The sequence below is a fragment of the Galendromus occidentalis genome, unplaced genomic scaffold (genome assembly GCF_000255335.2).
Source record: "Galendromus occidentalis unplaced genomic scaffold, Mocc_1.1 scf7180000076006, whole genome shotgun sequence".
NCBI classification, from domain to species: domain Eukaryota; kingdom Metazoa; phylum Arthropoda; class Arachnida; order Mesostigmata; family Phytoseiidae; genus Galendromus; species Galendromus occidentalis.
The window spans coordinates 439,834-575,832 of record NW_003803996.1 but is presented as its reverse complement, the minus strand read 5'-3'; the positions used below and the strand labels follow the sequence as shown (position 1 = coordinate 575,832).

Here is a 135,999-nt window from a genome sequence, read left to right as displayed (position 1 = left end):
CTTCCTCTCGATTCGAACGAATCGTCGAAAGTTGTACTACTGATTTCGTTCGGATATCGAATAGAATAGACAGCTTATCTGTCTCACTCGTCAGTGATAGCTTGCGCATTCGATGAGCGTATCGATGAGTGTTCCTAGAAATTATATACATAGTTTCCAAACGCTTGGGAACGAGAGGCGTCGGGATCCTCTGGAGCCCGATGGAGCGTGACGTGAAGCATTGAGCGGTGTATCGTACCATGAAAAGCTTTTTATCTTCGGACTGGCTTCGGATCGGAGTCAGGTCAAAGCGAAGGGTGAAGCCGTTCTTGCCTGGAAGACATTATCTATGCGTTTTGCGTCACCAACTCCATGCATTATTTCCGCTTGGTGACCTTCCACGAGCGTTGCCGTGGATCGGGCTCCAGCTCCGACGTTTCAGCTTGCCACAGGGCTGTCGTCATGCTGACGGTCAGGAGGGCCGGATTTCTTCTTTGAATTTTTCGCGTAAGGAAAAAGAGATTTGAATGAGAAAGGGAGCACGGTGTGTGGAAAATAATGCAGCAGTCGGCGTGATCTCGGATGGCAGTTTGGATACGACAAGCAACTTGTATCTGGATGGAATCCGATACAGATCGGAAACTCTTCGAATTCTCGCGTTTTCGAGGCGCGATTTTCACTATCAATCGAGAATAATTTGGAAAGGCTATCTTGTCTGCACGTTGAACAGTGTTCAGGAGCACCCTCCATCTTATTCCTTCCGTGCCACTGAAATAAGAAATGATAAAACATTCAATCAGATTATCAGGAGAATAGACGCTGATGCCTTTCTGCGATCCTCTCACATTTCTCTCATGGCTGTCATATGAAGAATTTGTCAATGATCCATTTCGTGACCGTGCTTCGACGCGCGGATTCCTCCCCAAGTACGTCTCAATCAACCGCCCTACTTCGTCTGCAGGATTCGTTGAAGAGGAAGTTGAAGATCGCTCGTGATCTCAACGTGCTCTCCACCCCCGCCCCACCCAAATCCCCATCCCCCAAAGCACCCCGACGTCGACAAGCGGAAGCGAAGTGTTTCCAACACATGAGGAAATGCTCTCCTTCTTTTCAGGAAAGAACACTAGTAATGGAGGCGAGAGCGCATCGCGTAGTCTCCTGCTTGAGACCGCATTTCGCTATGATCCAGAGAAAGAGGATCTTGAAGGAATTTTCAATCCGCCATCGCCGGTCCTACCGGCTTCGCCAGACTCAACGCCGCTGACGTGTGTTTTGCAAAACGTCTCAGGCCAAGTAAGTCAAGACCTAGACTATATTCTTGAAAGTCCGGTTTTCCGTTTTACCGGATTAGGTACGTTTCTGGTTAAGAACTCCGGCGGGGGAAGGGCGGTCGGGTTCGCGTGACGTGCCTGTAAACGAGTCTGCGGTTATCCCGAATGCAAATTCGCTTCGCTTTCAGTTTATTGAGGATGAGGACCTGAGTTCCGGCCTCAAGGGCCTTCAGGAGGTTCCGAGCCCGCCTCCGCAGCCAACGCCGCAACATCAGGCGAATCCAGTCAAAGACCTCGTCTCCAGGTGAGTTTTCTATCGTCTGAAATTTTGGGTCGCGCGGTGAACTCGAGGGAGAAGGATCGAGTTCCAGCAGCGAGGTGCGCGGGGAATCCGGGCTCGGAGTCCGATACTTCATTTTTTCGGGGCGAGGCCCGTGGCAGTTGTCCCGCTGTTTGAGTTTCCGGCAGCTCGGCAATTCGGATATTCGCGCGTCGTTTTCCTTCGCTCGGGGCCGATTTTCCGTGAAAATTATTACAGAGTCTCGGTGAGAGGTCCACGCTTGAGGAAAACGATGCGGATTCTCCGATGGCTCGTTGCGCCGCGTCGAAACTGAGCACAGGGAAGAGAATTCAATCAGACCCTCGATTCACGCGAACGTGACTTCTATCGTCGACTTCTGTTTTGATGACCGGTGTCTGTCTCCGACTCCGAGTAGCGTTGGTCTGTAGAATTCCTGATTCGAACGTGGAATACGGCGTCGAAGGAGCTCGTAGAATCACATGTGCTATGTCGCTGTATATAATTCCGAGACTTTGCTCGTCCGACTCGTATCTCCTGATCCTTGCTCCCCATTTGTTGTTATCAATATAGTGAAGCATTCACGAGTTCAGTATGCGCCGCTTCCGAGAAATCGTATGTCGAGACGTGAAGCAAACAGTGTCCCTGCATCACATGTATGTCTGTTCTGGATATCGCCATGCGATCGGGAACCCTCTGTGTTTTCTCATAACTGGGAATTTTTCGGGAGAGGAGACTGGGAGTTTCAATTCGATACGTTCCCTTCTCAGATTTAGAAAACAAGCTGCGAGCGGCAAGGAACAGAGAAGCAAAGAGACGACCACCGTAGCCAAAGAACTCCAGCAGAAGGATGGCAAGGACAAAAAAGAAGAGAAAACTTTGAAAGAACCGCAAAAAGAAATTAAAGACAGATCTCGGAGTCCCTCGCCGGGCGGAGAGAATCGCGAGAAGGACAAAGAAACCGCTTCACCGGAAATCCGAGACGGCAGTTGGTTCGGAGGTGAGTGTTCAAGGCGGGCTCCGGCAACGCCGGAAAATCATTGATCTGTTCACCTAGAATGCAACATTGTTTTTTATTGGATATCCGTCTCGTCCCGGCTTCCCATGATAAATCTCAGGGATCTGCGCCTCGTGATCTCAGTTTTTCTTTCATTGGATGATCATCTGGTTTCCTCACCCCTCTATCGACTTGCAGTCCGTGGGTATTCTCCTCATGAATTCCATGGGTTGCGTCTCACCCCAAGATCTAAGAACAAGAACCGTATTCTGGATTCAAAACGATCATAAGAGCATATGAAGTTGCGAGATAAGCAATCAATCACTCAATCAATCAATCGAAGGAGACTACTCATCACGGAATACACACAAACCAAGAAACTTTGTAAATGAAAAACGTGAAGGATCTCCTCGGCATTTCTATCATTCTCTGGGCAGGGAAGCGTTATTTGGCGAACTGGAAATTATCTGTCGCATACTGCCTGCCTCACAGCGTCGGCTCTGTCGAATTCGGGCTCGGAAGTGTCGTTCCCTGAACAAGCTGATAGAGCCCGAGAGAGTAGGAAGCCTCAGCTCGACGTTTGCACCGAGTGGCGATTGCCAATCGCTGCGTGAGATCACGGGCCCGATGTCGCGAGGTGTGCGCGAAAAACTCCCGCGAAACCCGCTTAAATCATCTGCCGCGGCCGCCACCGCCGTCGTCGTTGTGGATTTTTATTGTCCTGGTCACCGAGATAGTTGAACACCTAAACATAGGCAATAACATCTCGATTCCGCTCTCGAAGCATCACAGTTTAAGCAGCATCATGAAAAACGCGCTACAGAGATTCAGACGAAAGCATCGATTCGCAGGTATCAAAGGCAAAATCGTGAAGAAGATCGAGGAGAAAAGATCGCGCTCACAATCAATGCCCGTGGTGGCAAAAGGAGTTTTCGAGCAACGCTTAGAGGAGGATCGGGAAGATGACGACATCGTCGAAAGAGCCGAGGAAGCCTCTCCGGAGACCATGTCTTTCGAACAGGTAAACAATCGTTGGGCGGATTCCGGGTCGTACTTCCGTTCGCGATTGCCTCCCCCACCCCCAGCGACCCCGAGTTCCGCATTCTTGAAACGCGCCGTTGATGGCTTGAACTCAGCGCCGTCTATCCGTGTTCTATGCAGGAAACAACAGACAACAACGATAAGTCACCCACCTTAAGAATCGTTCCTGAACTCATCTCGGAAGATGACTCGTGGGAGAAGGTGAGTGGCTCGAATAGGAAGAGGGTCTTACGACTGGAGATACCTACAGTTCTCGTCTGTTCCGCTTGACGCATGGTCGCATTTCCCTCTCGCTGGTATGGTCAGATATTCGTCGAATCGCCTGTCTTACGATTCGATGCTTGATTGGCGTCCGAGGGAGATCCGATGAAAGCTCGCGAAAGTTCTGCCAGAATAATGCCGCTTCGAGAGCTCGGAGTTCCCCAACTCCAAAAATTCTCCAAGTCTCACCGAAACGTCTCTGGGAGACCGGGGTTGGAACCGGCGACAGCTCGGGCTGACGGGACCTCATCGGGGATCGAGTGTGCTTACGGATGGTACACGGGCGCGAGGAAAGTATTTATATGCCGAGACTTTTTCGAGTCTCGGGGCTCGAGTCGATGGAACACCTCTCTCTGTTACGCTCTCTTCCAAGGAGACCTTAGCTCATCATACTTAGGCTCCCAGGACCTTTATTCGGCGAAATTCGTCCCTGGGGTTCGCCTTCTGACGTTGGCTTGACTACCCAATCGACGTGAAAGGTCTCTGATCAGCTTTTATCGCCAGTTGACGTCTAAACGAGCAAATGCAAATATAGCCTGTTTAGTACTAAGCCTCGGCTCCCTTATCCGTTTCCACGGAAGCTCGCATTGCTTGGGTCTGCCTTCACTCCACTCACGGGATTGGGCGGGTCGGGTCGCATCGAGAGACATTGGACCGGAAAATGGTTCAAGCTCATCGCGCAAAATACGAAACTCCCTAGATCCCAACTGTTTATCGGCGCATGTTTACCGGCTCTTCCTCCAATAAAGCGGGGCCGGACTCCTCTGACAAGCCCCCTGTTTCACTGAATCCGCCTCTCGCTTTTCAGATCGACTTCCCCAATGCGGGCGAATCTCAGGAGAGCATTTTCTACCGAGATTTCGCTCGCGTGAAGAAACGTTGGCTCTCGTTGGACTCCGCTTACATAGCCAAAGCTTTCCCAGACATCGTCGAAGAAATCCGCGATCTCTCTCTGAGAACCGCGGGGGTTCTATGTGCCGTTCTGACGTGTCTCTTCTGTGTGCCCCTACCTTCATTCATGCAAGGCTTCATCATAGCCTCACTGCTCTGTTGGACCTACAGCATCATATCCGGTTTTCTCTGGCCGCCCGAGCTCGCCTCGAGGAAGATTCCGGACGCCACTGGAGCGCCGAACAGTATGCTGCTAATGCCACGGACCCAGGAGATCGGGTTCCTCGAAGGCTGGTTGAATGCACTATCCGCAGGAGAGCCGTACGATGTGAGAACTCATCTGGGCAGTCACTGCCATTCCGTGCACGTTCGTTTGACGGGGACAACGCTCCGTATCCGAACGCCGAAAGAAAAACTCCCAAGACGCGCGATGTGGAACGAAAAGCACAAAGACATAAATTCGGTTGTATGGCTGGGAAAGCAATGGTTCCTCGAATTGGAGGGAGCTACCGTAGCGTTGCTGCCAGAAGGTGAGTGTCCCTCTGCTCTAGTTCCGCTCCTCGAATCGAATAACTTTCTCGTGGTTCCAATCGAGCGCTCTAAATCCAGTTCGAGCAGCTTGAATCGGATCATTGACCGAAGTTTCCTGAAACAGTCGCTCCTGGATTCTTTGCAGGCCTGTCTGCGACACGTATCTGGAACAAGAAATATCCAATCGCAATCAGCGTTCCGGGGCAAGGCACCGAGGAAGCCAAAGAAGTATTTCTGTTCGCTAGAACATGCCGTGATAAGGAACATTGGTTCCGTCTCTTGAAGAACGCTAGCGAGCTTCACCTGAAAAACCAGATCAACCGCACTCTAGACGCAGAAAAGGAGGAGGAATCGGTGGGCGAATTTATCTCACCCTGGATCGGTGTTCCTTATGCAGCGGAAACCGATCGATCGTTCGTCGTATGAAGATGGAACGAGAAAATTGAAATTTTTCTAATTCGTCGATCTTTCCGTTTTTTTTTAATAGGCGAAGAGCAGGGATGAGAGTGATAGCCCCACGGCCTCTCCCGCTGTCAACTTCCTCGTGTACATGAACAACTTAGCTTTATACAACAGAGTTTCATCAGACAAATCACCGGACGAAAAGAAAACATTCGCGATCCAACCGTCTTGTCCATCAATGGTGAGTGATGAGCACAGGAGAAGGGGACGGACGTTCGGGACAATCCTTCGGTCCTAATCCCACGGTCGAGAGGATCTTTCACGGGGGTATTTTCATTCTTCCCTGTCAGGTACTTGAGTACCGCGACGGAGATACCCAATGGGTGAATCTCGTCGTCGGTAGAATTCTCTACGATTTCTTCACCCAGCCTCGGTGGGCGGAGGCTGTACGGGCCAAGTTCCAGAAGAAACTGTCGAAAATCAAAGTGCCCTTCTTCATGGAGGAACTCACTATCACAGACATCGACCTGGGTGAGTGCCCGGAGCCTGTCTGGAGACAGGTTCTGCTCGATCCGATTCGTAGCGCCGCCCCAGTATGGCGATTCATTCTTGGGAGCCCGATGCTGAACGGTTTATGGATATTCTTCTCAGGAGAGTCCATACCCTTGATCCGGAGGACATCCTCAGCGGTTCACTGTCCCAACACCGGCGTTTGGCTAGATCTCGAACTCGCTTACAACGGGAATTTCCAAGTCACCGTCAATACTAAACTCAATCTCATGAAACTGAAAAAGCAAGGTCTGCATGATAAACCCATCGCTGCCGGCACTGAACAAGAAATGCAGGAGATGACGCTTTCGATGGATTTGAGTCACGATGACGAACCCCCCTCCGAGGACGACGATGATGACATCAGCAGCGGCCCCCAGCCAAGTGAGAAAATTGTGAAATGAATCATCCCTTTGATTGTTCCGTATAATGAGCCGGGACTTCATCTTGCGCTCATTGTCATTGCTCGATGCTGTTCTTGTTGACGAAAGCTGTCGATTCGAGCGAGGGAACGACTGCAAAAAATTTGAAATTATCCCGGACGCTTGTCGAGAATGATGGCGAACGAGTTGGGCCCTGGCAGCCGAGACCGAGTCTGGGTTCCTCGGAAGAGCTTTGGCTAAGTTGAACATTCGGTTTTCAGATGACGCCGAGCTGGAGGAAGCACAGGGTGCAACTTCCAAAAGAATCCTAGACATGGTGGACCGTATTTCGCAGTGGAGTTTATTCCAGCAGGCTACGGATACAGCCTACGTGAAGAGGAAGATGGAGGAGTTCTCCAACACCGACTTGAAGCTCACCATCCAATTAACTTCACTCGTCGGTCGTTTGGCTTTGAATATACCTCCTCCGCCAACTGACCGCTTGTGGTGAGCTATTTTCGGAGAGCGCGTACTTTAGAAGAAAAGCGTTCGGATGAGTCGGAGGATTGTTGCCCGGACGTCGCTCTACCAATCAGACTATCCTCAATGGAAAATAGCTGGTCACCTGTCCGCCTTGGCGCAGGCGACAATTCGATTGCTGAGAGAAAAACCTCTTTTCCAGGTATGGATTCCGGAGTGTGCCGAGGATCGAGTTCAAGGCAACCCCTCAAATGGGCGTTAGAGAAATTTCGTTCAAGCAGAAGCTGGCCGCTGTAATAGAAAGAGCGTTGTTCCAAGTGAGTTTGATGTCAGTGCATCGATATTGTATGCTGTTGGTGCGAGCTCCGGCCAACAGCCGTCGTACGAAGCATGAACTGCGTTCGAGGCGCTTAAGCCGTCCCCTTCTCCCCCGTTCAGGAATTCCAGCGGGTTCTCGTGATGCCGAACATGGACGACCTCCAACTGGAGCTCATGGAAAGCGACGTATAATACAAACCGGACATTTGGTTTCACTCACCGGAATATTAACGGAGATTCTCAGCAACAAGGTTTGGAGCTTCGCATTGCTCGAAGACAAATGAGAGCAAACTGTATCTTCGGATTGATAAGGTCGATGTCGCACAAATATGATCACAAATCATGTTGTGATCTATGTTCTTCGATGTGATGAGGATAGTGGCGTGGAAGAACCGATTCACCAGCTCGCGCCTCGGCCGCCTCGATCTCGAGTACGCGGCTCGGGAAATCGCTTTACACAAGGAGCTCACAGCAATGGTCCGGAGTGCGCTCGTCGTGAATCCGTCTGTCGATCAGATACCGACGGACGTCGACGGTTCCTACATGTAGAAAAAACGGAAACATCGATCACGTATATCAAGTAGTAGTCCAGCTTTTTTGCAATTCCCGTTCTGAGAGAAACATGATGGTTAGTCGTGAACTCACTGGTGTATCTCTCCTGATTCTCCGCCCTGAGACTCTCAATTTCTCCCCGACTAAAATCGATGGTGCCAGGTTTTCACGCGATAACTGAAGAGGCAGACTCTTGCGAGGAGTACCGTGATACAAAGGCTTGACCGACGGGGAGCTCCAGGCCGAACGGGGATTTATTCCGCTCACTTCCGCGGAGTCACCGATATGATGATGAATATTGTGAAAAGGGAGCCCCGTGCTATTGTGATAGAATGAGACAGCATTAAGAAGATGGAAGATACATTTCCCCACGGAGGATTCCTCTAGCGAGACACGACGCATTGGTCACTCCCCGTCAGCGATCGAAGAGCAAGGCTGGTGGGTGAGGGTCTTGCGAAAGTCTTTGTTAATCGATAGTATTCAGTGAAAAACTTCCGTACCATGTAACCTGGGTCTTTCGCGGGGAGGTCAGGGGGATCGACGACCGAGCTGATGGGTGAGAATAGCGAGGGTTCTCCTGAGCGGAGAGAGTACACTCTGAGGAATGGTGACAAGGCTTCTGAATCGAAGACACTCGGTATCGTAGCATAGCCATTTGGAAAAAATAGGAAAAATAATTTCGTCAGCAATGGGGTTTGAATATGTGAGGCAAGAGCCTCACATCTACCGAAATTCGCCGGAGGTCCCGGTAGGTATGTATGCGTGAGAAAACTTCGAGCATCCCAAAGTGTCGACGACTGGATTTTGTGCCGTTCGAAGAGCGGCACCTGTTATGAGATGAGATCATGTGATCAACTGAATAAATGAAAGAGGTTTTGGATTCTAATTTCTCGGTGTATGATGTCTTCCGCTCGTGACCCTCCTCTACTTCACGAGCGCCGATCAGGGACTGCTGCGCGTTTGATGTTGTAATAGGATGGTGTATATGCGCGGCACGACTTCCGCAGCGAATCTGTTCCCCGACTCGCCTCCTTGTGAGATGAGCGTTGATGGGATTATATGGGCACCGCTGAAAACGGGAATTCCCCAGCTTCGCCCCTATCGATTGCTCGAGATTGATATCATTCCTTCCTCAAGGTCGGGCCTTCAAGGGTAGGCGTCGCCTGGAATCTATGAGATAATGACAGACGTTTTGAGACGTCCTATCTCAGTTTGATCCCGCTGTTTTCGAGCGGACTTCCTAATCGCGGCGTGTTTTCATTTTGTTCTCGTTTTGTTTCGATTCGGCATAAGGGATGTCTGCGTCCTTCATTTTCGACACTAATGAAAAACATCGATTTCGACGTTGATAGTCTACGTTTTATTGATCACTGCCACTGCTCCGAGAGAGACCGGAAGCATCCCTCAAACATCCCCATGGTCAACGGACGGCATGGAACCTCGGACTCTTTCCACGCGGTCCGAAGATCTAAGTTCTATTTTTTGATGATTCAACACAGTGTGCGACTTAAAATTAAACTTAGACTAGAATTCAACCGCAGTAATTCGAGAAGCCGATGCAAGGAAGCGTGGTTTCGCGCGGTTTCCCGCGAATCGGTGTCACGCAGGAAGTCCCTTCATCTTCAGGCGGATGACCTTACTCGGGTTTCCGGAAGTTCTTGCCGGCGTAAACAGCCGCCGCACCGAGCTCCTCTTCGATGCGGAGGATTTGGTTGTATTTTGAAAGACGCTCGGATCTGCAAGGGGCTCCGGTTTTGATTTGTCCGGTGCTGAGACCGACAACGATGTCGGCGATGGTGCAATCTTCGGTTTCACCCGAACGATGGGAGACCATCGTTCCCCAGCCGTTCTTCTTGGCGAGGAGATGAGCGCTGATGGATTCCGAGATTGATCCGATCTGGTTGACCTTAAGCAACAAGCAGTTGCAGGCCTTCTTGTCGACAGCCATCTGAATGCGTTTGGGATTGGTGACGGTGAGATCGTCGCCAACGATTTGGATCGGAGTCGCAGCTGTGAGCGAGGTCCATCCCTCCCAGTCGTCCTGGTCGAAAGGATCCTCGATGGACACGATCGGGAAGCTCTTCATGTTGTCCTCGTAGAACGCCTGCAGTTGGGCCGACGTCAGGTGCTGTGACTCGGGGACGGGTGTGGCTGCTTTGAAAGACAAATTGTATTTCTTGTTCTGGCAGAACTCGGACGCTGCAACATCCATTCCGATTTCGATTTTGCCGGTGTATCCGCCGGCCTCGATGGCTTCCTTGATCAGCTCGAGCGCTTCGCGGTTGTCCTGGATATCGGGAGCGAAGCCGCCCTCATCGCCGACAGCCGTTGCGGCGAGGCCGAATTTCTTCTTGATGACAGCCTTCAGATGATGGTAGACTTCGCTACCCATCCGCATGGCCTCGGAGAAACTCGCGGCTCCGGTCGGCAGGATCATGAACTCCTGCATGGCGAGTTTGTTTCCGGCGTGACAGCCTCCGTTGATGACGTTGAACGCGGGGACGGGAAGGATGATTTTCGAGTTACCCGCGAGGTCGGCGATGTGCCTATAGAGAGGAACTCCCTTTTCGGCGGCACCGGCTTTGCAGACCGCCATCGAGACACCGAGGACGGCGTTGGCACCGAGCTTGTCTTTGTTGTCGGTGCCATCCAACTTGATCATGAAATCGTCGATTTTCTGCTGGTCCTTGACATCGAAGTTCTCCTTGAGGAGCGCCGGTGCGATGATGTCGTTGACGTTCTTGATCGCTTTCAGGACGCCTTTCCCATGGTGGACCTTCTTGTCCCCGTCGCGAAGTTCAAGGGCTTCGTAGATACCCGTCGACGCTCCGGACGGGACAGCGGCACGGAAAACTCCTTTCGCGGTGGTGAGATCGACTTCGACGGTCGGGTTTCCGCGAGAGTCGTAGATCTGACGGGCGAAGATCTTCTTGATCGACATGTTTCACTTCGTTTCTTCCGGGAAAGACTAGGAGAACTTTAAGCACAGCAGCGGTCGACTCGACAGCGGGTCTCACAATGCTGTTTCAAGGAGATTGAGAGGGCGCTGCTGCTGTGGGTCCCCTGCCTGCCACTTGATCGCGAGGCAAGATGGCGGCTCTGTTAGAGCCCGCCAGATGAGCGGCTGCAGGCAGGCCAAATGCGAACACATGACCACCACCACTGCCGCGCGCACGTAAGCCAAAGCTGCGCATCTTCCCACCAGCGTTGCTCGCCAGACCCTGGTTCGCTCTTATGTGGTCGCGGATGCATGTTGCGGCTTGAGATTATTCGCAACGAGCTGCTGACCGGTCACTATCGTCGAGAAACACGCCGCCTCTTTACCGCATTCACAAACAACTGTTCGAAAGGCTGCGCGGAGAAGGATGCGCGACCGTCAGATCACCATGTACGGTCAGCCAACTTCCACTAAACTTTCCCGGGGTTAGACCTCTCGAGAGCCGGACCCATTCTCTGGATGATCCGGAATGTTCAGCTCCTCGCGATTCGTCAGGGGAAGACTCGGTGGAGTTTCCACACATTCCCGCGCGGTTCTGGAGTCTCGCCTAAGAGGATCAGATCGGAAGGGAGCGAGTGGAAACCCAGAAAGCTCCTATGAAGTCCCATATAAGATAACCCATCATGAAGGATACAAGTTCCTTAATTTGAGACAAGATACGAACGCAAGAACAAATCGAAAGGCTATCTTCCATTGCGAAAAGCATGGTTTTAATGTAGTCACTCTGTTTACAAGGCAGCAACATCGGTAAATACATATATTATGTAAAGATGTAGAAGACAGTACGTCGGATTTCAGGACCTACTCAAGGCGAAATCCTCGGGTCGTACTTTCCGAAGTACTTGTCTCTGAATGATTGCTGATCCTGGTCAAGGGACAGAGACGGATCGGAAAGTTTCTGGAGGTCCGATTCCTCGAGCTCTTTCACCTGCGGAACATTCATCATTGCATTGTATATCGAAGACTTTTTATTTCAGAGAGGGATTCCAAGGAAGTCCGAAGGCCCCTCCCTAGCCATAAAGGCAAGACAGTTTCCTCACTTTCTCAAAGGTGAAGAGCATCCGCGAAGAATGAGTCGTAAGTCGTTGCTCGCTGCAAGCCACCATCGAGAAACATGGATGCTTCGGACAAGCCTTGCCTCTGTCGAGATCTCGGATGAAATCTTCTCGGAAAACGGGTATCCAAAAAACGAGACGGCCCCCTATCGGGAGAGTCGCTGCCGAGAATTTCATCAAGTCTCTCACCACCTCGTCGAGATTGTAGGATACTTTCGAGGGATAATGGTCCTCCGGTCTGGAAAAGAAACTCAACTCCGATACATGTCATCCGATGGTCCCCCCATACCCCAGGGAAGAAAGATCTCACTGGCAGGAACTCGAGACCGACAGAGACTTACGCGTGATTCAAACCCCCGTATTTATTTTTCCTCGTTCCTATCCGTTCCGTGCTTTCCCGGATACCGTACGGCGGATCAGTTAGGATCGCGTTCATCGTCAAATGTCTCAGAACGGGGAGAGACGAGTCTCCGACGATCACATCCAAGTATTTTTTCTCCACGCCGTATTGCTTCAAATTGTTGTACACCGATTCACCTGCCTGGCGCTTCTCGACTTTGCATCGAGAGGGTTTTGCGCGGCCGTGTAACAACAGAAAGTCGATATCCATTCCTGTGTGAGCCAGTCGAGCAATAAGGGAAAGAATCCGAAGGTCAGATGATGAATACTCAGGAATTCCGGAGAATCAGAATAAGCCGAGTCAGGCTCAAAGGGAAAATGGGGAACCTACCGAGTACATACGCTCCATGCAGGGCCGCAGCAACAAGTAAGCTCGCGGAACCAACGAAAGGATCAAAAACCAGGTCCGCTTCCTTGCTTTTCGCCATGTTCGACATCACAATCGACAAGGTGGGATCCATCGAGGTATTTGCAATGAAGAGACGTTTCTTCAGGGAGAGCCAATCAACAAGATCTCGCCGTCCTTCCGCCACCTAGAGCGATACCGGTTTCGAAAATCATCCATTGAAAGAATTCGATTCATGGGAAATCGCCCCCGTCGTGAGCTGCTGAAGGGTGCAGAAGAGCCACCGAGAGCTTTGGAATTCCAGAGCGGGTTTTCATGGAAGCCTCACCAATCGACCGAAGAAGACTCTCAGAGGATTTTCCCGGAACACGTTGTTCTCCTGACCGTAGTATTCGATTATGTAATATGCGTGTTTGTAGTCCTTGAGACTCACGCTCCCGTTGAGCGGCAGGAAACTCAGCCTCTCCATCTTCGCCACCTTTTCTTCCCGCGAAATCTTCCTTCTTCCAAAAGCCTCTACTTCAAACTTGAATAGATCGTCGTGCTGTGGAACCAATTCACGGATTGAATGAGTCACTCCGCATCCCGCTGTTAGATATTGGACTAATCGCCATAAATGTCCCGGAATAGATCCCTCCTGGTCCCATTTGGTCTCGAATCCCTGGCAGGGGTACATGTCGAAAATTCTTACAGCTTCGATGTCCTGTTGTTTCAGCTCGTTGACCACCTCTTCGAAGGATTCTCCTTGCGCATAAAGCTCTATGACGTATCGGATCAGAATACTCCTTCTGCAGATGTTGAGAATGTGCTCCAGCTCCTCGCAGGCAACAATCATCCATGGAGGTTCGACGAATTCCTCGCTGTTATTGGGTTACAATGTCAGTATGTCTCTCCTGCCTGCCAGGGATTCTGCTCCGCAAGGAAAAGCATAGAATCTCTGGTCGCATACTTGAAGGGGGCAAGGAGACGCAGAACATGACGGAACGGATAGCTCCGAGTTCCTAACCCCCCGACACTGTTCTGAACCAGCAACTGTCAAATGTTCAGTTTGGAATGCCGTGACGGAAAACTCACCTCGTGTCGACCATCCAGAGTCTCCGGCCGTCGATTTTCCGCTCGAGGAACTCGAGTTTGGCACCAAGCAACTCGATGAGCGATTGAAGTTCGGCATGTCGAAATTCAACATGTTCGTGAACGAACCAGATTAGATATTTTTTCATTATCGCGGCGGAAGTTGGGCCGCGATCGATTTCTTCTGAGCCAGTCGGCTAACTTGAGCCGTGCGCTCGATCGACCTAATCCTTTTGTTTGAGCTAAAGGTTGCCGCAGAGCAGAAGAAGGCGCCATGCAGCTGATTAGCACTCTATTCACGGGTGTGCGGAGTGAGTTGCAGCACCACGTGAATTTTCGCTGAGAAAAAATCATTCCATCATCGTCTGATGTTTACGCGCAGAAGAAAGAGTCCCGAGTCCCGAACGAAGAACCGAAGAATAGTCGAAAAGGAATATCCTAGCCGAGGTCATTCACGATGCTGCTCACGGCTGAGGTTAACGCATTTGTGATCGGCAGAGTCAAGGCGGATTGGCGCGCGGTAAAATCGCGTGATACGATTCCACGTATATTGATTGTCGACGACGGCGGTGCTCACTCAGAAGACCGCCGAGCCTGATGTCGTCTGGCACTCGCGCGCATTTTCGAATGATTTCCCTGTATCATGGAACCCTTCCACGTGAATCACAAGAAAGTCGATATCCCTCCAGAGTGGTCATTATCGCGTAGGTATACCAGGCTCGCGAGCATGCGTTCGATCAATTGTGTATCGGCTCAAGCGGAACGGGACACGAAGAGTGGAGGCTACCGCAACACTCTACCGGGGTACGGGGGACTAGATCCCCAATAATCATTCATCATGATTACGATCCGTCGCTCGTCAATGGCAGGCAAGGTGTTCAAGAGGTCGATCACCTGCAACCCGGTCTTAGTACTCCTAGAGGGAGTTAGCTCGATTTTCCAGGTAGCTTGAGCGACGAGGGAGAGACGGTGGGCACCAGCGGACCTTCTGCCCTTTCGAATAAAATACTGGATTTTCGATGACTCGCGGGTCTGCTGTCTCACAAGCCCGCTAATTTTCCCCTCGATGGGCGGGTCTCCCCGAAAAGCTATCGTAGGTGATTGATAAAATTTAATGCCCTCGATCGAGCATCTCATTAAAGAGACCACCATCTTCAAGCCAAGCCAGATGAAGTCAACTTCATTAATCCTCCAGATAAGTTGTCAGGATGCGAATCATTCACTCATATGGGAATAGATGAACCGATGATTCGCGAGTTTGCGGGAGCGTCGACGAACACATAGAGATGATCGACCGCAGGAGATCTGCGTGCGGGATTTGCGTGATCCTCCGTTCAGCAGGAAGGTGTCTTCTGTCCCCGGGGCCTCGATCCCCCATGGGGCGGGAATGAGGTTCCATAGTGAGCTCTCATTACGCGAGCGGTCCGGCGTCGTGTTGGTTATTCCAGCGCAAATATTCGATGAATAAACGGGCGTATGAATTTCCCTCAGAATGACAAATCGACGAGTGTATGTACAAATTGATAGAGATCTTCATTGATCATCATCTCGACGCTATAGACGGTGAATCCTTGGGGGATTTCCAGGGGCTACGGGAACGCTCCGTGGAGTCGGAAGAAGATTTGTGGAACCGAGCCCTACCGGATCGCTCCTATGATTTGGAAAGAAGCTCAGTGAGCCCTTGTCCTTGATGGCCGCTCGCGAGAAATAGGGTGCGATAGCTATTCAGGACACGTCGACGCGCGTCACCGATGTCAACGCCACGGTTTCGGTGAATGGAGTGTCGTCAGTAGCTTGATGACCGCAACGGCACTCTCGACGTGAGTGTCCTTTCCTGCAGAGGAGACGACTGAAAGGAGAGATATGTCGTTTGACTGGGGGTGCGAGAAAATCTACACAGACAGTTGATCACGGTATTCTGCTTTCACGGGGTCAGCACACGCGCGCCAGAGAGACTTCGATCCCGGAATATGATTTTTACCATCAGGAGTCTTGGATAAACTTACCGCACTTCTTGTCTGAAGGCGGTATTCATGAAACTGAACAGTAACGGATCAACGATACAATTCAATTGAGTGAGAGTTTGACAGATAAGTAGAACCAGGGTGGTCCAATTCAGCGCGTCATTGTCCAAAGTATCATCGGATCCGAATAGTCCCGCCGAGAAACACAGCGTCATCACCTGACGAAAGAATCCTCGATTAACCATGAGAGCGAACGCGGGATGTCGATATCGAAAGCGATTTCTCCGGGCTCAGGGGAGGGGTTCGACCTGAAGTGGCATCGAGAGAACGATGAAAGAAATCACGAATCCCAAGACCATCCGAGCTGCGCGTTTCGCTTTGGGAGTTTCTTGGGTTCTGGTTCCGGTGCGGAGTTTGATCGCCAGCAATACGTAGAAGATCGTTATCGAAGAGACCGGTATAGCGGAAAATATCAGGAACACGAAGAGGCGAAATTCGAAAAACCAGCCGAAGTAGAGGAACGTACAGATGTCCGAGTTTGTGCCGGGATGCTTGCCTACTTCGCTTGGGACAGTATTTCGTTAGCTCCCCACTCACGGCACGTATTCCAATGTCCTTGTCCGTCTGGAACGAGTCGCTACTCACAGCCGTAAACGAAGACGCCAAAGAGGTTCGCTGCTGGTGTCAACAACCACACAGCCAAAGCTGCTTTCCCCAGATTTTTCTGGAGAGTACGTGTGATCCGATTCGAGGGGAAGCCCACTGCGAGATACCTGTCGAGATTTCGAGGAGTCTCGGAGGAAGCCTCCGACCACCAAGTGATCTCCGATCTTCGGGTTGAAAGATTCTTGCGAGACTGGATTAGGGGACGGAGGGATACAGAGGGGAACAAAAGGAAGCGAAACGTTGGGGTGAAGGGGTCGGAGAAGCTCACGTCCAACGCAACTCGTGTCCCGTTACGCTGCCGCTATTCGCAACGGGCGGGGAGAAGGGATACGACCAGCATGCGATTTACTTATACCTGTTCAGTGCCATCAAAACCAATGTGTACTGGGTGACACACAACGAGACGTCCCTGATGTACATCAGACCACGGCAAGCCCATTCTCCCCATATCCAGATGTCGACTGGAAATGAATGACTGAAACTGAGAAGAGATCACGAGGACCTCCCTCGATAAGGACGGGGACGTGGACTAGGAACGGCCCGATCTATGATTTCGCGCCGGTCATTCTGTGAAGGTACGCTGACTCACAATAATGATATTGGATGATCTTCGAAGGGGTATAGATGACGACATGCATCAGGTCGGCCAGAGCAAGACTGAAGACAAGAGTGTTCGAGGTCGAGCGCATGCGGGAGGAAAACTTCAGCACGACGAGCACCATGAGATTGAGACACACAGCAAGGATGCAGGTCGGAACCAAGAGACCTGGCACGAGCACATAGATGAGGAAACGCGAATTCATGTCGGAATCTCGTCTGATCCACCCGTCCGAATCCAGAATGGACTGTGCGGACTCAAAGCCGATACCAATGCGGAAACATCATGTTCTCACAGACTCGCCGTTTCGCCACCCTATTTTGGAAAATCGACGTACTCCTCAGACCACTCGGAATCAGATAGCGAAACAATCTGTGGAGCGGTGCTTCAGAAAAGTAGCAGCAAACGCCTCCCGACTCATGGAACGCTCGAAAAATTGATCGCGACGCATAGCTCCGAAACGCTGGCTTTCCGCGGGAAGGCTTGGAAGTGATTGAGTGAGCTCAAGAAAGGGTCTAGACTGGCATTTTTTCTCCTCTCTCGAATGGAATCCGAATCGCGGATCAGGGAGATGTGTCCGGCAAGGCCCGCACGATCCCTCCAGGAACGCCCGAGGGAAGGCGTGATAAGTTTTGCACATCGCCGGAAAGGTTCGTCCAAGCTCACCGCGTTGTCGCTCACCACCGCGCCGCCGACAGAGGGCAGCAGGTCGAGACGACTGTGCTTGTGTGATCAACCCTGAGCAATCTCGAGAGAGACTAACGTGGTGACATTATCAATATATAATGCCGAGCCAGAAGTCGCCGAACCGTGGTTCGCCGATAGCCATGAGAAATAATCGCGAGAAGCGGAGGGCAGCTGAATTCCCGAATCGAAGTTGCAAAGTTGGTTTCCGCTCTGGAAAAAAGTGTCGCGATGGAAGAACAACGGCGACCTGGGAATCCCATCATCGTGGTGAGACTCTCACCCACCAAGAGAAAACTGTAATGCGAAGAGAGAGATTCGGAGCCACTCTTAGAAAGATTGTCGTCTCAGATTTCATTTCGTTCGTGTATTGGCATTGAGAGTTGCATCGCGACCGAGTCGAGGCAGAAGCCGAGGAAAGGGTCCGGGGGTGTTGGGAGTGAGGTAGGTTCGTCGGATTTGACTGAACGCTCCGTTTTGAGGCTTTTGTTACCATCTCCGGGTGACGACAGATTGCGCTGATGATGGAGGAATCAATTGACCATGGATATTTTTGATGCTGCGTCCCACATCTGACCCGCATCGCTCAGACGAATAAGGCCCAATAAGGTGGGTCCTCAACTTCCGGGTTCGGAGCTTCCATCTCATCCATGGACCCCGAAGCACGACCGGGAACAATCCGGAGTTGGGTGGAGATACCTCTCTTGCTCCCAGGCGAAAAAGGCAGATCTCGAAGAACAGAGCTCCGGAACTTCGTGCACCTGAAATCTCGATGCCCGACCGTCTGAAACAACTCTCGATCAATGGCCGGCCTTCTGAAACACCGTTCAGCGTTTTCTTCCGAGGCGAAGGCTCTTGAATGGCTCTCTCTTAGCTCGGAGCTCAGCGCTTCCCAATTCCAGAGTTACCGCAGCCCAATTTTTCGGATAGTCCTCCTGACGTGCTCCATTGAGTTTCCCAGCCTCGAACGCTCCAAGGAATCTCCGATCGTGAGTTGACCTCTGCAATAGTTCCCAGGAATACACTCTCAAGCTGAGCATTTTCGAGCTTCTGAAAGAGAAGAACTCCAAGACGCAAGAATAGCTTGTCATCAGACAACTGTCATCAGACAAGTCGGATTATTTTTCCCGTTTAGAGGTTCGATGTGAGTTCGGAAAGAACGGCCTGAAGCCGTACCTGTCTATTTCATGATATGATTGAAGTTCGACCCGTCAGAGAGCTGCAGTAGCTTTAGCGCGCGAATCTCCGCGAAGTAGAAATCATCACATCAGCCCCACCGCGCAGAGAAGGTTCTCATCAGAACCCCGATCGAGCCGGCGATGGAACGTTGATCAATTATCGAGAAATGGCAAATCGATCGGGGCTATCGTTCGACTCATCATATCCCATCTTTCCCCCATTCTCGAAGGAACGAGAAGACTTGGCGGGCGATTTCGAAAGCAGACGACGCGACGTCTAGGGAAAATTCGTAAATACTTGTGCTGCTGCTGATCAGATCCTTCCTCTCTATTCTCTACGACGTCGTTGTGTTAGCGCTGTTGGTGTGGCTGCTCGAACCTCGTTGATTCTTAGCGAGAACGTGCGAACTTCCGATTCCCGAGCCGAATTGCTCACAAGTTTTCAACATGAGTGGCGAAACGAAAGTCGAGCCAGTCTTAACCGCAGAGAAGGAAATGAATGGGAAGAAGAAGAAGAAACCGCCCACAACAGCTGCCGAATCGAACGGTACGAACGATACTGACGGAATAATCAAGAGCGTCGAGAACGCCAAAATTGACGATGATGACGATGACGATGATAACGTCGCCGGAGCCGAGGGCGAGCCCGATGCTGCCGGCAAGAAGAAAAAGAAGCGCAACAGGAAGAAGAAAGTCAAGGCTCAGACCGATCCGCCGTCGATCCCGGTAATCGACTTGTTCCCTGATGGCAACTTTCCTACTGGTGAGATCGTCGAACACCCAACGCCGAAAGACATGCTCAACGACCAGACTGCAAAAAATCGCATGACATCTGCGGAAAAGAAAGCTCGCGATGCCATGTCCGACATGGAGTACAGAGAGATTCGTCTCGCAGCCGAAGTTCACCGTCAGACACGGCAGTACATGCAACGATACATTAAGCCGGGAATGGATATGATACACATCTGCGAGACTTTGGAGAACACGGCTCGGACGCTGATCAAAGAGAACAAACTCGAGGCGGGTCTCGCCTTCCCCACTGGCTGCTCCCTGAATCATGTTGCGGCTCATTACACACCGAATGCAGGAGACCCAACTGTTTTCAACGCCCAGGACGTGTGCAAAATCGATTTCGGAACCCACATCAATGGCCGCATCATCGACTGCGCGTTCACGTGGACCTTCGATAATAAATACGATAAGTTATTAGAAGCTGTTCGGGAAGCGACCTATGCCGGAATCAAAACCGCGGGAATCGATGTCCGTCTGTGCGATATCGGTGAAGCCGTACAAGAAGTCATGGAAAGCTACGAGGTGGAAATCGACGGCAAAACCTACCCGGTCAAGTGCATCCGAAATCTGAACGGTCACTCGATCGCTCCCTACCGGATCCATGCGGGAAAAACCGTCCCCATCGTCAAGGGCGGTGAGCACACCCGCATGGAAGAGGGCGAAGTTTTCGCTATTGAGACTTTCGGTTCGACCGGTCGAGGAATGGTACATAACGATCTTGAAGTGTCGCATTACATGAAGGATTTCGACGTGGGACACGTTCCTCTGCGGCTGAATTCATCGAAACAACTCCTGAGAGTTATCGACGAGAACTTCGGTACGCTCGCCTTCTGCCGTCGCTGGCTCGACAGACTCGGTCAGAGCAGATACCTTGCCGCGTTGAAAGATCTGTGTGACAAAGGCATTGTGGAAGCATACCCTCCGCTTTGCGACATCAAGGGATGTTACACCGCACAATACGAGCATACCATTATCCTGAGACCCACGTGTAAGGAGATCGTTTCTAAGGGCCTGGATTATTGAAAGACTAGGGAGTTTCTCTCCGTCTCTCGCGCTAGCCATCAGATCACGTCAATCTTTCCGAGGTGCCTCCGTTCACTTCGAAGAATAAATGAGGTTTTCGGGTTTTGGAAAGCTGCTTCAAGTATTTTCGATTTTGTTGTTCATGGAGACCATCGCCCGAGTTCTCCTCCCGCTCAGGTGGTAATATAGCTCCCACTTTTTCTCCAGTAGCGCCGGGAGTATGAAAATTATGTCGGCACTTTCCTCTTTCCTTCATGGCGTGGAGGGGTGAACTGATCGCTCTCAGCGGATCTCTGAGGTAGTGTCGCGCTGCCACCCAGCCTGTGACGTCATTGTGGGGCTGGGGGAAGGTCCAAATTTAATTTATGGTTATGATCATGGTGTTGGAGAGATGACTGACGGACGTAACATTGACGTGGGTTCTCGGTGCTCGTCGTCATGCGAGCAGGGATCCCCGAGCCCCGGGACTCCGCGAGAGACTCCAGCTCGAGGCTCTCGGGAGCTCATGATGAGCAAGTTTGTTATGACGGAGAAACCAGTGTGTTATCTACATGCAGCGAGGTTAGAGACGTCTCATCGGAGCGAGACACTGTTTCTGTCGGAAATGTTCTTGTTGATAACGATAACCAATAAACTGATTATTTCGATTCGGTCTATTCGTGCAATAACAGCTCATTCCATGGTATGCTCGAGCATTGGCAATTCACATAGAATAGGATTACAAATGCCACAAACTTGATGTGGAACTCGGTTAACGAGCAGCAGCGTTTCCAGGATTTTTTTTCGGCGAGGGGGGGGGGGAACCAGATTCTGGGGGGAGCATGGCCCTCTCTCCGGATACGCCTCTGTTAAGGAGCTCTCGATGCCGCTGCAAGCGCGGAAATGGCTGATTTATCGCAAAGCGGACTCCCGACGCACAATCCTGAGAATCGAAGGGCTTGTATCCAAGCCCGGTCGAGAGCCGAACCACGATACACAGAGATTGATGCGAACAGTATGTATTCAATTGTATCACGGGAAACGAAGGGATGTCGAGCATCTCAAGTCGCTGGAGCGTGGCGGATCCCATGTTCAGATATCGGTGGGTAAATTCCGATGTCTTTCCCGATGGCAATGATCCCTTTCCTGAGACGGAAGGGGTCTCGGGACTTTGGTGAGCGTCCATTCTCACGCTTCGAGGTCTAGTCCAAGTCTCAGAGCTTGGCGCATTGAACGTTGTCAGATCGAGGCGTTGGCCACCGACCTCAGATGAGCACCAATCATCTTGATGGAGTGTTCGAAAAAGGATGAGCGGATGACACGCCGAATTTCTCGTGGATAGGAGCGATATCATGCACCTAGCCCGAGCACGGGAATAGGGACTGTGGAACACCAAAGCCCCAGGCTAAACCTCCAGAGTACTGTGTCGATCGAGAATTCGAGCCATCGGCGGAATTCCTGAATTCGGGATCGCCTAAATTTCGGCGCGACTCGGCGGCGGACGGAAGCTCTTCACGGAGCGTGGACGCAAGCGGGCACGCTCGTACCTTATACGCTGCACCTCCCAAATACGCGCCCTGATATCGGGGGAGCTTTCGAGCAGGTTGCTGCTCTCCCGGATCACAACGATAGGCGTCGATACGCGACGACACTTGACGGCACTCCCACGGGATGCCTTAGACGTCTTCGTGGATTTACGTTCATTCGGACGTATGTCGCGGGCGACCGTCAATGCTTCTACCCACCCTTTTCCTTCCGCATTTCGCCTTACGGCACTTCTCGTTGCCGTTCACTATGGATCGCACGTATGGATTGAGCACCCCAAACTTACCGTCTCATGAGCATTTCAATGTCGACGAGTGCAACCGAATATCCTGCCACTGGAACCTAGCGCATCTTCGGAGGAAGAGAAGCGAAGGTAATCAGCCGATATTCGAGACTTCGGTGACACTCATTCACGATTCATGATTTTGCTTGACACCATCCCTCCTTATCGAAGTTCGTAGTCTCTCCGTCAGGAATGAGGATGGATACCGAATCGTTCATAGGGGCTCCTATTCCCATATACAGAAGCAAGCAAACGAACGGGACGAATCTCCCAAAAATTCGGAGCGTCCTCAATCGGTTCGAAATTCATCATCTTATCGCTATTCGTCGCACCGCAGACTAATCGCTCGGAACTAGCACTTTTTATCGCACCGCAGCTCGTGGGCGAGTAGAGTCCCGGATCGGGTTCCCCAAGAAAGGGTCTCTGGATCACGGTCGCATCCAGGAGCGTGTCGAGTTCCGTTTCTTCAGGAGGCCAACTCAGATTCTAGAAGGGCGGAGGACGCGAATGAGTTGAGAATGATGCTGCACCTCCTCGCGGCCTATGCTCCGGTATTGGGACAGGAATCTCTTCGTTAGTGAAGCCTCCTTGCCCCCCCCCCCTGCTTGGGTGAGCTCCTGCTTGAGGATTTAGAGATCGATTATTCTGCTTGTAATTAATGATCGTAATCAAGGCTCAATCCTATCATCCGAAGGCACAAGTGGAAAGTCCCGCTGTGCGCATCGCCTCGCAGTGAGCTACGCGAGCAGCGTAAGGTCAAGAGGAAGGCTCCACTGCGATTACGAGATTATCAATTGGGTCAAGGGAAAGCCATCGGACTCGATTTCTAAGCCTTCCCGAGGGGATCTTCTCGATTAGACTCCGTAGGTACCAATCCGGGAGCGAGCAGAGGAGGGAGATGGGTCATTCCGAACGGCATCGATATTACCGCGGGCCGACGATTCCAAACTCGACGTCCAACAAATGGGAATTCCCTTCGGAATCTCGATGGAGCTCATCGGAGGAATAATCGACATGTACCGAGATGTAGAATGGATCTGGAAATACTAAAGACTAAACCATATCGTCTGCGAATGCAACGGGGCATTTTGCGAGGCAGAGGGAATACTGATGCAATCGGGACTGGGCGAAGAACTCACCTCAGGGAAATAATGGCAGCACCGAGAGAATCCTACAGCCGTGGGAGAAAGACATTTGTACTATCCGCTGAACACTCGCCATCCGAGCGGGAACTTTACATCATGTGAGGATTGAGGATACAGGAATACCGGGACCGATCGAGAATATTCTCCGAGGAGCTCCGCAAAGAATATGAAGGGTATAGACCGAAGGCTTGATTTGCGAACCCCGATCGGTTATCAATCCCAATTGCTCACCAGGCCATCCGAGACTGAGTGAGTGAAGGAACCCCAGCATCCTCGGATCAGCCAGATCTTCGGCTGAGCACAGGCGCAACATGACAGTCCAGGAAAGTTCTTAGAGTTCTTTCTCTGACTTCCTCATGGCTAACGATAGATAAGCATACCGCCAACGAGGAGTGTGCGCCTCCTCGCATCTCGGTGAAGCTCGGAGCGTACGTCAATTCCACGACGTGCGTGGTCTTAGCACGCTACGGCGGCTCTCCAGGAAAGGGGGACAAGATCAAAACAACAAATAGAGACTACCCCGGCGCCCGGCCACAGTCTTGGAGAATTCGCACAATCGCGAGGAGCTCCGATCGAGATTTCGAGGTCGCACGATAGAATGTCGGGCTCCTCCTCGATCGAGCTCTTTGCTTTCGATCACCTGCTGGTGCAGCTCACCCAGGTCGCAGAGCTCCGCGACGGTCGGGACCCCGTGCACAGGGGACTCGAGGGGTTCAGACGGTCCCTCTTAGTGAAGTCACCGCGGCGTTACTCTTTCGCACAATACTACCCGCTGCCGATCTTCAACAATGAAAATGACATCGAAATTCTAGAGGCCCAGATACGAAGTGGCTATTACGTGGAATTCGTCATCCAGTGCTGTTCCATCGTCGAAGCTTCGCTGAAGTTCGAGGAATCGCCCCACGTCTACCTGTCGAGAGAATCAACATGGATTTTCGATTACGCTCGCACTCTAGGAGAGATCGCCATTCTCATGCGCCGTCTCTGTTTCTGGCCCAGATCGTCCCAGTTGAGCAGAATCCTGGAAGAAAAAGTGGTGGAAGCTTCGCACCGGTGCGCGATGACCAGGGTACCGACTTGGCAAGAACTTCTGATGTTCTTCCAGACGGCCGATGCTTTCCTGAGCCGACACATACTGATGGTACTGAACGTTTCCTTCCGACCGGCTCGGGACGAGATACCGAGGCCCGCCCTGTGTCTCTTGTTGAGCTGCATTGCTCGGCACGTCGGCGACGGGCGCTACGGATTCTCAATGAAGCCCTCTCGTGACTTCATATTGCGGCTCGTGTGTCTCGGAGCAGCGCTAACCGTCTCCAGGGACGAGCATGGCAAACTGTGCGGCCTTCTCCTCAAGTTACTCCGACTCCAGGAGGCTCCATGGTGGCTGACGCACGAAGAGTACAAGTGGGGTCCAGAGCCGACGGTACTCGCTCGCCTGGCAGGAATCCCCTGGACCTGCGAGGAACGCGACGAATTGATGAGACACGCGTGCTGCAGCTTGGACATTCGGTTCGAGCAGAAGAGGTTCTACGAAACTCGGTGCCCAACTCTTCAGTGTTTGGCGTCTCAACATCTAAATGAGAGACAATGGCGAGAGTTGCCGGAATCGCTAAAAGCCAAAGCGCGCAAGCACTTCAGGCAATAAGGTATTTCATCTACGCATACGTACATATAATCATTGTGGATAATCATGGAGAAATAAATGAGAGCCATCACCAATCGGTCGCTCGCTCGCTTGAATTCGCTTGAACCAAATGAGTCCGCGCTCAGGCTAAGGCATCGGAAGCCGATGCTGACATCGATGTCGGCATTCTTTGAAAGGAAGGCATCCAGCCCGCAAGCTTCTTGGAAAGCGAGGTATCCAAACTGAAACGTTCCCCGGAGGCCTGCGCCATGCGCACGATATGCAATGGATATTATGACCTTGGCGTATATGGACGCCTCGATTCGTTCTTCCCTCTCGTCCAGGTTAGTCGCCTGCCGATCGCCACGGGATCCTTGCTTGCGTCTTAGAAAAACGTCGGCTTCGCCATTAGCGGTAAATTTCATCATCGAGGATCAAATCTCCAGAGGAGCACACCGCTGGTTGTGCTCTATCGAATGGCAGGGAACGGGCTCCTATTCGCATGGCTTGATCTGGTTCCCGAATGAAGTCAGTCAGTCAGTCAGCTTCCTGTGCTCTCGACTATTTCATCTAATAATATGGGTTCAGATGCTCGACCAGACCCTCGACTCTGAAGGTGCCGAAGATGGCCGCCCCCAGCCTTGTCAGTATTGTCGACGAAGCCCTCAACGATACCCTCCACAAGACAGCGAGATATCCTGCCGGACGCGAAGTGACTTCTCGACAGAGATCGAGAAGAGGCGGAGCGCGCCGAATTCACAACTGTTCTCGGGAATGTTCGAAGCCCATATCAGTGCAGAAAGATGTGATTTAGTCCTTTCCTTGGATCCATCCGCGAGTAGCGTCTGCAATATCAGCAGTGACATGACAGTTGTCCAGGTCAGAAGAACTTCGGAACCCATCGTCGAGCACGGACGATATCGCTTCGAGCGCTCCCGGCTGCGAGCTGTGGGCAATGACGCATAGACTCTGCGAATTTCGTACATTCGCAAGAGCGTAGACCGACCAAATTCACGTGTGGAAAGCTTCTGATGAGCTCTCGCCATCGTTTCAGGGCGAGGGAAACTCTCAGGTCAGGGTCAGGACACCGCAATCAGGTCCTCTCATATTCGAAAAATATCACAGATGATGGATCAAGCCAGATCTTTCGAGCAAAATGCTTGGAGTGCCTCCAAATGCCCATTTCTAGTATAAACCTTATTCTCAAAACTAGGATATACCGAAATCGATTACCCCAGGCATACTTTCCAGCTCGTGAGATACAGAGAGCTAAGGGATTTGAGACCTGATTCCCTACCCTCCGTTTCTATGAGAGAACAGGGACATACAGAAATTCTGAGCGCCTATTGTGCGCTCTCCCCGGATCTCTCCTCCAAGGAATGCGTTTGCGACGCTCGCCCTCGGTCCGGAAGCAAGCGCAATGGCCGATGAAATGAGATTTCTGGATTTGCGCGATAAACGCCTCTGCGCGACGCGCCGTTCTCCCCATACGATTTCGTGGCGCTATCCCTCTGTTTGGAAATCGAAGTCTCGCGCGATGTTGATATCGCGCCACAATAAACTTGTGCAATCTGAGCTGTTCTGCTGCTCCTCGTACATACACGGGGACCTCCTCGAATTGTAAACGACATGGGTTGCTCCCCGGACTCCTACTATTCTGCGGTGCTCAAGAACGGTCGCGCCGAGGCTCCTGAATCATTCCTGAGAAGAGTTACGGCTATGGTCGCTGTCGACGTCGATTTGGACGAAGACTCTGTCTTCAGCGCGAACGCACTCCACTATGTATTCACACAAGTCTTGCTGCGTAGAATGCATCCAAACACCGTAGCAGGATCCGAGCGGAAGCTCTCTCAGTTGAATGGCCAGAAACAGCATTGAACAACTGCCGCGATTCCGTCGGTACTCCCACGGAATTCCATAGACGTCGCTCGTAGTTTCACGTCCATTCAAACGTATTTCGCGGACGGCAGTGAGCGCTGCTGCCCACCCACCTTCTTCCATGTCACTGCAGTTCTAACCGTCATCCGCTGAGTACTCCGCTTTCGGAAGAGGATTCTAAGACTCACTGTCCCTACAGACAGGAGCATGCAAGACGTGAGACTGAGAACGCGAGACGCAGGACGCGAGAGTAGGAACCTCCGATTGAGATCCGTCGGCAATGCGCGACATTGACGGAACTATGTCACTCAAGTCTTTCATCGCTTCGATACAATGGTCGATACACATTACTGCTTTGCTACGCTGATATCGATTGAGGACCTCGCGGGAACTCCGGGCGAGGCTCTAGGTTGATGAAGCATGACTCGATTCCGATGGTTGTTCTTCAATTCGTCAAGAACCATCGAATCGGCCCCTCGATCAGAAGCTGGAGGAACCCGGCATCTCCCGTCGATAGAATTCCCAGTCGTCAGATGAGAACTCGAGGCTGAGATACGAGGTCAATGGAAGAACTCCACTGTCGTTCAGTCTACACCGGCTGATGACGGGATGTGTCGCTCTGGGCAGATTTTTTAAGATATTCCTGGTGTCGAACAATTTCCTTTCTTTCTTCTTCTTCTTTGGTAGGAACCTCCTACATTCTGAAGATTTTCTCGGGTATGGATCGCCATTCGGCTGATCACTGCTGGTGCACGTCCAATCGTGGCTGATTCATATTTCGAGACTCCCGATTGGAAAAGGGGGGAGGAGTGGATTTGAATGAGATCGTTTCGGGAGAGATAAAGACGAACTGCACAGATTGAGGGTTCGTAATGCTCAGATATAGGAGCGTGTCGCCATGTTGGAAATCAGCCCCATGCGAGGACCCGATCTAGCCCCCCCCCCAAGAAAAATCCTGTGGACGCCACTGTAGTGAACGTTTCCCTCTTCGGTTACATCCTTCCATCGCATCATTTTGTCCCTCCAAGCGTCTCGCGATCCTGCATTGGAATGGAACACTCCTCCGACTTCTCATGTGTGTTCCTGACGATCAGTAGACAATGGAGTAGGTTTCCCCGAGCTGCTCCCACGGTCTCCGCGTATTCTACGACATGGAAAGGATGTTCTTGACATTTCTGACCCTTTCGCCGTCTCCCATCTCCAATTAGGCTCTTTGACCGTCGAAATTTCGTTCGAGCTTCTGAGAGCAACCTGCGAGTTATTCGACTTCCTGGCGACACGAGCTCAGCGATAATCACCGATAGGCTGTCATCTCGTTGATAAGACATCTTGTTGCACTCGCGTCGCATCAATTCCGACTCCAGAATCTCCGTCGGAGATCCGCCGATTGACCCGAAAAAACCTCACGCCTGATTCCCAAGTTGTTCAAGTCGAAGAGGAGCCATTCCAATCTCGGATGGCTGTCATGGGGAATTCGGTCGATATCTAGGAGACTTCCTGATACAGTGCAATACGAAGATCCTCCCGTGTGATTGTGAGCTCGCCGCCCGATCGGTCGGGTAAAGTCGTAAAGTCTGAAGTCAAATTTGAAACCGGAGGGAATATTCCGTCTGCTTACGAAGTACACATTACGGAGCCCGCGGTGATTCGAAAGTTGGATCTGGCGCGAAGCGGAACAGACCGCCCGAATCGGTCGCTACGATCTTCAAAGATCATCCTCATCATCACCATATCCCACTGTGGGCGCTAGTCAGCAGCTAAAAGCTTATACGTTCGCGCCCGGACGGCAGTCGAATAAGCAGTCGCTGAGACAGTGAAGTTTCTCAACTTGTCGTATCGGGAGATCTGGAGTTATTAGTTCGAGATTCCGCTCTGCAGACCACGGGCTGGCGCAATAGTGTGTTCGTCGGGTTCAATTCGCCAGGCAAAGTTCTAGAACGACGATTGAAACGGAAACGAACTGAGAGTGCTTCGGAAAGAACACGAATTCGAGTGCGATGACCATCACGCGTTTGACTGACGCCGTGGTTGACGTTGAATGAAGTGTCGCTTGAGTTCAAGGCGCCCGGAATATCACTTACGGATACTCGCTCAAGAGGTGAGCAACAAGTTACTTCAAGTTCGGTCACGTGACCTACGAAAAGTTTTCTTTGTTTACTTCCGTTAAAGTGTCTGTATTGTTCGTTGAAAGAAGCTCTGACAGCAATTTACTGCGGCAAAACGAGGATGAGCGTCAAGAGATGATCGATTCTGGGAAACTCTGAAGGAAATCTCTTGACAGACGATGCGGGATTTGACTTTCGGGCGGGGCGGTCAACTTTCATTCTGTGGGACTGGCGGACCGAAGTCTCTGTTTGGATCGTCGGCGGACAGCGCAGAAGCTCGCCGGCCGAAGACTGACAACGCCCTGCCGCTCTTGAACTCAAACAATGAAAATTGATTTTAGCTCCCTCGGTATATTCTGAGCATTGCGTCCTAGTTTCGGCCCGTCGCTGAACTTTATTTTGCCTCTCGAAAGTGGTCGATCCGGCTTTTTAAATTCATTACATATTACATATTACCGTCGTCGGCGAAGCATCGGGGAGCTTTATTACGAGCAAATTATGACGCTCTGCGGGCGGGGAACGATCAGCGTGATTTGAATCACTGCAACGCTTCCTCAAAATCAGTCGGTGGCATAATTTCTTAGTTCAATCTAGGGTCTCAGGGAGCAGTTATACTCAGAGCATCCGATCGCACACGTATGAGGATGAGTTCTCGGTCTGTGAACGATTGTCTTGCCTCTCGAGTCTCGCGAGTATCTCGAACAACAATGCGTCCATGTTCATCCAATGGAATAATGATCCCTCTCATGGAACAGTTTCGCGCCTGTGAGACATCTCCCGGGTCCGCTGAGTGAGACGAGCCGAGATGCTTTCCCTGCTGCTTCTAATCATTGACGAGGGGAGAGCAGGTGGAGTCAGAGCTACCATTCACTATCCGCTCCGGTCTCTGAGTCGCTCTCCGCTGCGCGAGAATCGGGAGAAGATCGGGAAATCATCTCTTACTGACTGTACTCGGAGTAGTCGCTGATTACTATTCGCGTGGGTTGCTCCCCACGAAAGGTTTGCGGGTGTGCATGCGTGCGTTCGTCTTCGAGCGCAAAGAACGCGTGCGCGTCATTGTCTTGCGCGTCCTTGTTAACTGATCTCTACAGAGTCGGTTCCTTCTTCCTGGCTGTGGTGGTGGAGGTCCAGCAGCCGCGGAAGAAGCCGAGTTTCGAATCTCGTTCATTCGCTGGTCTCCTCGCTGTTTGCCTCGACAGACTGAGAAATAGCATGGGATGAGCACGGGAGACCGGTCTTGCCTCACTCAAGTCGCCATAGTAGTAGAATTCGTCGTCGTCCGGCGGCTCTGCTGGCTCTAGTGGTAGTGACAGCAAGCACCGTGTGGAAGAAGACCAGAGCAGCGCTGCGGCAGGATACGAAAGTCTGCTCTCAACGGCCAGCAGGGTAGTATAGCAACGACTCGCGGCTGTTTTGTTTATCCGCGTGGGTAGCCTCAAGGGAAAAGTCGCTGCTCACCTTTAATGGTGGAAGACCATGCCTTATATCAGTACTGACTACTGACTATCCACCGGGATTGATGTAGGTGCTCATGCGCGAGAAACACCGAGCCGGGGGTCCAGGACCGCATTTCTACGCAGATTCGACGCAGTCTGCGGTCGAGCTCATGATACGGTGTCGATCCCCCGGTTTTCGGTCGTGAGGTCAACTAATCTTTGGTCATTCGACGTTACAATCCGCTCTCCGGAGAGGGAGGATCGCTCGATTATTATTCAGGTGCATTGTGGGAGGGAGCTTTAGTATTTACGCTCGATTCGGAAGCCCCGCCTGTTCAATGCTGGGAACTGTGACAAAATCGAACACGGCTGATATGAGAGTCGCGCGGCTCCGCAATAGAGTCGACGTCGACGCTCCAGACTTCGGCACTGGTTCACGCGACATGAATTCTCGTTAAATTTCATGGCGGGAATGTCGAACAGCTCGCAGCAACAGCGCCGTCGGAGCAGCGCTCGCCGATTCTGAGTCGTCCCAGACATGACCCATGAATTGAACAGATTTTCTCAAATATTCGTCGTGCCCGTCTATTGAAACGAGTGCCGGGATCCCGATTTATCCTCGCGAGCGGGCGAATAATTGTTATTTCTTTCTTACCAAACCGTGGGAACTCTCGAGGAGCCAGTCGATGAACAATCGTCGATTTCTCAAACGAATGGGGGAATTTAGGTGTGGCTTGTTTGAATGAAGTACATCCGGGGATTCTCCGTCATCACAGGAGAGCTCCACGAGAATGAACCAGAGGAGATGAATTTGAAATCAAAAAGTCGATTCTTTGCCGGAAGTCGTTCTTCATATTCCTCGAGACATAGAACTTGCCGAGTGAAACTCGCTTTCCTGTTGCGGTCGACGTGAGCGGTCGCTTATCGTCTATCCATACAAGTGTTTGATATCGTTCGAGCCTGTAGAAGATGGCTGTGCCGAAATCGGCCGTGTGTGGTTCTTTGTGGTGACGTATTGTCAACACTGAGATTCCACGGGAAGACAGTCGCCGACGCAGCTGATCCCGAAACGATCAAGAGGTCGCTGGCTACACCTGACTCTCAAACACTTGCTGAACTTTGACGATGAACGCAATCTGAACGGAGCATCGCGAGCTTCTCCTCGCATGGGAAAACCGCGAGAGAACATCGATCTAGAAATCGTCAGAGAACGAAAAGAGCGAGAAGCATCGAGCGCCTTCAACGGAAAAGTCGCAGAAGTTGGCGGGAAAATTTTTGCCGTCTGTGATGCCAGATCGGAATGACCGCTCGTTGATGACGTCATCGCGTGGCGGCCCGGTGACTAAGTGGGCTTCACTTCTTGGTAAGAGATGACACCAGCATTACGTGGCCGACCAACATTCATCGGCATCGACTAACTTGTGCCCATGTCAGTCACGAATTTCTCATGAATATAAATGGAGCACTTATAACGCTGTTTATTATGCACGGAAAACACCTCGGACCAGTACTACCGTCAAAGAAAGCAAGAGGTGAAAAACTTTGAAATCTGGTTTCGCCCTAAACGTTCGAACTTTGCTTGAAGTTTCGTAACGTAGTGATATCACCCGAAGCACCAGCCAACCAATCACAGAATGATAGGACGCAACGGTTGAAGAATAAGAGATGATTGATATCAGAAATATAATAGTTGTGAGCTTCTCCCATCGGCATCGGTTCGTTTCATCCTTTCAAGGAAGCTTGCGAATCCATGGATTGTTACAAGCGCAAACGCATCTTAAAGTGGTCATGCTGATTTCGAGAATTTCCGTTCCGTTTCCTGGTCTTCGACCGTCGGCGACGGCCACATTGTTGACATGTTGTGGCTCCTCTGGTGCGAAAATACAATAATCAGACCCCGATTCAAGGGAAAAGAGCAAAGAAAAGAAAACGCAGTCGATAATAATTGCCTTAAATGGTTTCTTCCTTTCTTTCCCGTCGCCGATGCATCGCATGCGAGGGTGAAGATTTGAGATGTTTTTTCACGATATGTTAGAAATGTTTCGGTGTCTCTCAGAAGTTTCCAAAGAAATTGTTATGAAATCCCGCGTATCGCCACGCAGGTTATATTCAACAGTTTCTTCTGGATAACCCATCGCCGACGAGAGACTGAGCTCAACGTGAGGATATTTGCAAGGAGGAAAAGTCCGGCAGGAAATGTCTACCTCACTCGGAGAGCTCATTTTATTGGAGCACGTAGCTCGTTGCTTAGTCATACGGGACAATCCGTTTCTCGAGTCTCTTGCCGCGACTCCGTATTGACTGTGATATCCCCGTAAATTCTCAGTGTCTCGACTTACTTATTGTCCGCATCCGAACCGAGCCTATCGAAGCGTACTTATTGGCGGAATAAAAAGCTACAGACCGCGTCCCCGGATTCCTTTGAATCGAATAGCAACAGGAGCGGTGCAGTCCACTGTGGCAACGACCGACCGACGTCAGACCCTGGAGAGCGAGTCATCTGGCGAGTTTTGCTCCATAACTCTATTCGATCTCCTAAAGATGTCAGTCGGAGGGATCGTGCCGACCGCTCGGTAAACCAGACTGGTGGACCGCAGGAGTGACATGTGTCGATGAGTAGATGAATGGAATTCCGTTCAATGTTTTACCACCGATCCAAACACTCAAAATCCATGCCACGCAAGAGTTATGCTGGCCGTCGAGCGATAGAGCCAGATCCCACGAATACCTTCGCTGGACTTCCGGAGCGTTCTAGGCTTGACTCGACACTGTGATCGGACGGCAAGCATCAGCCATAAGGACGGAGGGAGGCAGGTACCTATCTAGACGGTGATGAGCTTCTCGATAAAAAATGTCATCAATATTTCTATTTCGGAGAGGAGATTCGAACTGAAGATTCGAGCAATTTTCCAAGCCCAGAGCGTCGGGCGTTAGTCGGGTGGGATTCTGTATTGTCGGGCTCCGTTGTCACCGTCGTTGTTGTTGACATGGCGGAGTTTCCTTTGCGCGAAATCGGTCAATGGACAACATTTGTTGAATCGTACGCCCGCTCCTATGATAAGCTCCTAAAGCGGAGAAATTTCCCTGTTTTGGTTTGAATCCGTTTGAACGTCCGTAGTGTAGTGTGTTGTAGTGAAAGTTGACCGATTTGGTGCTGTCGGCGTGGCGCTCTCTCATGCTCAGCCCTCCGCCTCGACTAGAGCCCACGCACCGCGAGCCTTGTGTGAAGACGACTAGTCGTCTCAACAATCTGCTTCACGCTTCCACGTTCTATTGTGTGCTGTCATTCGATCATTCTGCTGCATTGGGTAGCATACGACGTTTTCGAGCTATCGCGTACTCCTGAGATGATCGCCGATTGTGCACCCTCGTTCAAGGCTCGTATCAGTTGTGCGTCGAATTAGATCAGCCCTGCCCGAGTCGTCTTGTGTCTGTCGCTTCGTCACGTGGTCTACAATTATTCGTGCCAGTCGAGAGCTGACCCGGTCGCCCCGCGTTCCAAAGTGAAGTTCTCCCTCAGGCTCCATACGAGAGGATAACGTGCATTAATTCGTGCGCGTAAAAGTTTTGAGGGAAAATATTCCGCGGGTATTCAATATCTCCAGCCGCGGAAAGCGATGGAATCAGTGTGAGAAGCTCAGGAATATCTGAACCAGTGGCAAAGGGAGCACAATGAGGCACGAGTGAGTAAAGTGCTATTTGTTACGTACTTCGCAAGTTTTCGCAATTCGGTCGATAGCCTTGCCGTATACTTTTCCGCTCGGTGATTATTCGGCTCGATTGCCAGCCGGCGCTCCCGTGAGAACCATCAGCGTCGCTCTTCCCAGAACTCTGGCCAGAGCTCAATAGATATGAGGTTGCGTTAATCATGGTTTCTGGGAGAGGTGTTCGAGACGCTTTGAAAGAGCTCGATTTTCGAGAGTTTCTCCCTGGAACCAAGCTCAATTGATGCCTGGCTCGAGAGTGTGCCGGCCATCGGTAGTCAGAGAGCTCAACGTGACGGAACCTCAGCGGCGCTGAGGCCTCGCGGAGTTTCCATGCTCCTTTTCCGATAATTCCGATGTGTAAAAATCATCCGGAGCAAACATGTAGCTAAACAGGAATCCCCGCGTGGGTGGGTACTCGAGCCAATAATATCCGAATTTTCATACGTTCTCCGCCTGACGCGCGACTCGTACTTGTTGAGCAGAGTCGCGTTCTTCCGGCGAGATTTGCTGCAATCGGAATCTGAGCGGCGAGTTATCCCGGATTTCGTCTATGTTTGACTGCTGAAGGAGCTCACATCGCTGACATGGTCGCTTGGATTATAGAGTTGATGACGACATCGCGTCGTCTTGGAGGAGACTTATTCATCAGGCTCATTGTGGGCGTTCATACGTCCGAAGTGTTATGCGGCGACGTAATCTCAGTTGATCAGATTCGTTCGAGGAGGTTTGACGTGAGCTGATCCCTTTATATTCAAGAAAGCATTCGTAGCTTTCCGAGTTTCTGTACGGTCGTTCCCGGGGTCTCACGGAAGATGACGGATTTTCCCATGAATCGTCCATTGTTCGATTGAGTTTCTTAACGATTCCTGGCGCGGATCCCCAATCGGGATATTTGTTATATCTTATATCCGAGTGAGCTGATGAAGTTTTCATGAAAGTTGGCAGATACCTAGGTTCCGGAGACGTGGAATTCCTCAGTATGGTGAATTGATTCCTCGGTACTCACCACATATCCCCGTCTGAATGAGGATGTGAGCATATACCTCCGATGATTGCGAGTATTACGATGAGCAGATATGACTGGAACAGTGAGTATTTGCCCAACTCCATTCAGTTCGCGGCTGCCGAGTCGCCGTACCACGCAATGCTTGAACGTGAGCACGTGGGTGTCATTTCTCTGAGCTGTCCTTCGTTGTCGACGCGTTTGTCGACCATCGCTTCGAAAAAGGCAATCGCTTCAATCGAACATCCCGTTTACGACAGCTTCTCCGGAGAAAAAAATTGATTTTTGAGAAAACTCAATCGCGCCTCGTCGCGCACATGTCGCTCGAGATAACACGTCATCGTGGTTGTCTCCTCGAGGTGAGCAGCATGCTGTCGGTTTCCTCCCTCTCGACCCGTCGATGATAGCAGCGACCATTTGATAGATAGATAACATTCCTTTCATTAGGGAGATTCAATGATATATATTACAATTTCGATGGGAGAATCAACCGCCCAAGAGCGCGAGCTCTCTGAGGGCGCCACGTGGAGGCATTCCTCCTGTGATCATCCTCGCGTTCCCGCGTTGAACTTCGATTGCGATAGATAGATAGGTCGATGGATTGATCGACTGCCGCACGGCTCTTGTACGACCTGGAGTAGATAAGCCAGGACGGACCTTTCCTTTGCTAGGGGTCTCTCCTGGAGAGTTCCCTGCTCGTTTCCTCTGGGAATGGACCGATAGGACGATATAGTCATCCTCAATAGTCAGAAAATAGCGGTCTCATCGATGCTCCGGCAGCTTCCTCCGACATAATTGGTATGCCGTGCTCCGAATCCAGTCTGAGGTCTCATCGGGCTGCCAAGTTTCGCCAGCAGTTATCTACGACATTCGCTATTCGCGACCGATCAGTCGAAAATCCGCAGCTCATCCGCTGTTTCCAAACCCTCTACTCGTTGAACGATTATAACTCGAGACGTCACCGACCAGCGTAGATCGAGTGACTTTCCAATGCCTTACCATTGTCACCGTTCTGAGGAAGGCGGCGTCCTCGATCCGATCCATCCCTGTATCCTGGTGTCGAATCTCATACCGTTTTGGGTCTGTGTCGTTTTGAACTATAGCTCCGATATTTCTCCTTAGATACTGTCGTGATCCGGTTCAGCTTCCATTCGTAGACAGACGTAGAAAAACACGCATCAGCTCACTACTAATTATGATCTGTTTGTTTTGCTTTACAGCCTAACGATGGCGAGTCTGTCACTGAAAGTGGCTGTACTCGAAGGAAAAGCCACGAAGACGATCCGATTCGACCCGAACATCCAAGTCTTCGATGCCTGCCGGATCGTCCGGGAAAAATTTCCAGAGAGTAAACTCGGAGACCCGAGAGAATGCGGTCTTTTCCTGGTGAACGAGGATCCGAAGAAAGGCGGCGTATGGCTCGAGAACAGCAAAACACTCGGATACTATCTCCTTAAAACCGGGGTAAGGCTTCCAGACCCATTTCTCCCGATTTCGAATGTCCGGCCCCCATCGATGGATTTTCGATTTTTACCTTGCCACGAGATCAAAGATTCCCGCTTCGTATGTGGAAAACGACCTGGGTTTTCCGAAACCGGGACATCCAGCTCGATTATTCCCGAAATCGAATTCTGGACATCCGAGGAAAACTCGAAATTCCCTTCGCTTCTTATACTTCGCATTCTCGAGTCTACATACATGTATCGAGCCTCACTTAAGGCCGACTCGAAAAGTCTCTGCCGGCCTGAAAGCGGCGAGCTCGAAAACCCGATGTAGTCAGTCAATGTGACCTTGGACCTTAAGTAAACTGTTCTCAAAATATTGGAAGCCATCAAGTGCGCGCTAGCGTGCCAGCTTCCGATGAATAGGCTTTCTTGTGTTCACACACGGATACGATATATTCTCGCTTTTCGAGAACCTGTGTTCTTCTTGCCATTCTTCCCCGTCTATCGTCCCCTTCGGACTGGTACGCTGTGGAACAGAATTCCGACGGATGCTCTCCCGGAGAAAAAAAGGAAAAGAAGGCACCCTGCAGCCATACTGACCGGACCGCGGGTCGTGATCTGGTAGTGAATCTTCATTTCTCAAAAAGGACTTTTTCTTATTGCGAGTCATTTACCATCCGAGCACCGCGGTCGTGCCCAAGTCGATTCCGCATAATGCATGCGACACCTGTTCTTCCGTCGATCCGTTCGTTCGGCATCTTCATTCTTTGCCTTCTTTATTTTTTTTAACGCTCACCGACGCGTTTTACAACCAGGCTGGAAGCCGTAAAAGGGGCCACATAATTCATTGTAGTCGGTCGGTCGCTCCGACGGACACTGCTGTCATCCGTTCTCATCGAGAGTGAGTCTCGAAGACTCTGACCTACATAGAGGATTTTGAGATGGGGCAGCGTATGTCGACGATCATTGAAGCAGTCCCGAGTGGTTCTCCCCCTTTCCCCCAGTTTGCTCCGAACGAATCAAGCGTTCTAAATCCTGGTATTCCGAGACTTATCGCAGAAGTTGTGACACTGAACTAGTCGATGACGGGGCTTCCATTTAGGAGCGTCCTTATGGCATGCGTCGTTCCCGAGCAGCTCCGAGAAGCGATTTGGGGGATTCTCATCGAAGCTTTTGTCTCTCCCCTTACAGGACCTCGTGGAATACCGCAAGAAGATGCGGAACCTCCGGATTGGTTTACTCGACGGGACCGTGAAAACTGTTCTCGTGGATGACTCGCAGCCAGTTGCCAACATGATGGTCGTGATCTGCTCGAAAATTGGTAACTACCATTCCTATTCCATTCTCTCTCTCCTAGCACCCGCAGTTCTGGTGCTCCCCTCCTGGTAGTTTCCACCAAGTGGGTTCCGTGTATCGTCTGGGTGAGTGAGTCTGGCAGAAGCTCGGGCAGGCTCATCCGTAGCCAGTCACACTAACGCTCTCAGAGAAGAGAACGACGACGATGAAGAGGAACCACCCACGTGTTCGAGTAAATAAATAAAGATAGGCGCTTAAAACAGCTTGAGTGAACGACGAGTGGCACGATGGAGGTTCGGAAGCCTCACAGACACAAAGCTCATGCTCTTCCGATGCGGATTCAAAGGTTTCGCGCATGTGCCAGTGCGTCGACGAACACATGAGCTAGCCAACATCTCCCAGCTAGTCGAGTTAGTCGGCAAGGGATACGCGTGTCACGCTTCAGTTAACCTAAATGTCAGCTTCCAAGAATCTCTCCGCGCTTTCTCTCCGTGCTCGCCCAAACATCGATTGAGTCCAGATGTATCGGAGTTCAGAACGAAGGTTCATGACACCATTTTCACACTCGGACATCGAACTTCCGAGCTTAATCAACCAATTCTGCACTGATCCAAGTTTCGGGGATCCTCGTAGAGCATTTCACGCTCTAATCCGCATTTCGTGGCCTCGTGAAAGCTCTGGAAGGCTTCTTCGATTCGGTCTCTCGTGGGATGAGCAGGAACCGAGAATGAAACATAACTTTCTCTAGCACTCTAAGCCGACGTTGGGCGCCGCTGTGGTTTTGTGCTGGCAGCCGACCTAGGGTCCGAGCCGCCAGCCAGGTTGCCTCCCTGCGAGCGGGCAGGCTCTGAGTAGCTCTCCCGCTCGCTCAACTGAATATCGGAGACTGGCCATGCGGAGGAAACAGAACGCCTGAACAAGGCTGTCGAACGTAAATCAACAGAAATTTGTCACTTGAGCCATGCGAGCGGCACCATGCCGGAAGAAAATTTCCCGCCCTAATAGGCTACGGTTTGGCGAAGCGCTCGCTCGAGCTGGACCACGTCCGCAAATCTCCGGATCAGTCAAACTATCGAATGGCCGAGCGTGCGAGAGCGTCGTCGAAGATCCGGATTGATGCTATTGATTCGTACTAGCAACGAAACTCAAAATCGACTCGATAGACTTCCGTCAAAATCCGGTTCCGAGATAAAAACGAATACGTAGATGATACGCTCGAATCGTTCGTTTCCGTCAACTTGACTCTTTCATATCTCTTCAAGGTATCACGAATCACGACGAGTTTGCGCTAGTGAGAGAGGTGCCGAAAGAGCCCCGAGAGGATGAGCTCATCGAGAAAGAGAAGACCGGCACGCTGACTTTGAGGCGGAAGGATAAGATGCAGACGCTGAAGAAAAAATTGAAAACCGACGACGACCTCAATTGGGTACGTGATCTCTACCGAACCGGGGCTCCTCAAAGGAAAAAAATTGATCGATCGGGACGGGGAATCTCCGTCGCGAGCTCTGAGGAAAAGGTCCTGGGCGTCCACAGCAGGGAGACTCTGTGTTGCGAAAAATTAATGAGATCGAAACCTTATGTTCCTTCCCCTAAATTCCCCAGGTCGATCACTGCAAAACGCTACGGGAACTCGGCGTCACGGATGAAGAAAAGCTGACGTTACGTCGAAAATACTTCTTCAGTGATTCGAACGTAGACTCGAGAGATCCCGTGCAACTGAACTTGATCTACGCTCAAGCGAGGGATGCCATCCTGAACACGACTCATCCTGTCACCGTAGACGAAGCATGTGAATTCGCCGGTCTCCAATGTCAAATTCAGTTCGGCGACTACGTCGAAGGAAAACACAAGGCCGGCTTCATCGAGCTCAAGGAGTTTCTCCCTAAAACCTTCACCAAGATCAAAGGAATTGACAGACGAGTTTTTGGCGTGAGTACCGAGTCGGGATTTTTTCCGTAGGCCAGCACTTCGAGGCTCGTTAGGCTTTGTTTGGTGAGGCCTCCTGAATCACGCCTCGCCAGTTGTCGAAACAGAGCCTGGCAACAGATGTCATGTTTAGTTTTCAAATGGAATTTATCCCCAAAATGTCGGAAGAATCGTTGAGATTGCGGCTGCAGCGACAGTTGTTCGAGGAAGTGTTCTGGGAGTACAGTACCGATGCGAAGGGGTGACCCAGCACGACGACGGCCTTCTAGGTGCCAAACAGAGTAAGACCAGGGTTGGCAACCTCCCACGATTCTCGCTCGTGGCAGACTCTAGAATGATCACCAACGCGGTTCTTGTGTCTCTAACCCGGATATTGGTGCGTGGGGTGTTCGTCTCAACGACCAGCCAGGCGAATAGCCGAGCGACTAGCTAGGCAAACAGTCCGCCAATCACCGGCTCGGCATCGCTTAGTAATTTGAGAATAGAAATCTAGAGGTTACGGAAGACAGGATACCCTCGCGTTTGCAAACAAGTCTCTAGGTGGCGTGGGTTTTCTGATGATTTCTCGTAAGGCGCTGGAACAGGGATAATTGGATTTGACAGTAAATCAGAAATGTCGGCCGGGACCGACAGGGCGCCTTGGAGCTCCACCAAGGATCGGGGACACGCTGCTGGTTCGATTTTCATTGAGACGCATCCTAATGGTTTAGGGTTTAGGGGAATAGAGTTCTGTCGACTTTCGGTCATGTATTCAGTCAGGGCGAGTCTGGGCTCGGAGGTTCACACTAACGGAGGGAATAACAATTGCTTGGCAGCCTCCTGACCGGGCGTGATATTGTTCGTATTTCCTCGAAAAAATAACGCCACAGGAAGGGTGGAGTGGCCTTCGGCTCAGCCTTTTAGCACAATAGACAGACCACCGACGTTTTTGGGCTTCACCGCGAAACCATAACGAAGCAGAGGAGCGACTCACTGACCGAGGCGACCAGTCAACGAGAAATACACTAGCGAATGTACCCGCTCCATGAATGTACGTCTGCGGCCAGATTGGGAGTGGCTACCGACATTGATCCCGCGGACGACTTCAATAATGACGATATAACACTATTATGATAACAATAATCAGCTTATTCTCGGAGATTCTTACGGAATCCATTCTGAAGGATTTGTGGTCCCGTTTCCGCATATCGAGTCCCTGAATACTGAATTCCCCGCGAAGCGAACCCGAAGTCGACTTTGTACGAAGCTGGTCGGTCTCGTTATACTCCGGTTCCCTGAAACAGCGTTTATCGAGACAGGCGCCACATGGGCCTGGCGGCAGTCTGGCTGACGGCCAAGAACGGGTCCGAGGGAGGGGTGGGCGTTGCGAGTGCCGAGAGAGCGTTGAAAGGAGCACTGAGGGTCCGGAGGCTGGAGGTCTCCGAGACCCTTTCCGCGGCACACGTCGACGAAAAAGGCGGGACAGTGCAGAGCTCATCTTATCGCGTATGCGCATATTCTTCATATTCGGTCGGGAATAGATAGCAGCGTGCGCAAGGTCGAGACTCCAAGTCCGTATTTGCCCGGGGAGTTCATGCGATCGGGTCACAGCTCGATAAGGATTCACGAAATCCGATAGGATCATGAGCCCTCTCAACGACGAGACGGGAGGTGGCCGTCGGCGGGTTGAAGGTTCTCCCTCGAGAAGGCGGTCGTCGACCTTTCTCGCGGGGCCGGGACAGTTCCTGGGAGCGCATGATGATAAGAATGTTCTCCCTAGTCTGTGGATGGCCCTTTCCGCTTGTTGGAGATTTTCGGATTATTCGATTTTTTGATTTTCCTCTCGTCATCAATCCTTTTCGGGAAAAGGAAAAATAGTAGCATGTCGATGCTCGTGTTCTGATCGGGTGAAATCAGAGCCCCGACCGAGATTCAGCTCTGGTGATCTCAGTTCCCCCGTTCCCATTGCAGTGTCACGCAACCTACAAGGGCTTGAGCGAAGTCGATGCCAAGGTCAGCTACGTCCACAGGGCGCGTTCCTTACGGACCTACGGAGTCACATTCTTCCTTGTGAAGGAGAAAATGAAAGGCAAAAACAAACTCGTACCTCGTCTGCTCGGTATCACGAAGGAGTCGGTGATGCGTTTGGACGAACGCACAAAAGAAATCATCAAAGTTTGGCCGCTGACAACCGTGAAACGTTGGGCCGCATCGCCGAACAGTTTCACTCTGGACTTCGGAGACTATTCCGATTCGTACTACTCGGTCAAAACCCAGGAGGGAGAGCAGATCGCTCAGCTGATCGCAGGATATATCGATATAATCCTCAAGAGACAGAAAGCCAAGGATCATATTGGTATCCAGGGCGATGACGGCTCGAAGATCGTCGAAGATTCCGTCACGCCCGCGAAAGCGAGTACCATCCAGCTCACGCCCGCTGTTCAACCGGTTCAGGTCGAAACTCAGAACATCGCGATTCCATCCGTTGTCCGACCGAGCCCCGAATCGGAGAAGATCGGTCTCCCTGGCCACGTTCCCGTATCGAAACACAAGACGGAAACTGGAACTCTGGCTCAAGGCCAACGTGTACAAATTGTGAGTAGCACCAAGCTCTTTTCGTTTCTCTCCTTAGCTCCCTCGTTCAATCTGAGCGCAAGATTTCAGCTGAAGACACAGATACACCACTGTGCGAGTCAATTTCACCCAAACTCGATACTAAATTTAGTATCGGTTCACGGACTCTAAGAAAAACGGTTTCCTGCATGCTTTTCTACACATACATATATCAAAAGCGAAAGGCTATACGTAGGTTTACTTATGATCCGTGACTCATCGAATGCTGTTCCGTCTAGCCACCCCAACAGGCTCACGTTGCAACCCTGATCGAGTCTCCCCAGCAAGCGATCATCACAGAGGCTATCAAGAAGTCTTTCGATCATCTGAACCGACCGATCGTATACGTGGATTTGGGCAAAGACTCCGGCGCCACAAAATGGAAAGAATGTCAATTGGACACCCACAAGCAGAATATCCAAACGCATATCGCCGCGATGAACGCCGCGACCGCGCACGTCGTCACGCTCGCCTCTCAGGCCGAAATGGATCCCCCAGCTGTGTCGAAGGCCATCAATGTTATGTGAGTACCTACCCTGACTTTTCGAACTCAACGGTCTTCGCCATTTGGTGCTACCGGTGTAGAAAGCCGTAGACGACCGAAAGGCCCACGCGGCACCAATCACTATGTCTATCGATGCGATTTCGAATCACCCGTTCGGCGTTGTCCCTGTGGAGACGCTGGGGCCGCTGACTCGGTTCTGCGAGCCCACCCAGGCCCACTCGGAAGACCCCCAGATGGGCTCTTGGTCTTCGCTTGGCGAACGCCAACGCGCTCGTTCTAGTGCATAACCTGACCGCCTGACATGCACGCACAATCTTTTGAGTGCAGTTTGAGGCTCGCCGGGTCTACCTCAATAATTTTCAATTGGTACCTTCAACTCTTAGGGCACCGTAGATTCTAATGTATTTATTATATCCGTCTGCGATCCTCAGCACCACGACACTGCCCGAGATGACGAAACATGTCGCCACGATGGCCACCCTTATCGAAGACGCTCGAGACCGCGGGGACCTGATCGATGCAACCCGCAAAATGTGCAAAGCCTTCAGCGATCTCCTCAACGCGGCTGAACCGATCGGACCGCCCCAACCGCAGAAACTCATCGTTGCGGCTGCGGATGTCGCAGAGAAGACGAAAGCTGTTCTGCACACGATCGCCGAAGAACCCGAGTGGGATACTCAGACGGCCGAGCTGCTGCTGGCCCTGGCGAAGGGTGTCGCGAACGCCGCTGCGGCTCTCGTCCTCAAAGCCAAGGACGTCGCCAGCCAGACGACGGATCAGGAACTCCAGAACCGAATCATCCAGGCCGCCACGCAGGGCGCCTCGGCCACATCTCAGCTGGTGTCCAGCACCAAAGTTCTCGCGCCGACGATCGCGGATGCTGCATGCCAAACCGAACTCGAGAATGCCAGTAAAGAAGTATCGAGGACTGTGGACAACATCGTCTTCGTTTGTCAAGATGCCACCGACGACCCGAAACTCCTGCAGAGCCTGAAGGACGCCGCCCGTCAGGTGGCCAACTCTCTGCAGGACCTGTTGAGCCAAGTGAAGGACATTAGCGTTCGCGCTAAGGAAACTCGTGAGGGTCATCCGGGTCCCGTCACCACAATCCTCGATGCGACAGACCGTCTGTTCGACTCGAGTGGAGATACCACCGAAATGTTCAGGCAGGCGAAAATTCTCGCGGCGGCCACCGCCCAGCTGGTCAAGGGAATCGAAGGAGATGCCGAACAGCAGTCCGACATTGGACAGCAGAAGAAACTTCTGCACGCAGCCGTGGTTCTCACTGACGCGACATCTCGGATGATCGAAGCCGCCAAGGGCTGCGCCGGGAGACCGAACGATTGCGAATCGCAGGCGTTGTTACGGAAGGCCGCGGAGGATATCCGCGTCGCCACGGACGCCGCCAGTGGGAACGCAGTTCAACGAAGAGTCATCCAGAGACTGGAGGTAAGTCACGGCTCGATTTCTTTCACAACGAGCAAAAGATCGAGGAATAGAATCGTCGCCGAACTTTCCTCCGATGAATTCTCCGTCTCCCACCGAGAATCCTGAGGTTTCTGTTTCCGTGAATTCCACAACTCGATCGATGAACGGTGCTCCGCCGACTTTGTCACTATTCAGTCTCGGTCGAGCGTTCCACGAAATTCAGACGTCTATGATCTAACAGTCGTTTTTTGTTTTCGTAGAGCTCCGCCAAGCAAGTCGCAGCGGCCGCTCGCCAGAACATCTCCGCTGCCCACAGCGCTGTGCCTCTGTCGTCGAATGAGCAGTTGAGCCTGCAGTTGACGGAACAAGTGCGTGAGGTTGAGGGCGTTCTACCGCGGCTGACTCAGGGCGTCAAAGCCACTCAAACGTCGTCGACACTCGACTCGCACCTCGAGCTCATCTATGCGTGTGAAGACGTGACCCGACCGTGTGAAGCGCTGGCGTCGACATCGAAGAAACTCGCCGCGACCATCACCGAGACCACGACGTCTCAACTGTTGCACACGAGAGCCATGGAGATGACGTCGTCGCTCACCGAAATCCGCACCTGCATCACCAAAGCCAGGACGGTGTGCGGTCAGAGGGTCGAGGATCTCTCCGGACCCATATCGACGATCGACGGACTCCAACGCGACCTCCGCGAATATCGTCACGCTTCTCAGATGCACGACCTCCGACCCCTTCCGGGAGAGAATACCGAGGTGTGCTCGTTGAAACTCGGAGCCACTTCCAAAGTCGTCGGTTCGTCGCTAGCCCAGATCCTGACCGCGGCATCGCAAGGCGACAAGGACTACCTGCTCGTGGCGGCTCGGGACACGGCCAACGCCCTGAAAGATTTCGTCTCGGCCGTTCGAGGAGTTGCGGCGTGCAGCGACGAACAGGATTCGCAGCTCGGCGTGATCGACAACGCCGCCGTGGTCGTGATGCGAGCCAGAGATCTAATCACGGCCTCGCAGGACGTCGTCAGCAATCCGCGAAACCCCGACAACCAACAACGACTCACCCAGGTGGGCAAGCAGGTGTCGACCTCGCTCACCAGCTGCATCAGCATCCTGCCCGGCCAGAAGGCGGTCGACGATACGATCGACGCCATCAAGGAGTCGACGCAGACCCTGAACGAGGGTTCGTACCCCATGACCTCGCGGACATACGGCGATCTCCAGAACGACCTGCACAACGCTGCGGAACGTCTCCAGAAGTCCACCGATAACGTGGTGGACTCCGCGCGGGCGTCGTCGTCGAAACTCACGACGTCCGTCCGACGTTTCGGGTCGGACTTCAACAATTTGTTCGACGTCGGTCTTCAGCTCGCCGGCCAGACCCAGAACACCGACGTCCATCCTCGAATCACGAACGCTCTACGCAACGTTTCGATCTCGTCGTCGAAGCTGCTCGTGGTGTCGAAGTCTTCGGCAGCCGACCCGTGCGCCTCGGCGAGGAACCAGCTGATTGCGGCGGGTCGCGCCGTCGTCGATTCGATCAATCAGCTGATCGAAGTCTGTTCGTCCTCGGCCCCCGGTCAGACCGAATGCGATAACGCCATACGTGCGATCCAAAGTGCCAAGAGCCATCTGGAACAAGCCAGCGAACCCATCTCAGACCTCAGTTATTATGAATGCCTAGATGTAATTATGGACAGGAGTAAAATGCTCGGCGACGGTATGGCCGGAATCACCGATACCGCAAAGCGTAGCCAACACGAAGCTTTCTGCGTGGCCGTGAAGAGGACGTGCACCGCCGTCTGCGGTCTCGTCGAGGCGTCCGCTCAGGCCGCATACCTCATAGGAGCCTCGGACCCGAGCTCCGTCTCCGGTCGGGCGGGCGTCGTCGATGCCGCGCAGTTCGCCAGGGCCTTGCACGCGATCGAGGAGGCTTGCGCCCAGCTGACAAACCCCCACAGCTCTCAGCAACAGGTGATCAGCGCCGCCACGGTCATTGCCAAGCACACGTCGTCCCTGTGCAACGCCTGTCGCATGGCCTCCGGCAAGGCCAGCAACGCGGTCACGAAGAACCAGTTCCTGCAGAGTATGAAGGACGTTGCTGGAGCTACGTCGGCTCTTGTCAGTGGGATCAAAGCGCTCGACAAGGATCCGACCGATGCCAACAGGAGGATTTGCAATCAAGCGACGAAACCGCTCATCACAGCGGTAGAGAACTTGACAGCGTTCGCGAGCTCCCCCGAGTTCGCGACGGTGCCCGCCCGTCTCTCGGACAAAGCCATTCTCGCGCAACAACCCATTCTCGGCACCGCTCGAAACATCGTCGCCGGTTCCTGCAACCTCATCGGTCACTCGAAAGATCTGGCCATAAATCCCAAGGACCCACCCGTGTGGCAGGGATTCTCGAACGAGAGCCGTACCGTTTCCGACTCGATCAAGAAACTGGTCACCGTCATCAAGGAGAGCGCTCCCGGACAACGGGAATGCGACCACGGCATCGAGAAGCTCAACGGCTGTATCAGAACACTGGATCAGGCGTCTATCGCCATTCTGGGCCAGACGGGATCGTTGCCCTCGCCTCAGCATGACCTAAGAACCTGCCAGGAGCAGATCGAACACTCCTGCCAAGCGATCCGGGAGAGCCTGGAACCACTGCGTGTTGCCGCCAAATGCCAGGCCGAACAGCTGGGCCACTGCGTACTCCAATTGGTCTCGTACTTCAACACTCTCGTGCAGAATACGGTCGAAGCCGCCGGACGTATCATGAGTAACAAACAGCAGATGCTGCTCATCGATCAGACCAAAACCGTCTGCGAGGCCGCCGTGCAATTCCTCTACACCGCGAAGGAGTGTGGCGGGAACCCGAAGGCTCCCGACATGTTGCACAACGACATCGACGAGGGCGCTGACGCCACAAAGGACGCTGTGGTGAGTGCGATCCCCCCGATTCCCGCGCACGGGAACTCCTCTCGACAATTTTCGTGAAAGGCGTTTTCGTGCTCCTGTACGATTGACTTTTCCTCCGTGACAGTCCGTCGGATTTTTTTTTCTCATTGGTTTCGGTTCTTGCAGAATGATCTTCTTCAAACGCTCGAAAGATCGGCCGCCGAAGCCGGTTTCGTGAGCGGAGTCCTCGAGAATCTGAACAACGCGATCGCTCAACTCGATCAGCCCGTGGTGGTGACCCAACACGAAATTTCGTTCGCTGACGTGCAGACCGAAATGGTCAAGAACGCCAAAGAAATCGCCAGAGTCTCCCAAGACATGGTGATCAAGTCTTCGAGCGATCCCCGTCAGCTCTCGCATCTCGCCAGCGAGCTCAGTCACCATTACGCCACCCTTGTCACCATAAGCAGGACCGCAATTTCCGTCACTTCGAACAGTGAGGTGAGTCACGAGTCGATTTTCGTGTCGATTGAAATGCGAAGAATACACTCCCACGTTCGCATCTCTATCGTTCTTTTTCCTCGCTCGACTCTCAGAGGGTTGTGATGAGTAATGAATGATGAACGGACGAGGGGATTTGTGAGGCCCAGGACCCCCCGAAACCGGAATTCCGTTCCGCATTTTTCCGTAGGCGTAAAAATTTCTTGTTTTCAGCTTGCCTATCGCATCCGAATGGGAGTGCACGAGCTCGGCAAGTCGTGCGTCACTTTGAGTAAATCCTGCGGAACAGCTCAAGCTAATCCGGGAGATTCGCACGCGCAACGGGAACTGTCCGATTCGGCTAAAATCGTCTCGGAGAAGGTGTCCGTAATTCTCGGCGCCCTCAGAGCCGGTTCCACGGGAACGCAAGCGTGCATCAACGCTGCTTCGACTGTGAGCGGGATCATTGGCGACCTCGACACGACAATAATGTTTGCGACGGCCGGCTCATTGAACCCGGAGCACGACGGAGACAAATTCGGCGACCATCGCGAAAGCATTCTCAGGACCGCCAAGGCCCTGGTCGACGACACCAAGACCTTGGTCGCGGGAGCCGCTTCCAGCCAAGAGCAGTTAGCTGTTGCAGCGCAAAATGCGGTGCAGACAATTGTGCACTTGGCCGACGTTCTCAAACAGGGAGCCGCTTCTCTCGGACCTCAGAATCAAGAAGCGCAGGTGGGTTTCCATTCATCGTCCTTCTGTCAGAACTTCTGCACTGGTACGATCGGGAGAATTCTGATTCCCACAAGGACGAAGGACGATATGACTAATCCCGATAGGATCTTCGACTGATAACCCGCCCGTTTAGTGCAACGTTTTGTGTCCTTGGATATCTTGGACGATGATAGCATTCGCCTGCGAGAACCGAGCGTCAGAATAACCTAAACAGGGCCTAAACTCTGCCATTCACGAGATTTCTGCTTAGACAAGAAATAGCTAGCTTGGCACCGTTGGTCGCCACGTTGATTCACGCGGGGTTGGTTCTATTTTAGGTTATGCTGCTCAAAGCCGTCAAGGATGTGGCCCTAGCTCTCGCTGACTTGATCCAGGCTACGAAAGTGGCTTCTGGAAAGAGTATTAACGATCCGTCCATGCTTTACCTCAAGGACTCCGCTAAGGTAATATGTGACGATTGTGCGGTCTCTCCGTTTGAACGATCTCTCAGTCAGCTAGCCGTGTTTGGATGCGCAGGTTGAACGGGGAGACAATAGATCGGCGAAAGAAAAATAGATTCTTAGATAAACATTTGGGAATGAGGACGTGACAAGCTTTGATGTTGGTGCTTTCGAATCTTTCGCTCTGCTTGCTGAATAGGATCATGATGATGACGTCGCTCTTCTTCTTGTGGAAACTCACTTTAGTGCACCGATTTCAATATGTAGCTCCATGGTGGACGATATTTACGCAGATGTCCCCGACCAAAATGGAAGATATTCATCGAATCATCAAGTCATTGAATCGCCTCTTTCGAGAATTTTTGAGAATTTCAATGAGCCCTGTTCGCTGGATTTGCAGACGATGGTGACAAACGTGGCTGCGTTGCTTAAGACGGTTCGAGCAATCGAAGATGAGAATTCACGTGGCGCGAGAGCCCTCGAGGCGACGAGTGAAGCCATCTACCAAGAGATCAAGAATTTCGACAGTCAAAACTTCAGTGGGCTTCCCGAGGTCACACCCGAAGCGCTCGTGAGGTCCACGAAGCCTGTGACTTTGGCCACCGCGAAGGCCGTCGTCGCAGGCACGTCTTGCAAGCAAGACGATGCCATTGTTTCTGCCAATATGGGACGCAAAGCTATCGCAGACATGCTCCAAACATGCAAGGTGAGTCTCGAATTCATTTTATTCGTCTACGGCGCAGATGGAGGACCGAGCCGCCATCCGACTGGGGTCAGGAGTCAGGAGTGACCACCGATCACGACGTGCCAACTGCAAGCAGCGGCACGTTTCAAGCTGTTGACGTGACTCCGCCAATCGATGACTCTTCTGAACTCATTACGATAAGCTAATTCCCTTCCAGGCCGCTTCGCTTCTGGCCGATAACCCCGAGCTCAGGGCTCGAGTTCTGAAATCCGGTCGGGATTGTGCGATCCGATACCGCGAACAGCTCCAGCTGCTTCTACAGGTGATGGAAGGCCGACCGACCGATGGGAAGCAACGCTTGGTGGAGGGCTCGAGAGCCATCGCCACCGCCGTAGCCGAAATCGTCAGCGCCGCTGAAGCTCTCAAGGGGAACGACTTCATCGATCCCGAAGATCCGACCGTCATCGCCGAAACCGAGCTCCTCGGTGCAGCTGCCTCGATCGAAGCAGCCGCCCAGAAGCTGGCCAATCTCCGGCCGAGGGAAATTACGGTTCAGGTATGTTTTGAGGAACGGCGAAGCCGGAGCTGGATCATGTCGTTTTGTCGACTAGTGTAGTGGTTCGACACCGAAAAGGGTGCCGCTCACAGCGCCGGCGCCTCGGTAGTTGTGTTGAATGTATCGCCGTCGAACACGGTCATGTATCAGGCCATTTCCGGAGAAGGTTCGTGTTGACGACGGCCAAGGTCTTCCCTGATGCGCGCGTCGCTCCTGTCGTGTCAGTCAGTCCGTTCGTCAGAGAGACAGTCCGATGTTGCTGACTGCAGCATCACCGCCCGCCTTGGACACACTTTCACTGGAGACGACGAGGGAAGGATTCCTTAAAGTCTGCCATTGCCCAATCGTTTCACCGATCTCTCGTTGTGACAATGCTGTGGATTCAGTCCAGAAAACGGAGACGGTTATTGCCGATGTGACATTTGACCGTGAGCTTCTAGGAGAATGCAACACTTCGTCGATGGATAGCTCAAGTTGAAGTCTGTTTTCGTGAGTCCGTTTTCCGACAGCGAGACTGGCAGCCTCTCGCCGTCATGTCAATCATTATCATGTGGTCTCCGAGGGAGCTCAAAATCCGACGACGTCGCGAATTAGTGCGAACGAGGCCAGAACTTAGGAAGCAGCGGTTTTGTTTACCAAGAACAGAGGAAAAATTCAAGTGATAGGAGACTGACACTCCTGGAGGGAGGGGGGTCTCACACCTTCGTTCGGTAGGCCGAGCCCACTCGGAACTGACGCTGGTTCTTTTCGCTCATTGATCCAGGTTGCCGACGAAAATTTGAACTTCGACGCGCTCATCCTAGAAGCTGCCAAATCCATCACAGCTGCCACAGCTGCTTTGATCAAAGCAGCTGCGATGGCACAGCGGGAACTTGTTGCAGCAGGAATGGTCAGTGGTCAACCGCGCTACCATTCGGAGGACGGCCAATGGTCCGAAGGCCTCATTTCGGCAGCACGACTCGTTGCGGCCGCGACGCACAGTCTCGTCGAGGCAGCCAACGCACTCGTCCACGGAGAGGCTTCGGAAGAGAGGCTCATCTCTTCTGCTAAGCAGGGTGAGGGGACGCGGAGTTTTTTCCTTGACGATTCGCCTCGATTTGAATTTCATTTTCCAAACTCTGGAGGTCGCTAGTTGAATTTCGCTGACGTATTTCCTACTCCACAGTTGCGAGTTCTACAGCTCAGTTGCTGGTGGCATGCAAAGTCAAGTCATCGCCAGACTCACCGACCATGAAAAGACTTCAGGCTGCTGGAAATGCCGTCAAACAAGCTACTGAGAGCCTGGTCCGAGCCGCGAGGCAGTCCGTAGAGCAGACGGAAGAGTTCCAGCTGGTCATCAACAAACGTATGGTCGGTGGCATCGCTCAGGAGATCGTCTTCCGCGAGGATATTCTGCGAAAAGAACGTGAACTCGAAACCGCTCGTGAGAAATTTGCTCAGCTCCGACGTGCCAAGTACGGAAATCGGCAGCACACTGAACAAATCGAGAGCCCCAGTACCTCTCAGCAGCAAGGAGGAGGTACCCAAGGATACGGTGAGTTAGCTCTGATGCAAACGGGGCACATTGGATGTCCTCATTTTTTGCTGACTGGATCGCCTCATCGCCTTCAGGCGCTAGGTCTGATCACCTATCGCCCCATCAGAGCGGAGTGTGTACTGACCCGAATAAATCAAATTCCAGCGGCTTCTGAGACGTACAGCGCCTACACATACCACTCGAGCGAATCTTCGTCTCGATCGACGACGCACAATCAGTAGTTTCCCTTCACTCGCGATGGTGAAGACGAGGATGGTGGTGGTGGTGGACAAAGCGGCCTAGTGCAATAGTCGTTCTCCCAAAAGCTCTTCCTGACTTCCGCCGCTTGTTATCTTTGAGGAAGTGGAAATCCTTGATTTCATACCTCGGCCGCCTCGGAGGGACACACTTAACAGTTGGAGGCATCATCGTTCCGCATTCATCAGCATCACATTCATCAACAACTCATCGTCCATGAGACACTTCAACGCATTTAGGAGCGAGAGGAGCAGACGTACCGGTTCCGGCTTGAATGGTATCGAGCACTGTGACAGGACACTGCGTATTCATAATTCTCATCCCTCATTTCATGGAGAAAAATGATGATGATGCTGCTTTTCGTGAGCTCCGCGTACAAATCACACGTTCAGATGCGAGGCTAGAGCCGAGGGCAGAATCAGAGCCTCGATCTGGCGCATCGTCTCGTAATATCCGTACAACGATCACTTCATCACATCAGTTATTATACCCGTAATCAAATCGAGTGATGGCATCGTCACATTACCGTGACGGACTGAGGAGTGTGGCAGCCGTCGAAACTCTTTTGTTTGTTTTCTCCTTCCAAAAACTAGAACTTCGAGAGACTTGTGACGGAAAAGCGTGAAATCAAAACTTTATACTTCATGCTAATGAGCGTATCTATCTTTGTAATTGTGCCTAAAATAATAATAATACTGCCCTCCCTTATTACCCCCTTTTTTTTACCACCTTCATTCATATTACTATTACTCGTGTCATCGTTATAACTATCGGTGCTGCTGCGAAAATTCCCGTTGCGCAATGTTGTCAATTGAGTTCATTAAAACGATTTAACGCGTTAAATTCACTCATTACTGAAGCGCCGTCTTAGTGATAATGAAGTGAAGAAGGCGATGTGAAGGGAACGAGGGTATCAGACGTTCATCTGCCTCAAGCGGAGGGTTTATCACTGCCAGATTCCCGGACGTTCTCCTTGGAGCTCTCCATGGGCAAGCTCTCCCCACTGTGATGCGAGGAATAATTATACCGATACGGTAGGAAAAGCTGCCCAACAACTGTAGAACACATCTGGAAATTGAGAGCGGGTCTACCGCAGCACGTACCTATCCAAAACTCATTGGATGACCTCGAGCTAGAATGCTGGCGACGGAGAACGCGTTTGAAATAAAACAAATCTAATTTCATCGACACCAATGTTTCATGACGAATAATTCGTCGATAGAGCCTGGCGGCTGGCGGCAATGTCTTGTCAGGTTCTCTGCTGGAAATTGTGTCTGAAGATGCCGTCGCTCCGAAGAGGACGGACACGCCAAACGTTCCGTAGCGCTTTTCGGGGCACTCGCTCAAATCTCCCGTCTGAGTCGACCGTTCCCGCAGTAATTATTTAAATGAGAAGGTCTCGAGATTTTGGAGGGCATTTAAAAAAACTGGATTGACTCAGATTCTCAGAGGCTGAGGGAAATCACGGATTCGCTACATTATTCGTCACTCCACCCCGAGCTGACTTCAGTTTAGGATGCTTGAATTCATCCAGTATCGACGAGGAAACGGGCCAGCTGCATTAATTGAGTTTTATTGATTGGATGAACATATTTTTGGTCCTGACGCATGTATAGACAACACGGAATACGTGATCGCTCGGTCACCAAAGACGGGACGACGAACGGAGACATAGACGAACAGAGAAAATCGGAACTAATATCCCTGATTTCAGCGCAAGAGGTCGGAACGACCCCCTTGATGTACAGCTGCGGGTGTTGTTGATACAATATCACAAAATCGTCTCTCCTTTTCAACCGCCAACGCAATCATCAAGATAAGAGCTTGTATAAATTAAAGTCATCTCGGTGAAGAGATGTCTTTCATCCAATGCGTCTTCTGTTATCACGTTTACCCATATCCGATCGGCTCATCAACGGTGCTCTCCAGTGAGAGCTATCAACAAGGTGCTGTCGATTGCAGCCTCCCACGAAAGCATTCGATGCAAGTTCGCTTCATCGGCTCAGGTAAGATGCAACGTTTCATGATCACTGTTGGTGCTCTCTTCATCGAGAAGCTCTTTTTCGTTGGGCGCTGGTGCCGCCCACGGCTGAAGTTCAGCAGAACCAAAAATTACGAACTGTACTGCCCCGAAGGAGTAGATGGCCGACGCTAAGAGGAACAATTTCCGCCATTGCGTCAGCGTGTCGTTATGTTGAATAACCCAGCCGGTTATGAGCGGCGCTGCCATCCCGCTCAAATTGCCGAAGCCATTCGTGATTCCCATGAGGGTTCCGGCGAAATTCGGGGCCATGTCTAAAGGCATCGGATTCTGACCTCCGACCGTGAAAGCGTAGAGAGACATTCCCGTCACGAGTAATGTTATGACTTTCAAGTGATCGCAACCGGCCCAAGGCACTAGAGAAAGACAGACCGCCGGACCGAGCAGGCCGACGGCCTGGAATATTTTCCGGATTTTCGTCGTTCGACACAGTCGCTTCTTCCGCAGAGAATCCGCGACGGGTGCCAACAGTAACATGCTCAGACTGCACGACAGATGCACGAGAGCGTTCTGAAAGCCGTTATTTGAGATCTTATAGTGTAGAACCCCGCTAAGATAATTCGGCAGATCGATGAGGAGGAAATAGAAGCCGTAATTCCCACAGAATATCGTCACCGCCAGCGACCACACCGCCGGGGACGTCAGAATCGATCTCCATGGAAGTTCGACATTGTGCGCAGCTATGTAACCTCGGGACTTCTGGATGTAGTTGAGCTCCTGTTTTGAGATCCAAGGATGCGATTCGGGCTTCTCGTGAACAACGAGCGCCCAGACGACAAACCAAACACAACCGATTCCGCCGAACAGATAAAACACGTTCGGCCATCCGTTCTCGTGAGAACAGAGCTGACCCGTCACCATGAGAGTGACCACTGTGCCCATCGATGTACCGATGGTATTGTACGATATGATACGAGATCGTTCGTGTTTCGGAGCCCAGTGACTGAGCAGGGCCATCGACGATGGGAACACGACTCCTTCGCACAATCCTTGCAGCACCCTGACTAGAACGAGACCGTACGCTCCTCCAATACGCGCGGCTGCCGGCGTGATGATCGAGAGAAGGGATGTGATGAAAATGCCGCATCCGAGGAGCCATTTAGCACCGATGAGCTCTGCGAGACGTCCCCCAGGCACTTGCGTCACCACGTATCCGTAGAAGAATGCACCTAAAATCATCCCTGCGAACAAAACATACATATCACGTCTCCCATTCCATCTGTACATGCACCATGCTCTATATCATTGGATGTAAATGGATTGGAAGCTCCTACACAAATACGCATATCGTCCTCTAATAACACGTCATCCGCATCCTGATCCTCCGGAGGAAAAATTCGTAAAATCACCGCGGGAAATCACCCGGGATATCGCTTACCCTGAGTGTTCTCATCCCAATCGAATTCGCCGCCGTATTCGGGGCTCGTCGAAACGAGACCGCTCGCGGCCACGCTCGAGTTCCTCGGACACGTTTCTAGTAGCGGGTCGACGGTGGGTAAGAGATTTTTCTCGAGGGCAGTCAGATTCACGACCGCGACAATCGCCACGGAAAGATTGACTCGGAGGGCGTAAAGCATGAAAAACGCCCAGAAGAGCATCACCACAAGGGTGTACCTGAAAAAAATCGATCATACACCGTGAGATGGAGTGAGCGGCATAGAGGTAAGGGTGGCCTCTGGGCAAAATACGGGGGAGACGAACGCACCTGGCTGCTATGCATGTCTTTTCCCGACGGGGTGACCACCGGCTGCGCCCCCCGCTCACGGGGAGCGCGGTGTATCGGATCTGTTTAGACATCTATCGTCGTGTCCGGCCATTCAAAGCTGGAACATTGGGATAAGACAATCAGCTGCAATTCGATTACGTTAATTAGGTCCTTGGAGCCTGACGTAGGAATCCGACACCAGTGCAATCCTCGTACGTTCGAGGCATTCGATGGTATCAAAACATTGTAACTTATGACATAGTTATCGACATTGGCAATCGAGCGGGATGATCGTGAGCACCGTCTGCTGGACCTCTCGGTTGCATGCTGGCATGCTCGACAGTCTTTTCTAGGTCAGGCGTCAAGATTGCTTGGGCTCAAAGATTCAATCCTGACGAGCGCCGACAAAAGCCTAATAGGGCAGCCATGACGTCAGAGCAGCCCAGAATAGTATTATGCTCCACCTCCCCTCGAATTGGGACGGATCGGCGGAAATGTCCATCACACGATTCCGGAACCGAGACCATCTTCTGCCGACTAGAGGTCGAAACCCGCTCTCACTATAGCGCCTGTGAGATGCGATTCTAAGACCCGTCCTGTATTTGGGTCCGGACTCCATCGAGGATGACGTCCCATGCCGCGAGATCAACTTCGACTACGGATGACTCCGACTCGAAGTCCGCTCATTGATGTCAAGAAACGATGAGCCGGAGCAAGCTCGACCATCTGTCGGAAATTGACGGGGCTGGGAGCGGAACAATATCCGCTAACTCAATCGAGCTTTTTGGCAATCACTCATTGTCGAAGCGTTCCTAGCACTGTCAATGCGTTGCATACGCATCCGAGAAAGACGAACGGCTTCTCGGATCTGAGTCGCGGATTCCCGCAAAGAGGAGTTCAATTCGAAAAGGGCAACGAACTTCCAGGTAATGAGGGCCTTCGAGCAAATTGCGGAGAGCGGACAGGGGGAGAAAGGGGAGAAGCTACCCTCGTACTCCTTACGACAAATTCAAGTTCTGCAGCCTGATTGGTAGACCATAGGAATACCCGGGCCGTGACGCCGCGCTCTTCTCATCCTAATCCCCCATCCAACGATTTCGGCACGCTTCGCCTTTTGTGTTGCTCTTCTGGAACAAATATTCACTCCAATGTTCTTCATTGTAGTCGGAGACCGGTGGAAATTTCGCGGCAACCATCGAATGACAGCGGCGAGCCCAGACCGATAGAGTCACATTCGCTCGGGAATATGAATACGAATGCAATTCGGCAGCTTACTCGGCCTACATTCCTATCATTCCTGTTGCGGATTCGAACAGCTGCAGCTCCCGTCTCTCATCACGGAGAGAAGCCCGAGCGTCCCAAATGTCTCCAACACGATGAAAAGACCTTGGCGAGCTCGGGGGAACGAGGGAATTTCCGATCGAGCAGTGTACCCGAGGAGTTTCGCGCGCCCGTCTCCAGTTCTATGCTGTCACCGCGAGAGGATTCGAACGACTTGTCAAATCTCTCATAGTGAGAACTCGCTGAGCATCTGAATGCTGGAGATGGCTTCGAGAAAGAAAAATGGAAGACTTGCGAGGCTGAAGACTCACCTGAATCCATCGGTGCAGGACCAGCCATTCACATGAACGTACTCCGGGAGCTTCTCGGTTCGCTCTGGAAAACCGCTCCGAGCTACTGGCAGGCGAATGACGCCATTTTGTTCGGAGAATGGTATAGCACACTCTGGTTTGCCCTGGCGCTCCTGTAGAGCGGCTAAAGGCCGCCCCGTGCTGCGGTCTTCTCCGTCTCTCACTGCCGTCCCTCTCCAGATGGCTGCCCGCCCACACACACAAGGGTGCACAGAGAGCGGTTCCATAATATAAACATCGAGAGTAGCTCCCTCTTTTTTCTCGCGTACGATTTTGGTTGTCCACTGCCATTGTGGATTCGCTGCTCCAACACATGAGCCCTGTGACGAGGTCTGGGACTGCGCGATGTGACCAACCGGCTCTCACGGAGACTCCTCAGAATGGTCTCCTATATCGAGCGACCGCTCTTGGCTGACAGTCCGAAACCCTCGAAGAACTTCTCGTCGAGCTCATGCTCTTTTCGGAAAGGTTCCGTTCTATTTGTGCTCGCAGTAGTCTTCTGTGGGCTACTCGCGGGGAATCTGTACCAAGGCTTCCTCCTGGAGCGGAACCGACCCTTAATAAAACTGAGGTAAGGGAACATGTGATCGAAGTTGGAACGGAACTCCAGCAAGGACTTCAAGTCACGCAGTGAATAATTCGCGCTTTCCGAACGCCGACGTCATGCGGTGGATTGAACCTAGTCTCCCCTTTCAGGGCCAGAGAGCGTTCCTTAGGCGAGCGCAACCCTCAAGCGAACAACACAGTTTATAATCTGCAGTTGGGTAAGGACGTCCTAGTGTTCCTTCAGATCCAGAACGCCGGAGCAAATTTCTTCGAGAAACATCTCATCGAAGACCTCGACCTCGAGAGGCCCTGTGCTTGTGTGAAGCGACCGAGGTGAGCTCCGGGGCCCGATCGTCCCGAGACCGAGAGTCCGATGTCAGCTAGAATATCTGCCAAGAGGAACTTATCCTTGGCCGTTCCTAACGCTGGTGCCTCTTCGTTTTTTTTGTAGTCGGAAGCAATGCCGGTGTTTGGATCCCGTCACCCACAGTCCCTGGTTGTTCAGTCGACTCAGTGCCGGTTGGCGGTGCGGAGTTCACCCGGACTGGACAGAGCTGAATGGATGCGTCGACCGCGTCCTTGACGAAATCAGAGGAAAACCGATCAAACGACGGTAAGCAGCCGATCGGAGGGCGCTCTTTCGCCTGGATTCCGAGCTCCGATCGACAATAATAATGATAATAATTATAACTCGGAGATGAGATGACCCAGCCCGATTCGGAGTTCTTTCGAATCCGACTCCGGGTTTCGTACAAGCACTTTTGCTGGATCCTAGAGAGCTCGATTCATCTCTACAGGTATCTGTACATCACAATCCTCCGAGATCCCGTGCGAAGATTCCGGAGCGAGTGGCAACACTTTGTTGAGCAAAGAGGCTCGCGACCGTCGCGCCATCTCTGCGGCGGTCACGAGTACTCACTGCCCGATGTGAAGAACTGTTTCGCCGGACGAGATCCATCCACTGTTACTTTAGAAGAATTTGCTCTATGTGAAAGCAATTTAGCACTCGACCGCCAGACGAGAATGTTGGCCGACCTTCAACTTGTGAATTGTTACGACGAAACCGTCAACAGGGTGAGTAATTCGCTCTGGATCCCCTTCCCCGTGTTTGGATACGGTTTTCCGTCGATTCTCCCCCAGCCAAACGGCCAGCTCACGAATAACGCGGACATAATAAAGAGCCCCTCTCGATTGCAGAGTCACCGTGACATGATACTTCTGCACAGCGCGAAGAGCAATCTCCATCGCATGGCGTATTTTGGTTTATCCGAATTTCCCAATATCTCGCAGAAAATGTTCGAGAGCGCCTTCGATCTCCACTTTGTAACACAGCCCAATCACCGATTGAATCGTCTTTCCAACTATTTGAAAAACTCAAATAGAGCCTCAGCGTTCGAAGGCGTGGTTCGGGAAGCGAACCACCTCGACGTGCAGTTGTACGAGTACGCCAAAGAATTGTTCTTCGAACGCTTCCACGAAACGTTCAAGGATAAAAATGAACCGAGCACTGGTTTCGACGCTCAATCCCAGGAGGCCGAAGATCCTGATTGGGCCGATGGAGAAGATATTTTCGTGGATCGCTAGCTTTCACTTTCGTCGATTCCTCGCGTTATCCAATCACTTCTTGAATGCAGGCCTTACAAGTGCCTTGCCCATTTTTGACACGTTTTGTATATACACATATTTCACTCCGACTACAGTGATCGAGCAGCAATAATGAATCGTCCACTCAGACTTGAGCATGGCCACGCGTTTTTTTGTCAGGCAGACGATTTTCAGCTCTTTCAATCATGGAGATATTGTAAGAGGATGAACTCTCTCCGCTACATGACTTCTTGAATGATGTGCGAGTGAGTGAGGGAGACTAGGTGTTGACCTCAGCTTTATCAAGAGAAACGAAATGTTGAGCTCGAGCGTTTTCTTGAGTCTCCCGATAATTCCTCGTAATTCAATTCGTCCGCTTCAAGCGTAAATTAATCTGGTGTGATGCGTTGAGCCATTTATATGATACGGGTCGTGTACCGCCCTTGATGGTTGCTCTCTCTCTTATGTGACAGTTTTCGGTCTTTCAACTCCGACTTCATATTCTGATATTGTTCCTCCGGGTATTGCTCCCGAAAATAAAGTTTTCCTCGATATATTCTCATGGTCATTATGAGAGAGCTGGCAGCAGGTATGGATCGAGCGGGTCAGTTCTCCTCGGCATGCTTTATCCCTCAGAACTTTGAACCATCCCCTGCCATCGAATCCATCCCTACACCGGGAAGAAAATCAGAAAAATAGGTTGTCCGCTGAAGAACGATTCCTGAAACATCTCTTAGCAATCTGCTTTTATTCCATTCATAACTAATTTCAATCAAGACAGCACTATGCTCATCTTTCATGAAATATATCGCAGAGCGTAACGGAGCAACCCACGACAAAAATATGTATTCGAACGCGGAAATGAATGGAGAGGTTCCGAATCGACTTGCGTCCGCGTCAAGCGCGGTATCGAGGCTGCATATGCGCATACATTTTTTGAAGCGGATCAGATTATCGGTCCTCACAAAGTCCAGCCGTGTTCCTGATTTATCGCGTCTTTTTGGGGCGCCACGTACCTGCGGGGGGGAAAATGCGATAAGTAGCGATCCGATGTCGCAGAAATGCTTAAGTCGAGACTCGAGACCCTCTTAGGTACGAGCTCGAAGCTGGAACGATGGGACAGGATTCCGGTACTCACTTTTGTTCTAGTTTGCCTTCTTTGAAGAGCTTCTCACGGTATTCTTTGATGGTTTTCGCGCGGGCATATTGCAGATAGGTGAAACTGCACTCTTGGACATCCTCCCACTCTAGCCTGCGGTGGGGATATATCACATTGAAAAAATATATATTTGAGGATCCGGTTCCATTCTATCGTTGTATTGCTAATCGTCGCCTCCTCCGAGACTCCCAGTGTCGTCGCTGCAGTCTTCTCGGCGAGCACAAGCGATATCCGGGAAGTTCGATAATACTCGAGAGACCATTACGTGTCGTGTGCGTCATCGTGCGCTCCAAAGGGCGATCGGGATCTGGGGAAATCGGATACTCACTGACATTTCTTGATGTGGTGGGGGTAGCCGTAGGCGTCTTGGCACCTTGCGAGCTGTAAAGCAAGGGGTCGGCATTGCGGCCGGCGACCGCTCCTCTCGAAGAACGACGAGAGGTCTGTACCAGGAGTGTATATCAGAGGTCCGGGATGCGACATTGTCGAGCTTCACCGAAGAAATCGTAAAGTGAGTGGACCCGTCCACGGGATGACCCTTCGTTGGGAGAAGAGACGAAACTCTGTGCAGACGAGCTCCGGATGTCAACAAAAACAACGACCGAGCATCGAACCACACACGAAGACAGTTCCTATGCGCGGTCGCAGGCCTGTCGCCTGATAGATCTCAGAGATGAGCACCAATGGACAATATGTGCTAGAAGAATTCCAAAATCTTAGAAATTCCGTCACAGAGTACCACAGGCCGTGCAGGAATATTTGGGAATCTTCAAGTTTGTAAAAAGCTTGATCCCACTTCGACCTACCGATTCGGATTCCCGCTTCAAACTGAGCGTTCGCGCAGATATGTCCTGTCAGGAAGAGCCCGAGACCGAGTTTCTTGGTTGGATTCCTGCTTTATCCCCTCTCAGAGATGATCGCCTGATTTCCAGGAGCTGCGCATATAGTCTCACGCAACCTGATCAAGAGATTGAACGGTTGTATCCCATCTTTCCTGTTAATTATTCTCTCTGTCGTCAGTCGCTCGTTCAGACACTCGTCGGAGCTCGAACGAGAGCCGCAACTCCGATCGTCCAGCGACATGTGACAGACGTCTCCGAGAGACCAAAATTGCACCAGACAAGAAATCTTCACGGGGGAGACCGCACAACTGCCACGATAACTTCTTCTTTGAATTTGGCGGGTTATGCTGCGGTGACTGCAACGACCGCTCAATCGCGAGCACCACACAACGGGGTGACTTTCATCGGCCATCTTCCCTTGTCGAGTTAGTTGCAGTGTTCGTCGTCGGCGACGTCGTGAGGCTCATTCTGTTCTATTCGATCATCCGGCTACCGTTGTCCGAGAACGAATCAGAATATGTTGAAGATTTTCCAATCACAGGACGGCCAGCAGCGCTTCCGTTCGCCCTTCGCGCCTATGGTGGCGAAGTGTGAGGCGGGAGCTCCCGCGGCGCCGGTTCGAGTCCTCTCGGCAGCCAACACCGCCGACGAAGTCGTCTACGGCTCAGGACAATACTACGCCCTCTGCGGTCTCGGCGGGATCCTCTCGTGCGGTATCACCCACACGGCGTTGACGCCTCTCGATCTCGTCAAGTGCCGAATCCAGACGAATCCCACCAAGTACAAGAGCATTTTCCAGGGTTTCAAGCTCACCCACGCAGAAGAAGGTGTTCGAGGACTCGGTCGAGGATGGGCCCCAACAGCCATCGGATACTCGCTCCAGGGTCTCGGTAGGTTTGACCGCTACGAGAGTAGTTCACGAAATCACTTTCGGGTGTCATGCGATTGCCGGGTCCTCTCGCGGATCACGCACGTGTCCTAAGCGTTTATCGATCATATGCGCAGACTGGGTCTCTGCGTCTCTGAACTGCAACCACTCAGTCAGTCTTTGAAAAGAAATCTTCTGTCCGAAACTTCGAAAGGCTATGTCATTGAAAGTCAGGTGACCGTCAAAGAAACGACCTCGGCCTTGAGGCGAGGAATTAGAGTTTTCTATCAGATATCGTGCTCTCGAGCGAATCGCGTCGAGCCTCGTCCTGTCTGCGAGATGGCTGAGCGGTTTCACCAAAGCTCCCGAAGTTCTGGCTCTTGCCACGGATTTTTCTAGAACGCAATAAGGTATCCCGGTCAAAGAGACCTTCGAGTCTTCCCCAGGAGTCAGGACTCACTCTCGTGCTTAATTCCAGGAAAGTTCGGCTTCTATGAAGTGTTCAAGATATTCTACGCCGACCTCCTCGGTGAGGAGAACACCTACCTGTGGCGAACGTCACTGTACCTTGCGGCTTCGGCTTCTGCCGAATTCTTCGCCGATATCGCCCTCTGCCCACTGGAGGCGTGCAAGGTGCGAATCCAAACCCAGCCCGGATGCTCTCCGTACCTGGCCAAAGTTTTCCCGCAAATCCTCAAGGACGAGGGAATCGGCGGTCTCTACAAGGGTCTGACCCCGCTGTGGATGCGACAGATCCCCTACACGATGATGAAGTTCGCCTGCTTCGAGCGAACCGTCGAGTTGCTCTACAAGCACGTCGTTCCCAAACCCCGTGACCAATGCTCGAAGGGCGAGCAGTTGATCGTTACGTTCACCGCTGGATATATCGCTGGAGTTTTCTGTGCCGTGGTGTCGCATCCCGCCGATACCATCGTGTCTAAACTCAACCAGGACAAAGGCTCGACCGCTGTTGATGTTGCCAAGAAGCTCGGCTTCGCCGGTCTCTGGAAGGGTCTCGTTCCTCGTATCATCATGATCGGTACGCTCACCGCCCTGCAATGGTTCATCTACGACGCGGTCAAGGTGGCGCTCCGCCTCCCCCGCCCACCACCACCTCAGATGCCCGAGAGTCTCCGTCTGAAACTCGAGAAGGAACAGAAGTAGACGCGGCTCGCACAAGGCTGTAATCGACCACCTCGAGTAGTTATTGAACTAATTGATCAGAAACAAATTCATACGAAAATGTTGTCCGATTGAGAACACGGAAAGAGCGAGACACGATTCGGTACGCTCACATTTCGGAGACACGGAAAACATTGGTTCGTGACTCTCGCGTGTCTAGTGTGCAGGGGGTACTTATAATTGGTTGAAAGTTGAATGACGGATGCATGAGACTGACGAAAAGCCCGGTCAACGTTGGCGTGCTCGAGTATTTTTCGGAGAGATGGTGTTTGGCTGTCTCCCATTCTCTAGGTCTAGTGAATTGAATCAATCAAATTGAAATTAATATAAAAACGGAAGGATTGCGCAAGAGGATGTCGGTTGGAAAATGAGGGTGTGCGCCATGCGTGTTGAGGAAGAGAAGCCGCTCTGAAAACAGATCAGTCATCGTCGTTCTTCGCTTCTGAACCAGAAATAAAACACCTCCATTCCTCAGAACTCGATTTCGTTCTCCTTCAGCGCCCAAGATGCGTACTCAGAAAGTCACGTCGACTGACGACTGCCCGGCTCGATTACGTGTATTTTTGCGCCTCGTGAAGACGCTCTGAGAGAGTCATTTATCTCGTCGATATCCATCCGGGCTTGGGGGATTTATTCCGATACTTGCCGAAGGAGTCACGACAGTCACAACCCAGCGAGATCGCACGTGATTGTCTCGTGGAGTCTCAGCGAGATCATATTTATGTAGCATCCTAGCTAACTTCTGGATCGTAGGCGATGCGCCGCTCGTCTTAGCAGCCGGCCTTTCGTTGTGATGGGGATTCTTGCGTAAAACAGACTCCGAGTCCCGCCGTTTCTGAATCTTCACTTTTGTGGGAGCGAGACTCCCAATGTCACCCACATTACCAGCACCGGTGATGCCGCTGTTGAGCAGGAGGAACGGAAAGACTAAATTACATATATGCAACCTCTCGTCTAAGTGGATTGTTCCATATCCATGTGCGTTCCTCGGTCGATGTCTCTTTCCTTTGGAGGCTTCCCTCTCCCAGCAGTGAGCAGGCGTCCAAGAGGTATTCCCCGCAGAGTCTGCAGGGGCAGCAGCCTTTTGTCTAGATGTATCCGGCCTATAATAGGAGCACACGGTCAAAGATCTCGTACCTCCCGGAATCGATTCGACTTTTTCGAATCTATGACGTGACAGAAACATGGAAAGAGAGTTCTCGGGTACGGATGGGTTCGAGGCAACTCCCGCATCTGCGTAGCAAAGGAGCTTCGTCCCTGACACACGCTCTCGCGAAACTGAGGTGACTGCTCATCGATTCAGGGCTGATTTTATCAGAGAGCCCCACTCATTCAGTAAATCCCAAATCTAAGTGTCGACAGACGTCGTTTCTGAACCGGCGAGAGAGACTTGGAATCTGGACAAGGCGAGCGGTGGAAGGAGCCCCTTTTCGGTCAAAAGACATATTGCCCCGGTCGGATGTCGAATTTTTCCTCCTATTATATGCCCAAGCTGTTGCCCGGAACCATGAAATTCTATGATTTGCGCCCCCGACTCCTCTCCGGATGAAAAGAATCATAGATTGTATATCATCCAGTCAGTTCTCTGAACCAAACGAACCCATTTATGGGCGCAGTTGATGGAAAATGGGAACGAAGTACTCCGTCGGCTGCGCGTTTGATCACCAAGATAGAAATCCTCGAGAAGCGATTTTTCTCGACTAATCCCGCTCGAAGCATATTCGTTGACGTGATGGGACCAGGCTCACCCGGCGAAGAAGGCAACAGATCAGCATCAGATTCCATCTGGAAGACCCAGACTTTCAAGTCGATGAAAATTGATTTCGGAATTCGACACTTCCGGGATCATTTACCGTGGGATCTGATGCTATCTTGACAATTTCGGGAGCGACGGTTTCAGACAAACAACATTTCCGCGACATGCTCTGCAGCCGTCATACGAAGGTCGAGCCTCTTAATCGTCTCATGTTTTGTTGGAGAACGCGTAGACCTTGATGCCCTCTTACCTATCTTACTCTTGACCGCGATCTTTTCCGCTCCGCATTAATTCGACTCGCTCTCATTTCGTCATCCGTCTTCACCGAACAGCGACGAGCTCCAAGATGCATCTCTCGTGGGTGAGTCCTCCATCATGCGAAGTCAGAAGTGCCATTGCCATGTGAGAATGATTCGGCTCGATCGAGGTTCCGGGGCAATGTCAGTACAACAGTACAATGTTCAGTCGAGAGTGTACGCTCGATGCTTCAGCAGGTCGATGTCGGTACTGATTGCGAAGAGCTTACAGGTCCTCGTCGTCGCTTGCATCGCAATATGCATCGGATCGTCGACCGCACTCCCAGCTCAAGTCATGAATCTCGGCTCAGGGGATCTTCAAGAAAGTTTACGTGAGTAACCTTGACTTGAAGCTACTCGTCTTTGCGCGGTACCGTAGGCTTGACAAAGATTTCTCTCGTCATTAGGGGCGGCACTCAAGCAGTCGGAGCGACAATCGCTGAGCATAATCGCTCGGAGACGGAACCTGGAGGCGGAGAAAATGAATCTCGCCGGTGGGAATGAGAGACCCGTAATAACAACAAGGTAACTTGTCAGTCCATTCAGACAGTACATCGGCTCTTGCGCCCCTTCGCCGGTTCCCATGTTCGACCCGCAGGCTTTGAAGAAGCGTACTCAGCCATTGAGCATGAAATTTTTCTTTTCCCGTTCGGAGTTCCGGAGGGGAGGAAGGGAGATTCTCAGGTGCTCAAGATTTATTTTCCCCGAATCACCTCCTCAAAGAGCTCTGGTTCCAGTTACCGCATCGCGTATGTATCGGATGATCGACCCGCAACACGTCTAGTGAATTACGACGAGTAGATAAATCATCGACGGACCGATTCCCCCGATTCCTGCACCATCCGATGTACATAGGACTTCATCGCCATTGCGACGTCTGGGCCCCGGAGGTCTCTTCGAAGCGCTCCCGCAGATCGTTCTCGAGTTCGGGGAGAATGTGGATAAGGATTCGCTCGACACATGTTTCCCGTTCGCGAAAAGGAAAAGCGTTACCTTACCTACTTTTGTAGTTCTTACTATTTCTATTAAAATATGACGATTGGGCGCGAAGATTCATGACCAAAAAAGGACGGCGTGGAAAGTTTTGAGCAGCCTCTTCCATATGAAGCTTTCAATAAGAAAATTATTGATCCCTTCGACCAATAAACCGTAGGGATCGAGTACACAAACCGAACAGATAGGTACTTGGATTTTTTTTGCAGGGAAGTCCGTCCATGTACACAAGGGTGTAAGATATTCACAGCAGTATGGAGCGATTATTTCCCTCAGCGATGAGAAGACTTTGTCGCCGCTCGACCCTTATCTCGCTCACACGAGTCCTTTAGCGGCAAACATCTCGCTGGACTGGGAATGATAATTTTCCATTTTCATCCGCGGATATTCCGGAGATGAGGAACCCGAATGTTTTCCGAAATCCACCTCGGATATTCCTCAGCTGCGTAAGGTTTCATTCAATCGGCGGGGATCGCATCTCAGTGTCTCGCTTGTTAGGATTCGATTCCGGGATGCTGAACACCCTGAGATCTTTTATCACGAAGCTCGTTGCTAATAGCAACAGCGCTTCAGAGTGGGTTGCAGCTCCAAATCGCTCGTTTCCGGTTCGCGAAACCAAGACGGATAATGTTTGTCCCGGTCGATTAGGAAGTAGACATCGCGGATTGTGCGACGATCCTCCTCATCTTCAAGTTCCACCTCTCGGTCAGGCACGCCCTGTTGCAGTGCGAGGTAGCTCGTCAGGAGACCACCTTCAAGACATAGTTATTAGAAACACAGGACAGATTCGACAAGCACTGTCGAAAAATCCCAACCCCTATTACTATCGTTGCGGATTTGACGTTTTTCCGAAGCTCCATGATAATCTTCAGCCTGGTCGTCGAATCAATCTGAATTCTTCCCGGAGAGCTCGCGATCTATTGACCGAGATTTCAGGAGCACGAAAAAGAGTTTCCAGCACGGGATCTACGCTCGGTGTGGTCAGCACTCATGTCGAGTGCGTGTGTTCTGTTTGCGGCGTGATGACAATCAAGCCATCCCAAAGCGGCGCAGCATTCGTCGCAATCGCGTGTCCATTCAGCAAATCCGAATTCCGCGACTTTTCTAGCTCACGTTCCAGCCGACGATTCCCGGGGGATCGCTGAAGCTAGTGCGATGCTCTTGATAGTTCCTTGCCATCCGCCACCGTCGCGGCGGTCGGCTACTCGTTGCATTATTCCCGTGGGCGGTGAGCATATTCGACAAGTATCGAACATCGGGTCAGAAGCCGCGCGTTGCCATTCTCGTAGCCGTTCAGATGTCCCTCGGTCGCGAGCAAGCTATTGTGTCACCCGGTTCAACATCCATGCCGGCAGATGGCGCTAGGAGCAGCGTTCTCTCCTCATCTGGCCGTGGTGTTCTTAGCTTGCTCCTCGGCATGCTGACTGCCTCACTGGTGACCGGGTGCTTGGCCGGCGGCTGCCTGCATGCGCTCGACTAACCGACTGACGGACGATCGGACTGCTCGCCTGGTTGGAGAGTTGGTTTGTGCAGTGGCGGCGGCAGCAGCAGCAGCCGCTCCGGCATCATGATCCAAGATGAAGAAGAACTGCTGTGTGTTTAGCCACCACCGCGAACCGGACCGTCTGCTAGTTTGATCACAGGTTGCTCCCGTTAACATGGTGCTCATCATGACGATCGATCGGAGATTGTTTGCGGATTGACTCGACGTCGACGACGACCAGTGTTGACGTATCGCTCGGATGACTCCTCGACTTACGGCACAGTGATGTGATCTGGATCTTGACCATCGAGCAACATGGCTCTGGCCGGAGAGCACATTCCCCTGACTCTGTATGAATTACTCGTCGAAGCGAAGCTCAGTGAGTACTATGAGCCTTTCCGGAACGAGCTCCAGGTCACCACGGCCGATCAGCTCAAACTCCTCGAGGACCGGCACTACAACCAGTTGGGAATGTCGAAATTCGAACAGAGGAGGCTCAAGCGACACTTCGACAAGCACTTCTCGAATGGCTATCTCGGGAAGATCCGACAGTTCCTGATGGGGAAACAGCTCCCGATTCAGGACCGGGTCCTGGGCCTGCCAGTACCGCCCTCGGAGCCCAGCGGGCCCCAGTACCTCATACCGAGGTCACAGATCATCCTCAGCGAAACTCTCGGCTCCGGGGAATTCGGCGTCGTGCGTTCAGGAGTTTGGATGTCGCCGGTTGGAACTCGTGTGAACGTCGCCGTGAAATGTTTATCCAGGATGCGGTTACAATCGAATGCCTCCGACTTTCTGGCCGAGGCAGCGATCATGCACAGCATATCGCATGCGAACATTGTCAAGCTGTACGGTGTCGTACAGGGGGGCCAAGATCTCATGCTCGTCACCGAACTCGCTCCGTTCAGGTCGCTATTGGAATGTCTGAAGGAACCGGCGTTCGCCATACATTCATGCCCACGAATCTTGTCAAACTTCGCCATCCAGATAGCCGAGGGCATGGCCTATCTGGAGGGCAGACGGATGATCCATCGGGATCTCGCCGCTCGTAACGTACTCGTGTTCGCTCGAGATTTTGTGAAAATCAGTGATTTTGGTCTCTCTCGGGCGCTGGGAGTTGGCAAAGATTATTATCAGACGAATTTCAGCCAAAACCTCAAATTACCGATCGCGTGGTGCGCGCCAGAAAGCATCAATTTCCTGAAGTTTACGTCGGCCAGCGACGTCTGGGCCTTCGGCGTGACACTCTGGGAAATGTTCAGCTTCGGAGCCCAACCGTGGCAGGATTTCAACGGACAACAGATCTTGAACGCCATTGACGAACCAAATTACCAACGACTCGAGCGACCCGAAGCGTGTCCAAGAGAAACGTATAGCTTGATGCTGAAGTGCTGGGCTCACGACACTTCGCACAGACCGACGTTCAATCAATTGATCGCCCTATTGAACTCGTCGATGCCTGAACAGGTCCAGGCCCACACGGATTCGCAGAACGCGTCGCGACAAATCCGCGACTCGCTCGAATTCCACCGCGGGGACGTCATCGTCGTTCTGGATAAAAGCACCCCCGAGGTCTGGCGGGGCTTCTGTTTGGGCACCGTGGGATATTTCCCCGCGTCGGCTACGGTTCCCTATGAGTCGAACGCATCGCTCGTCCCAGCGCAGTCGAATGCTGTCCCTTTCGATAAAGGCGAGCCCTGCAGGAAGTCGAAGCCCCGGAGACCTCAGAGGGACTCAAGTTCCGATATGACGCCTCTGTTGAGACAGTCGGTCACAGACGAAAGTCAAACGCCACCGGCAGCGCAACGCGTCGCACCCGTGAGCCTTGGGAACGCACTTCCATCGAGACATGAGTACCACGAGATCAGCGATGAAGACCTCAGCCCATTCGACGTGGGCCCACCTTTATGCGACGAGGTAAGTTTGTATTCGAAATTTGAGAGGAGCTTTCAAATATCATGGATGAGTTTTTGGCACGGCGGAAAAAAACGGCGGCAGAGTGACTGGAATTTTCCCCAGAAGGGAATTCTGTGGAGACAGTCACCCGATCGATCGATTGATGCAGTAGTCCCCGCGTCGATGATGATCCTCTCGCTTCACCGAAAAGTCATCTGATCCGCGTCGGAAGCGGATACGCTTCCATAGAAACGTAGCGGAACGTTCATTTTCTCTCGGGTTCGGTCGATTCGGTTCTCGATCGTCCACCGATTCTGGAAGGGTCCTCCCGATGGATTGACAAGAGGAGAGCGTGCGCGACGCTTTAGCTTCATTTGCTCTGTAGTTCGTTCGAACTCGCTCCGGAACTTTACGGTGCGAAAACGTAGTCGACTCTCATCCGCTGAGATGGGTCCGGAGAAATATGATAGAACTCCTTGAGTGTCTCCCCATACTGGGCAGGTTACAATGCCTCTCAGCCAACGTCGAAAAGTTACGTTCCGCGGAACTACGTTCATTCAGGACAAATGATGTACCAATCTGGTGGGAAGAGCGCGAAATCGGAATTTCCCCGCTCCCGAGACGTGGGCCAGGTCCCCTTAAAGGCTCGTTGGCGTCACGTATCGTGTTTCCGAGGGCTGATATGCGGCAGTTCCGCTTCTCCCACGACGTTCCCGCGAGAGTCAGAGAACCACAATGGGGGTTGGCGGGAACGATTTCGATTCCCGAAATGCTCTCCGCAAACTGGATGGTTCAGCCAACGTTGGTCGCGACTTCGGTCATGACTGGCCAGCAGCAATGCTAGCGGTGGACGCGGTAGTTCCTCCTGTTCAGTCGCGATGTGAGCTCGGCTACTTGTTCACCGCTCACTTGAGCAAAGGGTCGACGTGATAGAGAAGAAAAAAAATGAAGAGAAGTGATCTTTCTCACAGACGACTGGAGCAGAACCAACAAAGCGTTCTCATTAGAACGCTCATCATCTTACACGAAAACGTAAAACGACGAAAACGACGACGAGTTCACGCGTCGAGCCAGATAGTCGTCTTTATGTGTTGTTTGTCACTCGCCTGCGGCGGCAGCGGCCCTAAGGGCCCGAGTTTTTCCGTGTCCGCGCACGAGCCGCGACAATTTGTGGCGCATCGTTTCTGTTATGAAGTTTCCATAAGGGGAAAGCTCACGATTTTTCTTCATGTCGCTTCCCAGAACAGAACTGCAAGGAACGTGAAAGCCCAAGATTTGTTTGGCGTTCTCTTTTTTGCCCGACTCGGCCGCAGCTTCTGCTCTCGCGGCGCGGCGGGATGAATTCCGAAACGATTTGACTTTCTTCCTGATTCTTTGAATTCATAGTACGCAAGCCCATGAACGACGGTACCTACATAGCACCGGCTCAAGACCCCTCCTTGTCCGCCTTCAGCGAAATTCCTAATCCGAATTCCACATCTCCTCAGGTATTCCGCGGGACCGAAGAACCAGATCAACACGCTTTTGTCGTGGCGGCCCTGGCTATGAGCTGTCGACAGAGGAAAGACGGGAGTACGTCTTCGACGTCCACCGTGATGGATACACGACCCCTCATCAAGAACAAGAGTCCGGGACACATCGTCAAACCGATATCGCCTACCGATGAGCAGGCGATCGATACGGCGATACAGATCGCCAAGGACCTAGCCAGCAAATCCCTCCAACAGGACCAGAGCCCCGTGGCGACCCCGACTCGGAAACACGGTCCGCGTTTCTTCATTTTCAATAGCAAGGGCCATCATCACGAGAAGAAAAACTTTTCCGAGATGCTCGAGCACACCAGACAGATCCAGGACGCGTTGCCCCGGGAAGTTACGGATGTCTATTCAGCTCTCGTAGAGAAAGGTGAAATGACCTGTTGTCTGGAAGACAGTCCGCCAGCGGATTCACGCACCTATTCCAATTGTGCGGAACTGACCGACCCTCCGCCACCGTTGCCACCGAAACCCGCCGTCAAAACCAAGACCGAAGGGCTTCGACACCACCGCCGGATTCATCCGTTGGTTCTCACGTTGCCCGGCTACGAGCAACAGGATGCCAACAACAACAACACTTTCAAAGCCCCCGCCAACGATGCGAGAGTCGTCCAGACTCTTCCGCGGCTACCGGCGCAAATACCACCGAGACACGAGCCGGAAAGACCGAGGTCTCGTCCCACTTCACGGAGCAACGAGTCTCTGTTGCGATCCTCTCCGTTGCATTCCTTCGGCTCGTCCGAGAGTCTTCCGTGCAGGCCTGAAATTCGCCATTTCCGATCGATTGAGCCTCTTCTGGAGACTCGGAATCGTCCCTCCAATTCGACCCAGTCTCTGAGAGCGGAATCGTCTCGGAGCTTCGATCGAATGGACATCGGCGATCCGACCGGAGCGAGACCGAAAAAGAAACTCGACAGACACGTCAGTTGCGAGGATCTCCTCGACTTCAGCACCGATCGGGCGGCTGCTCGAAGAACCCAGGGCAGACAACGCGGGACGGATTCAGATGAAGTACATATAATGCAGAAGGTTTTGGCTTATGAAAACCTTCCGTCCGTAGACTGCTTGACCGCTCTGAACATCACAGAATGGGACGTTCACAAAGCGATAAAGCTAGCCAAACTCCGACTGCTCCTGGCGAAGCGGGCGGAAGGCGCCAAACTCGACGAGATCCCCTTTTCAGAGACGAAGTCTGTTCTCGAAACGACGAATTGGAACCTCGAGCAGGCGGTCCAGGCCATAATGGGCCTTGTTTAAGCCGCGCGTCAAGGACTCGAATTCATTTCTCTCATGGGAACAAGAGTCGCTGCCGACAATGAAAATTGCTGTCGATATACCGGAGCACATGAACGTTGTTCAAGTAGTATTTCTTCCGATATAGTACACATCTTCTGTACCAAGTGCCATCAGAGTATTCGTGCGAGAGGAGAATGTTGTGAGCAAAAGAGATGTTACCTAAGTCACTCATGGGTTCGATATCCCCATGAATCGAGTCGTAAATAATTCCATGTGTTTTGGGACTTTTCCAGCCCAATCTCTTCTCATAGTAACAGAGTATGGTAGCTCCTGGGAGTAATCCAGGAAGCTCACCAAGGAACATGTTCGCGGCTTTGCGTAGATACTCCACGAATCACGGAACGTGATCGGTGAAGAAAATATGCAATAATTGCATATTGCAATTATGAAAATTGTAAGCATGTGTTTCCCTGATTTCTTCTCGCTCGAAGATGGGGTCGTGTTCATGGAAGAATCATTATCATAGAATGGAATTAATTCACCACGGCTTCCTCGGTTTCAAGTTTTCATGAAATGGAGGACGGTTGATGATCGCTCAAGTAAATAGTAACAATTGCACTCGTTCAACGAAGAGATCCTAATGCGAATCGTAATAAATACCACCGTGTGAAACTATTCTCGAGCGGGTGTTAAATGGTCTAGAAAGAGCTATACACCGACCGTAAATGTCGATGATCGACATTTCCACAGGAGAGAGTCATTGCTCCCAAGCAGCTTCGATGTCGTGAGTAGATGCCAGATCTTTTGGAACACCCGAAATAGTAAATCAAATAGCGTCTGAAAATAGCAGCCGGTGGGAACTGTTTTTCTTCGGCCCGTTGTTGTTTCAGATACAGTTGACGATATTCTCATCCGTCAGGTCTCGAAATCACTCTATGCTGAATTGAACTTCCAGAGATGATTCGGGTGGCAGTCCCGTTAGGGCTTTTACTCTTGGTGGTGGTCCAACACAATGTCAACTCGATGTCCATGATTCGGAGAAAAATCATGGGTAAATCTCGAAGTAAGTTCTCAGAAGCGATTTCTGTCGTCACGACGACTGTGTGGCATCCATGGTATCCGACGAAATGATGGATTTGAGAGCTGAATCGACGCGGACTCCATCGCATGCATTTCCAGATGATATGGCGGCTCGCGGCGTCATGCCGATGGCCCGCAAATACTTGCATCATAGGAACTCCAAGGTAAATGATGTATAGAAAAATTCAGTCTTCGCGATCAATGCTCAGCCTCCAATTCTTCGGGGCCGCTCTCGACATCATGATTCGATTATTCTGGTGCACAGGCTTTCGGCGATGCTCCAGCAGCCGAGTCCGATCAAGTGATTGAAGTAGCTTTCGCTGTCAAAGTGCGTAAGAAAGGCCCGAGTGACCCTGGTGAGAGTATCGAGGACGATCTCGACCATGAAGTAGAAGAAGTGGAAGAAACATCGTCAGCAGCAGCGCCGATTTCGGAACTGGAAACCCTGGCTCAATGAGGAGTTTTCCTCCAGTACAGCGAGAATTCGACCAGGATCTCGTCTGTAACTTGATTCATTTTCAAAAACTTCGAGTAAATATCGGACCTCTCTTTAATCCAGAAGTTTATTCATGATACGCTGCCAGCGTCGATGGCGATTCGAGATTCTGGAATCGCTCCAGGCTGCCGTATGTCCTTGATTTAGCTCTCAGTTGTTGTTCTACATACCTATCGGCTCGATCAAGGGAGTGACCAATCCGATTGAAACGAATCGGAATCGCTGGATGAGGAATGGTTGGTGCACCAAAGGAGTCACGCGCTAAACGGGCGTCCCAGCCCATGGGCGATCGTGCCAAATGATCAAAGTCCGTGGGATATCGATTCGCTGCGACTGATGCCCATAATACGGCAGTAAGCACTAGAACTTAACTGGAACCTTGTGTGTTTATCATGAAGCCATGTGTGGAGTTGTGGTCGACTTTGCTCCTCATGATGCTTTCAATTTTGGTGTCGCTATCGAATGGATTACTCGTAAAATCTGATTGCGTGAAAACAGGAGGGGTCTGTATAATTCACGCTCGGAGATTTTTCAAACCTTCGAGCCTCTAATGGGAGCCTTAAACTCATAAGGGAGCTAATCGCTGTCTACAACGTATATACGTTTCTCCAGAACTGCACCACCTTAAGCTGCTGTGCGAGAGCCGACATCTGCAAAAACTACCCCAAGATCGGTGACTTGTGTACATACCGCGAACCCTGAACAGCGAAACACGTAATTTCGTCCGCGAGGACCATGAAGCAATGTGCCAGTCGGGGAAGGGCTTGAAGGAAGCCTTCTCGTAGGTTTCTGTAGAATAAAGGACTTGGCATTCTAATCGAGGGCCAGATATTCTTCCTAGAAAATCTGGGAGACTCCCCCTCCCCTCCTCTGACTTATTCTTAGTTGGTGGAAAATGCATAATAATAATTAATAATCCTGTCCAGAAGCGAGTCAGAATGCAGCAGAGCCGGATTTCGGGTCACTCGCTAATTCCTAGTCAGTCCTTTTTAGTCAGAGTCTCGTTGCAAGCTTGTCACGGGTTCCCGCTGAGAATCCCATATATTGTAGTAAGGGAAAAATACGTTCTCCTCCATCTTCTTCCTTCTCCCCCCCTCGCGTGATGCGAGTGCAAGTTCAGTACTCCATCGAGGCCGCTTCACTCGGTGTCGTTCTCCACAAGAGATCGAATATCGGTCTCGCTTGGGTCATGGCAAGAAACATCAACGCTGAACCCAAAACGAATGCCGCGACTGCAATCGAGCATCTATTCTGCGGTCCATATGATTTGACGATTGACTGCAAGGAAAAATCAGTGGAACTTTGTGGATCGGGAGCGTTTAGGAGCGAATCCAACAGAAACTCCTAGCCAAGAGTCCGATGGGGAGAACGAAGGAAGATTCCTCACAGATGTCGATTGAGAGGGCATCGAGCTGCTCCGTCGACTCGCAGATATTCCCGGATTCGCTTGCGGGAGCGGCACCTTAGATGGGAATATGCATCCTTTGATTGATTTCGTTGGATGAGCATACCCTGAAGTCCCGAGAATCAGAGGCGCATAAGGAGAGGAATTTCCAAGCTGGTATTCATGAGAACAAAATCCCCGCTCCGCATGGAGCCGAATCGAAAGGGAAGGTCCCTCATACTGGGGACTCCGGGGTCATACTTATAATGATGAAGGCTCACAGCTGGCAACGCGCGTGATAGAATCGGTTCTCACCATTCCCGGAGTCGCTTTCAGGCTCTTGCATGCTGCATTCCAGTTCAGATCCTTACCGACTGATCCCCTAGCCCCCTCCCGGTCTTTCGCCAACACCGATTGATTGAAGGCTCCTCTACCTTCCACGAGCGCCGTCTTTCTCGGGATGGACTTCGGAATCCCGGACTCGAATCGGGTCGTTGTGCAACCCTCTGGGATGGGACCTTCTCTCAGTGAAGGGACATATGTTTTCCATCATACGGCACTGGAGCTTCTGCTCTGAACTCAAAGGGGGATTCTTCCCGCTCCGCTCACCTGCATTGAAATGCGACGAGTTGAATCCCGAGAGGAAATAACGAGAGTCGGTGGGCGGAGAGCTCATCCAAACTCATGTGAAGACCGTAAGGACGACCACGATACGCCCGATGGCCTGACTTCGTTGTCGATCTCCTCTCGGTGGCAGAAATCGTTACCGCTCAGACACTGATGGTCATGCTGCGCGTCAAGTAGGCGGTCCGATCCGAGGCCTCCATTCCCTTGAGCGATGCTCGGTCGTCAGGCCTGAATGAGGAGCTACTGTATCCGCCAGTTCGAAGGCTTGCGCTTCACGTCGCCCCGAGGCCTTCTCCCGAATGGGGCACCACTCCCTCAGTTGCCAGGAATAGGAGTACAGCCAGACGTACAGGACCTGATAGAAAGATCCGGTTCTGCTGAGGATGATGGATGATGGTTTCGACAGAGTCTCCAAATCAAATCATTCCAAAAGTCGTGAAAAGCTACACAACACAAGTGCAAGCGAGTCTAAGTCGCGAACAGTGGCTTGAACTCTCGCGGGTCTCCGCTGCAGCGAGGCGCCGGCGCGGCGTGGTAATCAGCAGCCTTCCCGTCTTCACGGATGATTCGGCGCGAATCCAATCTAGGGAGCACCACCACGCCGGGCTTGTGCTTCTGTAGAGTCTTCAGCTGCATGGCACTCGATATCTATGGGTTGCGAATGGAGGCTATTGGAGCAGGAGCTTTTAGACGGAGCTCCATGACTAAGGCACGCTTCGCGAGCGTTGCTTATGCCGTGCTGATGTGAAATATCATACAACTTGCGAAGGAAATACGGCGCAACAGATACGTACAATTTAGTACAAGCCCAGAGGGTCTCAAGAACGGGGTCGAGGAGGGAACTTGCGCGGAGCTGCCGGTTGAAATTGGAGCGTGTCCCGACGAGAGACCAGGGATTCTAACGTGAGAAGCCACACGTGAAAAAATCGGTGAGATACTCTGTTTGATCGCAGAGCAACAACTCAGAGGCGGAGCACCGTTCACTCAGGTTTATTGTAAATTCTAAGAAATTTTGTGAACCCCACGAATCTTCCCCAAACGAAAGCTCCCTCGGGCCAAAGTCATCTATACCAACTGTCTTCTTCTGGGGGGGACTCCGAAGCGGATTCTGATCGCGAAGACTCCGAAGTGAACTCTGCTCTTTCCTCCCAAGAATTCTCTCGACCTCGGGAAGTATATGGGAGAAAGGAGTTTTTCCCCGAGTATGCGGCTTCTCCCGATGTGCGAGGAGTCGGAGCCCGAGTCGACTTCGGTTGATCGCCGCCGGGCCCATCGGACTCTTCCGCTGAGATCGACGGCGTCGACGGACTGCCTTCGGTATCTTCAGATTGCGTATCTCGTGAACCTTCCCCGGGCGTGTCGTCAGGTGCATCCTCTTGCATGGCTCCTGTCACATCTGCGGTTTCCCTCATATCTCCCGAAGTGGCCTCGTGATGCGTTTTCCGGAAATTTTCCTCGGTGTTCCCCTCTCTTTCGCCCACCTTTTGGGGTTCTCCGCCGGGGCTGTTGGGATCAGGCGATTGGATGGAGTGGCCGTGACCCGGGGAAATCGTTGCGCCCTTCTCGCCTTCCGCAGACTGGAAACGGGGTCCATCCTTGCCGAACGGGGAGATCGCAGCGGACATTGCCGCAGATGCTGCCATGGAGATCCCGGGAACTCTTCCCCCCGGGCTAGGCGACTCCCTAGCAGGCAATTTCTTCACGGCCTCCGGGTCGTGGGACTCGTGTCCATGATGATCATGAAGGTCGTGTGCGTGATGTTCATGGATGTCGTGTCCGTGATGTTCATGGATGTCGTGTCCGTGATGTTCATGAAGGTCGTGTGCGTGATGTGCATGAAGGTCGTGTCCGTGATGTTCATGGATGTCGTGATGTACATCATGCCCGTGGAAATCATGTCCGTAGTGTCCGTGAAGGTGATGGTCCCCGTGATGGTAAAGACCATGGTGGAGAACAAATACGTGGTTGTTGCCGTGGCCACCGTCCTCATGGAAGATCACTCTTTCACGTTCTATACCATGATGCTCAATCCCGTGATGCCCCACTCCGTGATGCTCGAGCAAGTGCTGTTCCTCACCATGGTGCTCCTCTCCGTGGTTCTCCCCGCCATGGTGTTCATCTCCGTGGTGCTCCCCGCCATGGTGTCCCTCTCCGTGGTATTCCCCGTCGTGGTGCTCATCTCCATGGTGCTCTCCTCCGTGATTTCCCTTTCCGTCGAGCTCTTTCTTGCCTAGCTCAGGACCATTGTGCTCTTCTCCATGGTGCTCTTCTCCATGGTGCTCTTCTCCATGGTGCTCTTCTCCATGGTGCTCTTCTCCATGGTGCTCCTCTCCATGGTGTTCTTCTCCATGGTGTTCTTCTCCATGGTGTTCTTCTCCATGGTGTTCTTCTCCATGGTGTTCTTCTCCATGGTGTTCTTCTCCATGGTGTTCTTCTTCATGGTTTTCTTCCCCGTGGTGATCTTCCTCGAGGTGCTCTTCTCCATGATGCTCATCTTCATGGTGCTCTAGTCCATGATGATCGTCCAGGTAGTGATCGTGATCATCTGCGTGAATATCTTCTATTGAATGCTGGAATTCAACATGATGAGTCGAATGGTGATGATGATGTTCGTGGCCCCCCATATCGTGTCGCCCGATATTCATTATTATTCGAAGAGGGAATCTGTCCGCATGGTGCGGTTCCATACTGAGTTGGTGACAGTCATGGTAGTCGTGATGACATCTCTCCATCAGTTCGTGTGACCCGCATATCGTCACGGCGCTCAGAGACGAGCAAATGTGGTGTCCCTCAGCTCGCCAAGCACAAACTGTAATTTTGGATATATCGGAGCGAGCGGAAGCAGTTAGATCGAGGTTTCTCAATGACACCGCGCGGCAATCTCACCTGCGACAATTAGTATGGCGACCAGCAAAGACGATTTCGTGAGGTTCATGGTCCAACCATAAATTCCGAGATCTCTTTGGCGACGCGTCGATTTTCACGTCCTTTATATCTTCGCATCGGAAAGCGTGGAGAACGCGATCATAGTTTCAGGCCGGGCTTGACACTTAATGAGGGTCGAGTTGTTCTGTGGGTCGTTTTCCGTGCTCATGCTAGTGACAGATTGACATGAAACTGAGCAGATAAATCTCGAATCTCAGCGTTTTAAGAAATCTCCGTCGGGGAATTAAGGTTGTCGTAATGGCAACGTTTTGATCGATCGCTCCGCAAGCCGGTCATGCATTGAGATGATGATGGATCTGATTGCCGGATACTCCCCAACCTTGAGAAAGAACTCGCCCTTTTGTCGAGGGAATCCGTCGAAGACGAGACGCTCTCTCGGAAATAGACAGCGCAAGAACTGAGAATCCCGATTTTGTGTTGCGCGTCTCGAGGATGGTGCGGTGATCGGTTCTGTGGTGCAAGATTGTGTTTTCCGAACAGGATCACGAATGTCTTCCACCAACCCAACCATTTCACTCACCCGTTAGGGTTGTGAGAGAGGAGGGGACTTTCGCGCAAGTATCCATCGTGGAACGTGTGTTCCTTTGGGACATAAGGTGACTTGACTCGCTCGGGTCTCCCAGTCCAAGGGAGATCACGGAAATCGTTTTTTTTTGCCGAATGCTCTCCGAGAAAGGTACTGACGAACATTTACGCCGCGTCGTGCGGGAGAAGATTTTTTCCGGTACCGACGAAAAAGAAGCTGTGTACTCTGGAGCGAGGTCCCTCGTGCCCTCCTGAACTCATGAGAATGAGGATGACTCCGTGTTCGAGGACCTCGGGGTCCGCTCGGCCTCCAAGGTCCGAGCGATCGTAGGTCAGCCATGATTTCTTGAAGTGGGTGAGATATCGGGAGCTCACTCCTTTTCTCTGGGAAGCGCTCTGGTGGTCATTGAAGAGGAATCGATTGACCCACAGAAATGACACGATCACGTCCGCGTTGTCATTCGAACGATGAAGGATCCTGCTTCTGAAGAGTGAGCACTGAGCTCGAACTTCGAGGCCACTTCGGGAGTTCCCTCACACTTCCCGATTTTGAGTCCCAGTAATGAATTCACCAAGCACGCTCGAATTCCCATCACGAAATGACTTGGGAATGAAGAAGGAGACGGAGAAGAGGAGAGGGAAAGAGGAGACAGAAGAGGAATCGAGAGTGGAATAAAATGGGAGAATTGAGGAGAGCCAGGAGGAGATTAGAAACGGGGGAAGAATAGGAACGGGAAAACGAGAGAGTTATGGAAGCAGAATGAAACCTGGGAGCAGTGGAGAAACGGGGAAATCGTGATAGCGGAGAAGAGGAGAAGGACAGGGAAGGAAAGGGAATCGAGGGGGGGAGTTAGAAACGGGGAGAGATCAGCGATCCGGGCTGAGAGAAACACAAAGAGAGGTCAGGGTGGGTGACAGGGAACGGGAAGACGAGAGAATCGGGGCTTGGCGGGTAGACAGTTCGAGCGAGAAAAGTGAGGAGGAGCAGAAAGTAGAAAAGTAGAGGAAGATGGGAAAGAGTAAAGGGGTACCGGGAGAGGCAGAGAAGTTGAGAGTCCGAAGACGACGGGGGAAATGTAGGGTGAATGGACGACGAAAAGGACGGGGTATTTGAGGAGCAGCATGGGGAAAAGTGAAATCGAGACCGTACGCGGACACGGGTGAAGATCAGAGGTTCGGGAGAGGGAAGGAGAGGCTCGAAGACTGATGGACAAAAAATATAGAGCAGGAGATTATTTTGGAGCGGAGAATGCGAGCTGGGAATAGCCAGGTTTCGTCGAAGTCAGTGATTTGCAGAGAATGTCTGTCTTGGTGTTGGATGCGCCCATAGTAAATGTGAGGCGCAGCGCGGCCGGGTACCCTAGTCAATCAATCAATTTGATGTCAATCGCGGCGGTCACTGAGATGAGCCTAATCACGGACTCCGCTCTTTGGCTCTCGGACTCCCTTCCCGGGATCACTGATATCACGGCTCGCACCAAGATGGTAGAAACCGACTGAGCTCGAATTTACGTCAACTCTCACGGGCCACTCGAAAGAGCGCTCGTGCAAACGAAGGTCAATCATCGCAGGCTCTGGATTCCCTCTCTCCATTCTGAATAATTAGAGGTCAATCCTTCCCCATCGAGATTTAGCGCGGTTGTTTTCGGTTCGGGACATTTCACCCGCTCGTTAGATCTGTTTTTCCTCCTCGAGTCGGCTGGATTTTGTGTTTCCGCTCCAGAAGAGAACGATCATGTGGTATTTTCTCGTCGCAGCTCTCTTCCTTCTGCTCTGCTACAAAGTGTTGAGAGTGTCCCTGTTTTGGAGGAACAAAGGCATTCCCTACGAGCCTTACTACTGTTATCTGTATCGCATTTTGTGGATTTTGAACACGCGGAGCTTCGCGGACTTTCAACACTACGCCGCCAAGCGATACGGTCGGTTTTTCGGAACCTACAAAGGCTTGACGCCATGTATTGCCACCCAGGAGCTCGATATCGCCAGAGAAGTTCTGATAAAGCAGTTCGACAAGTTCTTCAAGCGGGGCTCAGATTTCAAATCGGGCGATCCGATCTGGGACAACAGTCTCCTGAACTTGTCTCACGATGAGTGGAAGCTGATGCGAAGTGCGATGGGTTACGCCTTCACGACGGCCAAAATGAAGCCCATGATCACGAAGTTTACTCTAACCGCCCAACGTTTGATTGGAAAACTGAACAGGCTCGCTGAGGCGAATGGAGGAAAGCTCGAGCGGGAGTTCGGCGAGTTCGCGAAGCTTTACGCCGTTGATACCACGATGGCTATCGCGTACGGCAAGGACACCAATTGCGTGGAACATCCCGACGCCAAGCTTATAAGACACACTCGCATCGCGCTATCGCCAGGCTTGGCAACCCTGTTGTTCTTCGTGGCGCCGAACTTCTTCAGATACGTCCCGGGAGTCACGTTCCCACCAAAGCCCACGATGGATTACTTCAGAGGACTCGCAAAACACATGTTCAAGGAGAAACGAGCTGGACTCGACAAAGCTATTGCCGATGAAACCGCGGACATAATCGATCGACAATTACTGCTGCAACGCGAAGACCCGAGGATCACGGATGACCTAATGACTTCGCAAGCTTTCTTTTTGATGATAGGGGGTCTCGATGCTGTCGGGTTCGCATTCAACATCAGCGTATACTACCTGGCGCTGTTCCCCGAAGCTCAGCGGAGAGCCTACGAAGAAATCAGGTCGCTCCTCGGCGATCGTAGGGAAGTGGAGTACAGAGATCTTCAGCAGCTGAAGTATGTGGAGGCTCTGATCCTTGAATCCTTTCGGTTTTTCCCCTTCGCTTTCCAGCTCGACAGACTCTGTACGATTGAGACGGAAGTCTGCGGGATCCGATTCGAGAAGGGGATGGCGATCGATATATTCGGGAAAGAGATGATGCGGGATCCGCGTTATTTCTCGAAGCCGGCTGAATTCCGGCCGGAGAGATTCCTCAAAGAGGAACCCGAATTGACAGCAGAAATGGGGGCTTTCCTGCTGTTTGGTGATGGCCCGAAGCACTGCCCAGGAAAGAGATTGGCACTGATGAATTCGCAAACGGCTCTGGCAAATGTGATCTTGGCTTTCAAGTTCGAAAAATGTCCCGCGACTCCTGCCCATCCCCCGGAGTTGCGGAGCGGCTTCGATTTCGAGAAGATGATGCGGAAACCGCTGGTTATCCGTATCATTCCCCGGTCGGACATAAGGTTATTAGAATAAAGGATTTTGATGTGGGAACCTCGGGTGGAATTGATGAATTCAGCAAGGCGTGGCGAAGCATCCGGCTAGACTCTCGGGCGCTGATAGCATTGTGGCAGGAGCAGGCCTTTACGAGGGACTTACACTTCGTACCTAATGACTTGCATAGCTCGATGTTTTTTAGAACGAAACGCTCGTGCCGAACAAGTACCGGGAGCGCGCAGCAGTTTGAGATTCAGCAAGTGCTCGGGGATGGGTCCAATCAATGGCTGACTGGCGACGTGTCATGCCTCGCTAGGGGGTCGACATCTGCTCCGTAGATATATGCTTCCCAGCGAGCGATATCTTTTCCTCGGAATCTGACTTATTTGGTCAAGAAACAGCGATTGCTGCCGTAGATTCTAGGGATTTTTTCTCCCTAGGGGAGGCCTATTCCAGTTATCCGGGAGATGAAGCGCCTCCTCGGGGTCCAGGCTTTAGCATTAGGGAGGGAGGATGGCCTTATCGCCCCTCACCCCTGAGGGCTTTCGACCCTCCTGGCTAGAGCAGTTTTTCTTCAGAGGCGGCAGCTACTGGAAATTCATGCTGGAGGGGTTCGCGACGAGAGATTTGTCGAACGAACTTCCGCAAGATGATTCCGCTGATTCGGAACTCTCCGCCTCTCCTGTTTGGGGCGACGACGGCGAACAGAGCCTCTGGGGCTCTCGATCAAATCCTTCCATATCATCGGAAACGAAAAGGGAGGTAGGACAAGTAGGGCGGCGGAAGTCGAGGAACTATCCATCGCTGGGCTCAACAAACCATCGGCATCCTTGAATGAATTGCACAAAAATCGCTTGAGCGTAGTTCTACGCGGTTTCCGGTGCGGCTCTCAATCAGCCGTTCCGGGATCTTGTTCTCTCCCGAGGGCTCATCCCGTGAAAATCTTGTTCGGGAATATAAGCGCTGTGTCTATTACAATCAATCAGTTGGACGACCAATGAGGAATTCGCGGACGTCGATTATGAGACCGATGAGACCCTCGCGGAGGCCGGAGGCCCCCAAAGTTTACGGAAGCCATATTCATCCTCGAATTCGAATCAACTCCCCTGCTCCCGAATCCACAGTCATCGGAGTTCGGAGCTCCCGGGTGCTTGCAGCTTGCAGTGATTCTCCCCCTAATTACCTCATGGCTTTGAGTCGTGTGGAGCTCCCTGACGTGACTCAGGATGCCTCTCAGCTTCGGGGGAAGCTCTCCTCGCTCCGGAGAGCTTCGATTGGCGAAGAGCATGTCCATGAGTATCATCTCCGGCAAGGATTGCTCTCGAGGTCAGAAACAATAAACTTCCCGGACTCAAATCGATCCCGGAAGATAACGATCTTGATTTGGTTGCATCGAATAATAGGATACCGTGAGACCGTGAGGTAAGTGAGGCGAGTCAAGCTCTATTATTCTACACTAGAACGGGAAGAAAGTAGGAGGGACAAACAGTAAGTGTAGGCTCTTCCGGACTGGGACGAAATACGACAAGACTCGAGACTGACTTCGGAGGGACTCTCGACCAGCGAGGACTTGATTTCTTCTCAACGTCGAAATGCTCTCCTACAGTTGGAAGGGGACCTGTCGTTCCACACGACTTCAGAAATTCATTTCCTCGGCTTTTGAACAGAGGGGAGCTCTGGGCGCGGCACTAGAGTTCCGTCCGGCAATGCCGCTCACTCTTTGCTCGCGAATCTCCTTCTCGCCCGTTCTCCTCAATTGATAGCGAGCTACGAAGTCTAATCCTTTACTCTTGCATCTGAGAAGCCCAAAATCTTGGAGTTCACCGTAATACCTCCCATATCTGTACTGGACATGTTTCTGACATCTGCAGACTCGCGAGTTGAATTATTCCAGGACCGCCCTTCCTCGAACGAAGAAAACCATCGCGACTCAACGTCGACTCCTATAGAGAGGAGCGAGAATTCTTCGAGGAGTCATCAGCCCAATTCATCCTCCGCCTTTAAGAGAAAAGAGGTTCTTCTCGAGGCAACATGAGAGCTTGTGAGTGCTCGGATTGATTCGACATTCCCCTCAGATACTTCCCGAAAATGAACTTGATCTCTCGTGATGCTCTATCGCTCGTTAAAACGGTTCCCTCCCCTCAGACTTGGCACTCCTGCTGGTAGCAGTTATCGTGGTAGAAGGCCAAGAAGTCAAATCGGGAAAAGCGATGAGCGGCTCGAAAGCTCAAATCAGCCTCAACAGCCTAGGAGAAGAGAAGTCCTCGGACGGATTGAAAGTCCAAGGCGATGCGAAAGACAAGCAGAAGGCTGTAGGCGACGAAGGGGGACACGGTGACGCGAGAGATGGAGTCGGGACGGGAAGCCAAGGAGAAACGATGATTCAGACTCCCTTCGAAGTTTTCATGGAGAAAGTGAGAAATATCGACGTGGCGAAAATTGTCGATGATCTCATGCAGAGACTCCACGAGCTTTTTGACAAAGTTGGGAAAGCGCTGGATAAAATTTTCGCCCAGCGTTAAAACATGGAAGGTTGAGTGCGATGCGAGCGCCGATCCATACCGAATAAAGTCCGAGTTTCGAGCTCATGGCTCACTCCGATATCATTTCGAGTTCAGACGAGAATCATCGACTCTTGTCGGAAATTAGAAGACCGCCGAGAGGTCTAATCGATGCCGTTCGTCGTCTCCATCGTCGACAATTACCCGCAGCATACATTCTATGGGCGGCCCAATATCGCGATATCACCACAATACCGCACGCAATATCGAAGTCCAAATCCCGACCCATCGCTTGACAATCATCTCGCCCTTGGTTCTATTTTTTTTATCGGGACGACCTAATGTAGGCTTACAATGCTAATGAACGCATGGAGCACCACACGAAAAACAATATCGGGATGCTTTGGTTGATAATAATACTGAGGGAAACGAGCAAATAATACTCTGTCTGAGGAAGATAGTCAGACAATAAGCGGCTCTTCCCCCGATGACCGCATCGGGGCTCAAAGTTTGGTGTCGAGTGGACTCTTGTGACGCTGAACATCCGGCATGAATGGGAGGCTCCGGGTCCATTCTGGCATTCTCTCGAGGAATGGTGGATCGTACGTACTCGTCGATCTGTACTGCCCATGTCCGAGCTCTTCGAGATCTCTCCGAGCAACCAAACCTCTCTCTTCGGCAGTTCCTGCGAGAATGACTACAATTAATCCATTTTAGGGGGCGGTATGTCGAGAGTCAGAGTTCGGAATCGCTATGCTCGGGTATAATATAATAATAATAATAATAATATACAGAGGAATCTCCTTACAACAAAAACCCTCACAGAGAGTTTCAAATACTACGATTATTCTCCCCCGTCCATTGGCTGGCTCGCCATAGAGATCAGGTAGGAGATTTTTTTTGTTACGGCGAGTTCTCAACGGAAGGAACAGATTCTGTTGGTACCGTGAGGTTCGTTGTAGGGAGATTTTACTGTATTGCGATATTCGGAAGCTTCGCAAAGTAACAAACCAGGTACAGTGTTGTCGAGCATAATGCCGAGAAAACCACCGACAAACATTGATGTACTCAGTAGTACACGGAGTACCTGAGAGAGTAGCGGACTGAACTCTACGAGATGGAGAGAGAAGTTTCGGTCAGATTTACGGACGATCGCGACGCATTTCCGCTCGAAGGCTACCGCGAATCAGACGTCGATATAATATACTGTTTGACCATGGCGATCATTTGGAGGGCCGAATGCCATAGGAATCATACCCATAACTAGTGCGTCCGGGTGTGACGAGACCCATCCTGGAATGCATAGACCCAGGAATAGAGACGACCCAAGGACGAACAGGTTCCTGGATGAGTTTAAATCGACGTGCTGGAGATTTGAAACACCGACAGCCGTGACCATTGAAAACATAACGATGAAAACGCCCCCGATGATTGGCTCGGGGATCGTCACGAAAAGTGCGCCGACCTGCCGGGAAAACATGACTGGAGTGAGATCCTCTTGCTGATCACGACTTCCCTCCCGGTAGCTCCGGGGCGCTCAATCGGCTGGGAAGGCCCCGAGGCCTGATAAGCTGACGACGCTGGATGAGTCTCAACTCCCTTATAATTCAGACCTACCTTTCCTAAGCTTCCGAGTACGAGCATCATGAGAGCCCCGGTTTGAATGACTCTGCGTGATGCGACCTTCGTTATACCTATAGCTCCGATGTTCTCGCTGAAACATTAGCAGATCCATCTTTATGGTAAGGCGGATACACTGCACGGATGTTGCGGGAAGCTAGGTCAACGATAAAATCGACAAATCAAATTGGCACTCTTTCGATTGCCATGTTGAGCTAGCCAGAAGCCATATAGCGACAATTTACCTGAAAGACGTCAGGCCGCATCCAGCACCGAAAGTCGCGGCGATTATCGATCCGATTCCTTCAGCGGCGATGCCTCGATTCACCGCGTGAAGGGGCGGAGAGGGCGCAGCCGAGAGTCTCGCGCACGCATGGTAGTCGCCCACAGATTCCACGATAGAGACGACAACTCCGGCAAGGATACCCACGATAGCGCCCAACGTGAAAGTCGGCGCACCCCATTGAACTGGAAACCTTTGACAGTCGTAGGTGCACTCCGTCTCGAGCCATAGCCTGCGTCTCAACCACCGTGCACCCTCCACAAGACTCTCCCTCCAGGACCGCCACATTGCGCTCCGCGAGTATACTCAATAGACGACGATATCAGGTAGAAGAATCGCTCTCTGCTCCCTCTGAGTCATGGCTTGATCCGATGAGATCGTACTTACACGGATAGGGAATTCGAAACCAGGACGCACCGCGAAGCAGTTCAATCTTGTGGTCCGTCCGAAGTGGATTTCCAGGCTGGGCCGCACCGGCAACGGTCAGCAGCCAACACAAAAACCACATGAGGCCGATCGCTAGAACCACCTGAATCAGGCAGATCGGAGATCTATGAGAGATTCGTGTCCGCGAGAATGGTTCGAAAAATCGCATGACCTCGTATGACCTCGTTAATATGACATAGACATCGTGACCTCGAATTCGTCGGGAAATAATTTGGCTAACCGGAAAAACTTTGAAGATTTCAAATCGTTTCGTCCGTCCGTCCTTGGACTTTGTGAACGGAACGGGAACAGCGGTGTCGCGTAGATACTGCGAGAAAGTGGCGACAAGCAATAATGTCCTGGAAACCCGAAAGGACATGCGATGATTTGAGAAAACTCGAGGATAATGCAATGTTCCGTATCGAGATCAGAAGACAAGCTTCAAACATGATGGTTGCATTCCATGTTCTCACAATATCGCGATAGGCCAGTTGGTCTGTGCGTGCTCCGCGGCGACTGGGTACAAGGAAAGACCGATGAGGGCGATTGTGGGAGTTATTGCCAGTGGGGTTATGAAGCGCAGCAATAGACCAACAAGGCCCGCGAGTCCTGCGATGAATTCGAAGGCGGAGGCAGCTATGATGGCTCCCTGAATCTGTTAAGTCAATCCAGTTCGATCAAATCGATCATTTGCCTGATTTCGATTCACCTATGCATTATGACATCATTACACAAAGTCCCGCCCGTAAGAGACCTTCCGTGTCTCGTGGGCACCATGATGGAAAGTGACTTTTCCTTACTCCTTCCCTATCTCCCTCACACCTAAGAAGAAATTCTTTATCCGAGAGGTCCCTTTCAGGCCGGGCTTAGGGGTATTTCATTAATTGGGCCATCTCTGGAACCGACTCTCACCTCACGCATTCTCGGCATCCAAAGCTCATCGGCCTCGGTCATCGTGAGATTTGAGATCGACTCCGGGTCCGGACACTCCCATTGAGGAAGGGACATGATAGCGATGATTGGTACGAGAAACGTGAAAGTCGACCCTTGTATGATCGGTAATCTGCGGAACATCAGTGAACGATAACGAGAAATCTCTGCCGACGGTAATACGCGAGCGGATGAATAGAAGCCATCTCTGGGAGAGAGACTCACCGGACGCCGAAAGTTGCCTGGAGGAGAGTTCCGATCCCCGATACGAAGAATATCGTCGAGACTAATATACCCCGCGCCGGATGCGATTCGGGTATGCACAACTTTGGAGCCACAATGAAGGGATAAGATATGACTCCACCCATCATGGTCAAGTAATGCTGTGAATAGCAGATAGACAGTGACACTGATGATCATCAATCACGATTCTCCGTTTCCTACCGTGGACACTCCAGAACCAGGGGCTCACCTGAAAGCCGAGCGCCAGGCACAAATACCAAGGTGGGACATCGTCCACCTTGTAGACGACGTCTGTCCTGGGTCTGTCGTCAGAGGGAGGCGGAGCCTTGATCCTGGGTAAGGTGTCCAATCGGATCTGTAAGCATTGTCTTCTGCATTCGATGCTCGGGACAAAAGTCTCGAAGACCGCTGCTTTGGGACATGAGGTCCTGATGCCGCTCACGGGCGACCCTCTAGCCGTGGACCCTCCCACGATAGAGACAACTCGGAGCTTACCTCTGTCAATCCAGAATCATCGATAATATTGCTATATTTGTCCTGCTGGAACGTTGGGCAAAACTGATTGAGTGAACATTATATTCCTCCTCAATATCATCCTGTCGCTCAGACTTAGATAGACAGAGAGAATAATTCCGAAACACAATCGCTGAGACATCACGCGTTTAAATGAGCGACCCTTACTGGGAGAATTCCATTGTTGTTGAGATCTTCATTCCCTGGCGATCCTGGGGGTTCCTGAAGAAATAAGAACAGAACGATGAGAGGTACCATCGGCTCACTGGATCTCGAAGACTCTCGTATCCTTCGAGTTGGAAACATCTTCCGCCAGAATGTATCATCTGATGACGCTAGTCTAAGGGGAGGCGTCTTCGTTGGTGCTATGGAAAAAAATCCACCTCAACGCGGAAGGAGAACAATCGTTTGATGCTTCGCCAGATAAACATCACAGTTTTCACGAAATCACTTCAATAAACCCGCTCGTCAGATATTGATGAAATATCGAAACACGACACCGGACGCTGAACGTCAGTCGTTTCTTATAGGCTGAATGCAATATCGACGTTAAGAATGTCTCATTATTAAGGCGTTGCTCGGCGGGAGCGGTCCGGCGAAGGAATTTGGAGGTTGATCGTAGATTACAGACCAAATTAGTAGGATTATGTCGGTGTCGAACTCCTCTTACGGATTGTATCGGAATCCGTGAACTCTCGCGAAAGCTTCGATTTCCGATGACAATAATTTCACTAATGCCCTTGAGCCCTTGAGCTGACAATATTCCGAAGTATATTCTCCCGTGCCTCTCAGAGCGAGACTCAAGCCTGGAGTATCATTTGACGGAGCTTGTGATCAGGTAGATGAGTTCGATTGACGCCGTGGCGTCGGTCGATCGCTATCAAACCTAAAACCCACAGACCGTATAAGGAGCTCATGGCTCGTGTATGAAGAATTCGAGTTCGCCTTGCTCTACAAGGGCTGAAAGAGTCCGACGTAACATAAGCGAGTAAACTGCAGGTACGCGAAAGTTATTCCTTCTGTGATAGCAGCAGGGTGCATCCGGAGCTCTCTTTCTGGAGGTCTCAATGTGGACATAAAGTGACGAAATCGATGCTGTTTGTCGTCCATCTCCTCATTCATCTAATCTCTGTTGCTCCGTAGAGTTTGCGACGTGACCCAAGATAATGGATTTAGCTAGATAACTCAGACGATACAGGGAGATGATTGCGATCGGACCACCTAATCGCGATGGGATTCCAGATAGCAGAGATAAGATTCGATCGCGGTGCTTCGCGCGTGGAACGGTGCCGGAGCCCAAGCTACAGGAAATCGATCACAACGTGTGGGTGTCTCGAGAGAAGGGTGGTGCTCGATCCTATGGAGAGAGCGGACCTTTCGGGCTCCCGTTTTCTTCTAGCGGGGTCGTTTTGAGATTCGTAGGCAACGCTTCCTCCTCGGAAGCGCCGAAGGCCCGACCGCCAAAGCGCCCTACGCGTTTCCCTTCCCTGATCTACCGCAGACGCCACAGACAGCTAGAGTAAGGCCGTGCGCTGTCGAAGAGAGCCCATAGAGTCGACAGCAGTTAGTCCACGTGTACGCGCCGCTACTTTGTTGTCAAAAACTCCTGTGGACCCATTCTTAGTGGAAAATGGAGATTCAACGCGTTCTGATCAGTGACTCGTGCGACCCGAGATGCGCCGAGATCCTCACGAAAGCGGGCTGTAAAGTGACGGTCAAGACCGACCACACTCCTCAGGAACTGGTGGAAAACATCAAGAACTTCGACGCTCTGGTCGTCCGAAGCGCAACGAAGGTCACCGCCGCAGTGATCAATGCCGCTCCCGATCTGAAGGTGAGAACTCTCAGAATTTCGATTTCTAGCGGCGAAGCAGTCACATTCGGGATACTCCCAACCGAAGGCCGGAACTTTGAGCGGCCCGAAACTCTCCAACAAGAATAATTCCGGAGAGAGTTCGCAGGGCTTCGCTGCTTCCTCTGACAAGAGAAAGTTCTCGCGATTCTCTGTGAGAGACAATTGCTCTGGTTTCGAAATGGCGGATCTCGGTCCCGTCGAGATTTCCCACGGCAGGATCCGGCGTTCTCAGCAAACGTTCTGCTTGCTTCACGGGAAAGCCGTTTTCATAGCTGCGGTGGAATTTCCCCATGAAACGGACACGTCTAAAACGGAGGGGGTTCCATGCGTATTCTAAGCGATAAACCCTTTCCTCGACAGGTTATCGGCCGCGCCGGAACCGGGGTCGATAATATCGACTGTGAAACGGCAACCAAGAACGGCGTTCTCGTCATTAACGCTCCCGGAGGCAACACGCTGTCGGCCGCCGAAATGACGTGCGCACTGATCGTGTCGCTGTCAAGGGACATCGCTGCGGCTTGTGCTTCCCTCAAGGCCGGTCGTTGGGATCGTAAAAATTTCATGAGCAACGAGCTCAATGGAAAAACAATCGGGATCGTGGGTCTCGGCAGAATCGGACGGGAGGTCGCAACTCGAATGCAGTCGTTCGGTATGAGGACCATCGGTTTCGACCCGATCATCCCTGCAGAGGCGGCCGCTGAGTTCGGAGTCGAAGCGATGAGTCTCGACGATCTGTGGCCGCAATGCGATTACATCACGGTGCACACGCCGCTCATTCCACAGACGAGGGACCTGATCAACTCGAAGACCCTTGCCAAGTGCAAGAAAGGAGTCAAAATCGTGAACTGCGCTCGTGGCGGTATCGTCAACGAAAATGACCTCTTGGCAGCTTTGGAGTCGGGCCAGGCCTCGGGCGCCGGCTTCGACGTGTTCGAAGAAGAACCCCCGAAAAACACCGCTTTCATCGCGCATCCTAAAGTGATCTGCACACCGCATCTCGGGGCGAATACGAAGGAGGCCCAAGCTCGGGTCGCCATAGAGATTGCCGAACAATTCGTCGCATTACGGGACGATCGCCGAATCGCAGGTGCGGTCAATGCACCGCTATTGGCGCAGTCTCAGGCGGCTGAGAACCGTCTCATCGCTCAGCTGGCGACCGACTTGGGTAAAGTTGCCGGAGCTTTAGTCAGCGGATCCTCAGCGATCGGCATCACTATGGAGACTTGCGGTGACAGGCTCGCAGCTCAGGCGAAGTTCCTCTCGTCCACGGTGACTATCGGAGTCCTGCGGTCACTGGGCGAGAACGCGAATTTGATAAACTTCGGCGGTCTCGCCGAAAAACGTGGCGTCTCCTACTCTCATCAGAACGCCAGCATCTGCTGTGGATTCGACGAGTGCATAAGGATTACCGTGAAGGGAGACTCGTCGAGCCACGTTCTTGAGGGCACCCCGGGACAAGTGAGTATACTTCGAATGGTCGACCAAGTGAAGCTCGACGGAGGCTTCGCGCTCACGGGTAAGCTGTTGGTCGCGGAGGGTCCCGCAAACAGTCTACCTGCGGTCGTGCAGTCTGTCGCCGCCCTCGGGAAAATCACTTCGGTGACGGATTGCGGCAAAGTGTATTTGATCAAATCCGACATATGCGCGAAGAGCACCGCCGCGCCCGGACCACTCTCACGGTGGGCCAGGGTGGAATTCTGAATTACGCGGGGGGGGGGGGGAAGTCTCATAACGTGCAATTCTGACCACGGAACGTGTGGATCTGAGGTGGTTTCTTGTCCTATGAGATGTCTCAATGGAGTCTCTCGATGATCAACTTCAAGAGGTGCCCGACGCCTCATAATTCTCCGGATACTTCTGACAGTGGCAATGTTCATAGGAATAAAACGGGAAGCTTGTACATTGGACTCAGATGTGTTTTTCTTGAATCTATCAAAATCGAATGTCCACTAGAAATCCCTGAATACTATCTCGACGGATACGCCCAGGCTGGAACCGAGTGCCGGGGTTTTTCAGTATTCGTTGGTATCGTATTACTGAGCAGGTTTTCATTCGGAGGGTCTCTGACCCCCTCACCATTCTCAAGTGACTTCCTGCGCCCGCAAGTGTTCCCAAAACCCCGCGTGGGGTCTCACTCCCTTCGTTTGCCATTCCCGCCTCCTTCATCGAGGGGTAAGATTCGGTCGATGACCGGACCCAGAAAAACGACGACTTGTCTGGGATCAAATGATCTTGCTAAGACTTCCCCTTCTGACGCAATCAGATGCTTTCTGATGCTTCACGCCACGAAAAGCTGAATGACTGTGTAGACGCTGTTCCGATGGAAGGCACTCAGAGTCAACCCTTCCTTCCGGGAACTCTATTGCGAGACCAGGAATGCCATGAAAAACGTATGTACACCGATGAAGCATCAAATAAGCTCTTCTCTACCTTGCCGCCGCATCCAATACTTTGGAGAAAAGACTCAGCACCGATCGGCTCGTCCCGACTCCCAATATGAGGCTTTCGTGCGATTCGAAAAGAGGAAGGATAGGAGCAGGGTACTCAACACTACCTGGTATGACCGTGTCCGATTTTCTCGTCTATCTTATTGACAGAGGGATTGGGAAGTTAGAGACCTCCTGGAGGGAAGCGACTTCATCCATCGTGGAGTACATCATTGTGATCTCGACGATCAAGAAGGGAGTCACAATCGCTCCTCTGAACGTTCGGACAAGGACGAGCTTACGCAGACTTCAAATATGCGATGAGTCATGCGCTCCCTCGCGGTTTACGAAATGTTTTCGAAAGGAGAAGCTGATCATCTTGTAACACCACCGATTCCTCGTCGATTGTGATGAGCTGAATCGCTCGAGGAAAATCTCCGATCAACTCATCACAAGGAGCAGAAATTCGTAGATGAACGGTGAGAACGAATATATAGCGGACTGTCTTACTTGTATATTCAAGGCGGGGTTGTCCATTCTGTGAGCGGTTGGTCTTGACCGGAATCCAGCAGCTTTTTCTGGAATTGCATTGCACAAACATTTAGGTATTTTCTATCACTCATCGTATGAGGGCTCCAACATCTCCGAGAGATCCGGCGATCTGGTTGCTCTTCAAGCTCCCGAAGTACGCCGAGTTTATCTCTAACCGATTTCGCGTTCCTCTCTTGGAGTGCACCCGGAGCTGAAGGTGAGAATGTCGATTTTCTAATTCCTCCCAAAAGCTTCGAAATAAATGTGCCCCTCCGGAGACTCGCTCTTGAATGACTGATTCTCCATCCCCGAGGAATCTGTTTTTCCCCGATCACTCTCAAGGAGACCTCATTCAGGGGGTCAGCCGCCGAAGCTGCGGTCGAAAACAGCTCACAGTTGTCGCCCGATTTCCGGAGCTTTCCAGAGATAAAACTTCAGAGCCGGTTCCGCGCGGTAGGAATTCTAAGAGATTTCCTCCACGAACCTCTACATGCGACAACATCCCACCCGATCAGCGATCTGATCGACTGCCAGCCGGTCTAACGGCCTTCGACAAGGTCACATGTGAAGCTTTTTCGCCAAGCCCTTGATTACAGTGAGCTGTGAATGCGCCTTGAACTATAGAACGCCGACGTTTGTCGCGGCAACGAGAAGTCGCTAAATCAATCGAATGTTGGTGGTCGGCTTGGAGAAAAACTTTCCCGTTTCTGGATTAGGTTAGTACAAGACACGCTTGATCTCCGAGCTCACCTGAATCTCGGAAGTGGAATCGGGGAGACAATGCTCGCTGTCACAAACGCTCCTGCTTAGTGGTACGAAGTTGTCCTAGGCATGCGTAAACCACACACTTTCCCTCGATTGTCATTCGGTCATAAAATCGGCGAAACACGAGGATTCTCCCGCATCCTGGAGACGATCATTGTTCATCATGAAAAGTGCGCGGAACGAGTAAAAGGAGGCTATGACGAGCATTCCGACGGCTCTGTGCCGCGCCCTCGCCGTGACCTGCTCCGTTCGAGACTCGAAGCCAGAATGGAGACAATTTGGCGATTTCTATGATTCAATCGGAGCTGTCAACGACTCGACAATCACATAAGACACCGGGATCAATGAGGGCCTTCCCCGCACGTTTCTAATGTCATCGTCAGCTGTTTACCGCTCCCCAGCATTTCCCGTGGATGCAACCAGCTTCGATAAGGGCTAACCATATACCGTTGCCAGGAGGGTCTAGTTCAGAACTTCAGACTTTTCGTCGGTAGAACACGATGTCAGCATCCTATAAGGCTTTGTTCCGGGAAGACGAAAGGTATCCTCTCTGTCACAAATCTTCCTCGCACATTGTTCTTGTGAGCGTCGATGTTCTGCCCAACCGAACGGGGAATGCCCGAGCGATTCTCTACGGCGGCGCGGTGCTGCGGTGGCTCCCGGTATTTCAGGCTCTAGACACTCACAATGCTCAAACTCATGACAGTCTCAATGCTTCCTCACGACAGTGTTCACTTAGTCAAGATGACAGAAGGCTTGCGAGCAGAAGCGGCGGAACGTTCGCTGCGCAGGCGACTCCACCAGAATTTCGATCAGATTTGGGCAAGGAGGTCGTGGGGGAGTACACTATGCGCTGGACAAAAGGAATTTTCCAAAGATTGTTCTTGTAGAAGTTGACTCAACATTTTCGAGAATTTCGACAGAGAGCTCGGGAGAGTGGAGATGGCATCAGAGATGACGTATGTAAATGAAGAGATTCTTCTGGTGACCATTCTCAATAAATTTATTTCCTCTTCAAAATTTGTTATCACCGGGTATGCGATTAAATCTTTCGGAGAAAACTGCAACAGGGATCGGGCTCGACTAGATACTTGATGAGAGCTGATCGTTCCAATTCACGAAAACCCTATTCGAGACACAGTTTTGGGACGGAGTCGATTCTGAGGGAGCAACGATGGAGGCGGGATGCATTCCACGATGTCGCGCGTACCTCCTGCCGGTACCTTCCCGTCGAGCGAGAATACTGCAACTTTCTTCCGTGCAAAGTTCCTCAGATCTTCACGGAAAGCTGCATACTTGTGTAGCGAGTCCAAGGCTCAAACCCACTGACGGCGTACTTTCTCGTATTCATCTCTCGCGAAAAATGGGACGCTTATAGCACTGAAACATAGACGGGTGTTATAACGAGAACTCCTTATGAACTCCGCGATCCAACGAGGCTTCACACAGAGTGCGCTCCGGCTCGGAGCTGGCCCGGCGGGGATGAGGCGGTACGGCAATACACAAGAAGGATGAACAGCACTCACTCCGCCATCAGCTCTCCACAGTAGAGACACTCAGACGCGGCGACGTCGTTGGGGGTTCTCTCCTTCTCGCTGTGACCGATCTGGGATGAACTCCTCGAAGATGAGTTTTCGTGATTATCGGTCGAGTCCTGTTCAGACTGAAAATCCCGAGGATATAGTCATTCGCGAGTCTCGCTCGAGGCTAAACATAGTCGAACGCTTCGCAAGGGGCCTTACGTTCGAATTCTTCGGAGCTTCCAACAACTTGAGGTAAGGAACAGTCTCTCGTTGCAAACAGCTGGCATGGAAACGATGCGAGCAAGCGAAAATGTAGAAAGCCTGAAACGTATCCGACACGGAGAGATGAGATCGGCGGGCCAGAAACCCAAGTCATCTCTGTTCCGTCCATTTTCCAATCAGCGGGAGCAAATTACTTGATTGAGGAGAGCGAATCCACATGAAGCGCATTTGTGCGTGCGATCGACGACGAAACAGCGATTTTTGACCTCCTGGATTTCTTGACGGATTTCATCGGCTGCCTTGGTTGCCTAGGGAAATTCATACGCTCATGAGAAAAAGTCGAATCGCATCACTCGAGCGAGGCCGCGTGATCGTTGGCGGAGAGTGTGCAGACCCGCGGCATACTAGGACTATATGGTCGACGGTTCCCGATGTGTTACCTCGTCCATATTGTCGCGGAGTTCCTTGATCACGCCTTTGTAGCTCTGGAGCGATTCGCATATCGCCTCCTTGAAATGATCGATGCAGGCGAACTCGGGGAAGAATGGGAGGATATCCTCGATCTTCAGGAGATCACAAGTTTGCAGGAACTTCATTGCATGACCGATGTCTTGTTTTTCGCTGACGACGTGCTTAGCTGCGATGAATTAGACATATCTCAGTGGTCCGCATCATAAATCGACCCCAGCTTCGATTGAAACCGGAGGGACTCTCTCGTAGCATAAGGACTCAGCGTTTGTTTCTGGCTATCGCATGCACGACCAATTTCGACTTCAACGAATACTTAGAGATAAAGGGAATCGGCGGGAATCCATTCTGGGAGATTACCGATCATGAGCCAGAGTTTCTTCCTGATGTCGTCGTCTTCAGGAACGTTCGCGATTTCTTCAGCTCGTTTGACATCGCCAAGCTCATTCAACGATAATTCTAAGGCCTCTGCGTAGAGCCCCATGACCTGTGGAATGGATCGTTCGGAGAATGCTTCCATGTCACAGACTTGCATGCAATCGTATCCTTCCGTAAACCTCCCTCAGGGTACTGAATCCGTCATAAATTCTTGTCCATCGAGACACGCGGCGGCTGGGTACTCACGGTGTAAATATGGATGGATGCTCTAAGTAGCTTCAGCTCCGAGAAGACCCTGAGCGCGTACTTCGGGTCGTAAGGTATTAAACTTATGTCCGTTCCCTGGAGGAACCGCGAGAAATTCATCAGCGAGGATTCACATGCTATAGCCAAGACTTCGGAGACACAGAAATTCATGAGTCACGCTTCTCACCTGAGCAGCGAGATACTCCTCGAGTTTTTCGGAATCACCCAATCTCGCATACAAAGCTATCAGATAGTTGTGTATCGATTCATCAACACACATACACTCGTTGACACAAAATTCCAGGTACCTGTTCGATGCTTCAAGCTGATTAGTATTATTACACAGGCGGGGGATTCGATAATGAATAAATACGGATATGAATTCGGAGGGGACGACGAAACCCACCTAATTGATTGCAACATTTGTGGAGCTCGAGGATCGAAGTCTGCATCAGAGTATTGAACCAGAGCCGGAATCAGTCTCACGGGATCCAAGTTTTCTCTGAGCCAGGCCTCGACCAGCTGCTCCGGAAGCTGTATCATCAGCTCAGGTGAGAATCGGTAGTACAATTCGGGAGACCTATAAGACCAGACCTACGGAGTCAGATATCAAATTCGCGGGTGTATCTCAATCGGAAAGGCCTGACACAGCATTGTTTTCGATGGGACTTCTGGTGGATATCGCTGACCTCTGAGTAACAAGAACATCTAAGGCGTCCTCAAATCGTTTGTGCTGGATGTGCTGCTGTACGACGTGACCGAAGTCTTCCATCATCTTGGAGAACTCCAGGAGCAGCGGCTGCGAATGCGAAAATCTCAGACTTGAGTGCACTCCTTTGCGAGCCTATGCTTCCAAGGTTGTTGGAACAATACTATCAATATGTTTGCCGATTAAATGAATATGTTTGACAGTAATGCAATCGTATGTGTGAGAATAATGCTAGGTGTGACCGGAACCATGCGTTCTTCCGAATTCTTACTTCATCCCCGTGATTGGCTATCAATTTGTAGAACGGTTTCTTGTTCTCCATGATGGCAGTTTTGACCTGTCGCATCCTGAACAGTGCTTGAAACTCTTTTTCCAGAGTGTCGAATTCCGCCTGAAGACTCTCTCCGCTAACGTCTTTCGAGAGCTGATGCTTGAGATGGCCCATCCTGAAATAGGAAGATGACTTCGATGTGAGTCGGGGGAACTGAGAGAACTCGATCACTTTCTCTATAAAAATCGGAGTCAAACCAAAGAGCACCCACCGATTGAGATATAATTGAAGAAGCCACGTCACGATCATCACTAATTGCGGTCGCTGAGTTTTGTCGTGAGTCAGCTTCAGGAGTTTCTCTTTCAGTACTATTCGCAGGGCGGAGTCTTGTTCGACTTCCATGAATCGCAATGAAACCTTCCGAGGATTAATTCATTTTTAAACGCGACGACAGATAGTGTGAAACATGTCTGACCACTCGGGGGAAGATGGAAGCTTACCTCTTCAAATGAAGACCACGTCTCACTAAACATCTCCGCGGATCGCTCATACTGCCCCTGAAATGAGCGAATCCTCTGAGCAAGATGACCTCCCGATTCCAGCATCAGACTTTTTGGGTATCCGCCCGGAGCAGCGTTCTTCTCCTCTCATGAAAGTCCCTAGCTGATATATCCAGCCGCCGATTGCTCGCATCGATACCGACCTGCTTGAAGAGATCTTGTGCTTGACGGACACGAATTTTGTTCAGCTTGAAATTGTCGTCTTTGCAAAAGAGTTTCGCGTCTTCGTATCTCTTCTTCGCCAAGAGGACTTTCCACATACGTCTGTCCTCCCTGTCGGCTTTATACCTGTAGACAGACTGAAAAATTCGGTTCATGATTAGATACATCATTGCTTCCCTCGGCGGAGAGACTCCGATCCCGATGTCGTCACTGAGGATCCTCGGTGGAAATCGATCGAACTCGGCACTCGGAAATCAGAGAGGATATCTCAGACGTCGGGGTCAAGGTTTCGCTCCCGAGCGAAACACCTACGGTTTCAGAGAAAGCCCAGATCAGTCCACTTGTGGGATCTTTCGAAAGGCCAACCATTCGTCCTTGGGGGAATACGTCTTCCATGACGAGGGAATGATCGAGCTGACAGTACACGCGGAGTCTGGCGAAGAGTTCGTTTTGAAATTAGCGGAGACTGGAGGAATTATTCATGGCTACCGAATGAGACGAGTTGATGGAAGAGGCGAGAACTGCGGATGAACACAAACCTGTCATTGAATAGGACTAGTATATGATAATTACTGAGCACCATTGCGATGGGCTGTTGCGAGATGGAAACTTCGCCCTGTTGGGCCGTCAATTCCAAAATAGACGGATCCTCACTGAAGCTCAACCAAGGACCATCGGAATTCGCCGAGATGATGAGCTGTAATATTTGAGAGGCAGCTTGAACACGGAGATCCCCCACTCTTCTGAAATCAATATCGATGACAGACAGGAGTCCTCCCGTTTCTGAGTCCATCGGGGCGACGCATACAATGGGGGATTCAAAGGAAGAATCTTTGGGAGCAGGCAGACTTACATCAGCGTGATATACTCCCACCGGCCCGAATAGGCATCCGAGGTGTGTGGCATTAGGCTGACCCCTGGGTATCAGAACCTTCAGAACGCTCGTTCTGGTGGGATTCGGAAGTTCCTGTGTGTTGTTGTAGGCCCAGGTTTTGGACGTACTGAAGAGTCCTGGAAGAGATCCATCTCCCGATAAAGATCCCGCAGGCAGGAAAAGCTCACTCGACATTTCTTCCTCCTGGCACTGAAATTCGGGAGCTCGCCCCTCGATGAATATCGGAGTGGAGTACATCGCCTCTTACTTTCGAAAACTGGCTGAACGTCTGCTGTCGGAGTGGCTTGTCCGAAGAAGCGGTAAACGAAACGCGCAGTGTTGAGGAAGACTACTGTCTGACAAATCGGCAGAGCCGGAGCCGATACAGACTCCATGTGAAGGCCACAAATGGCGGGCTCGTCTTCCATCTGATAGATCTGCAATTCCCGCCAAACCCAGATTTTAACAAATATGTGTGACCCGATCTGAGGCCCCGTACGGCTTAGCCCTCGGCTCGAGCCCAGGCAAGGGGAGATCCCGCACCTGTTTGCAGTACTTCTCGGGGGTCTGCTTGCTGTTGAAGCGGCCCCAATCGCTCTCGCTCCCGGCTACGAGCTCGGCTTCAAATACGGCACCTTTAGAAGTGCCCAACAGAATTGAACCGCTCGAAACATTCTGGCGGTTATCTGGATTGAATGCGACCGCTGTCACCAGATGTCCCTTCATAAACCTGAAGCAAGGACGGATATTCATGTTGAGAGCTGCCCAGCCTTAGGTCATGGATGAGCTCGACTGATGTGGCTCCTAATCTGGAGGACTGACTTGTGATAGGTTCTTTTCCCTGACGTTCCGCCGAGATAGACGTAAAAATTGGTCCCTCCGCTCTCCCCTTGTAGAATGGACACGATCAGGTGGTTGCCGAGTGGGTCCAGGAACACCCGATGCAGTCGGTATTGAGTTGGTGAACCGCTCAGCTGTGGTGATAACGGAAGCTCTGAAAAGCCGGAGAACGAAGTTTGATGTTGAGAATGGAGCAAATACGATGGATGAAGAAGACTGATAATTTTCAAATACCTAATCTATATGCTCTCTATAAGCTCTATGCAGGATTTTTGATTGAGAGCGGATTGACCTTCTGGCTGATCGAAGTTTTTCAGGTTGGCTTTCAGTAATGTTTTGTTCATCATGCCCATGACTAGGATATCAGAGCAAGCTACGAGGTGCGTCAGAGTTTGTTCCGGCCTGGAAAAAATCGATGAATCCTTCTGAATGCCTCCCTCAATAAGAGAAAAAACACGCTTTCTCCCCCCTCGGGAATTGCGCTCGATCGTATCGAACAAATCTCTGACTATAATTTCTCGGAAAAATGAGGACAGACCAAGAGACGACATGTGTCTTCATATATGTGCATTTGTATCTAGTTATCGGATATCGTGAAGTCGACATCAGTCGAAGGATGAAGCCTACCTGAATTCGACCTTCGTCTTTTTGAACATCGGAGTCTCGGGCTCAGATTTCATGAGTCTAGCCACGGGCTGTTTGGGGATGGGATCGTTCAATGAATACATTTAAATGTTCGCGTGAGATTGCCGTCAAGTGATAAATCAAGAAGAAGCCGAGCCAGAAAATTATCCAGGATACGATAAGAAATCAGAACCACGTAGGAATCAGATTTATGGAACTCGATCTAAGGACTTAGAGGTTGCGGACGTGATCCGGCAAAATAAGATTCATCGTCGTTACGGTCGATTGTCGCACTCGCACTTACATTCTGGGGAACTGCCGGGTTCGGGGCCCGGTTGGGTCGACCAGCGGCTCCAGATGACTGCTGCTCGTATTGTTCGAAGAGCGATGCCATCTTTCCACCAACGGAAGCGCGCTGAAAGCGCAATCGAATCTTCTTATTACAATTGATAGTCCCCTCGTCAGATGGATACACTGGAGATCGACTGTTTCGAGATTTGCCGAGGATCCCAAGTTTTCTCGGTGCCAAGGTATCATCAACAATCAGGACCTTCTACTCGGACTGCGTGAGACCGGGGATACAATCGTTCGAAATCGGAGTCAGCCAGGTGCGGGACTGACTACACGTCTAAGGGGGACTCAATTCAGCACATGAGTTTCCCTTGAGCCAGGTGACGCATTGTCTTGGTGGATCTCGGGGATAGTACGGGGAAGCTCGGGAATCATTCCGAACCCAGAGAAGAAGTGGGGTCCATTGCGGGGGCTACGAGACAGACAATCTATTCGAACTTCGGGCTCATTCTGTGGACTTTGCTCCGAGAAGCGATTGTGTCAATGGTGATCGAGAGGCAGCAAGGCTGAGGTCTTTACCCACAGAACCTGTTTCCATAGATGACATATCAGAGATCTATTCCTAAGGGGGCGTCCAAGCAGAGACCGCACCACAAAATCATCACGGAAACGCCGGCGGCGAAGCGATGCTCACTCACCCGGAGGGCTTCACTGAATCACCTCTTTACAACCGATGTGTGTGTCGCCCCTGTGATACACGGAGTCTTTTTCTCGAGAACACCGGATAATTTAGAACGACAGTGGAAGTTTTTCGCTGTCAAATTCCTATTATTGTTGATGAACGCATTACTCCGCATGCGCTCCGGCCGGGCGGTGCGCGGCGCCATCCTACTCTCTCGGCCGACACTCGACATCAGTATTCCTTGGAAGCGGACTAGCTTCGGTTTAAAAGAGTTCTGATTCGAACGAGAAATAATTGAGGCTGGAATCGCCTCCCGGCCTTGCCCATTATCAAGAGGCAATTCCCATCCGGCGAGTTTCTGTGAGCCGAGGTTCGGGCGATCGGAACAAAGTCAGGGATTTGTCGCGGAAAGAGCCATGCGGCAATCTCGGGCGCATCGATCCGGATTTGTTGTTTCTTCGTATTCCTGACGTCATACTTCGAACTCTCCGTTCATTGCGAGCGCTATCCGATGCGAAGCACCCTGACTCCGAATGGTGGAACTTCTTGCCCAATCGAGTCGACTCCGCTGATGCCATCTTCCTAAGGAAGGCAAAGGCGTTCCCGAGAGTGCGGAGAAATAATCAGCTAGGCTCATTGAGAGAAGCTCCCCCCGAGAGTCGCCGTGCTCTGACGGTCACTTATCAAGATATATTATATAATAAGATATATTCTCTATTCTTCGAAGAAGATAGAATAGATAAGAACATAATATTATATGAATATTTCATGATAACATTTCGATCGCGAATAACTCAGCATTCGTGCTTTATTTCTCGGATGAGAGCGGGAACGGGCAGGAATTATCACGATGACAAGAGAGCGTAAGCCAATGAAAGTCCATCGATTTACGTTTCAATGATTCGAATGACACGCTTCACCTTGATAGAGATGTCAGAACGTTCGTTCATCTGTCAACAACCGATCGTCGGCGACCGAAGTACGCCGGTTCGACACGGAATCTCATGTCACCGGAACGCGTTTCTCATGAAGTCCTCAATTTAGCGGGACTCAACGCGAAGTTCCATGTCATTATAATTCCTCTAAATTATTGTCGTCGTGTCACCGCTCCCTGCCGTTGTAGTGCAATCTCCGAGCTCCACATCGAGAATATTTCCAACACGCCGCTCCCATCGGGGGGTCCGCGTCAGCCGTGGACGACAAGAAAACACGAACACAGCAAACTACAACGCTGGATCCCATTCGATGCGAGGAAATCTCGAACAATTCATTCCAGTGGATGTCCCTCTCCTTGCACCCGAGCAGCCGCTGACGCTATTTCGAACGGAATGATGTGAACGATTTCATCGTGAAGTCTCCGATCGGAGGCCCGATTCCTTCCTCGAATATCCATCCAGGCCTAGCACATCCAGCGATGTGAGAAATTCACTGCAACTTGATCCGCAGCATTTCGCGAGCTTGATTGACGTATTCCGATCATACGATGAGGTAGCGCGGAATGTTCAGTATGATTCCGACCAAGTGCCGCTCCCGCATCTGATCCAGCAGTTCCAGGACTTCCGCACAAATAAGCAGCAACATATACGCTATGGGGTCCATGTTGGCTGCGGGGACGGGTAATGAATCCATCTCGGTGAGTCGAGCGAAAACTGCACTGTGAGATTATCCTGAGCTTGGGCGCACTGCGTGGACAATCCGCCGATCGGTATCACCGTCACCTGAGCCCGAGTCGGAAGCTCCGGCCGGACTGTAGGGAACCGGGGATTCGGGACCGCACTGGCACTAGGCTGACAACTTCTCATCCAATCTCGGCTTCGCCGCTCATGGATTGGTCGAACATCGGACGCTTATCGCGAAGTCCTTTCCGCCGCCGAGATCTCTCAGTCAGTCAGACCGTCAAAGGCAGGGGGCTTCTGGAGCGAGTGACGTCTGCTGTCGTACGGTTTTTGGTGGCTAGCCAGAAGTTCGCAAGGTCGTGATGCTCGGAACGATCGAGAGAGATTACGTCGGAATCATTTGCCGCTCCGCTTGATCCATTTGATCTGGTTACCGTCTTGGAGCGATAGGCAACGAGTCGGAGAAGATTCAAACTAAGCGTTGCAGTTTCCTCCAAGCGACCGAGCGGATTTCCTAGCGGACTGAATTTCTCGGCGCGACGGATCAGCCAGGTCGTCGGCGGAAAAAGAAAATTGGGTTCGGGAGACTTTAAAAAAGAAGGAAAGGACCAGAGCTCAGAGAAAAATTGGAGAGAATTCTTCAGTTTCAGCCCTGCCATCTCTGCTGGGTGCCTTGCTCTTGTCTGATGAGCTTTGTGATTCGAAACTCGCGGAAATACTTCTGCGCGATAGCGCCTGCTCATTAATGACACATCGACGCAAGCACCTCGCTGTGGAACACAGAATATCGGTATCCGTTACAGTCGTTGTTAGCGGGGCGGCTGTCCGGTATCACGTAAGTAGCATTGAGAGATTGCGGAGCCCTGATCTTCGGAATTAGAGGCTCAATCTAGGAGCTTGCTAAAAACCAGAATATCCCGCTGCCCTAGGGTGGGTGGCGATTGGGAAGACGGAGGGAACGCAAGCCGTACGCGAGAGCTCCAGACCGAACAGCGGTGGGGAACAGCCTCCCGCATTCACGACATACAGTGGCCGGTCTCGGAGAGATTTGGAGAGTATTTCGTGCTACCATGGGCGCTCTTATCGGGGTTCGCCTCGGGGTTTCCGTCAGGGGGGGGGGAATCGATCCTGGCAGGAACCGCGATTCGCGGCCTCCATCCCATCAGCCGTCCTCGGCTTTCGGGGCCGAAGCACGGAATTCTATCTTCCCGAGGGATGGCCAGAACGTCGAAGCTTGGGAACCGAAAATGGCCGATTCGTGAGGGTTCCAGAAAGCGCTGGAGTTTGAAACAGCGAGGTCGATTCCGAATTTGGTCGATGTTCGATGTTCTCCCGCAGATGAATCTAGGGAAGTCCTCCGCCGGAGAACGATCGGGTGCAATTCCCGGCGATCCTTATCCGCCGTTTGCGAGAAGCTGCGATACCGATTCCAAGCCTCGCCTTCATCCGCGGGCACATTCCGGACTGTCTTCCATCAATTGCTTCCAGAGTCTACCTTTTCTCCTTTCGCACGACTCCAGCTCAGACCGCTGGAGCTTTTCTTAGAAGGGCTCGATCAATCCGACGCTGGATGCACACCTGACATGATTAATTCGTCCTTATGTATGCGGAGGGCAGACGAGTCCATTGAGTTTCAATTGAGTCCTTTCTTCCCTGCAGCTCCCCTCTCCCGAGTGTTCTCCGCTGATAGCCATACATATTCAGCGTCAAGAAGGATTTTTTCTCCCAGATGATGATGGCGTGATCCGCGACTTGTCTAGGCAAACCAGGTTCCCCAAACTGGAAGGAGAAGCAGTACTGAGCGTTATTCATCGTCTGGTCCAACGCAGACTTCACCTTGGCGGTTTTCGGTATTTCTTTCACGAAAATAATCTCGGGCATCGTCCCATCCTGGAGTTTTCAAGTGGATGCGATAGAGCGAAACCTCTCGAGTCAAGTTATATGAGTGAGAATTACCTAGTTATGAGTCTTATCCTGACTTCGTCGTATCCATTTCTGGGCATGCTTGGGACGCCCAGAGCCCCTGGTGAGCTGTAAGCTCCATGTTGCTGAAGGGTACTCTCATTCAGCGACCTGTCTGCCCTCTAGAAATAGCTCACTCTACAGACTAATCCTTTTCCACGAATCATGGATTGCTTAGGAGGCGAGAAGAGCGAAGCTCGGAAAGCTCCACTCACAAGGTTAAAGGGCGCCCTGCCAGAAATGAGGTTCCAAAGAAGCTGTTCAAGTCCCCTGTGCCGAGAAGAAAGAGTAAACTGTGATTTTTTCACTGACAGCGAGAAATACAAACGATCCACCGCGAGTAACGTCACTCAGTAGACCAGAGAATAGAGCCCGGTTTGCGCATCAGCCATCGCCACAATGAAGCAGCTCGTCTTTTGTGCGACTTGGACCGCTTCTCCGAACTCTTCGGGAAGCAGTTGATATTTTCCCCCAGGCATCGTCCTGAACAAAGAGCTCGCGGAAGGATCAGCGCTGCCACAGAAATAATAATTTTCTGAGCATACTAAAATTTTTCGCTCGATTCGATGAGAACAAGAAGTTCAGCGGCGCCATCCGCAGGTACGTCGCTCCATCATCTCTCGTCGAGCTAAGAGAGATTAAGCTACACAAGCTTCCGAAGTATTCCGATGACATCCTTAAATAGAGATGTCCCCTCGTTGCACAAGCTACTCTTCTGATGAGCACTAGTGTGTCACACGAGCGCTCATTAGGCCTCGGAGCCTCCTTGAGATGTTGAAGAAAATTATAAGTTTATTCCGCTGCTTTTCGCACGAAAAATGCGTCTGGGAACGACGTCCCGAAAGGTCAACTCTGGCGGTGTCGGGCGAGGCGCAGAAACGGAATCCGACTCCTATCAGAAGAATTATTAAAACAACAAATCACTCGCCCCTCGCACATAACCTGACACGAATCCCCGAGAGAACTACAGAATGGACACTCCGGTCTTAGTCGGGACAAGCGTTCATCTTATTAGCCAAGATTTGATCTTGTCGTACCCCCAGCTTGAAGCCAAGCTGCGTCGGGGAGCAGCAATGATGCGACGCATCTATGCGGACCAGGTCCGCGATCGAGTATCCGATGCTTTCGATCACAAGGAAGGTCTCGCGACCCGAAGACTGAAATAATTCGATCCGAATTGATTCGATATTTTCTCCCTGGAATCAATGACATCTTGGCAAAGACTTGATTCGACGTTCGGTCACAATGCCCCTTCGTGCATGGAATCGCTGCCCAGAATTCGGCGAAGGGGAACATCATCGGCCAATCGAGATCAATTTTGATCAAATACGTTCCCGGTGTACAACTTGGCGGAGAGCTCCTGGAAGGAAAACGGAGCTCAGGCTCCACAAGGGAAAGGTCGCCCGATCAAGAATTCACTCGAGCTGCTGGAGGGCGCTCGAGACGTATTCTGGAGTGCCGTCAATGCACCGCATGTGAAGCATGGAAATGGCGAGCGAATCGTTTTACCTCTAGGTGGTGAACGCGTCTCGTCGCTCCTTGCCGTCCCTGCCGTGTCGCCGCTGCCGTCGGCGACGACTTCACCCTCTCCTCCGCGCATCTTTCGCATTCGAACTACCGTTTCAGAACGTCAGAGCGAGTTCTCCCAATCAGACGTGTGCGTGTGCTTCGAGTCATGACGTTGTGAATCGCGATCCCGATTTTCAAGCCCCGGATTTTGTGATCGGATCACGGAACGACCTCTGGATCGTATGCTTGTGTGAGAGAAGATTTTCTCCTTCATTTTCCCGTGCGCCCGTCTGTCCATTGGAGCACAGCTCCGACCCTCACGGAAAGATGTTGGGACCGCGGGGAAGCTTCACCACGGCCGACTACATGGTCCTGGTGTTGGTGCTCGTCCTGTCGGCAGCGATAGGCGCATTCTTCGCCTACAAGGGTCGGAAAAGTTTGTGCAGCAAGGAGTTCCTCGTCGGCAACAGGAAGCTTCAGGTAAGCCGGGAGGGGATCCCCAACTCACCTGAATAGGGAATCCTGCTCAAGCGCCAGGATTCAGCGGGGAAAACCGGAGTTCTGTGGTCGAGCCTAGAACTCGGGAGCCGCGACGACGGAATGGTCATTAGCCAATCAGGTGTTCCATCCATTCCTAGAAAATCTCACCCGTCGGATACCGTTCTCTCCCAGAGGGGGCCTCCTGGTCACAGGTGGCCCCCTTGTGGTGCAGCACCGGCGATCACCCCGATTGATTTCCGAGGGAAATCGCTGCTGCTTGCAAGGATCTGATGGAATCTAACTTTCGGAGACTTCTCAAGATGGGGCTCCGGGCCCTCACGAAACAGAAGAGCACATTCTTTAGCATCCATCAGAATATCACAGGGAGATATAGATTTGGAAAGACGATGATGGCCGGCTCGTGAGCGAGGCGTAATGACCTGGGATGTCATCGGAGCTCAGCTGTGGCCGTGGGGATATATCGGAGCTGAGAATCCGGCCGACCTTCCCGCGACCTGTCCGCGCGAATGTGTCTCGCCTCCCGAGTTGATTGATCGGCACTTCATTCGTTGAGAGCCGCAAACAGAACTCACTTCCGAGGATAACGGATCATGATCGCCTCATCTTTCACCGAAGATTGAGAGATCAGGGATTACTCTCACCCCGCTCGCCGCTCGAATACACGTTTAATTTGATGCAGCCTCTCACGCGACGCTTTCTGACGGAATAGATGAGGGGAACTTATTTTCGGAGTCAGAGACCGTTGCGAGTGGGAACCCTGGCGCGACCACGGTAATGCACTTCGGAGAGTTAGATCGAGCATTTACTCACTACTTGTCGTGAGCAGAGGCGCGTGCACGCTGTTTTCTTAACGCGGAAATCGCTGCGAATACACCCCCCTGTAGTTACCCCGTCGCAAAGATCGTACCCGGATCACCGGTCGTTCTGATTGCTTCCTTCCGAAGAGAAAATCGAGAGTGAATACAAATTTCGAAATGCACAAGGCTGGGCGTCGACGGCATTATTACCTTGTTTGTTGGCATTCATTGATTGGAAGAACACCACAGAGAAACAATCGGTCTTCGGTCAGGTAGTTTTATCGGGTCCACGGAACGACGGATAAATGGATAGATGTGCTACGGAAGAGCGGGATAATTCTCTCATCATACCGATTGATGCATTGAGAGATAATCTCGGGTTTTGGAATCGTGTACCAATAGCCGGACAGATTCTTGATACGAGAGCACACAGAGTCAGAACAAGGCCATAGAAATAGACGTCAGGAATGTCTCTCGAGAGGGAACGGGGCTGCTTCATCTTTCCACGAGAGCCGAAGCCGCGGGAACGTCAACGAAGTGAAATCAGCCACATTATTACACATCGGACCATTCGAATGAAGTAGCTCTCTTCCCCTGACAAATGACAATAATTAGACTCCCTAACAAACACAGCCAATCCCAGCTCTGCCGATGCTGCATCTTCTGCGGTCGCCTGGCTATATCATAAATCTTGCGTTATCACTGTCTATGGAAGGCAGCTCGATCACTCGGTCCGGACTAGGCTCCGACTAACTCCACGGATCTCGGAACCCAGAGGCGTGCTTTCGTCGAGACCGAATGGGAGGTGAGAGGTCGATTCATTGGGTCTCAGATTATCGAATGCTCTCGCCGCCTACTATCCGCCTTCGACAGCCGGGGTGTCGCTCTATGAGGGACGTTAAGGGTGAGGTCGAAACTTGACCTCTAAGCAGCAATTTCAGCCACGGAAACGCTTGATTTTTCCTGAAGAATCCTCCACCACCGAAAACCAAAACGCTGCCGCCGCCATCGCCATCAACAACAACAAAGTCATCATCATCGGTGGAATGCAAGCAACGCCAATACAAGAGTAGCAGCAACGATCGAAGTCGAAGGTTTTTGGGCGTCAACTTCGGCACTGCAGCCAGACACACTTTTTGCACGATCCCGACGCATCGCCCCTCACTGCCCGCCACAGGGGCTTGTGTATGAAACAAATACACATACGCGCTAAAACAAGCGCACCCGCACAAAAGGCAAGAGCGACAATAAACCCGACGATAAAAGAAAGAGCACGAACACTGAGGTCTGTCGAGAACAAATGCGTGTACCTTCGCCGCGACATTGGGGCAGTGGAATATCCTTCGAAAAAATAATCTCCTCAGGAATTCTTTTCATCCGTTCCCGAATTCACCCGCGTGTTCTGAGAGTATCGGGTCATTGATCGATCAATTAGTTATGAATAGCATCCATGCGAATTCATAGACCCCCTGACTAAAATTAACTATCAATTATCACTTCTGACGTTCACAACCTTCCGCGTTTCCATGAAGAATCGAGTAGCTCCGATCTCAGACATTTTCCCGACGTTGTGAATCTTGCCGCTGAATTTCCATCAATTTTCAATTTCCCTCCCGATCATGACGACGACGGTGCAACTATGATGAACGATGGATAATGATCTGAGATCAGGGTTCTTCGGCTTCTGTCCGAGTGGGCGGGGCAGAAGTGTCAAGCTGGACGACGTCGATGGTCGTTTAGGCAGCGTCAATCCCTTCGATCACCGCAATCACAGAATGAGTCGTATCCGGTGCTTCGGCTCAATCAATATCTTCATCGCAATCATCGTCTCCACGATCGTAATGGTAGTTTGACACTCCACAAAAATGAGTGGGGTATTTGGCCGATCAGCTGTCCGCCCTCATTGCTTTCTTTCGTGGCCTTGCACTCCGTCGGGCGCATCAAGAGAAGAGTCATCCCGTCGCAGTATCTCTTCGGCATTCAAAATCGATTCGTCTCCGGACATTCGAAGGAACTCGATAAGGGCTACGACGCTGAGGACTATATTGACTGAATGAGAGCGAATGTGACGCCCGAAGTCGCGGGAGGAATTTCACGGTGATGGTATCGACCGGGAAGCCTCACGATCTGAAGATGGAGGGGACTCCCGTCGTCTGATAAGTTCCGCGGTGGTGATATCTGACTTCCCCGGTGTGGTCCAGAACGAATTTCGTCGAGCCCTTCTGAATCAAGCCGATCCAGCCTCACTTTCGATCATCGTTAGTCCTCCGAAGAATCTCCCGAGACCTTCACAGAGAAGACATGCAGTCTAACCACCTAGAACTCCGTCGATAGCACCGGAACATCAGACAATGTCCAGATTCCGATCGAATTCCGTCTGTGAAATTATGTGCGTAGGTAAGGAATTCGTTGGAGTGTGTCGACAAGGGTCATAAAAACACGGAACATCGATAGAAACAAAAATCTAAACTTGGAATCACGAATACTTCCCAGCTCGAAACTGCCAATCGATGACGTTTGGCACCGCGGGAACGTCGCTCTAGCCCTTGGTGCTCCACGGAGCCAAGCACTCGTTACAGCAACGGGCTATAAACATTGCGGAGGGAAAATAGCTGCGCGATAGCGCTCACGCGTATTTAATTCAGACGCGAGACAAAATCGGAGTGCATCCACATGGTCGCGTTCGAGACACGCTGATTACAGGAGTGATAAGCTGGAGAACAACGATCACGCGGAGGGAGAAGCCTCGCCCAGTAGGTGCCCAAGTGAAGATCTCCGAGGAGCCTCTCGTCAGTCACCTGCGGAATATCGTTCGCCACTCGCAAGCGATACCGATGCCCGACAGCCTGAGCCACGAATTGCAGATCTGCCCCGATCAGAGCAGCGAGATGATCTGTGCGAGCGAGCCAGCTAATGATTTGCAATCGGGACAGCGAGTCAAGGGGGTGAATTGCCGCCGGTATTGATTTATCCACGAAAAGAGAAATACCGTCGAAAATGGTGCACATATCGTTTTGTTCTGCAAGAGATCAACTCATTTTGATTGGGACGAACGAACTGGTTAAGGAAAAGTAGCGGCAAGAATAGACTCTCTTGGACAGGATGACTCGTTTTCTCGCTAAATCTGATGAAGAAATGTGTCAGCGTATAATTGTCGACATTTTCACTCGCCGACTTGGACGCCGCGTCGGGGTCACAAGGCAAGCCAGTTAGTCCACCGGCCGTTCGCCTGCCCGATTGCGGCTGGAGGAACGCTCATACGATCGCGCGGTCTTTTAACCGGCATGGGAACCTCATGGAATTTTGAATTTCATCATCTCTGATGATGAAATGAGAGCCGGCCTCCAGTGGATACAGAGTGGTCTGCGACTTCATCCGAAAAGATTTCTGTAGGGGTTCTCGAGCGACGGAGCCCCAAAATTCTCATAGTGGTTTCCCGAGAGCAGCCGGCGTTCCGAATGGAGCTCCCCTACACGGTCACTATCTGTCTAGCTGAAGCAAGAGATCGTGCTTCTGTCGAAAATGAAGGGTTCTGCCCGAAAGAGCTGCAGGTATTGTTTCTGATGAAACCACCAGCTTCCTCTCAGAAATCACTGGATGCTACCCTACTCAATGTGATTGAAATGAAATTCCGACTCTGACGGGAGTCGGGGTCGGAGCGAGTATTTGGTTTTCGATTGACGAGACACATTTTTGTGCCTCACACAAAGACCGCCGACACAGAAGTTTCGAATAAAACAGAAGCCTCCCACTTCGGTGACCGCGTATTCGATCCCCAGCTCTAAGAACGATGTATCGAGTTTCTGGAGGGATTGACGCTTTAAGATTCTCGGGAACCATCTCCTCCCCCGGTTGCTTCCCCGAGGAAGAATCATGAGACTTTTCGATATCGACTGGATATTCTCTCCCGTAAATGAATCTACAGATCGCTTTTTCGCGTCAGCCCTGACAGAGTTTTAATTGGTACTAGCGAGCGGTCGTGTGCCCAGGATAGTTTCAGCAAAGAGCAGGCTCCGTAGGCTTGATGCAACCTTGCATATTCTAAACAAACACGGCAAACGTTCGGAGCGATCAATATAAAAAATGCGTGTGGCCAGGTTAGACTACGTTCCCGTGAAGCCGGAGCGTCATCTTGCCGCAATACTCTAATCCTCGATAATAATGCTGTAGGTCAACCACCATACTTCATCTAATCGCTTAATCCGCGTTCAGCTGTCGCTCCGACTAGTGATATCTCCGCGTTATTTGAGGAAATAGAAGGCGCATCTTTGCTCTTAATATCATCAGAAATTATAATCTTCGATTTCCTCCCTGAATCCACTTCGCCAATCGGTTGTATTAGAGAAGTGTCCCCCTGCGATCACCGAACCATTCCCAAAAATCCGAAGACATATTTCTGCGCGAGCTCGCTCTGTGACTTCTGATCCTTTTTTCTGCTAGAACATCGCTCCAGGAATCCGTTGCGAATCGCTGTTTTCTTTTAATAGAGGCGCGTAAAAGTCGCCCCGGGAAATATTCCTGCGCAACTTACGGCGACTTTTAGGATGACCCTACGAATGCTACACGATGGAGCGTCCCTTGAATTTCGAGCGGCCGACCGTATACGTGTTAAACGGTTCACGCCGAGCCGAGGAAACGTTCAGATCAAATACAATAGAGCGTTTCACTTCTTGAAGGCGACCACCTGATTCCGAGCCGAAAGGCGTCCGACACCACGTTGCCACCGGAGCCTGCGACGAAGCGACCGAGTTGAACACACTCGGGAGATCCTTGGGATGAATTACAACTCGGAAATTGTGTATCGTTTCTGCCACAATTTCTCGCCGTCGTCGGTCGTGGTCTTCGTCTACTTCTTCTTCTTCTCCTTCCACTCCTTTATGATGGTCGTCTGAATCGCTCGGAACAGTTGAATGGTGTTGGTTGGAGGATTTGATTGATCATAAGAAGAAGAGAGCGCCGTATCACTTCTTGCCGGGCATTTCATCTCGCTGAAATTCGTTGCGCGTCGAGCGCGAGCGATACAAACGGCATCTCATACTCACGGCAAATCGCTCTTTGATGGTCGTCATCGGAAATGGAATGCAGGCTTCTGTTAGTTGGTCTCATTATTTTCCCTCATCTTCCCGAAGAGCTATAATTTCAGTTACTGTAAAAAACAATCAATGGACTTTCGCCGTCTGTACGCAAGCAAAGCGCTCGCCGTCGCCTCGATTCATCGGAGGTTTCAATAGCAGGTGGAAGTGCTGGGGATGAAGAGGTGCGGCTCATTACAGAAACGTTCTGTCCCGTATTTTCTGCAACCAATATCGTTCGCCTCATTGAAAATTCCGTCCTGGCCACCGTGACATCATTCACAGAACAGCATGGAGACGAAACGGAGGAAGCGAGAACGATTCAGCATCAATGAAACGGGAGCATCCCATGTTCCAGGTGTACGGCTCTTCACTTCATTGCGTCTTGACAATTGTCATGGAAGAGACTTTTCGCTTCGACTGGCTACGTCTGGTCGAGAAGGCGGACGATCTTCGATCGCCTCTGGCGCGACAGCGGTTTCTCTCATTGTTCGTCCTCGTGGGGGCTGCAGTCTCTGCGCAGTTTTTCAACTTCCTCATCTCAACCGGTTTCTTTAACACTGATGTTTATCCATCCTTCACAGTCCTCTCGATCGGAGGCTTCTTCGAATTGTTGATGGACCGAATGATCGATTGATCGACTGATTTCTATTGTGGATTCTGTCATGTGTCAGGTGAATTCAACGCGGAAGCGAGGTGCAAAGACCCTGGAAAGAAAACTCGTCACTTCGTGATGGAGCGACGCTCGAAGGTACCCTCGGGGAACGGGAGAAATCCTCACGATGATCTCATCAGCTGACGCTTCCGTTCTGTGAGTGTCCGTGCCGAGCGTCGCCGTCGTTGGGCACAGCACACACGGTATTTTAAAGAAAAATTCCGCCTCCGACGCCGGTCGACCGTTCAGGAATCTTGCCGTCGCTAACGTTTACGTCTTCGTCGTCGCCGCCATTCCAACCTGACGAAATACGGCGTTCGTCGTGCACCCGTCCAAAGGCAGAAGCGAACAGACGAGCCAGCAAGCCGACCGTCCGGAGTGCCAGAAGAATTTCGGGAAGGAAGAGCGCCGGGCGTCACTCGCGCGATTCAGGCTCCGGGCTACAACTCGTTCAGAATCAGCCGCCAGCTGGAACCGAGAACCCTCCGGGATGATCGCGGTCGCCAATATCAGCACGGAAGCGATCTCCCGGCAGCTCATGGAGAAGATTTGAATCGGGACGGGGAATCGAACGAGAGCGGATCACTGATATATTTGCTACGTATTGTCAGAATCATCCCCGCAGTCGATCGTCGAAACAGCTGAAACTTCTCAAGTGATTGTCGACGTCAGAGATAGGGTGGGGAGAAATCTCGTGGTCTGGGAGAAATTCTCGGACCGAGGTGATGGCCAGGCAGCCTCGAGAACCGTGCTCTTCCTCTTACATCGTCGATCCCACTCTGTCTCTTCGTGAGGGACCCGCAGCATTCTCTGAGTATAATTCCTCTGGATGCTTGGCGAGCCGACGTATGATGAGGGACACAGGCGGACACCGCAGTCTACCGCAACCTTTGAAACTCGTCGAGGAAAGGAGGTCTGACCTTGATTCGGCGAAGCGCGATGGACACAAATCTTAACGGCGTGTCATTACGCGAATACTGATCCCAACATGATCCATCGGATGACGATCATACGTTCTCTTTTCGCGCGTTCTTCAAACAGGTCCGAAACTCGCTCGCGAGCACCGGAGGAGACGAAAATTCTCGTCGAATGCAAATGTTTGGCTGTATTTGGACACTCTCGTCCGCCGGGAGGAGAAGTCCCGGGGGGAGAAAAATACGAGATGTACATAACGTCGTGCGCGGTTCTTCGGCGGTCACGGGGCCATTATTATTGATGATCCAGAAACCAATGACAGACGAGGAGAATTATCATCGTCGAAACACACCGATTTTGATGAGTCTCCCGTCGGCTTTGAATAAACAAGCGGCCCTCCCTCCGTCACCCGACTGACGCAGCTCAGAAGCTCTCCTCGTTATTTCTGGTCACCAAGTCACCATTCATCCTTCAGAGGCTCTGGTTCCGACTAAACGCTCAGGCACCACTTATCACACGGGAATTTAAATTGACGCACTTCTTCTTCCTCGGTGAAGAATTAGCGACAAGCAAGCTTACTTAGTCCCGTAGGCGAATCTAATCGTGTCGCCGTCCGGTCCATCGAGTGTTTAGAACATATCACTTTCGTGATCCTTGGTCTGATGGTCGGCCGAGACCGCCGGAACCGACGATGAGCCTGGGGACGGTATTGAAAACTATCCAACTAAGAGACTTCAAGCGGAGGAGCTGCCCTGACATCTGCGATTTCTTCCGACACAACCAGAGATATCCTATGTCGAAAAAAAAGCCAACCCACCCACGCTGTGTAGATGGGTCCCGCCGACGTAATGAATGGGGCACCTCTAGACTCCCCGAAAATTGAAGATGAAGTGGGAGTTTGAAATCGCTTGGAGTTCAAAGCAGTGGGGAGCGGTGACATCGAAACGAATTGCGGGACTTCCGACAAACATTGGGGAATATCATCTATTCCTGCGAGCTCCCGCGTCGACGGAAGCGCTTATCTCAAAAACCATCTTGCACTGGCTGGTCGAGCATCACAAGGATGGTTTTAGTGATGTCAAAAGCGAAAGAAACATTTTCATAACACAATAGCGAATCCAAGAGCCATTAGAACACTCGGGATGACGACCGACACATGGGACGATGAGAGAAAAAATTCTTTCAATCCCGAAAGACGTTATATCTGGTCAAATTCAGACCAAGGCACATTTGCGGCGCATCTTCGCTGCTGACCCGCGACCTTTAATTGCTCTTCTCTCGAGCCAAACGGTGCCCGCAGACAAGAATTATTGTCTCATTATGGGATCATCCGGAAAGTAAAGAATAAAGTGCCGCCATGGGAAAAATTGTCAAGTTCCACAGCGAAACCCTTCCGCTGTGCTGGCCTTCTCGCAAAGGAAATCGGGACCGGCCGAAAGTTTCGATCAGATGGAATTCCGGGAATCGGGAGGGGGAATTCCCCTGAGGGGATGTTCCGCCGATCTCGAAATCGGAAGGTTGCTGACAATCGTTCAAAGCGGATCCATAGCTCGTGCAATTTACACAAGACCCGCGTCACCGCCGGTTTCCTGCCATCATCGAATGGATTCATTCGGCGCAAACAAAGATTACGGTTCACGGCTACAACATCCAAACAACTCAAACACACCTCGGTACGGCGTCGCGTACGGGAGGGAGCTACAGCTGGCCGGAACACCTCCTGGAGACCCTACGGTACCGACCCGTTGCGGGTAGGGCTCCGAACGACGATTTTTACGTTTGCAAGCTGACGTCAATCCGCACAATGAATCGGCGCCATACAGTACCCGCGGCTGACTCGCTGACGGACGGATGGTTTGACTGACTGGCTGGCCGATTGCTTGCCGCCTGGCACCGTTCAACGTCTGTCGCCTTCGGTAAGAACACTGCATTGCGGCCGCCGCCGTCGTCGTCGTCATCGAAAATAATCTTCAAGCACATCATGAAGACCCCAGGGTTCACATTCGACAACCTGAAAAAAAGATTAGAAGCACGGCGCTATTCAAGCAATGACTTTTGCGGGCATGGTTTCGCCTCCTCCCGGTCGGTCTCCCCCTTCTTTCGGAGATGCGATCGACGTGCGCTTGTACGATCGATTTAATGTTTCCTACCATATAATTCTCCGTCGATCGAATTTTTCGCCCTGTGTCCTGTTATGCTCCCTGATCCGTATTGGATGGATTATGGAACTTCTCCCGATGGGAAAATTCGAACGGAAACCAGATTTCGATACGTATCATGCGTAGTAGGTCCGACGGTTTTCGGGAGGGAGATTTGCGGAAAATAGTTCCCCAGAAGAAAGACACATCGTTTCGGAGAATCCTAATTGCATTTGCGTAGTCGTGAGTCGGGCGAAGTGTTTCAAATGTTTTTCCTCCCTTTCCCTCGCGTTGAATATTGGGTACACCCGTTAACGGTACCTGGAAGTGGTCTGATGTCGGTCTTCGATGGCTCGGAGCCAGAATCGAAGATGTTGAGCGCAAGTGCCCTCGATCACGCCCGTCGAGGCGTTGTTGGTCTTCATTGGAGTAGAGGATCGTCGTTAAAATGTAGAGAAAGTTTTTTGAGGCATAGGACCATGCTGCACAAGACTTGCGACGTCCTGTCATCCTTTTTCACCAATGGGTCGATTTCTAGCTGAAAGCAATCGTCTCGTGCCCTGATACCGAATATTTTGGAGAATATTTTGGACGTGAAAAAAAACCCTGTACCGTTCCTTGGCAACAAATCAAGGGAATGATAGTAAGCGCTTCAAGAAACTACTTCTGTCTCCAGGCGGGTACGCTGGACTCGGATCGGCGACTTTGCGTACCTGATCGGTTTTTCGCCGATTACCGTTGGGTCTGGTGCCAATTATTCTGCTGAGAATCGATCGCGCATCGGACTATAATATTCCCGATCGTGATTGAGGTTTGCTCTCTCGTGATTCCTCTGGGCCTGGCTCTCCTGGGACTGGAACAAAGGCGAACCGTCTGTTTTTAGGTACATCTACCCTGGAATTCCTTCCCATATTTGAACGCGTCCGACAGTTGTCCGTAACCGTACAATCCATCGGCGCGTACGGCGACTCAGCCACTCTGGGCCGTTCAACATTTGAGAGAAAAATCGGATACCTTGTCGGATATTTAGGCTACTAATGACGCTGACCTCTTTCGTTTACGGTAACTCTCCGAGCCATCGACGTCGCGTCGCCGTTGTCGCCATCCCCGTCTTCGGTGTCACTGCGAGATTTTCTTCTCCCCTCTCAGGAAAAAAGCTGTGGAAAGCATCTTACGTGGGTATGCTCGGCCACACGCCGCTCCGTATGGGAAGATGGAACCAAAGATATCGAATGTTTTTCGCACGAGAATGGGCCAATCCTCTCTGGAAGCGCAGTTCTGATAAAGATGGGCGATATCGACAGCATTGAGATTTTCGCAGCTTCGGCAGGAGAATAAGGTTTCCATTGAGCATCTATTTGATGGCACTCTTCGAGGAAATATGCTCTTTCTTTCTTTGTCGATTACGACTTCCTCTCGCGCGGAATATCCCCACCGTATCGGGATGTTTTCGCCTTGTCCCCTGGTCGTCTACCAACTACCGTATTTCTGCTTCCCCGATGCGTTTCGAGCGAACAACGACGACCCTTGGCGGGGTGTTTCCCACCGCGATGTCGAAATTGAAAAAGCGAGAAAAAATATCTATTAGCTGACAAGTGAACTCCCGTGCAAGAACGTGGAGCCAGTGAGCCAGTCACACGAACAACGTCGCTTGAGTGAATCTCGGCGATCTAGAACCGCGAAGGAGTTCGAGGTGTCGGTGGACGGATTATTCAGATACGTTCTGGGTGGGAAACAAAGAAATCCCACAATTCGACATCAAGAGATGTTCTGTTCTTGTTTGCTCAAGAGCTTTCCCGCGCGTCCTCGTGGATTTAGCCCGATGGTTTTGTTTTTCCTCTCAACCCAGCCCAGCAGGATTCCGAACCAAATCATTCGCACGGTACCGAGATTCGAATCTGTAGGAACCCAGTTGGATTTCCGATCCGAACGAAGCGCGGATATGGGTCCCGTTCCAAAGCCCGGAGGTTATTCTAGCCTCGAGGTTAGAAGACAACCCATTGGCTGAATGCTTCCGAACAACCATTCGAACTACATACACAATTGATTCGTTTCAGGTGTTCCCAGTGACGATGTCCATGATGGCAACCTTTTTGTCGGCTATTGCCTTCCTTGGGTTTCCGGCGGAGATATTCGTCTTCGGCTTCCAGTACGTGCTCGTCGCAGCCGGTGCCGTGGTTGGAGTTTTCATCGCTGCCGAATTCTTCATGCCGATTTTCTACGAGATGGATTCCGTATCGATCAACGCGGTGAGTGGCTCTGCAAACAGAACTCCGTTCGATCGACCTCAGTTGATAGTTTTCGCTCTGGTACCTACGGGAGGACTGAGCACGGGTCCTACAGATTTGTGCTAAACAGGAGGGAAGTGAATTGCGATTTCCCGAAATCCTTTGTTTTTCCTTACATCAATTGATCCGCGGAACAGTTCAGATCTGGTGCGCTCCGGAAGAATCGAGGGGGTTACTGCGTTGTGACGGGAGCTAGGAATAGAGCTTCCATCAGAGGTGGTCCTCCCATGTTCGACTCGCGCACGATTTCTCCACGGATGGCATGTCCAAGAGATAGGATGGGAAAACGTGGACTGTCATTAAGGAATAGATGGACAGTCAATGCTGGAGTGCTGATTTACAGGGAAAAAAGCAAAAAAAGTCTATCGGTAAAAACGAATATCGTGTCTGGTCGACAGATGGGCAGAAACACCACGGGCGAGGTGTTCGTCAGGAGTAAGAGAATCGTCCAGGCGGAGAAATGACGTTTTCCGGTGTGTGGCATTCTCAGAGAACAAAAAAACTTGATTCCGAATTCCGGACGGAGACATTGCTGACCGAATTCCGCCCCAGCGCTATCAGGAGTCTGACCCGATCCTGCAAGTCCAGGTCAGAATCGGCTGCATCGGGAGCCACGAAAAGCTCAGTCATTGGGGAAATCCTCAAGGAAAGGTCGAGATTCTTCACCAAGCCTCGTAGATTCGCAATCAGAATCACGTTAGTTCCCCCAGTCGAACGCAGCCGAGAGGTTGATAAATTCCATCCTTGAGGCACAATTTCCGCTCCCGGTGCGAACTTCCTGACTCGATCGGCATGGATTACGCATTGTTCTTCGGTGGGATCACGAATTCGAGTTGTTTCCATTCGATTTATTTTCTCTCCCTCCCATCTCAGCGACGCTCCGGCGACGGCATCCATTTCTGGGTGGTCAACAAAATCATGCCATGAATGACCGGCTGCTTCTGTGTCTAATATGATTTATCAGCTAGTCACTGTGCTGTCCGACGGAGTTCTGCCCGAGTTTCATTAGCAACGGCACTCCAATCGCAGCTCCGCGGAAAGTTTCACGAACGCTTACTACTGTGCCGTGCCCGGAGTTGTTGGTCACATACTCGAATTCATGTTCCCGTGGCGGCAATTATGACTCTGGCCGTATATAAGTATTTATCCGACTATCGTGCCCGAGCGACGTTTTCGGCGTTGAAAGAATTATCGCTCCGCAGCCTGGCCGAAACGACGCGGGTCTTCAGTTCTGCATTCTTCAGGCGGAAATCCTGATTGCGGCAGCTTCCGATTCAGGTACACTAGAAATACGAGTTTCTCTCAGGTTCTTAGGAATATCAGAGAGCAAAGTTCCGAGTCCCGAGACGTGTCGTTACAGCTTGGTTTCGTACCGACGTTCGCGTCGGCGACGGGCATCGAAGAACGCTCGTCCTCAATTTCCGAGGCACAGTGCTCGGAAACTTCCCCTATAAGTGAGAAATTCTGTCCTGAATGGTGTTCAGGGATCAAGTCCCGAAAAACGTCCTTGTAGCGCTTTTATTCTGTCCGCGGCATTGATTCGTTCGAAGCATGAAGTTCGACGCGGGCTCCGAGAATCATCCGAAAGATGAGGTTCCTTGCCATCACCAATGATGAGTTCGGCGACGAAAAAGACACTCGCACGGAATACGTGAATGTCACCGATTCGTCGTGGTCGCCGTTCATGACTCGAAATCTGGGACCTGCCGCCGCATAGGGAGGAAAGGCTAGACCTTCTGTCTCCTTGATGCTTTTGACGCCGGCCCCGTACCCCTGTACGCTTCCATACCGTTTCCGGAAAATCGGGCTCCGCTTCATGAATTGTTCCATTGCTGCAGAGCTCGTTCTTATATTTCGTCTTTATTTTCGGGGATGTTTTCCTGTGCAGCAGAACGGATTGGCGGCAATCAGTATCCGGACGTCTCCCTCTTGACCCAAATTATCGTGTCGTCGATAACTTTCTGGATTGGCCTTTATTCTTGATGCTTTGCATCGGAGTTACACGCAGAAACCTATCATATCATGTCACACACAAAAAGTCGTAGGACTTTCCTCTCCATGGTCGGGACATGCTCTCTAAATCGCTTCTGCAGTCGTCTCGCGCTGTCGGTCGAGCGTTAGCGTTTGGGTCCTCTGCAACGAGACAAGACGGAGAATGATCGAAATGTTTGTTTGAGCGCTGTCGATAGGAATCCCGGCGCAATTCATTTTCGCTCGCACATGTATTCGACGTCAATTCAACTCTTCAGAGAAATAGCGTCGTTATGCGAGTCGCTCCCGCCGAAAATTCTTTGAGATGCCTCTCGTTCGGAATAGCCGAAAAGTCATTCCAGTTTGCTCGCTCACGGGAAGTAATCTGCATAATCTTATATTCGACACTCTTCATACATAGGGGGGAAAAGCTTTGACAAACGACACTGTGGGCGAGTAGGTCATCGCCGGAAAGGGAATCCGCGGACACAGGTGATTTACGCTGGATATATTCATGCCGTGTCAATCTTTCTCAGGTTGCTCTCGATAAGTCATTCCGGGCATGCGATTCCGTACCTTCGAAACGGTCCCATCGGATGATGATCCGAATATCCGAGAAAAAACTCACTTCGGAAGAATATTCGGAGACACTGTGTACCGTTATCCGTGTGCTAGGGGGCCAATGTTGAGACTCGAAGGCGATGTACAAAAGGGATAATAACACCATCCACTTCCGATTTCTCCCGAGCTCTCAGGCAAGGAACTTCATGTACCGAGGAATCTGAGGGATGATCGAGCTCCGAATGGATGTCGGTGCGAAATTTATCTCAACATGCGAAGCATCGCACCTCATTCGATTAGTAAATCATTCTGTAACCACACGTTCGGTTTTCAAAAAATGGACATGATAGTTTTCCCGATTCAGCCGCCTCGAATGATCGCTGCTCTGCGACGGTAGCCATTGAGGTATGATTGGTTCACGCCCAGTCACTCAATCGTCCACGTGAATATGATATTATATCGAAAGCGTCGGTTGGGTGTTGCGTTATCGCGAGAGGTAGGGAGCTGTCAATAATTATCGACGCGGTCGATTCTTTATCCGAAGCTCATTGATTTGTTTTCTTTTCCTCTCCTCAACGATAAGTGCCGGGCTTTCTCGAGCAGGACAAATTCGTTATCTCCTGCAGCGAGAAGTTCGTGTTAGAAGGCCGGATTCAGACAGCATTCTTTGAATCTTCCGTCTTCTAATCGAGTTTATCGCAGTGTCGCGGCGCTCTGGTTTCCACCCTCCGACGGACGAGTGTCCCTCACTCAGCTTCGTAGTTGGCTGTCCCGAAAATCATTCATGCCTGGCCTTTTTCTGCGTCTAGTGCTGGAAGCGGCGTCCGAGTAATTGTGCGTGAACAATTGCGCCAACATGCTGATCGAACCAGAATGAAGTTTTCCTCGTCGGAATTCCATCGGCTCTCATACGCTGGCAGCATATTCAAACGAGTCACCAGCCGAGTGATCTTCGGTCTTTACTCAGCGGGCTGTGTTTGCTCGAGCCAAGGCCGACCAACGTTTTTCTCGATCGGAGCCAATACGAATTCGTGATTTCCAGAGTCACGCGACTCCATACACTCAGGCACACCGAGGCAGAAAATTATAGAAACCGTATACTGGTACAACGGATCGCGCTTCCCGTCGGAATACCTCTGTGAACTTTTGCTCTTGGAAAGTTCGCGTGTGGTCCCCGAGCTCTCGCGCGTGAGCTCCCCCAGGCTTTTCGGCTCGCTGGTGTCTCATGAACGCGGAGCTTTTTCTGATAGGGCGTGATCGAGGATAGGTGTCAATAGTGGACCTTGAGGATCCCGAAGAGGTTGACTGACCGAGTCGCGAAGTAATCATACGCGAGGGGGGGGTCGTCCCAAGACCTTCTGGGTCAGGTGCCGAGTTTTGTCTTCGGCAACGAGCGGGCGCTTTTTTCGACACTATAGAATGCAGGCTTCCGGGGTGCTTTTCACGATAACGGGCCACTTGGGGAAGTCCGGAGAGTGAAATTCTTATTCAGCAAGAGGACCGCGCTGATCGTGAGTAATGGGCAGAACAGAACGTCGGCACTCCGAGCACATGAGTCGACTTGGCGTGCGAGGTCTCCGCTGCGAGCTCCTCCCGCCGGCGCCGCGTCGTCGCGTCGACGTAGAACGTGTTTGGAGAATGATCGGTGCGCGATGCCCCAAGGAGCATGCCCGCAAAGGCTCCTTCTGGAAGCTCCAAACCTTCGATAAGGAATCTCGAGCGACCTTAAACGTACGGTAGCGGTCGGCGGACGCCCGAGAAGTCCTGATCGCAGTCGATATCGACGTCAACTGCGGAGAGGAGAATGGGAGCTCGAACCCCGAGGATGCAGGATAATGATCACCGCCCGCGCTAGGCGTCGTGAGCGAACTTCCGAATGCGAGAGTTCGCTCTGATTCAGACAGCTCTAGACGCGGCTTTTTTCCTCGAATGAGCATTTTTTGCTATCCGTGGGCTTCAGCCCAAAAGACGTGAAGGAGGGCGGCCTTCATTACACGCGGAAGTGACAGGGAGTGGTCCGGAGGTAGCTTCATGAGTAGTGAGTACCTGCACTGCTCAGCAAGCGATCGAGTTAGCGCACGGCTGCAAACGTAAGGAATGCCCGCAGTCGGGATCACGGCAAACACTGGAAACTCGACTCGCGACCGACTGACCGGTTGTAGAGTCTAACGAGGAACACGAAGACGAAGCGATCGCAAATTTTCAAAGCGGTGTAGGTAGTACTTACACCAGGATGTTGTTGATAGGTATGTGGACAAGCTTGACAGCGAAGCCGATGAAACCCATAATCGCGAAGCCAGTCAAAGTGGACGCGGCCATTTTCCTGTACTCTTTCTTCGAGGGTTTGGAGCATCTGATCATGAACCGGTAGCTCGACTTGAACAAAGTATACGTTGGTTTCGTGATATGAGTGTCGACCAGAGCTTCCAGTTGCGGGTGGGCCTGAGAAAACAAATCGCGAAATTCAGTGACCGCCTTCGAACGTTATCATTTGTACCAGAAAAATTATTGCTCCAATTTAGATTATACAAGGATGATTATCTCCTAATCCTAATAATTTATCGGGATTGGGTTCCACCGTAGACACGCAGCTTCGAGAGGGTCCTCTGGAAGCTGAAGAGGTCTTGAAAACGCTGAAAACGACTTAACCTCTTCAGCAGACGAGTACTTCGACAGCTTTCCGAGAGGTTAGCGCTCGAATGAGAAATGTTGATATGCATGCTTCCGTAAGAAACGGGGCGACAGAGACCCGGATTATGAGGCGACCGAGGAAAAGTCAGGAATGACATTTCTGGCTCGAATCCCGCTCGGCATGGCTCGAAAAGATGAGCAGCTACGCCCAGTCTGGTCGTAGACGGCGGGAGACGGCGGAGGGAAATCTACAAATCGCGTTTGTCAATATTCCGGCTGGCTTAAGCCCCGTTGGCACATCTATACGTCTCGTTTCTCGCTGTCGCCGGTCGCTCAGTTCGCGTCGATCGCTTTCTCAGAGAGTCGACAAACCGACGCGCGATGGCCGCCGCATTCGGATGACGTTGACGAGAACGTGGTTCACAAACGGCCGTCGTGTCCTGACAACTCAGTCTGAGCGTTTCCATTTTTTTCTATTTCGGCTTCTGTTCGACTTCGTATACACGCCCCCCCCCCGCCGGGGTCCCTGAGCCGTGGCCACTGTCTCGCACGACATGCTCTTTTCAGCCAGCTGCTCGAATGCCGACTCCGCTAATTATTGTAATCCGCGATAAGGTCCACGCCGAGAGCGCTCTTCGTAATCGACGACATCTTCCTCCGCGAAGGAGCTCGACCGCGAGTCCGATGGGATATCCACGTGTCCGACTCATGATTGACCAGATCATCGCCCGCTGCGAGGGAAAAATATTCCCGCAGGCTCACGCGGAATTTCCCGCTCATTTGGGAACTCGGCGAATGTCCCTCAGAGGATGGTGAGCCTTGCTTCGCTGGTGCTCACTGAATTTCCGGTTCCCCGTATGCGTCCGGGCGCTTGAGCGTGTATGGATCATGGTGACCGGCAGGCAAGATTTCGCAGCTCTCGTGTCAGCAGAACGATCATGTTTGCTTTGTGAATTGGTTCGTCCCGGTTTGACGCCGAAAATCCGACATTTTAACCCAGTTTTCTCCCTATGAGAATTTTGCGCTCGCGACCGTTTACCGATTCATCGGTCTGTTCCGAGGGAAGGCTATTCTGATGCACTCCCTCTCGTTGTCGTAAAGCGAGTCGATAGCGGTTACAGAGCAGAATTAGCTTACCTTCAAGAAACTTCGTGAGTAGAGAGAAACGCTCTGCAGAACGTGCAGTAGCTTGTTGACGTAGTTAGTCACAATTTGTTTGGTCATTTCGGTGGCTGCTTTCGGTGACGATTCGACGAATAAAGAGCCGAACATTCAGCGCTGTGCGCTAGAAATACATCGGACGCGCTGATACAGCGAAAAGAAAAAGAGGAAAAATGAGAGGCTTGCTGGATCGTCTCGTCCTGGAAGTAGGACACGATACCTGTGTTAAGAGATGAGATCTCGATCTCCCACTGCTCGATCAGGTGCCGAACCAGTCTAGTCGTTGGGTGCATGAATGCACTCGATCGGCCCATTGGATATGAACAGACATCAGCAGGGATTCATGGGAGAAAGAAGTGCTGGATAGCTTGAAGAAAAGGAAAACACGAAACGCGGAGAAAACGCAGAAATACATCTGCTAGTCAATTTCGCGGCAGGAACCAGTTTTCGGGGAATAGCACCTCGCCATCGATCGATGCTTATCCGAGCATCCACCGCCTGATTAGGGAATAGGGAGAGTTGTGTAATGAATGATAGCGGCACCGTCAGGTGGGAGCTTTGTGATCCTGATGAACCACCTTCTTGTGGTTTTATTCGTCGTCAAGGTCGAAGCGGATAGATTCCGAGACGTTCCCTTTGTGGGGTTCATGAATCCACCAGGCTCTTGCCTCAAGCAGAGACGCACGGGGTTCACCCATAGCCATAGAGCTCTGGCGAACAAATAGTTCTTGAGCGGAGCTGCTGGAAAAATCGCGAGAAATCTCTCGAGATACTTCGATGGAGGAAAACCATTCCCTGGATAGGGAAACGTCCATCCAACGGATTCCGTGTTCTCTCTGATTCACTTCCCTCGTTCGTTACTCGTTCCCTCGTTCACTTCCCTCGTTCGTATTGCAGTATCTGGAGCAGCGATTCGATTCGAAAATTTTGCGGAAACTTGCCTCTCTGCTGTACATCATCAATCAGGTTGGTTCTCTATTCCTATTCTCTTAGTGCGTTCTCTCCTCGACCGCCCACCTGGATCGTTCTATCTTTCCATGACGAACTGGAAAAATGACATCCCGCGTCATGGAGGAACTCCCCTCAATTTTGAATTTTGGTTTTCTCCATCAGTGCATCTACTTGGGCGTCGTTCTCTACGGACCGTCGTTGACTCTCGGCTCGGTGACAGGTTTGCCGGTGTGGCTCTCGATCATTATTAACGGGATTGTCTGTACTCTCTACACGTCACTTGTGAGTGATCCTCTCATTCTAGTGTATCTCTTGTCTTCGATCGAATACATTCTTGATAGATCTGATAAGGAACGCCGTCAGTATGGCTGGCGTGAAAAAAATAGAGACCGGACTCACTCGCGACCCCGAGACTCGAGTGGGGTTGCTGAGCGAGAGGACAAGTATGTTAATTGCGTTAATTACGTTTCCAGGGTGGAATAAAAGCCGTCGTCTGGACGGATGTTCTCCAGATGCTCCTAATGCTGTCTGGATTCATGATGGTCTTTCTCACGGGGATCCTTGACAGGGGAGGCCTAGCAAACATCTTCAACGAATCAAAGCGATACGGTCTCATGGAATTCGAGTGAGTTTCATTGTCGATCGAATCGGTTTCCAACATATATCCCTCGCCGCGATTTTCGCATCCGCCGTCGCCCTCCTGGTCGGGGGCGAGATCTCCTTTCTGACTCTCCGAGTTGACAAGGAACAATCTCAAATGCTGCAACGTACTTCAGTCTGCTCTCTCGCATCGTCCGATTCCGGTCGGGTTTCCACCCGAAGTACAGCGAAGGTCATGAACTCACGTTTTTCGCTCGAATTTACAGCTTTCGATTGGATTTTCAACGAACCTTCACAGTGTGGAGCGTGTTCATCGGCTGGACTGTGGTGTGGGCCATAAATTACGGCTGCAATCAGACCATGGTTCAGAGATATTGCTCCGTGAAGACGAAGGCGAGGTCACGCGTCTCTATTTACTCGAACATGATAGGCGTGGCGTCTATCCTCACTGTCGCTTGCATTTGCGGTTTGGTCTTGTTTGTGGAGTACAGGACGTGCGATCCCATCAAAGTGGGTCTCCTGCGAAAATACGACGAGCTGATGCCGCATTATGTCCTGCAAAGGTTCTCCGACTATCCCGGTCTGGCGGGATTGTTCGTTTCGGCGGCATATTCGGGATCGCTGAGCACGATGTCGTCCGGTTACAATGCGCTGTCAGCCGTTGTTTGGGAAGACTTCATGGCACCGACGCTCGGGAAAAGGATGACCAACTTGTCCATCATGCGACTGACTAAAGCCATCGGTGAGACTTTAGAACACGCCCGGACAGAATCTCACTCTCCCAACAGAGTCCTCTATTTTCATGGATGAAGTTCTCATTTCTGCGAATTCGAGTAAAAAATCAAATTCTAGAACAGCGACGACTACTTAATTTATTGAGGCTCCATTTCTTCCCAAGCAACCTTCTTCGGCCTACTGACGATCGTGGTCGCATTCTTCGCGTCGTACTTGCGCTCGATCGTGCAAGCAAGTATCGCCACCGGCGGATCCTTCACCGGCGCCGTAGGGGGTCTATTCTTCCTCGGAGTACTCTTCCCATGGTGTGGTGGGAGGGTAAGCGCTCCCATGACGTCGAGTATCAATATCATTACCGGCACATCGATAAGAATTGTGGTAACTTTCACGGTGGTGTCTAATCGACTGTTGTGGTTTCAGGCGGCACTGACGTCCACGGTGATTGGAACGGCCGTGTCGCTGTGGATAGCAATCGGTTCGATTCTGATTCCGAAGCCGACGCACTATTCTCAATTCACGTCGGTGAAAGAGTGTTTCTCGTCATATAACTACACCGTGTCTGTGCCGATCGGTGGTCACGCCAGACCTCCATCAAGGTATTTAATCAACAGAATCGTCATGATAAAACTAAGAACAAGCGTTGTTTTGACTCACTTCCGGTCGGGTTCTTTCTGTCTACGTACATGTTGTTCGCGTGACGAACTCGAACGATTTCTCGAGCTGAAGAAGAACCCGTCGCCGAGCGATTCCGCGACTATTAACCTACATATTTGCAGTATCTACACCATTTCCTACTTGTGGATTCCCGTCATAAGTTTCGCCCTGACGTTCGGCCTGGGCGTCCTCTTCACGGTCGTTCAAGGCTTGAAACAGTCTGCGAAAGTCGATCCTCGACTCGTGTCGCCGGCCTTGCGATTGTATTACCGCAATTGGTTAAAACGACTCGAAGCCGAGAAGAGCTTGAATACCAAGGTCGAAAACATGATTTCGACGATTTATAAAGTAAGAAAATAATCGATCAGAACAATCCTGTTATACGGTGACGATTCCCTCGATTTAGTATCCTACTTCGGATGTTTAACCTGATTTCTTTCCTCTTCGCAGTCGACTCTACAAGACGGCACAGCCACGCTGCGGTCAAGCGCGGGGATGCAATCCACGAATACTCTCGATTCGACATTGACAAGGTCGTTAGCCTCGTCAACCACGAACTCTGATCGGCCTTCACCGGAGGAAACTGCCAAGAACTATGCAAACGGAGCAACAATTATCGCGAGAGCTGACCCGGCGACGATAACCTACGTCTGAACTTGATGAGATTTGTTTCGGTCACATTATATCCCGGCTGAGAGAAAACCACTAAAAAGCCGCTATGAACAAGTTCTGACACCAAGCCTATCGGCAGAATACGCACAGCCCGAAAATATTGGGATCTTCAACCTCGAGGGGATCAGGAGGCTTTGAATCAGTCCAGTTGGAAAAGGCTCACCATGTTTCTGTAAATATTGCGACATCATACAAATCAATCAATCAACCGATCAGCGGGCTCGCTGGGTCTTCGAGTCCGGCCTTAAGCCGCTACCTCGAGAATTGCGGAGCAGCTTCCTTGGTCGGGAGCTATTTTTCTGGATTCCAAGGATTCGTATTCCATCCATGGAAGCGGCGTCTGCGGAATGCACCGACTGCTGATCATTTCACGAGACTAGCAATCCCATCGATTCAAATCTTACTCACGATGGAAGCTCCTCGTTCCTCGTATGTCTGACTGGATTCATACGCCGCTTTGAAGTCGATGCAATGTCCACCTAAATTAAAATGATATGTACAGAACTTTTACATGTTGAAGTCTCGGGAGGGTCGATGGAATGAAAGACGATTGATAGGATTGAGATCATTGGAGATGATGATACTAGAAATAAACGAATGAGTATTCCTTTCACCGCTTCATCAATTATCTTGTCCAGTCACAAAGTTTGACGCCACACCGAATTGTCGCAGAACCTCCGAATTATGAAGATTGCAGCGGATGGCCCGGAGTGGAGAAGAGACAACCAGACCCTTTGAGAGGGACACTTGGGACGACTGAATGTCATGGCGGATATCGAAACCGGGAGCACTTCCAGAATCCCGTCCAATATGGTGTGACGACTTTTCGAGCCTCCAGAATCGTCCTTTCGAGCATCTCTCACCTAGCAGCTCCCTCCGCCGAGCTTCATCGATCACTCCTCTGATCTTCCGGATCCTGAAGAATTCATCTGGACTGCCAGGCTCTAAGTATATCGGTGCTAAACTCCCGGACAGAAACGTCGGCCTCCTCTATCGACGACGGAAGCGGAACATTCGTGCCGGGATCCCATCTCGAGGATGGGATGATGAAAGCGTCGATTGAAGAGCTGAATAATTCAGGCTATCGGTTCCGGAGAAGAGAAAGGAAAACAAGTCGAGCAAGTCAAGAAAACAATTTCATTCACTCGGAAGAGAAGGAAACATTCAATAAAATTCCGGTTGTGTTTCACAGCGTCGGCAAATCTACGGTCGCCTTTCCGTACTGCTTGTACAGACCCGGCGATGGCGTACGATATAACTTGTCGTGGAAGGCGTGGCTCACGAAGTAACCTGTCTTAGCAGCAATGGCACGATGTTGACGATACCATTCGGCGATCTCTAAAGCGATTCATGCTCAGAACTGAGTTGATTGATAGAGCAGCCCTTTCGCAGCAGAGTCGTATGTAAAAAGTAGGCGCTCTCCGCATATATATGTATGTCGCTCTCAATTTTATCTATATGTATAAGTATTTATATAATCCTGAATTTGGAAACCTTACGGCGGTGGGTCTCCACGGAATTATCATCATCAGCTCTTGAACCTCACTGTTGGATAACTCGCTCGACACACGCGCTCAGCGGAATGATCGTTTAACCGATGGGTGGATGGTTCATCTCTCCGCGGGGTAGAGGGGGATGTGGGGATTCGATGGGAGTCGTCGGAAAATCCGGTCTCAGCTCAATGCGGCGCTCTCGTTCCTCTTTCACTAATTTCCAGCTCCTTCGCCGCCCTGCTCGCAGCAGAGGCTGCAGTGTGTCACCGAAACTTCAGCACTTGGCACCTACTTCAAATCATCAGGAGAATCAGGGGGACAGCGCTCCACCCCAAGGACCTGTTTCGACTGCCTACTGCAATCTGATATGAGCTATCGAAGAGAAAGGAGCGAAAGAAAACCAACTTATCAAAATCAAAAATAACAACATTTATAAGAGATGGATTGAATGAAACAATCGTATTGAATCAAATACAGAACAGAGAGATACAGGGAGCCATAGATGAAGGGGAAGAACAGAAAATGCTCATTGTTTCCATCGTGGCCATCGCTTTTTTTCTCAGATTGAATTATTTCGCGAGGTTACAACTAAGAGGGCTCGCGTTTACCCAAATTTCCTTCGAATAAGATTACTCTGTATGATACTCCCAATCCTCTCCGCAGTCAGTCGAATCATTTCGAACTCTACTCACATCTAACTCTTATTGTGAACCTCACACAGACTCCTCGATTTACTTGCAACTCTCGAACGACTGCAACTGTCGAGAGGGAGCAATCGTCATCGAGTGCCTCGATGGAGGAATTGGGACGCCTTCGATAACGGTCAAATATACAGCCGGAGATGAAAACAAAAATAGACGCTAATCACTGAAATCAGAAGGGTAATCAGCGCCATCACTGTAATAAATACTGTACATCGCTGTATGTCGCTGGAGCGCTCGTCATCTAATTTTCTCATGGCTCTGTACTCAGCCAGCTCGTTCTCGGTACCAGAAGGATCATCGGTTGGATTATGCAAAGGCAAGCGTTTTCTAATCGAATTCTGATCGTGAAAGCTAAGACCACACTCGGTACTGCTCGAATTCTCTTGATCCACTTCTTCTGAGACTTCCCTTGAACGAGCTTGCAGCTGTGGACCGAGCGCTGAACCTGTCTTCCGAGGTGATTCTATTGATTCCGGTATTCGTGCCTCGAGCGTCGATGACGATTTCGAGGTTCCACACGATCGAGAAGTATGCGCGCGCAGTGCCGTTTCTGACCCGATCGATGATTCCGATGTGATTGACAGTGTTTCGCAAGACGGAGTGGCTTCCGCGTTGGGCGGTTCCGTCTGTGCCGGGTCAACGACTGTGTGAACTTCTGGCGGATTTTTTGATGCTTCAATCGAATTCCTCCCACGCAGTAAAAAACTATAACTATCGTTCGAGACGGCAGCGCTTGACTCTGTCGGCGGCAGCTCCAGGAGTTCCGCGTCTCTCGCACCGTCCGATCCAACAATCTGGAGATTCCTGGTCGGAATGGACAAAGGATCATCCAGCCGATCCGAGCAACAAAAGGGAGGCGGCTCAGTCGAAGAGATATCTGAGATTGACCCCTCGATCGGGAGCGTACCGTGTCCCAATAACGTTTTACTATTTGCCCGATTCGGGACCAGTTCTCGAAGCGGTACTGCAGCGCCCAGATCCGGCGAATCTTTCTTCGGAGCTGAATATGTTGATTTTTCTGAGGAATCTCGAGACTGGTCAGAGAGGGTGCGAACCGCTTCTCGCCCTCCTCGTTCCGTAGGGGCCGCTCGGGTCTGAATTGAATCTCCGACCGCCCCGGGCATATCGAGCAAAGGTTCGGAATCCGTGCTGGAACAGTTGGAAATCGCCTTGGAGTTTCGGATTGTCTCTTCGGAGATCATTCTTTCAGATTCGAATCGATTTTCGCGACACTGGTGTTCTCCGGACAGTTCGCCCGAATCCGAAATCCAGCCGTTGACGAGGACCGGAGGCGTCACAGGTGAGGGAGAGTCGAGCTTCGAAAGGGGCAAGGATGCTGATAATTCGGAAATTTCGAGTCGGTTGTCAACTTTCAAGTTTGACGTTTCTTTTGGAGAAGTTCCACACGGATCGGCGGATGAATCAAAACCACACGGTATCGACGCTGAGTCACGGGAGAGATGCTCATCAGTGAATCCTGGCGTCGAAAAGCTCGAACCATGGGCTCCAGAAAAAACTTCTGGAGAACCCGGTCTAGCGGACGGGGATAGGTACGTGGCGAGAGCAGGAAGAATTTCATCCGTCGCCTTCATCTCAGATTTCAATTTGCGCTGTGAGTTTTCATTGAGAGCAGAAGTTTGGTCTTTTGAACTCCGATTCAACATGAATTCTCTCTCGACGAAAGAGTCGCGAGAATCTTCCCTCGGGAAAATCCCGTAGAGAAGCGATTCGGATTGCGGTAGCCGATGCTGATGCTGAACTTTTCGCTGTGGTTGAGACACCGACCGTTGAACTCCGTGAATCATCTGCTCTTGCGGCGGCTGTTGCCGTCGCTGATCTAGCGAATGATTCCGGAAATCCCTTTGCTGATGCCGATAATGAGCTTGTTGTTGTTGTTGCTGTTGTTGTTGTACTGGTCGCTGCTGACACTGTAGAAACTGACGATGTTGCTGTTGTTGCAGGTTTTGTTGCTGCTGTTCTCGCGGTTGTAGTGGCAATCTCTTATCATGGCGCCCTATTTGGATTCGTTCACGGTTGAATTGTTCTGTTGAATGAGTATCACCACCGCCGACTTCGTCCTAGACCCCCGCCTGCGCCGCAGCGGGGGCAGGTGGCTGGTAAACTACGGGTGCGCTTATGCCGTCAAAGTTCTGCTGGAAAAAGTCCACGATTTCCCGATGGTTCGGACTGTCGAACGTCACCTGCACCGGGGGAACAGGTGGAGATTCTCGATTGCGGTAGTGGTGGTTGCCTCCATCGCCGCCTCCGCCACTGCTCCGGCTCCCGTGGTAAGAGCTGTGATGTCGTCCGTTCATCTCACGGTTGTCCCGATTGCCGTGATCCCGGTATCTCTGATTGCTTCCTCCACAGCGATCGCTACGGGTAGAAGATCTATTTAGACGTAGGCAAGATCCTTATGCTAGCGAGACACACACATCTACGTCTAACCCTATCTATAGAGTGTGCGGCGTCCTGAGCTAGATCCTGACAATCAGAACGCGGTATCACCATGCCCATGCCACGGATATAGGGGACGAGAGTTCCGCCTCTTATGTTCACAGCGGAGGATGGAAGATCGAGAATCACGAGCATTCTGATGAATTAAGTTCCACGGAGCAACGCTTCCCGTGCACCGCTGGAAGCGTTTACCCCAAGACTGAATGAGAAATCCTTTGGAGATATCTGTGTCCACCAAGTGTTCATGTAATTTTCGCGACTGAGGCTCAAATGATGATGGAAACCGCATCTAGAGATTGTTTTCGATTCCAGAATGTGATAGAAGCGGAAATGGAAGAATCGGACGGATGGTTTCACAGGGGAACTGGAGATCGGACTCCAGCACAAGTTTTGCTCCCGCCTCCCTCGACCAAGTCGGAGAGGCTCACGGAGGACCGACGGCTTGCGAAAGATCGACGGTTCCCGATAAATGGCGTTCCCATAACGATGGGATCGGATGTGCTGTCTGTAGGCTGTGTTGTATTTTCATGTGAATTTCAAGAGACGACAGTGCCGAACTCACTTGTGACTGTCTGGCGAATTCCGGCTGTGATTGTCATTGCTTCGTCGATTACTCTGCCCTGAGTTCCCACCGCAGTGGCCGTGATGGGGACCCGACATGTTACCGTTAGAATTGTTCGCACCTGAAACACAATCAGAATTTCAATTTTCTGGCGGAGCATCCCCAGCTTCCAGAGTATACTCGGGGGAAGGGGAAATATTCGAGATAGGAGACGGGGAGCTCGATGCGGCTCTTCGTCTGGACGGGAATTCGACATGGACGGTGCAACAACTTTCGTAGCCTAAGCCGC

The 135,999-nt window shown here is 51.4% G+C and overlaps 18 protein-coding genes across 18 annotated transcripts; 10 read left to right on the top strand and 8 right to left on the bottom strand.

The window, feature by feature from the left end:
• The first annotated feature begins 3,473 nt into the window (after nt 1–3,473).
• LOC100898244 (testis-expressed protein 2) lies at nt 3,474–8,062 on the top strand. The gene is made up of 10 exons (XM_029113049.1): nt 3,474–3,566; nt 3,707–3,787; nt 4,656–5,268; nt 5,415–5,623; nt 5,757–5,912; nt 6,022–6,202; nt 6,323–6,604; nt 6,864–7,089; nt 7,265–7,379; nt 7,501–8,062. The coding sequence occupies exons 1-10, from the start codon at nt 3,552–3,554 to the stop codon at nt 7,570–7,572; spliced, it is 1,950 nt and encodes a 649-aa protein (XP_028968882.1). The 5' UTR covers nt 3,474–3,551; the 3' UTR covers nt 7,573–8,062.
• Nucleotides 8,063–9,269: 1,207 nt separating this feature from the next.
• On the bottom strand, nt 9,270–10,970 carry Eno (alpha-enolase). The gene has a single exon (XM_003738504.2). The coding sequence runs from the start codon at nt 10,871–10,873 to the stop codon at nt 9,569–9,571; it is 1,305 nt and encodes a 434-aa protein (XP_003738552.1). The 5' UTR covers nt 10,874–10,970; the 3' UTR covers nt 9,270–9,568.
• A 646-nt stretch (nt 10,971–11,616) lies between these two features.
• LOC100905753 (tRNA (guanine(10)-N2)-methyltransferase homolog) lies at nt 11,617–14,040 on the bottom strand. Its single transcript, XM_003738505.1, has 7 exons — nt 13,805–14,040; nt 13,422–13,590; nt 13,059–13,274; nt 12,716–12,917; nt 12,327–12,597; nt 11,971–12,223; nt 11,617–11,858 (listed from the first exon to the last, which is right to left on the bottom strand). The coding sequence occupies exons 1-7, from the start codon at nt 13,948–13,950 to the stop codon at nt 11,736–11,738; spliced, it is 1,380 nt and encodes a 459-aa protein (XP_003738553.1). The 5' UTR covers nt 13,951–14,040; the 3' UTR covers nt 11,617–11,735.
• Nucleotides 14,041–15,526: 1,486 nt separating this feature from the next.
• LOC100898103 (allatostatin-A receptor) lies at nt 15,527–17,476 on the bottom strand. The gene is made up of 6 exons (XM_029113061.1): nt 17,021–17,476; nt 16,787–16,892; nt 16,411–16,538; nt 16,074–16,324; nt 15,808–15,983; nt 15,527–15,650 (listed from the first exon to the last, which is right to left on the bottom strand). The coding sequence occupies exons 1-6, from the start codon at nt 17,232–17,234 to the stop codon at nt 15,527–15,529; spliced, it is 999 nt and encodes a 332-aa protein (XP_028968894.1). The 5' UTR covers nt 17,235–17,476.
• Nucleotides 17,477–19,234: 1,758 nt separating this feature from the next.
• und (methionyl aminopeptidase und) lies at nt 19,235–21,337 on the top strand. The gene has a single exon (XM_003738506.2). The coding sequence runs from the start codon at nt 19,339–19,341 to the stop codon at nt 20,704–20,706; it is 1,368 nt and encodes a 455-aa protein (XP_003738554.1). The 5' UTR covers nt 19,235–19,338; the 3' UTR covers nt 20,707–21,337.
• Nucleotides 21,338–34,373: 13,036 nt separating this feature from the next.
• rhea (Talin_middle and talin-RS domain-containing protein rhea) lies at nt 34,374–52,427 on the top strand. Its single transcript, XM_018641733.2, has 17 exons — nt 34,374–34,384; nt 36,632–36,875; nt 38,048–38,177; nt 39,415–39,578; nt 39,755–40,081; nt 42,029–42,652; nt 42,910–43,193; nt 43,607–44,624; nt 44,864–47,530; nt 47,675–47,989; nt 48,203–48,703; nt 49,021–49,146; nt 49,544–49,849; nt 50,046–50,384; nt 51,148–51,439; nt 51,550–51,918; nt 52,066–52,427. Exons 1-17 carry the CDS (start codon nt 34,374–34,376, stop codon nt 52,140–52,142), a joined length of 7,794 nt encoding a protein of 2,597 aa, XP_018497249.2. The 3' UTR covers nt 52,143–52,427.
• Nucleotides 52,428–53,928: 1,501 nt separating this feature from the next.
• LOC100897956 (sialin) lies at nt 53,929–57,657 on the bottom strand. Its single transcript, XM_018641737.1, has 4 exons — nt 57,497–57,657; nt 55,905–56,022; nt 55,578–55,813; nt 53,929–55,380 (listed from the first exon to the last, which is right to left on the bottom strand). Exons 2-4 carry the CDS (start codon nt 55,994–55,996, stop codon nt 54,161–54,163), a joined length of 1,548 nt encoding a protein of 515 aa, XP_018497253.1. The 5' UTR covers nt 55,997–56,022; nt 57,497–57,657; the 3' UTR covers nt 53,929–54,160.
• Nucleotides 57,658–57,741: 84 nt separating this feature from the next.
• LOC100905315 (heparan-sulfate 6-O-sulfotransferase 3) lies at nt 57,742–60,214 on the top strand. Its single transcript, XM_003738502.2, has 5 exons — nt 57,742–58,106; nt 58,232–58,414; nt 58,533–58,694; nt 58,879–59,155; nt 59,279–60,214. Exons 1-5 carry the CDS (start codon nt 57,916–57,918, stop codon nt 59,663–59,665), a joined length of 1,200 nt encoding a protein of 399 aa, XP_003738550.1. The 5' UTR covers nt 57,742–57,915; the 3' UTR covers nt 59,666–60,214.
• Nucleotides 60,215–60,400: 186 nt separating this feature from the next.
• On the bottom strand, nt 60,401–61,393 carry LOC100905168 (NADH dehydrogenase [ubiquinone] iron-sulfur protein 5). The gene is made up of 3 exons (XM_003738501.2): nt 61,153–61,393; nt 60,804–60,917; nt 60,401–60,681 (listed from the first exon to the last, which is right to left on the bottom strand). Exons 1-3 carry the CDS (start codon nt 61,305–61,307, stop codon nt 60,627–60,629), a joined length of 324 nt encoding a protein of 107 aa, XP_003738549.1. The 5' UTR covers nt 61,308–61,393; the 3' UTR covers nt 60,401–60,626.
• Nucleotides 61,394–62,046: 653 nt separating this feature from the next.
• On the top strand, nt 62,047–64,188 carry LOC100904594 (phosphate carrier protein, mitochondrial). Its single transcript, XM_003738499.2, has 2 exons — nt 62,047–62,556; nt 63,013–64,188. Exons 1-2 carry the CDS (start codon nt 62,184–62,186, stop codon nt 63,696–63,698), a joined length of 1,059 nt encoding a protein of 352 aa, XP_003738547.1. The 5' UTR covers nt 62,047–62,183; the 3' UTR covers nt 63,699–64,188.
• A 4,371-nt stretch (nt 64,189–68,559) lies between these two features.
• On the top strand, nt 68,560–72,932 carry Ack-like (activated Cdc42 kinase-like). The gene is made up of 2 exons (XM_003738531.1): nt 68,560–70,161; nt 71,628–72,932. The coding sequence occupies exons 1-2, from the start codon at nt 68,560–68,562 to the stop codon at nt 72,930–72,932; spliced, it is 2,907 nt and encodes a 968-aa protein (XP_003738579.1).
• Nucleotides 72,933–81,660: 8,728 nt separating this feature from the next.
• Nucleotides 81,661–83,212, top strand: LOC100904885 (cytochrome P450 3A9). The gene has a single exon (XM_003738500.2). It carries the CDS (start codon nt 81,705–81,707, stop codon nt 83,199–83,201), a length of 1,497 nt encoding a protein of 498 aa, XP_003738548.2. The 5' UTR covers nt 81,661–81,704; the 3' UTR covers nt 83,202–83,212.
• Nucleotides 83,213–84,976: 1,764 nt separating this feature from the next.
• LOC100897231 (uncharacterized) lies at nt 84,977–85,838 on the top strand. The gene is made up of 2 exons (XM_003738528.2): nt 84,977–85,203; nt 85,308–85,838. Exons 1-2 carry the CDS (start codon nt 85,194–85,196, stop codon nt 85,682–85,684), a joined length of 387 nt encoding a protein of 128 aa, XP_003738576.1. The 5' UTR covers nt 84,977–85,193; the 3' UTR covers nt 85,685–85,838.
• Nucleotides 85,839–86,062: 224 nt separating this feature from the next.
• LOC100904448 (solute carrier family 23 member 2) lies at nt 86,063–95,415 on the bottom strand. Its single transcript, XM_003738498.1, has 15 exons — nt 95,241–95,415; nt 94,470–94,537; nt 89,847–89,900; nt 89,661–89,705; nt 89,395–89,520; nt 89,148–89,305; nt 88,905–89,055; nt 88,466–88,647; nt 88,234–88,351; nt 87,954–88,095; nt 87,529–87,751; nt 87,281–87,377; nt 86,921–87,128; nt 86,675–86,773; nt 86,063–86,348 (listed from the first exon to the last, which is right to left on the bottom strand). Exons 2-15 carry the CDS (start codon nt 94,494–94,496, stop codon nt 86,167–86,169), a joined length of 1,812 nt encoding a protein of 603 aa, XP_003738546.1. The 5' UTR covers nt 94,497–94,537; nt 95,241–95,415; the 3' UTR covers nt 86,063–86,166.
• LOC108865074 (D-3-phosphoglycerate dehydrogenase) lies at nt 91,227–93,427 on the top strand. The gene is made up of 2 exons (XM_018641736.1): nt 91,227–91,512; nt 91,894–93,427. The coding sequence occupies exons 1-2, from the start codon at nt 91,309–91,311 to the stop codon at nt 93,232–93,234; spliced, it is 1,545 nt and encodes a 514-aa protein (XP_018497252.1). The 5' UTR covers nt 91,227–91,308; the 3' UTR covers nt 93,235–93,427.
• A 969-nt stretch (nt 95,416–96,384) lies between the features above and the next one.
• dor (vacuolar protein sorting-associated protein 18 dor) lies at nt 96,385–103,171 on the bottom strand. The gene is made up of 24 exons (XM_003738527.1): nt 103,122–103,171; nt 102,437–102,547; nt 102,136–102,203; nt 101,801–101,910; nt 101,491–101,662; nt 101,212–101,398; nt 100,937–101,105; nt 100,648–100,805; nt 100,334–100,491; nt 100,107–100,227; nt 99,776–99,931; nt 99,573–99,629; nt 99,344–99,489; nt 99,073–99,247; nt 98,782–98,891; nt 98,499–98,672; nt 98,280–98,400; nt 98,093–98,188; nt 97,829–97,955; nt 97,441–97,637; nt 97,195–97,308; nt 96,998–97,099; nt 96,782–96,918; nt 96,385–96,635 (listed from the first exon to the last, which is right to left on the bottom strand). Exons 2-24 carry the CDS (start codon nt 102,524–102,526, stop codon nt 96,572–96,574), a joined length of 3,009 nt encoding a protein of 1,002 aa, XP_003738575.1. The 5' UTR covers nt 102,527–102,547; nt 103,122–103,171; the 3' UTR covers nt 96,385–96,571.
• A 5,150-nt stretch (nt 103,172–108,321) lies between these two features.
• Nucleotides 108,322–130,476, top strand: LOC100909196 (sodium-coupled monocarboxylate transporter 2). Its single transcript, XM_018641725.1, has 10 exons — nt 108,322–108,672; nt 120,328–120,519; nt 127,780–127,848; nt 127,996–128,115; nt 128,307–128,458; nt 128,700–129,175; nt 129,332–129,486; nt 129,589–129,764; nt 129,945–130,170; nt 130,273–130,476. The coding sequence occupies exons 1-10, from the start codon at nt 108,520–108,522 to the stop codon at nt 130,474–130,476; spliced, it is 1,923 nt and encodes a 640-aa protein (XP_018497241.1). The 5' UTR covers nt 108,322–108,519.
• LOC100904304 (protein transport protein Sec61 subunit gamma) lies at nt 122,513–127,033 on the bottom strand. Its single transcript, XM_003738497.2, has 3 exons — nt 126,859–127,033; nt 125,318–125,532; nt 122,513–122,691 (listed from the first exon to the last, which is right to left on the bottom strand). The coding sequence occupies exons 1-3, from the start codon at nt 126,991–126,993 to the stop codon at nt 122,676–122,678; spliced, it is 366 nt and encodes a 121-aa protein (XP_003738545.1). The 5' UTR covers nt 126,994–127,033; the 3' UTR covers nt 122,513–122,675.
• Nucleotides 130,477–135,999: the final 5,523 nt, after the last annotated feature.

What these genes read in the sequence shown, in the direction of transcription:
- LOC100898244 (XM_029113049.1), top strand. An exon ending in CCGCCAACTGACCGCTTGTG is followed by an intron (nt 7,090 to 7,264) that starts GTGAGCTATTTT and finishes CCTCTTTTCCAG; the next exon opens with GTATGGATTCCGGAGTGTGC. An exon ending in TAGAAAGAGCGTTGTTCCAA is followed by an intron (nt 7,380 to 7,500) that starts GTGAGTTTGATG and finishes TCCCCCGTTCAG; the next exon opens with GAATTCCAGCGGGTTCTCGT.
- LOC100909196 (XM_018641725.1), top strand. Translation starts at nt 108,520, where the DNA reads ATGTTGGGACCGCGGGGAAGCTTCACCACGGCCGACTACATGGTCCTG. An exon ending in TCGGCAACAGGAAGCTTCAG is followed by an intron (nt 108,673 to 120,327) that starts GTAAGCCGGGAG and finishes GATTCGTTTCAG; the next exon opens with GTGTTCCCAGTGACGATGTC. An exon ending in ATTCCGTATCGATCAACGCG is followed by an intron (nt 120,520 to 127,779) that starts GTGAGTGGCTCT and finishes TTCGTATTGCAG; the next exon opens with TATCTGGAGCAGCGATTCGA.
- LOC100905753 (XM_003738505.1), bottom strand. Translation starts at nt 13,950, where the DNA reads ATGAAAAAATATCTAATCTGGTTCGTTCACGAACATGTTGAATTTCGA. An exon ending in GAGTCTTCTTCGGTCGATTG is followed by an intron (nt 12,918 to 13,058) that starts GTGAGGCTTCCA and finishes GTATCGCTCTAG; the next exon opens with GTGGCGGAAGGACGGCGAGA. An exon ending in GCATGGAGCGTATGTACTCG is followed by an intron (nt 12,598 to 12,715) that starts GTAGGTTCCCCA and finishes TGGCTCACACAG; the next exon opens with GAATGGATATCGACTTTCTG.
- LOC100904885 (XM_003738500.2), top strand. Translation starts at nt 81,705, where the DNA reads ATGTGGTATTTTCTCGTCGCAGCTCTCTTCCTTCTGCTCTGCTACAAA.
- LOC100897956 (XM_018641737.1), bottom strand. Translation starts at nt 55,996, where the DNA reads ATGTCTAAACAGATCCGATACACCGCGCTCCCCGTGAGCGGGGGGCGC. An exon ending in AAGACATGCATAGCAGCCAG is followed by an intron (nt 55,814 to 55,904) that starts GTGCGTTCGTCT and finishes GATTTTTTTCAG; the next exon opens with GTACACCCTTGTGGTGATGC. An exon ending in TTGGGATGAGAACACTCAGG is followed by an intron (nt 55,381 to 55,577) that starts GTAAGCGATATC and finishes TTTTGTTCGCAG; the next exon opens with GGATGATTTTAGGTGCATTC.
- dor (XM_003738527.1), bottom strand. Translation starts at nt 102,526, where the DNA reads ATGGCATCGCTCTTCGAACAATACGAGCAGCAGTCATCTGGAGCCGCT. An exon ending in TGGGAGTATATCACGCTGAT is followed by an intron (nt 100,492 to 100,647) that starts GTAAGTCTGCCT and finishes CAAATATTACAG; the next exon opens with CTCATCATCTCGGCGAATTC. An exon ending in CACAAGATCTCTTCAAGCAG is followed by an intron (nt 99,630 to 99,775) that starts GTCGGTATCGAT and finishes CGCTCATTTCAG; the next exon opens with GGGCAGTATGAGCGATCCGC.
- und (XM_003738506.2), top strand. Translation starts at nt 19,339, where the DNA reads ATGAGTGGCGAAACGAAAGTCGAGCCAGTCTTAACCGCAGAGAAGGAA.
- LOC100898103 (XM_029113061.1), bottom strand. Translation starts at nt 17,234, where the DNA reads ATGAATTCGCGTTTCCTCATCTATGTGCTCGTGCCAGGTCTCTTGGTT. An exon ending in GATCATCCAATATCATTATT is followed by an intron (nt 16,893 to 17,020) that starts GTGAGTCAGCGT and finishes ATTCATTTCCAG; the next exon opens with TCGACATCTGGATATGGGGA. An exon ending in GCCTTCAGACAAGAAGTGCG is followed by an intron (nt 15,651 to 15,807) that starts GTAAGTTTATCC and finishes CTCTCCTTTCAG; the next exon opens with TCGTCTCCTCTGCAGGAAAG.
- LOC100905168 (XM_003738501.2), bottom strand. Translation starts at nt 61,307, where the DNA reads ATGTCGCATCCCGGACCTCTGATATACACTCCTGGTACAGACCTCTCG. An exon ending in CACCACATCAAGAAATGTCA is followed by an intron (nt 60,918 to 61,152) that starts GTGAGTATCCGA and finishes TCCCCACCGCAG; the next exon opens with GCTAGAGTGGGAGGATGTCC. An exon ending in GAAGGCAAACTAGAACAAAA is followed by an intron (nt 60,682 to 60,803) that starts GTGAGTACCGGA and finishes TCCCCCCCGCAG; the next exon opens with GTACGTGGCGCCCCAAAAAG.
- LOC100905315 (XM_003738502.2), top strand. Translation starts at nt 57,916, where the DNA reads ATGGTCTCCTATATCGAGCGACCGCTCTTGGCTGACAGTCCGAAACCC. An exon ending in GGAAAACCGATCAAACGACG is followed by an intron (nt 58,695 to 58,878) that starts GTAAGCAGCCGA and finishes TCATCTCTACAG; the next exon opens with GTATCTGTACATCACAATCC. An exon ending in ACGACGAAACCGTCAACAGG is followed by an intron (nt 59,156 to 59,278) that starts GTGAGTAATTCG and finishes TCTCGATTGCAG; the next exon opens with AGTCACCGTGACATGATACT.
- LOC100904448 (XM_003738498.1), bottom strand. Translation starts at nt 94,496, where the DNA reads ATGGACAACCCCGCCTTGAATATACAA. An exon ending in GGATGCCGAGAATGCGTGAG is followed by an intron (nt 88,648 to 88,904) that starts GTGAGAGTCGGT and finishes TTGACTTAACAG; the next exon opens with ATTCAGGGAGCCATCATAGC. An exon ending in GTTTCGAATTCCCTATCCGT is followed by an intron (nt 87,752 to 87,953) that starts GTAAGTACGATC and finishes AAAGGTTTCCAG; the next exon opens with TTCAATGGGGTGCGCCGACT.
- rhea (XM_018641733.2), top strand. An exon ending in ACTATCTCCTTAAAACCGGG is followed by an intron (nt 36,876 to 38,047) that starts GTAAGGCTTCCA and finishes CTCCCCTTACAG; the next exon opens with GACCTCGTGGAATACCGCAA. An exon ending in TTGACAGACGAGTTTTTGGC is followed by an intron (nt 40,082 to 42,028) that starts GTGAGTACCGAG and finishes TTCCCATTGCAG; the next exon opens with TGTCACGCAACCTACAAGGG.
- LOC100904594 (XM_003738499.2), top strand. Translation starts at nt 62,184, where the DNA reads ATGTTGAAGATTTTCCAATCACAGGACGGCCAGCAGCGCTTCCGTTCG. An exon ending in ATACTCGCTCCAGGGTCTCG is followed by an intron (nt 62,557 to 63,012) that starts GTAGGTTTGACC and finishes GCTTAATTCCAG; the next exon opens with GAAAGTTCGGCTTCTATGAA.
- LOC100904304 (XM_003738497.2), bottom strand. Translation starts at nt 126,993, where the DNA reads ATGTTCGGCTCTTTATTCGTCGAATCGTCACCGAAAGCAGCCACCGAA. An exon ending in ACTCACGAAGTTTCTTGAAG is followed by an intron (nt 125,533 to 126,858) that starts GTAAGCTAATTC and finishes TTGTTTTCTCAG; the next exon opens with GCCCACCCGCAACTGGAAGC.
- LOC108865074 (XM_018641736.1), top strand. Translation starts at nt 91,309, where the DNA reads ATGGAGATTCAACGCGTTCTGATCAGTGACTCGTGCGACCCGAGATGC. An exon ending in ATGCCGCTCCCGATCTGAAG is followed by an intron (nt 91,513 to 91,893) that starts GTGAGAACTCTC and finishes TTTCCTCGACAG; the next exon opens with GTTATCGGCCGCGCCGGAAC.
- Eno (XM_003738504.2), bottom strand. Translation starts at nt 10,873, where the DNA reads ATGTCGATCAAGAAGATCTTCGCCCGTCAGATCTACGACTCTCGCGGA.
- Ack-like (XM_003738531.1), top strand. Translation starts at nt 68,560, where the DNA reads ATGGCTCTGGCCGGAGAGCACATTCCCCTGACTCTGTATGAATTACTC. An exon ending in GCCCACCTTTATGCGACGAG is followed by an intron (nt 70,162 to 71,627) that starts GTAAGTTTGTAT and finishes ACATCTCCTCAG; the next exon opens with GTATTCCGCGGGACCGAAGA.